General features: G+C 42.5%; 3 protein-coding genes and 1 pseudogene across 5 annotated transcripts; 1 reads left to right on the top strand and 3 right to left on the bottom strand.

Annotated features, from left to right (window-relative positions):
* Nucleotides 1-46,625: 46,625 nt before the first annotated feature.
* LOC102264798 (oviduct-specific glycoprotein-like) lies at nt 46,626-57,984 on the bottom strand. 2 transcript variants are annotated; one of them, XM_070363983.1, is made up of 11 exons: nt 57,951-57,984; nt 57,136-57,430; nt 56,811-57,015; nt 55,810-55,866; nt 54,825-54,990; nt 53,826-53,950; nt 52,441-52,549; nt 52,156-52,341; nt 50,097-50,213; nt 48,294-48,429; nt 46,626-47,464 (listed from the first exon to the last, which is right to left on the bottom strand). In XM_070363983.1, the coding sequence occupies exons 2-11, from the start codon at nt 57,404-57,406 to the stop codon at nt 47,001-47,003; spliced, it is 1,836 nt and encodes a 611-aa protein (XP_070220084.1). In that variant the 5' UTR covers nt 57,407-57,430; nt 57,951-57,984; the 3' UTR covers nt 46,626-47,000. The 2 variants fall into 2 exon arrangements, with proteins under 2 accessions (XP_070220084.1, XP_070220090.1); XM_070363989.1 differs by having other exon boundaries at nt 57,401-57,430; nt 57,951-57,977.
* Nucleotides 57,985-73,372: 15,388 nt separating this feature from the next.
* Nucleotides 73,373-78,845, top strand: LOC102288413 (ciliary microtubule associated protein 3). Of its 2 annotated transcripts, XM_005905672.1 has the most exons (6): nt 73,373-73,391; nt 73,624-73,770; nt 74,399-74,490; nt 75,235-75,365; nt 77,281-77,398; nt 78,777-78,845. In XM_005905672.1, exons 1-6 carry the CDS (start codon nt 73,373-73,375, stop codon nt 78,843-78,845), a joined length of 576 nt encoding a protein of 191 aa, XP_005905734.1. The 2 variants fall into 2 exon arrangements, with proteins under 2 accessions (XP_005905734.1, XP_014336899.1); XM_014481413.1 differs by lacking the exon at nt 74,399-74,490 and having other exon boundaries at nt 73,624-73,766.
* Nucleotides 78,846-107,361: 28,516 nt separating this feature from the next.
* On the bottom strand, nt 107,362-116,045 carry LOC102288127 (pepsin B-like; annotated as a pseudogene).
* Nucleotides 116,046-129,246: 13,201 nt separating this feature from the next.
* LOC102287844 (oviduct-specific glycoprotein) lies at nt 129,247-142,316 on the bottom strand. Its single transcript, XM_005905670.3, has 11 exons — nt 142,156-142,316; nt 141,406-141,435; nt 140,821-141,025; nt 139,620-139,676; nt 138,643-138,808; nt 138,065-138,189; nt 136,175-136,283; nt 135,890-136,075; nt 134,230-134,346; nt 131,074-131,209; nt 129,247-130,095 (listed from the first exon to the last, which is right to left on the bottom strand). Exons 1-11 carry the CDS (start codon nt 142,178-142,180, stop codon nt 129,629-129,631), a joined length of 1,623 nt encoding a protein of 540 aa, XP_005905732.2. The 5' UTR covers nt 142,181-142,316; the 3' UTR covers nt 129,247-129,628.
* Between the last annotated feature and the right edge of the window lie 1,863 nt (nt 142,317-144,179).

The raw sequence follows: 144,179 nt of genomic DNA, 5'->3' as shown, positions 1-144,179 counted from the left end.
GAGCTTGGAGCTTCTGACTCCTAGTTCTGTGTTTTTATTTACTTGTTTGTTTATCATTTTGCTGAATTCAATATTTTTACTAATGCAGCCTAAGACTATTATCTCTTACAGCAACTTTCCCACAGTTTTGCTTCATATGGAGCCTGCATATGAAATGGACTCAAGTAACATCTTTCTCATGTGTACTTGGAAAATTGATTTTGTGTAACCCTATGCAAAATTTTATTAGATACAGCACTGTGCTTTGTGTCATTTGTTTATAGCCCATATCTCCTGCTAATAGGTAAGTTCCTTGGAGGCAGATACTATTTTATCCATCTCTATATCTCTAGCACAGTTCTTGGTCTTTCAAGGTATTAATCAACTAATGTATAATCATTTCAATTTAATGTAAATGAAATACAGGAGCTGTTGATTATCTTTAATTTTGTCTCATCTCTTGGACAATTGTTCCATCTTATTAATATCTTCTAGAATTACTACCGCCATGCATCACATTAAGTTAACTCTTCTGCATTTTATCATCCAAAGATGAGACTACAAATAAAGCTGAGGAGCATTATGAAGCCTACTCCATAGAAAGGTGACTTCTTTGAATCAGGAGAAATAATGGCCACAAAGTCCTGGAAAGCTAAGAATGACTGGGTGAATCTTCCACAGGGTGAAAGTCTCATTTGCCTGAGGCCAATAGAGGAAGATGTTCATTCACAAGGAAGAACCCCTGATGAGCACATTACATAGAACAGAAATTGTCATGTATATCCAGAATCAACCCATCAATAACTATTTTCCTTACTGGTGGCATAAAAGCATTATAGGGAGTTGAATAAAGCCATCATTGGGGGATGCGGTACAAAGGAAATAATTGACTAATGACTAAAACATTGGTCCCGTGTCAGTTCCAATGACCAGGTAGCCAATACTATCCCAGAAGGAAGAACACTTCTCCTCCATGGACTATTAGGACTTAGGACCCAGGATCCTTCACTGACACTCAGTTAAATTGTAAGGTAGTAGGTGGTGTAACTCAGTAGAATATTTTACAAGACTAGTGACATTTGGAGAGACTAGAATGGCCACTGGCTCTCCCTGATTACATTTATTCTAGATGGTACATGTAGTATCATAAAGATTAGCAGAGGAATCCAAAACCTATGAGAGTTGCATCAAAGAACTTATGACAACCTAAGTGATAATTGTCCTGAGAGGATCCGATGAAAGTGAAAATGCATCTCATCCAGCTGCCCTGGTTTCAGATGCTTCCTTCCCAATTAGCAAGGGATTTTCTTCTTCCATAAATATTTATGTCATCTTACCCATACCTACCAGACCACCTGATCTGCCTCTTGAGAAACCTGTAGGCAGGTCAGGAAGCAACAGTTAGAACTGGACATGGAACAACAGACTGGTTCCAAATAGGAAAAGGAGGACATCAAGGATGTATATTGTCACCCTGCTTATTTAACTTATATGCATAGTACATCAAGAAAAATGTTGGACTGGAGGAAGCACAAGCTGAAATCAAGATTGCTGGGAGAAATATCAATAACCTCACATATGCAGATGACACCACCTTTATGGCAGAAAGTGAAGAAGAACTAAAGAGCTTCTTGATGAAAGTGAAAGAGGAGAGTGAAAAAGTTGGCTTAAAGCTCACCATTCAGAAAACTAAGATCATGACATCCGGTCCCATCACTTCATGGCAAATAGATGGAGAAACAGTGGAAACAGTGGCTGACTTTATTTTTTGGGGCTCCAAAATCACTGCAGATGGTGATTGCAGCCATGAAATTAAAAGACGCTTACTCTTTGGAAGGAAAGTTATGACCAACCTAGATAGCATATTAAAAAGCAGAGACATTACTTTGTCAAAAAAGGTCCGTCTAGTCAAGGCTACGGTTTTTCCAGTAGTCATATACGGATGTGAGAGTTGAACTAGAAAGAAAGCTGAGCACTGAAGAATGGATGCTTTTGAACTGTGGTGTTGGAGAAGACTCTTGAGAGTCCCTTGGACTGCAAGGAGATCCAAGCAGTCCATCCTAAAGTCCACCCATCAGTCCACCTATCAGTCCTGGGTGTTCACTGGAAGGACTGATGTTGAAGCTGAAACTCCAATACTTTGGCCACATGATGTGAAGAGCTGACTCATTTGAAAAGACCCTGATGCTGGGAAAGATTGAGGGCAGGAGGAGAAGGGGACGACAGAGGATGAGATGGTTGGATGGCATCACTGACTCAACGGACATGTGTTTGGGTAGACTCCAGGAGTTGGTGATGGACAGGGAGGCCTGGTGTGCTGCGTTTCATGGGGTCGCAAAGAGTCAGACACGACTGAGTGACTGAACTGAACTGGAGCTATCACCAAGGTGGGAATCCTGCATCAGCACTTGCCCATTCCCATGGGTCATGGCATAGTTGAAGGATTTCATTTGTGCTAGCACCAGGTAAGAATGGTTACTCAGTACCTCACAGTGAATTTTTGGACCCAGAGCAGGGTAAAGGTAATGAACACTGCTGCAGTTGGGTAGACCCTCAACCTCCAGGTAGAGATAGCAGTAACCCAGGTTAGTCACCACCCACCCTTTAGCACTGAGCACAGTCTTGATTTTATAGTTGCCTATAGTCAGTGTTGGGGAAAGAAACAGAGAATGTGTGGGAAGGGAGACCTGCATTGGGTCCCCAAATTTCAATTATTCAACTCCAGAAAGCTTTCTCTTCTCAGATTCCTAGGTTCCTAAGAGATGGCTGAGAACAGATGGACTGTTTCTGGGATGACTCTATTCAGGACATTTATAGCACTAGGCAAGAAATTCAGTTACCCCTCCACTTGGAAGTAAACAGTGGCCTTAAGCTGTTTGTTTTCAGGCTGACTTTTCCACATTCCCTGATCCCATCTTCTGTGGGTAATAAGACATGAAATAGCCATCAGATTATGTTTGGACATTGTCTTAGTCTGATTGGGCTGCCATAACAAAATACCATAGACTGGGGAACTTAAAACAGCAGAAATTTATTTTCTCACAGTTCCTGAAGCTGGAAAGTTCAAGTTTCTGAGAAGGCTCAGGTTCTGGTTAGAGGTCTCTTCTTGGCTTGCAGATAGCCACCTCTGGTTGCTTCTTTCAGTGTTGAAGAGAATGAGAGCTCTGGTGTCTCTTCTTCTTCCAGTTCTATTGGATTAGGGTTCCACCCTTGTGACCTCATTTAACCTTAATTATCTTCTTAAAGGCCCTAGCTCCTATACAATCCTATGAGGCTTAGAATTTCAACATACAAACTTTGGGGGACACAATTTTGCTTATAGTAGACATTGCAATAATAGAATTGCCCCTTTAATGCTGATACAATTGGATACTAATTTTGCTTAGAAAGCAAAATGCCTCCAACTCATCAAGTCAGGAGGCACCAGGGAATTGTTGACTATGACAGCTCTCCCATGCTATCTCATTGGATCAAATATTTTACAGCCAAGCTTATAGAAATGTGGTATTATTTTGAATATGAATATGAATACTCTTTATGACCGCATGGTAACACACCAGTCTCCTCTGTCCTCCACTATCTCCCAGAATTTGATCAAAGTCATGTCCATTGAGTCAGTGATAATCTCTAACAATGTCATCCTTTCCCACCCTTTCTGCTTTTGCCTTCAAGCTTTCTCAATATCTGGGTCTTTTCCAGTCAGTTGGCTCTTTGCATTAGGTGGCCAAAATACTAGAGTTTCGAGTTCAGCAACAGTCCTTCCTATAAAGAATATTCAGGGTTGATTTCCTTTAGGATTGCCTGGTTTGATCTCCGTGCAGTCCAAAGGACTCTCAAGAGTCTTCTCCAGCACCACAATTAGAAAGCATCAATTCTCCAGTGCTCAGCCTTCTTTATGGTCCAACTCTTATATTCATACATGACTACTGGAAAAAACATGGCTTTGACTATATGGACCTTGGTCCAGCAAAGGGATGTCTCTGCTTTGTAATACATTGTCTAGGTTTGTCATAGTTTTCCTTCCAAAGAGTGTCTTTTAATTCTATGGCTGCAGTCACAATCCACAGTGATTTTGAAGCCCAAGAAAGTAAAAATCTGTTACTGCTTCCACTTTTTCCCCTCTATTTGCCATGAAGTGATGGGACTGGATGCCTTGGTCTTAGTTTTTTTAATATTGAGTTTCAGGGCAGCCTTTTCACTCTCCCCTTTCACCCTCATCAAGCGCCTCTTTGGTTTCTCTTTACTTTTTGCCAAGTGTGGTATCATCTGCATATCAGAGGTTTTTGTTATTTCTCCTGGCAATCTTGATTGCAACTTAACGATTCATCCAGACTGGCATTTCACATGATGTACTCTACATATAAGTTGAATAAACAGGGTGACAATATATAGCATTGATGTACTCTTTTTCCAGCTTTAAATCCGTCCATTGTTCCATGTCCGGTTTTAACTGTGGCTTCTTGATCCGCATACAGTTTTCTCAGGAGACAGGTAAGGTAGTTTGATACTCTTATCTCTTTAAGAATTCTCAACAGTTTGCTGTGATCCACATGGTCAAAGGCTTTAGCATAGTCAATGAAGCAGACATAGATGTTTTTCTGGAACCCCCTTTCTTTCTCCAACATCAAACAAAATTTGATCTCTGGTTCCTTTGCCTCTTTATTTATTTTTTCTGATATAAATTTATTTTAATTGGAGACTAATTACTTTACAATATTGTATTGGTTTTGCCATACATCAACATGAATCCGCCACGGGTGTACATGTGTTCCCCATCCTGAACCCCCCTCCCACCTCCCTCCCTGTACCATCCCTCTGGGTCATCCCAGTGCACCAGCCCCAAGCATCCTGTATCCTGCATCAAATCTGGACTGGTGATTCGTTTCTTATATGATATTATACATGTTTCAATGCCATTCTCCCAAATCATCCTTTGCCTCTTTAAAACCCAACTTGTACATCTGGAAGTGCTGTTTGTGTACTGCTGCAGCCTAGATTGAAGGATTTTGAGCATACCCTTGCTAGCATGTAAAATGAGTATAATCCTATATATAATATGTTTTTTCCTATGCTTACATACCTGTGATAAAGTTTAATTTATATTAGGTGCAATAAGAGATTTACAACACTAACAATAAGAAAACAGAAAAAATTATAGCAATATGCTGTAATATGCTGTAAAAGTTACGCAAATAGTGTCTCTTTCTAAAAACATCATATTGTATTCATGCTTCTTGTGATGGTGTGAGATGACAAAATGCCTACATGATGAGCTAATGTGTGGTGAATGAAATAGCATTAGACTACTCTTGACCTTCCGATGATAGATCAGAGGGAGGATCATCCACTTGGGGTGATCCTGAATCCAAAGCTGTGACAATGTCCATGTTTGGATGTCAGCAGAAGACAGTGTCGATACTGGGGATCCTGAGTAGGACAAAGAGGTGTGACACGAGAGTTCATTCCTCAAAGAGGAATGGTGCACAGTTTACAACTTATGAATTGTTTATTTCTGGAATTTCCCACTTAATAACTTTAGGCCAAGCTTGACCACCATGGAAATGGAAAGAGAAACACAAACAAGCAGGGACTACTGTATTCTGGATTTGCTGTCCCTTATTTTTCTCTCCACCTAACTCCCTAAGGGGCTTTCTAGATGGTAAAGAATCTGCCTGCAATGCAGGAGACCCAGGTTCAATCCCTGGGTTGGGAAGATCCCTTGGATAAGGAAATGGCTACCCATTCCAGTATTCTTGCCTGGAGAATTCCACAGTCAGAGGAGCCTGCCAGCTACAATCCATGGGATTGCAAAGAGTTCGACATGACTGAGTGACTTTCACTTTACTCACTAAGTGATTAGTCCAGTTGCACACATCCCTTTGGCAACATGTTGCTATTTTTTCCCATAAACAAAGACAAGTACCATTATCAATTTCATCATGTTTGAGCCCTTTATTTAACAGCCATAGTCACATAGACTTCTGAGATGTGACATCAACAGGAATCTACCCAGAAGTTCTGTTGTTTCAGTCAGTCTACTTGTGATTATCTTCTTAAATTGCTGTGGGAAACTAATCACGTGTCACATACTTCAGTTCTGTCCCCTCTTTTGCTCCAATTTAACTGGGGTGTGTAGCACCCTGGTATGCTAATTATCCATGCCATTTTGAATTGACCTTACTAGTCACAGGAAAAGAGTCAGAGGAGTCACCTATATGTTTGCACCTACTTTATATGGCATATGGCCATATAAGAAATCACTTCATATTTAACCAATCAGAGTTTTCAAGTTGTGATTTCATCAGAGATGCTAATTTAAGGTTCCCCCAGTCCTCTTTTGAGCAACTTCCTCCAAGTTCATTAATAACAGCCATCAAATATTAGGCTGGGTGATCTTAACCACCCAGTCTCTTTTCATTTCTCTGGATTCTCAGGAATCTGGGACACTAGACTCCATGACTGCCACAACTTTGACTGTGATGGGCCACAACACTCCAGGTCCCTTGGTTCACTTCTAGAAGGCCATGCTGGATGCCACGAGGCAGAAACCCAGATCTCTGCACCCAGATCTCTGCACGAGCTGTCAAGCAATTATGGGTGATTGATCAAGCAGCATGTAAGCTGGGCTTTCCAGAACTGATTTTTATTGGCAGAAAACCCAGAGATTAAAGCAATAGCAGGTGACTGATCCTCCTGTGACCATCTTGTTCTCAGGCAGCACAAAACAATCTAGTAGAGAGCAAATCTAGGTCTAAGAGGGAGACCCTGGATCTTGGATGCTGGGGTTTTTAAACTTCTTAGTTTTTAAAAACCAAAGTCTTCCTAGTGAGATTAGGGTATAGGACCTAATAGAAGAATGGTGTTGCAAAACCATGGCTTTCAGCTCTTCCCACTATCTCAGCATTGATTGATTGGGAGAATACTTGGACTTCCCTTGGTGTGATATAACTGTTAGGATTACAGCACTACTACTTGGTGGAAACTTGGCTGAATTCCTGCTCTACCATGTCACTTCTTTGCCAGGATAGATTGTGTCAAACCCTAGGCTACATCTGGTTTTCAGAGGCAGTAGGCCAAATTTCTTTCCAGGAAGCCAGCCTGCAGGGTATTGGTTAAATTAACCCTTTCCTTTCAACTGTCTTCTAGGAGGAACTGACAACCATCATAATCAGAGTGTATCCTAGTTAAGTTATAGAACTTCAAGGAATAATAATTAACTCCTCAGGCACCAGAAGGAAAAGGGTATTAAAAAATTTTAAAGATATGGATTAATAAAGGCATAGTGAGTACCCATTGGCCTCAAACATCCTCACAACTATATTCAGTGCCAGAACACAATGGAGCAATACATACTATCTAAAACTAAGTTTACCTGGAAGCAGCTCATATGAGAATAAATTATTTTGAAGTAGTATTTAACGAGCAGGAGGAAAAGATGGAGGAATGTTACAGGAAGAAAGAGAGTCAGTACAAAAATATATGTTCAAGTTGGCCACTAATAGGGACAGCTGGATTGTTCAATCCCTTGGGACTCTCTTAAAAGTCCTGTGAAATGTGTTTTTAGACTATCCAGGGAAGAAAGGTGGAGACAACATGGTCCCCTGATCCCCAGGGATGACACTAACTCCTCTGAAGTCTAGGCTGTCCATCTTTCAGTAGAAGTCTGTATCTGAGAAGCCCCAGGGTGGGAAGAAAGAAGTGCTACACACAGGTCTACAACTTCATGAAGGTAACTGAGCTTATGCAGAACTGGTCGTTGCCCCAGTTGCTGAAGTTAAAGGGTAAAGCAGAGAGAATAATTCTGAGGAAAAGAACATATTATTCTATCCTATTGGATGCCAGAAAGTTATCAAATATAAAGGGAACAAACAGATGTTCTCAAATATGAAAGAATTCAAGGACTGTAGTAGCCACAGCACTACTTTAAAAAACTATTCAACCGCAAAACCAGCCAACAATAACAAAAAGTAAATTTAAAAAACCATAGGCAAAGAAATTGTTCAATATGTAATACCAGAGGGGAAAAAAAAGAAGAAATACAAAATTTGTGCGAAAAAATACTGGAATAAAAGTGAGCCATGACTTTTATGTTCAGCAAGCTAATGACAAAGTGTCAGGCTAATGACCAAAAGTCAGGCTTTTTCATACATGCAAGAAAAAGACCATAACAACATAAGCCCTTATTGGCTAACAAAGAAAGAATTCAGTATCAGAGAAGCTGTAGTATAAGTACTGGTGATGAGTTCAGTTCAGTTCAGTCGCTCAGTCGTGTCTGACTTTTTGTGACCCCATGAATCGCAGCACCCCAGTCCTCCCTGTCCATCACCAACTCCCAGAGTTCACCCAGACTCACGTCCATCGAGTCAGTGATGCCATCCAGCCATCTCATCCTCTGTCATCCCCTTCTCCTCCTGCCCCCAATCCCTCCCGGCATCATCACATTAATTCAAATGTGACTTTAGCTCTACTATAAAAATGTAATATTAAAAGTTTTGACTGAATGAAAATAATAACGTAAAAATCAGGAGGTGAGAGATATCAAAAGAATGTTATGTTTTTGTATTTCATATGTCTGAAATTGAGGTAAATCCTAAGTCCAGCTTCTAGTTTGCATCATCTTTTACTCCTAACTTCTTCTCTTTAAGGCACACTTAGATAGGCTTGTGTTTTCTTTTTTCTAATCTTTTCCTTTCATTCTCTCTTAAACCTAGTCAGGCTTTTGCCACAAAGCCATGTAATAAACTGACTCTTGTTGATGAGTTACGTGTTGTTAAATCTAATGGTCAATTCTCGGACTTCATCTTACTTATCAGTAGTATTTAACACAGTTAATCACCTTCTTCTCCAGAAACCTTTGCTTCCTTGGTTTTCCAGACACCTGACTCTCCTAGTGCTCTACTGCACATGTCTCTCCTTCTTTGGTCCCTAAACTTACACAGTGTTACGCATTGATGATATTTCAATTAAAAAAAAAGAAAAAGGAATAAAAGGCATTCAAATTAGAAAGAAGGGATTTAAAGTATTTGCTTGCAGATGACAGTTTTATACAAGGGAACCCAATATATTACACACATACACACACAGAGAGAGCACTAATAAACGTGTTCAGCAATGTAGCAGGATATAAAATCAATATACAAAAAAATCAGTTACATTTCTAAACATGAACAATAAACATGAAAAGTAAATTAAGAAACATGTATCAATTACGACAGCACCAAAAAGAATTAAAGTTTTTGGAATAAACATAATCAAGAAAGCTAAAGACTCATACAACTAAAAATTACAAAACATTGCTGAAAGAAATTAAAGAAGACACAAATAAACAGACATCTGTGTCCATGAGCTGTAAGAATTAGTAGTATTAAAATGTCTAACTACCTAAAGCAACCTATAGATTTGATGCAATTCCTATCAAAATTTCAATGGCATTTTTTCTTTTTGCAGAAATAGGAAAAAATAGTAAAGTTAATTCAGGATTTTGATTCTTCCTCACATTTGGGTTTTTTTTTTTTTTTTCCACTTTGAGGAAAAGCTATCAAATCAAAGAATACCTTGGCAGTCACTTAGAAGTACCTATAAATTGATATAATCTTACTGATGATATCTTTTCCTCCCTGCTTTCTCTGTGTTTGGAATCCAACCTAAAAGAGCAGAGGTCCAACTAAAGTAGCCAATATGAATGCTTATCTAGCCTCCCTTCAAAATAACTGTAAGTATCCATTAGTAGCTTCAACCACTAGTTAAATGAACCAAGAAGTGTTGAATATTGTTTATACTGTTAAATCTGTGGACTAAGGAAAAGCCACCTACCCCCTTCTCTCTGGAGTCTCCAGGAGCATACCTCACTGTAGGCTCAGAATCCAGACTGCCTGGTGGAGGTCCCAGGAGAGCCAGGGCCAGATGGAGCATGAATTTCATGATTGCAAGTGTTCCTCAGGATGATGGGCTGGGAATCCAACTATGAGCTTCTTAGCTGTGGCCCCATTGTCCTTCTAGAAGTTCTTGGCTTAATCCTACAAAGGCAGGCAGTTTAGCTAGAGGCTCCACTCAGTTGGTGGCCCAGTAATTAAGTATTAAGTAAACTTTGTTGTATGGTTGTTCCTGTGGTACAAAGTGATTGCAATGTATTTTAGAGCATCACTGATACACTCTCATTTGAAATAGTATGTCTCTATCTCAACAAGCTTCTTTTAATAACATACCAATATATAGGCTTTAGATATACCCTTCCCATCAAAAATATATTAGATAAGGACTAAGGCTTTTTTTCATGATTTTTCTTGTATAATTCACTGGTGAATGGCTGAAATTCTGTATGGCATATGTGTATAAGAATTAGAATAGTAGAAAATAGGCAATGAAGAAAGGGAACAAAAGGGGGAAAGGTGGGAGAACATTTTATAATTTATGATTAAATGAGTAATGGTACTTCATTTTCTTCTATTTTAAAAAAGCACTGGTTGTTAATCTTGTCTCCCAGCTGATAAAATTGTTAGTACAATATTAATTAGTTGGTGAATTTTTAGTAAATAGGAACTAGTTAACTAATTATAACAACTTAATTTTCCTTTAAGAAGATTATTAAATTTATGATCCCTTTTGTCCCTGAATCTCCATGTAATTTACAACATCTCTGGTCTACAGTTTGGTCTATGCAGGGACTCACCCACTGAGGTTGGCATTGCTGTTGGTATTGCTGTTGGTATTTGAAGAGAGAGCTGATCTCTCTAATGTAGCCCTTCCAGGATCCTGGAGGTCATAAGTCATGACATGGATACAGTCCTAAAGGTACCTGAAGAGGGGTAAAGGGTTTAAAACATTTCTGATTGTCATTTTCTACTCCTGTTGTTCAGTCATTAAGTCATGTCCTACTCTTTGCAACCCCATGGACTGCAGCACACCAGGCTTCCCTGTCTTTCACTATCTCCCCAAATTTGCTTAAACACATGGCCATCAACTTTGGTGATGCCATCCAACCATCTCATCCTCTGTTGCCCCCTTCTCCCACCCTCAATCATTTCCAGCATCAGGGTCTTTTCCAACGAGTCAGCTCTTTGTATCAGGATGAATGTCTCTTATACAAGTGGCACACAGAGGAATTACAGCATGTGTTATCACTCACTGGGACAGGTCAGAGAATCTCAAGGCCAGACTGGATGTTGGGGATGTTGGCAACTACCATCACCTTGGGCTTGTTGATCTGCTTGGCCTTCTGTTCAAAAGTTTCACACATTCCCTATACGTGAGTAGAAAAAATTCTATAAATGTCAACTCTAAGCCGACTTGCATTACTATCCTTCATTCTTCAGCATCCCCACTAGGATGGAGTCTCCAGATTCTTCATCTCCAACTGAGATTGTAGGGATTTAGGCTTTCTATACGGTCTCAGTGATCTTTCATAGGTAACTGATTGTATGCTTTCCAGTCAAAATAATATGGACTATAGTTCGCTTGCATCAGATTAGTGAAGAGATGATTATTCTAAGGAGTACTCCCACAAGAGCCAGGTGCTTCCAAAGTCCATCCCATAAGACCATTACTGGCACAGGAATCTGGTGACCAAAGCAATAGAAAAGTCAGGTGATTCTCAGGAGTGGAAACCATGGCAGCAAAACTAAGAGAGACTCAAAGAAGGCATGGTAAGACTCTAGTGATCCCAATACCTGTAGTAAAATCAATGTAGAAAGTCATCTTGAAAAATTAATGGAGCAGTTCCAAAGTTCCAGTTGCCAAGAGCCAGGAGAGTTTCCATTTGTCTATTTCTGAGGGAAAAGAAGCAAAGAGTTGCATCAGAACAAATGGAAAGAAAGATTGACTGATCATTTCAACATCAGCTGTTGGAGGGATTGGGAAACCAGGAGTCTCACACAGCCTCTCATGCTGATTTTCTTTGTTCTCATCCTTATTTCCTAAATTGTGAGAGTGGTTGGAGTAGGTGACCTCAAGTTGCTATGTTTCAATGTCTCTACTGTTCTAATTACTCCCCTTGGAGTGAAGTCCTTGAGTAAAGACACTGAGTGCTTCATCAATGCCAGCTTTGGATGGATTCTGAGTGGAAGATTGTTTCATCTAGTCCACAGGAACATGGACTTTCCTGAATTTCCCTTGGCTATGGAGCTATATTTCAATTGCCAACCTCTTCCTGTGAGGCAGCAATTTCCCTTATGTTAGAGTCATCACTGTGCTGGAAATATTAAAAATCTGTGTGCTTCTTGTTGGCCTGTTTGGAATTTCTGCTTGGGGGCTGCTGTGGAAGGTTTTGTTCAACCTATTCTTGAAGGTAAAAAGATTTTGATTCACAGTCCTTTCCTCATTTACGTGTCTTTCAGGCCAATGAGAGCTTGGTAGAGAGTCTCATCCTTTCTTTTGATGGTGTGATCTCATTTCCCACATTCCAGCAAAGGCATAGATCAGATGAGTATGAAGGCAGAGGTGGGGCCAGGCTTGAAGTGCCCCAGACCTGGCAGGTACTTGGGCTATTTGGTGAAGTAGTAGGTCATTGGTGGGCAGAACCTACTACCCAGAGGAATAGAGTGGGAAATTCTCACTGAGAAAGCTCCCTGGGGAGTTGCAGATTGCTTAAGAAACCACAGATTTCCAAATAACTTTTCTGTTTAAATCTGAAGAGGGAAGGGGAGGATCTGAATGAGATCCTTGTGTATTGCAGCAAACCTGTAATTTACAGGCAACTCAGGGCTGACAGTATCTCTTAGAGGTACCTCTGTTCTTCCAAGATATAATTAAAAACCTTATAAATCAGTTCAGTTCAGTTCAGTCGCTCAGTCGTGTCCGACTCTTTGTAATCACATGAACTGCAGCACGCCAGGCCTCCCTGTCCATCATCAACTGCTGTAGTCCACCCAAACCCATGTCCATTGAGTCGGTAATGCCATCCAACCATCTTATCCTCTGTCGTCCCCTTCTCTTCCTGCCCTCAATCTTTCCCAGCATCAGGGTCTTTTCAAATGAGTCAGCTCTTTGCATCAGGTGGCCAAAGTACTGAAGTTTCAGCTTCAACATCAGTCCTTCCAATGAATACCCAGGACTGATCTCCATTAGGATGGACTGGTTGGATCTCCTTGCAGTCCAAGGGACTCTCAAGAGTCTTCTCCAACACCACAGTTCAAAAGCATCAGTTCTTCAGCACTCAGCTTTCTTTATAGTCCAACTCTCACATCCATACATGACTACTGGAAAAACCATAGCCTTGACTAGACAGACCTTTGTTGACAAAGTAATGTCTCTGCTTTTTAATATGCTGTCTAGGTTGGTCACAGCTTTCCTTCCAAGGAGTAAGCGTCTTTTAATTTCATGGCTGCACTCATCATCTGCAGTGATTTTGGAGCCCCCCAAAATAAATCAGCCACTGTTTCCACTGTTTCCCCATCTATTTGCTATGAAGTGATGGGACTGGATGCCATGATCTTCGTTTTCTGAATGTTGAGCTTTAAGCCAACTTTTTCACTCTCCTCTTTCACTTTCATCAAGAGGCTCTTTAGTTCTTCTTCAGTTTCTGCCATAAGGATGGTGTCATCTGCATATCTGAGGTTATTGATATTTCTCCCAGCAATCCTGATTCCAGCTTGTGCTTCCTCCAGCCCAGCGTCTCTCATGATGTACTCTGCATGTAAGTTAAATAAGCAGGGTGACAATATACAGCCTTGACATACTCCTTTTCCTGTTTGGAACTAGTCTGTTCCAAATGGTTCCCTATGCTATACAGTAGATCCTTGTTATTTATCTATTTTATATACAGTAATGTATACTTATTAACATTTATTTTTAGGACCACTAGCTAGTCAGTTTCAGCTTTAGGAGTTTTGGATCAGTGATCTCGATTTTTAAACTTTCAGTTCAGTCACTCAGTTGTATCCAACTCTTTGCGACCCCATTGACTGCAGCACGCCAGGCTTCCCTGTCCATCACCAACTACCGAAGCTTGCTCAAACTCATGTCCATAGAGTGAATGATGCCATACAGCCATCTCATTCTCTTGTTGTCCCCTTCTCTTCCTGCCTTCAATCTTTCCCAGCATCAGGGTCTTTTCCAATGAGTCAGCTCTTCGCATCAGGTGGTCAAAGTATTGGAGTTTCAGCTTCAACATCAGTCTTTCCAATGAATATTCAGGACCAATTTCCTTTAGGATGGACTGGTGGGATCTCCTTGCAGTCCAAGGGACGCTCAAGAGTCTTCTCCAACATCACAGTTCAAAAGCATCAATTCTTTGGTGCTCAGCTTTCTTTGCAGTGTAACTCTCACATCCATACATGACTACTGGAAAAATCATAGCTTTGACTAGATGGACCTCTATTGGAAAAGTAATGTCTTTGCTTTATAATATGCTGTCTAGGTTGGTCATAGCTTTTCTTCAGAGGAGCAAGCATTTTTTAATTTCATGGCTGTAGTCACCATCTGCACTGATTTTGGAGCCCCCAAAATAAAGTCTCTCTGTTTCCATTGCTTCTCCATCTATTGCCATGAACTAATGGGACCGGATGCCATGATCTTATTTTTTTGAATGTTGAATTTTAAGCCAGCTTTTTCACTCTCCTTTTTCACTTTCATTAAGAGCTCTTTAGTTCTTCTTCACTTTCTGCCATAAGGGTGGTGTTATTTGCATATCAGAGGTTATTGATATTACTCCCAGCAATCTTGATTCCAGCTTGTACTTCATCCAGCCTGGCATTTCACATGATGTACTCTGCATAGAAGTTAAATAAGCAGGGTGACAATATACAGCCTTGACGTACTCATTTCCTGATTTGGAACCAGTCTGTTGTTCCATGTCCAGCTCTTACTGTTGCTTCTTGACTTGCATACAGATTTCACAGGAGGCAATTTGGGTGGTCTGGTATTCCCATCTCTTTCAGAATTTTCCAGTTTATTGTGATCCACACAGTCAAAAGCTTTGGCATAGTCAATAAAGCAGAAGTAGATGTTTTTCTGGAACTCTCTTGCTTTTTCGATGATTCAGTTGATGTTGGCAATTTGATATCTGGTTCTTCTGCCTTTTCTAAATCCAGCTTGAACATCTGGACATTCTTGGTTCAAATACTGTTGAAGACTTGCTTGGAGAATTTTGAGCATTACTTTGCTAGCGTGTGAGATTAATGAAATTGTGTGGTACTTTGAACATTCTTTGGCATTGCCTTTCTTTGGGATTGGAATGAAAACTGATCTTTTCCAGTCCTGTGGCCACTGCTGAGTTTTCCAAATTTGTTGGCATACTGAGTGCAGCACTTTCACAGCATCATCTTTTAGGGTCTGAGACAGCTCAGCTGGAATTCCATCACCTCCACTAGCTTTGTTTGTAGTGATGCTTCCAAGGCTCACTTGATTTTGCATTCCAGGATGTCTGGCTCTAGGAGAGTCATCACACCATTATGGTTATCTGGGTTATGAAGATCTTTTTTTGTATAGTTCTTCTGTGTATTCTTGCCACCTCTTCATAATATCTTCTGCTTTTCTTAAGTCCATACCATTTTTGCCCTTTATTGTGCCCATCTTTGCATGAAATGTTCCCTTGGTATCTCTAATTTTCTTGAAGAGATCTCTAGTCTTTCCCATTCTATTGTTTTCCTCTATTTCTTTGCATTGACCGCTTATAAAGCCTTTCTTATCTCTCCCTGCTATTCTTTGGAACTCTGCATTCAAATGGGTTTATCTTTACTTTTCTCCTTTGCCTTTAGCTTCTCTTCTTTTCTCCGTTATTTGTAAGGCCTCCTCAGACAACCATTTTGCTTTTTTCATTTCTTTTTCTTGAGAATGGTCTTAATCATTGCCTCCTGGACAATGTCATGAACCTCTGTCCATAGTTCTTCAGGCACTCTATCAGACCTAATCCCTTGAATCTGTTTGTCACCTCCACTGTATAATTGTAGGGAATTTGATTTAGATCATACCTGAATGGTCTAGTGGTTTTCCCTGCTTTCTTCAATTTAAGTCTGAATTTGATAATAAGGAGTTCATGATCTGAGTCACAGTCAGTTCCCAGTCTTGTTTTTGCTCACCATATAAAGCTTCTCCATCTTTGGCTTCAAAGAATATAATCAATCTGATTTTGATATTGACCATCTGGTGATGTCCATGTATAGAGTCTTCTCTTGTGTTGTTGGAAGCATGTGTTTGCTATGACCAGTGTGTTCTCTTGGCAAAACTCTGTTAGCCTTTGCCCTGCTTCATTTTGTACTCCAAGGCCAAATTTGCCTGTTACTCCAGGTATCTCTTGACTTCCTACTTTTGCATTCCAGTCCCCTATGATGAAAAGGACATCTTTTGGGGGTGTTAATTCTAGAGGGTCTTGTAGGTCTTCATACAACCCTTCAACTTCAGCTTCTTCAGCTTTACTGGCTGGGGCATAGACTTGGGTTACTGTGATATTGAATGGCTTGCCTTGGAAACTAACAGAGATTATTTTGTATTTTTGAGACTGTACCCAAGTACTGCATTTCAGACTCTTCTGTTGACTATGAGGGCTACTCTATTTCTTCTAAGGAATTCTTGCCCACAATATAATGGTCATCTGAGTTAAATTCACCTGTTCCAGTCCATTTTAGTTCACTGATTCCTAAAATGTCGATGTTCACTCTTGCCTTCTCCTGTTTGACCACTTCTAATTTACCTTGATTCTTGGACCTAACATTCCAGGTTTCTATGCAATATTGTTCTTTAAAGCATCGGACTTTCCTTCCATCACCAGTCACATCCACAGTTGAGTGTTGTTTTTGCTTTGGCTCTGTCTCTTCTTTCTTTCTGGAGTTGTTTCTGTACTGTTCTCCAGTAGCATCTTGGGCATCTACTGATCTGGGGAGTTCATCTTTCAATGTCCTATCTTCTTGCCTTTTCATACTGTTCATAGGGTTCTCAAGGCAAGAATACTGAAGTGGTTTACCATTGCCTTTTCCAATGGACCACCACTTTTTGTCAGAACTCTCCACCATAACCAATCTGTCTTTGGTGGCCCTACATGGCATGGCTCATAGTTTCATTGAATTAGACAAGGCTGTGGTCCATGAGATCAGTTTTGTCAGTTTTCTGTGATTGTGATTTTTATTCTGTCTTCCCTCTGAGGGATAAGGATAAGAGGCTTATGGAAGCTTCCTGATAGGAGAGACTGTGGGGGAAACTGGGTCTAATTCTGATGAGAGGGATCATGCTCAGTAAATCTTTAATCCAATTTTCTGTTGATGGGCAGGGCTGTGTTCCCTCCCTGTTGTTTGACCTGAGACCAAAATATGGTAGAGATAATGAAGATAATGGTGACTTCCTTCAAAAAGTTGCATGCATGCACTGCCACACTCAGTGCCCCTAATCCTGTGATAGGCCACCGCCAACCCACACCTCCACTGGAGACTCCTGGACGCTCACAGGTAAGTCTGGGTCAGTCTCTTGTGGGGTCACTGCTCCTTTCTCCTGGGTCCTGGTGCTCACAAGGGTTTTTTGTGCCCTCCAAGAATCTGTTTCCCTAGTCTTGTGTAAGTTCTGTAATCAAATCCCACTGGCCTCCAAAGTCAAATTCTCTGGAGGTTCTCAGCCCCTTTGCCAGATCCCCAGGTTGGGAAATCTGTTGTGGGTCCTAGAACTTTAACAGTGTGAGAATTTATCTGGTATAATTGTTCTGCAGTTTGTGGGTCGTCTGCTAGGCAGCTCTATGGTGGGGTTAATGGAGACCTCATCCAAGAGGGCTTATGCCACACCCAGGTCTGCTGCACCCAGAGCCCCTGGCCCTGCACCAGGCCACTGCTGAACTGTACTTCCATAGGAGACTCAAACACTCAAAGGCTGATCTGACTCAGTCTCTGTGGGCTTTCCTGGTGTGCACAAGATTTTGTTTGAGCATCTCTGGCCGGTATGGGGTTTGAGTCTAAATGTGATTTCACCCCTCCTGGGCTGGGGCTTTTCCTTTGTCCTTGGACATGGCGCATATTTTTTGATGGGATCCAACATTCGCCTGTTGATGGTTGTTCAGTAGCGAGTTGTAATTTTGGAATTCTTACAGGAGAGGATGAATGCACATTCTTCTACTCTGCCATTTTGCAACTTGGCTAGGGAATTTCAAACTCTCATTAAACATTAGTTAATATTCTTTATTCAAAGTAGAAGCACAAGAGCTGTGCTGAGTTTCTAAACTGTGAGGATACAAAAGAGAAACCATATGGTGGTCCATCCCAAGAGAAATACATACTTATCTCAACTGTCAGCACGAGGAGCAGAGCTTAAAGCAACAGAGAGCAGTAGAGGAACACATCTGTGAAAAGAATGGCTTTTGTAAACTATTGCTTTGCTTGCAGTAGGAAAGTTTTGCTATCTTTTATTTCCTTGAGTCCTTTTAATACTCTCTGTAGAATCCCAACCTACTGAGGCTGATAAAACTTCAGAATTTTCTCCGGGAATCCCACTTCCATCTGCTCCTACTCTCAAAACCATTGAAGTGCCACGAGTGTAGGCTTGATGAAGGGAGGGAGAAGGTAGGGTAGTGAGATCGATTAGCAGGGAAGGAAACATGTCCCTGTTTACTTTAGTCAAACACAATCAAGTCAGGTGATCTGATTTTATTTCAAGGGCAAAAAAATAGTAATAATAATAAAGAGGGATAGAGTGACTCACAGGCACAAAGTTATGGTGGTTCCTGAACAGTGGGCTAGGTCATTTGCCTTGATGTAGAGGCTCCCTCATCCTGCCTTTCTTACCTGTCTTTCTTACCCTCTTCCTTCTCTCTGGTGACTTATCATATTCTGCTTTACCATGATTGCCCTGAAAGTAAATGTTAATGTTGGTAGTGCTAGCAAAGCTCAAGCATACTTAAGAACCTATTATTGACAGCAAAGCCAAGCTATTTTTATTTCACTTTATAGGAAGAAAAGGTTGGGCTCAAGCCCAGGAACCATTTTAATAAGTTCCATCATGGAGTAGCTTACATAATTCAGGATGGTTTATGTACAGTGGGCTATATTCTGTTTGGAGAGTGAGGCAACTAACTGGCTATGTCATACTCTTTTTGACAGTCAGAAGCATTAACTAACTTTGCATTTATTTATTGGTTGCATTCATTCATTTAGTGTAAGAACAAAGGTCCCTCCTTAAGCAATGACAGAGAGGGATAACTTACTCTTTTTTTTTTTTGCCCTCAAATTCTTACATATATTTGTCCTATTCCTTTTCCTGTTCCTATTACTCCTACTTTGTCACAAGCTACTACCCCTCATAAGGCCCTAGCTTGCTTTCACTATGCTCAGGCTCCTTCCTCCTGTGCTACTCCCCTGGGTTCATGTTCCTCAGCTGCCTCCAGCATAACAACCCTTGCCCCCCGACCCTGAGCCTAATGGGTGACAATTTCAAGGTGGTTATCTCCCTCAGGCTTGCACCTCTTCATATTTCCCATATTTCTGTGAATGTTTCCAACATTTCTGTCACCAAGTCTCTTATCAAAACATCCTTTTTGAATCATCTCTCCTTTCCACCACCCACTGATTATGAGCTCAGTAGTATTCCTCTCCTCAGGTCCCTGCATTCCACTCCCCACCACCACTGCTCTCAGAGCTTATCATCTGTGACAGTTTACAGAGATATTCAGACCACTGTAGTAAAGCAAATATTACAATAACAAGTTACACAATCTTTTTGGTTTACTAGTGCATATAAAAGTCATGTTTACAGTATACTGTAGTCTATTGAGTGTGCAATAGCATGATGTCTAAAAAAACAATGTATACACACTAATTAAAAATACTGTATTGGACTTCACTGGTGGTCCAGTGGTTAAGAATCTGCCTTGTAATGCAAGGGACACCTGTTTGATCCCTAGTCCAGGAAGACCACATGCCACCAGGCAACTAAACCTGTGGGCCACAGAAACTGAGCCTGCACACTCTAGAGACTGTACTCCACAACAAGAGAAGCCGCTGAAGTGAGAGGCCCATGCACAGCAACTAGAGAGTGGCCCTTTCTCACCAGAAAGCCTACACGCAGCGACAAAGACCCAACACAGCCAATAAATAAATAATTTTTAAAAATACTTTATTGCAAAAATAAAAATCCTAATCATCATCTGAGCTTTCAAAGAATCTTAATCTTTGCTGGTGGAGGGCCTTGCCTTGATGTTGATGGCTACCGATTCCTCAGGGTGGTGATTGCTGAAGGCTGGGGTGGCTGTGGCAATTTCTTAGTATAAGACAACAATGAAATATGCTGTGTTGATTGACTCTTCTTTTCATTAATGATTTCTCTGCAGCATGAGGTGATATTTGGTAGCATTTTACCCAAGTAGGGCTTCTTTCAAAATTGGAGTTGTTGGGGGAGTTTGTAATTTCCTCAGTTCTGTGTCACTGCAGCAAAAATTTGAAGTGATGGACAGACCAGTGTTACAGCTCAATTTTATTTGGCAAGCAAAGGAAAATATATCCTCGAGGCCTGAGGACAGGCCAACCCAAAAGAAGAGAAGAGAGGTCCCCCTGCTCAATTTTGGCTCCTCTTTTTATATGTTCTTTCTCCTCCCCCTGAGCCTGCCCTATGTAAATTGGGCTAGGCAGGACGGCTGTTTGTTTCACCTGAGGTTCTCACTCCAGTCCTTGGACCTTCCTCTGTTCTATTTTCAAGGGCTTTTCCCTTTCTTTGCCTTTTGGCCACCACCATTATGGAATCCTTTTTCCTATTCTAACCACCTAACAGAGTCAATATAGTTGAATCCTGCCACTGCTTTATCAACTAAATTTATGTACTATTCTAAATCCCTTGTTGTCATTTCAACAATCTTCATAACATCTTCACCAGGGATAGATTCTATATCAAGAACCACTTTCTTTGCTTATCCATAAGAATTAACTCCTCATCCATTCACATTTTATGAGATTGCAGAAATTCAGTCACATCTTCAGGCTCCAATCCTAATTCCAATTCTTTTGTTATTTCTCCCACATCTGCACTTACTTTCTCCACTGAAGTCTTGAACCTATCAAAGTCATCCATGAGGGTTGAAATCAACTTCTTCTAAACTCCTGTTAATTTGATATTTTTACCTCTTCCTCAATGATCTTAATGGCATCTAAATATTTAATCCTTTCCAGAAGGTTTTTAATTTACTTTGCTCAGATCCATGAGAGGAAGTACTATCTATGGCAGTTAGAGCCTTTAAAATGTGTTTCTTAGGTAGTAAGTTGAAATTACTCCTTGATCCATGGCCTACAGAATAGGTGCTATGGTAACAGGCATGAAAATGGGGCTAATCCCAATGTATATCTCCATCAGAGTTCCTGGTGAGGAGGTACATTGTTAATGAGCAATAATATTAATATTTTGAAAGAAATCTTCCTTTCTGAACAGTGGATCTCAACAGCATGTTGAAAAAATTCAGTAAATCATGTTGTAACAGGCATGCTGTCACCTAGGCTTTATTATAGAGCACAGGCAGAGTAGATTTAGATGATTTTTAAGAATCTTTGGATTTTCTGAATGGTTAACTGAGCATTGGCTTTAACTTTATGTCACCAGCAATGTTAGCCCCTAACAAGAGAGTCAGCTTGTCCTCTGAAGCTGTGGAGCAGACACTGACTTTCTTCTCAAACTATAAGTCATAGATGACATCTCTTCCCAATATAAGGTTGTTTTATCTGCACTGAAAATCTACCATTTTGTATAGTCATCTTCATTCATTATCTCAGCTAGATCTTTTGGATAACTTTTTGCAGCTTCTGTGTTAGAACTTGCAGCTTTTCCTTGCATCTCCTTTATGGGATGGAGATGATTTCTTTCCTTAACCCTCATGAGCCAGCCTCTGCTAGACTCAAACTTCTTCAGTTTTCACACCTCTCTCATCCTTCATAAAATTAAGAAGAGTTAGGGTCTTACTGTGGATTAGGCTTTGGCATAAAGGATTGTGGCTGGTTTATCTGATCTTTTATCTGGACCACTATACCATTCTCCTTGTCAGCAAGAATGTTGTTTTGGTTTCTTATCATTCATATCTTCACTGGAGTAGCACTTTTATTTTATTTATTTTATTTTTATTTATTTATTTATTTTTACTTTACAATATTGTACTGGTTTTGCCATACATCAACATGTATCCACCACGGGTGTACACGTGTTCCCCATCTTGAACCCTCCTCCCACCTCCCTCCCCATACCATCCCTCTGGGTCATCCCAGTGCACCAGCCCCAAGCTTCCTGTATCCTGCATTGAACCTGGACTGGCGATTCGTTTCTTATATGATATTATACATGTTTTAATGCCATTCTCCCAAATCATCCCCTCTCCCTCTCCCACAGAGTCCAAAAGACTGTTCTGTACATTTGTGTCTCTTTTGCTGTCTCGCATACAGGGTTGTCGTTACCATCTTTCTAAATTCCATATATATGCGTTAGTATATTATATTGGTGTTTTTCTTTCTGGCTTACTTCACTCTGTATAATAGGCTCCAGTTTCATCCACCTCATTAGAACTGATTCAAATGTATTCTTTTTAATGGCTGAGTAATACTCCATTGTGTATATGTACCATAGCTTTCTTATCCATTCATCTGCTGATGGACATCTAGGTTGCTTCCATGTCCTGGCTATCATAAACAGTGCTACGATGAACATTGGGGTACACGTGTCTCTTTCAATTCTGGTTTCTTCAGTGTGTATGCCCAGCAGTGGGATTGCTGGATCATAAGGCAGTTCTATTTCCAGTTTTTTAAGGAATCTCCACACTGTTCTTCATAGTGGCTGTACTAGTTTGCATTCCCACCAACAATGTAAGAAGGTTCCCTTTTCTCCACACCCTCTCCAGCATTTATTGCTTGTAGACTTTTGGATCACAGCCATTCTGACTGGCGTGAAATGGTACCTCATAGTGGTTTTGATTTGCATTTCTCTGATAATGAGTGATGTTGAGCATCTTTGCATGTGTTTGTTAGCCATCTGTATGTCTTCTTTGGAGAAATGTCTGTTTAGTTCCTTGGCCCATTTTTTGATTGGATCATTTATTTTTCTGGAGTTGAGCTGCAGGAGTTGCTTGTATATTTTTGAGATTAGTTGTTTGTCAGTTGCTTCATTTGCTATTATTTTCTCCCATTCTGAAGGCTGTCTTTTCACCTTGCTTATAGTTTCTATTGTTGTGCAGAAGCTTTTAATTTTAATTAGATCCCATTTGTTTATTTTTGCTTTTATTTCCAATATTCTGGGAGGTGAGTCATAGAGGATCCTTCTGTGATGTATGTCGGAGAGTGTTTTGCCTATGTTCTCCTCTAAGATTTTTATAGTTTCTGGTCTTATGTTTAGATCTTTAATCCATTTTGAGTTTATTTTTGTGTATGGTGTTAGAAAGTATTCTAGTTTCATTCTTTTACAAGTGGTTGACCAGTTTTCCCAGCACCACTTGTTAAAGAAATTGTCTTTTCTCCATTGTATATTCTTGCCTCCTTTGTCAAAGATAAGGTGTCCATAGGTGCATGGGTTTATCTCTGGACTTTCTATTTTGTTCCATTGATCTATATTTCTGTCTTTGTGCCAGTACCATACTGTCTTGATAGCACTTTTAATCTCTTCCCTGCATTCACAATTTGACTGTTGGGTTCAAGAGGCCTAGATTTCAGCCTGTCTCAGCATTTGACATGCCTTACTCACTAAGCTTAATCATTTCTAGCTTTTTATTTAAAGTGAGAGACTCTTCCTTTCACTTAAACGCTTGGAGACCATTGCATGGTTATTAAGTAGCCTAATATCAATATTGTTGTGTCTCATGGAGGGGGGGGTGGGGCGGGGGGCAGGAGGAGAGAAATAGAGAGATGGAAGAACAGTCAGTCAATGGAGTAATCAGAATACACACAACATTTATTAAGTTTTCTGTCTTCAACAGGCGCAGTTCATGGCATCCTAAAACAATTACAGAAGTGACATCAAAGATCACTGATCACAGATTACTATGACAAATAAAATAAGAATTAAAATTTTTGAAATACTGGGAGAATTGTTAAAATGTAAGACAGAGAAAAAAAGTTTTTAAAAAATGCTGTTGGAAAAATGGTGTCAATAAACTTGCTCAACACAGGGTTGCTACAACCCTTCAATTTGTAAAAAATGCAATACCTGCAAAGTGAAATAAAGTAAAGTGCAATAAAATGAGGCATGACTGTACTGTAGCCTCATTTTCCTTTTAAATGGACCTGAGAGGAGGGCTTCAGAGGCTCCCATTGCCTCATAAAGAGAGACTTTTCTTCTTCACCTGTCAGCAAGACTCCACAATCTGACCTCAACTCACCTTTCCAGCCTTGCCTCCTGTGAGCCCCTTAGTATACACCTTGCATAGTATACTATTATCCATGATCCAAACCAGCCTCATCATGATATTTCTGAAGCCATTCCCACTGTCTAGAATATAGAGTCTATTCCTTCTGTTAAATTTGCCATCATTAAAGCTCAAACGCATTTTGCCATGATACCGTCCCCAAACGTCCCAGCTGGAAGTGAGAACCTTTTTCATCTCTGCTCCCTGGCAGTTTCTTTGTACCATTCAGAGAACTCATTGCTTATTCTTATGGACCATTTGGGAAGAAGTGTGGAACTAGCAGAAGGGCCACACAGACTGAGGTTCAAATCCTTTCTATAATACCACTTTCTAGATAGGGGGAAATGGGAAGATTCCTTAATCTCAGTTTCCTAATTTGTAAAAGTGGGTTATAAATGCTTACTTTTCAAGGCAGCTCTTAACATTAAACAAAATATATGTAAAAAATCAAGTGCGCAATAAACACCCCACAAATTATAATTGTCATTATAGAATACTGCACATCTGCCTTATCTCCCCTGCTTGACTTAATGCTCCTTAAGAACATCAGGCAAACCTATGTCAACTTGATATCACACCTAAAAATCTACTTCTTATGCAAAATAGGCCCCATGGCTAAACATTCACTGAATACCAAATGAGTGAATTTTATGAAGACTAACTATCATGAGTATTCTGTATACAAGAACTGGCTGGCACGAAGATACACTTTTGGGTAGGGATGTTCTGATCTCCTTCAAGTCACATCTTGTAGAAGGCTGTCCAGACACACAAGCACTAGGAATTGCAGGGTGGATTCAGTTTAGTCTTATTGCAGCCTGAGGGGATTGCTGTGAAACTTGTAGCTGTATGAATGAACACTGAGGCATGTGCACACCATGAGAGGATGTATGGTTTCTCTCATCTTGTAGCCCAGCCCTCTCGGACAATCATTAGTTTCTCCTGTGTCTCCCAAGCTATGTTTCAGAATGCTCAAAGCATCTCTCTCTCTCTTAAAACAGGTGAGCTAGTGAGTTCTAGCAGTGTAGCATATGAAGTGCTTTGTTGGTGCCCGTGGATCTGGACACAGACTCATCTGTGGTTTGTTTTGGGTTCCCAACCTGTAGAATAGCACTGAGGTCCTGACTTCTTACTCTTGGATCATAAGGCTCTCAGGGGAGTTCAAGAAAGTTCATGGATCTTTGTGCTAGTTCAGCTGGTTTCTTTGAAAGTCTTCCAACCCTACTGTGGATTCCTAGAAGGCCCTACAGGGTTATTAATATTCTTTCATTCTGGCCTTTTTTTTCATTCTGGCCTTTTTTCAACAGCAAGGGCAGACACCAGACTATGATTCTAGAGCAGGGGTATGCTTCCTCTATCCCTCAAAGGACTTTAAGGAGTAAGACTACAGTGGAGATGGGAGTAGAGTGAGGGAAGAGGGCAAAAGGCAAATACAACACTTAACCCAAGCCCAGGGTATAATGGATGAGAATATATCCTGGGCCTGGCAGTCAGGAGAAATCTAGTGTGAGCTCTACCACTAACACACTGAGGGGGCTGGGAAAGTTGCTTAATTCCTCTGGATTCCTAGCTCATGTGTTTGCAGCACATGATTTCAATTGTCCCTTCCAGAAGCAGATTAACATGCTCACTCTGTCTCTCCCCTGTGACTTCACTCCTGATGTTAGAATATCTAACAACCCTTTTGAATCAAATAAATGCCCAGATTCTCAAATTTCCTTTGTACTCTCTGCTAGAATACCTGCCTGAAAACTAAGCTTACAGTCTGAAGATTTTCCTTCCTTGCTTCTGTTTTTTCCCCCACAGTTATTTTTCTTCTCAATGGAGAAAGAAATCTTTATAAAGCATGTGGGTCACAAAGATTGTAGGTTTAGCTCTTTCTCTTCAACGAGGCAGCCAATCAGAAGATGTAGAGATGCAGATCTTTGTGAGCCCCTGATGGGGTCTTTGCTCTTGAAGTTGAACCCAGCAACTCTGTCAAAGGCGTCAAGGGAATGTCAAAGGCAAAATTCAAGACTGAGAGCCACAAAGCCAGTAGCTTCTGACTTTCATGGGCAAACAGTTGGAGGGTGGCTATACTCACTCAGACTATAACATCCAGAAAAAATTAACCCTGAACTTGGTGCTTCACCTACCAGGTGTCATGACTGAGACTTCCTTCCACCATCTAGCTCAGAAATACCACTTGGGAGAACAAGATGGCGAAGAAGTAGGTAGATGTGAAATACATCTCTCCCAACAGATACATCAGGAATACACCTTCAGACACAGAAGTGCATGCAGAATACCAACTGAGAGCAGACTGGAGTACTTGACCAGTGGAAAAGAGTATACAGAACCATGCAAAACTCGGTGGGACAAAGGAACTAGGGGAAAAAACAGGAGTGTTAGTAGGACTGGACCTGCCTTCAGAGGCTTGGGGGAACTGAAGCAAGAGCATGATCCCCACAACAGGGGATCTGAGCCAGAGGAGAAATATTTAAGGCTAAGAGTGAAACAGCTGATCTGTGGCAGCCCAAATGGAATGAGAATCAGACAGTCCTTGCCACAGCCATACATATGCCTGGCAGGAACACGGGTCTCCTGGAAGGGGCAGCAGCTGGGAGCTTGAGTTTAGGGATTATGGAGCAATCCCAGGGTGAGGGCTGCTGTTGACTGCAGAGAGATGGATAGAGGGGATGTGAGGGAGGAGATCATGGTGGGAAATGCCTATAGAGAAGCAAGGCGATACTGCTTAGTCACATGTAGGGGATAGAGCCATCACCATAGCCTCTCTCTCTCCACTCGCCAGCATTGACAGCTGAACAATAGAGAGGCTGGCCCATCAAATGCCTGATGCATTGAACTACAGAGTAGGACCCCACCCAGGATGCCCCTTTAAGAGCTTGATCCGCCAATCTACAGAGTAGAACCCCAGTCAGGGGGGCCCCTCTCTATGTGTCTGATGCATGGAACAACAGAGAAGGACCCCAGGCAAGGGATCCATCTGTGCCTGAATGGGCAGAGCTACAGAGAAAGACTGGCCAAAGAGGCCTTCTGATCGCCAGCTATAAGATGCTCAAAAAGAGACTCTGATCGGGCCATAACTCCTGCTGCGGAGGCAGTCTGTGTCCTTGCACACTTGGCGCCGCCAGGGTCCCCTCAAGCCAAGCAGTTGCACCACCTTCATGCTCAACTCTCACTGGGGCAAAGCTGCCACAGGCAAAAAAAAAAAAAATCTTGTGTTTATGTGCACAGGGTCTCTTCAGTAGTGTCCCACTCTTTGCAACCCTGTAGACTGTGGCCTGCCAGGCTTCTCTGTCAGAGAGGGGGTTCTCCAGGCAAGAATACTGGAGCATGTCAGCCAATATGGGTTGACATACCCTTCTAGAGCACTATATTTCCTACTACCCTAGCCGCCAAGTCCCCTGACTAACTGTTGCTGCCAGAACCCCTGAACCCAAGCAGCTGCACAATCTCCACAGGGGCCCTCACAGGGGCAAACCCAAGCCCTTCAGGACAGCCTCAGGAGCTAAACCCCAGTGGATGACCCACATGCAGAGGTGGAAATAAAACCACAATTGAAACCCAGGGGCAGTGTGGCTAAGGAATAAGACCCCAAACCTTCCGACTAGCTATACAAGCTGCAGATTGAACACATACGATCAACTAGGCAGACTCTGTGTCTATGGAATATATAAAAGGACATTGAGAGCTCCCACAAAAGAAAACGCACTAGCTGTGATAGCTGTGGATGTTGGAGGCAAGAACACACAGGAGTAGGACCAGATTAGAATCTGAGGTGCCCCCACAGCAGGTCCAGAGGTCAGCACAGTGTTGGAGGGCATCCTAGGGAGGTGAGGTGGACTGTGATTCCCAGCGCTGGAAAGGACTCTGACAGCAATGAGTCAAGAAAAACATTTATTATTATTTTTTGACTTGTCCTGTAGATTCTCTTGGATTTTTTTCTTTTTCTCCCTGCAGCACCCCGCCCCCCACCCCCTCACCCCCGCCTCGTTGTAGTTGTTAATTTTACGGGCACTAAGAAATCCAATTAAGCTTTTGAGATTTTTTTTCTTTTTCCTCAGTCACATTTTTCATTGTTGTCATAAACCTCTGCCTCTACATTGGGCTTTTGCAGTTCTGTGTTGTTTTCTTCTTCTTCTTCTTCTTCTTCTTTTTTTTTTTCCTCTTTTTTTAATTTTAATTTTTAAACCTATATTATTTTTTCTACATTTATTCCTTTGTTTGCTTTTTCTACTGTTCTTTCCCCCTTGCAGTTAAACTTTAACGTATATAAATCTTCTTTATCGACCTCTATTTAACTTTGCATGTCTATTCTTTTTTTCTTTTCTTTCTCTCCTTCCCTCTAACGTATTTGCTAGTTTTATTTTCATTGCTTTATTCCTCAGTAGGCACCTTGCTTTAGTCCTGTTTTCCAGTTTGTGCTTTAATTAGTTTTGTTCTGGTATATAATTTTTGGTTTCCTTTGTTCTCCAGGTCAATCTATTGTACTTAATTTTTGTTGGACTGTTTTGATTTTGCTTATGGGTGTATATGTATATGTGTATATTCAGTCACAGTTTCTATTGTTGTTATAAACCTCTGCCTCTATGTTGGGCTTTTGCAGTTGTGTAGAGTTTTTCCTTTTTCCACTTTTTTTTTTTTCTTTTTTTTTCTTTTTTTTTTTATAATTTAAAATTTTTTAACCTATAATATATTTTTTAATTTATTTTTTTTTTTACTTTACAATATTTATTGGTTTTGCCATACATCAACATGCATCTGCCACGGGTGTACACGTGTTCCCCATCCTGAACCCCTCCCCCCTCCCTCCCCATACCATCCCTCTGGGTCATCCCAGTGCACCATCCCCAAGCTTCCTGTATTTGATTTGTAAAACTGGGGTGTATGTCAGAATCTTTCCTTTGTGAAGTTCCTTGGTGATTTAGATATGCAGCTAAGATCGGAAACCATGGTCCAAGTTATTTTTACTTTGTTTTATTCTAAAAGTTATTTTGAAAAAACCTCAAAATTCCTGAAGAGTACAAGGAGTTCTACATTTATTCCTTCATTTGCCTTTCCTACTGTTCTTTTCTCCTTGCAGTTAATCTTTAATGTATATAAATCTTCTTCATCTACCTCTACTTAACTTTGCATATCTATTCTTTCTTTCCTTTCCTCTCAACATATTTGTTAGTTTTGTTTTCATTGCTTTATTCCCCACTTGGTACCTTGCTTTAGTTTTGTTTTCCAGTTTGTGTTTAAGTTAGTTTTGTTCTTAACTGGTAAATATAAATTTTGATTTCCTTTGTTCACTGGATCAATCTACTGTATTTTATTTTTGTTCGACTGTTTTCACTTTGCTCATGGGTGTATATGTGTATATTCCATTATTTTAATTATTATTTGTCTGATTTTGTAACTGCTATTGATCTGGGGTTCATCTTTGGTTTCTCGTTTTTGGATATTTGTTTTACTCTCCCTTAATACCATAACAAACCACTTGTGGAATCTTCGTTCCTGACCAGAGATCAAACCCTAAGCCTTTGGAGTGGGAGCACTGACTCCAAGACCCTAGACTACCAGAGAACTAACCCTAGGGAGTATCAAATAGTGAGAACTCACACAAAGAAACCCCTTGACTACAAGACCCGGCATCACTCAACCACCAATAGCACCCTGTGCAGGACGCCTCATCTAACCAACAAACAAAACAAAAATACAAACCAAATTATCAACAGACAGGAGTACCACCTCACTCAGCCTTGCCCATCAGAGGAAAAACAAACAAGCAAACAAAAACTCATCACAAATCTCACCCTGTACAAAGCTCACACAAACCACTGGGCCAACCTTAGGAGGGCAGAAACCAAAAGGAAGGAAGAATTCAACCTTCTTCAAGGAAAGAATTCAACTTTCATTGAAACCTGGGAAAAGGAGACCTCAAACACAGTAACTTAAAAAAGAAAAAATGAAAAGGCAGAGAAATACTGCACAAATGAAAGATCAGCTAGAAACACAGAAGTCCAAATAAATGAAGAGGAAATAGGAAAATTACCTTAAAAAAATCAGAATAATGATAGTAAAGATGATCAAAAACCTTGAAAACAAAATGGAGAAAATGCAAGAATCAAGTAACAAAGACCTAGAAGAATTAAAGAATAAACATACAGAGACAAACAACACAATTACTGAAATTAAAAATACTCTAGAAGTAATCAATAGCAGAATATCTGAAGCAAAAGAAAAAATCAGTGAGCTGGAAGATAAAATGGTGGAAATAACTTCTGAAGAGCAGAATAAAGTAAAAAGAATGAAAAGAGCTGAGTACAGTCTCAGAGACCTCTGGGACCATATCACATGCAGCAACGTTCAAATTATAGGGGTTCCAGAAGAAGAAGAGAAAAAGAAAGGGCATGAGAAAATTTTTGAAGAGATTATAGTTCAAAATTTCCCCAAAATGGAAAAGGAAATAGCTGATCAAGTCCAGGAGGTGCAAAGAGTCCTATACAGGATAAATTCAAGGAGAAACATGCCAAGACACATACTAATCAAACTAACGAGGACTAAAACAAAGAATATTAAAAGCAGCAAGGGAGAAGCAAAAAGTAACAAAAGGGAAGTCCCATACACTTAACAACTGATCTTTCAGCAGAAACTCTGCAGGCCAGAAGGGAACGGCAAGATATATTTAAAGTACAGAAAGGGAAAAATATACAACCAAGATTACTGTACCCAGCAAGGATCTCATTCAAAATTGATGGAGAAATAAAAAGCTTTTCAGACAAGCAAAAGTTAAGCGAATTCAGTACCACCAAACCAGCTTTACAAAAAATATTAAATGGACTCATACAGTCAAGAAATAAAACAGAAGAAAAAAGATCTACAAAATCAACCCCAAACAATCAGAAAGTGGTAATAAGAACATATATATCAATAATTACTTTAAATGTAAATGGATTAAATGCTCCAACCAAAAGACCCAGACTAGCTGAATGGATCGGAGAAGGCAATGGCACCCCACTCCAGTACTCTTGCCTGGAAAATCCCATGGACAGAGGAGCCTGGTAGGCTGCAGTCCATGGGGTCGCTAAGAGTCAGACATGACTGAGCAACTTTACTTTCACTTTTCACTTTCATGCACTGGAGAAGAAAATGGCAACCCACTCCAGTGTTCTTGCCTGGAGAATCCCAGGGATGGGGGAGCCTGGTGGGCTGCAGTCTCTGGGGTTGCACAGAGTCGGACACGACTGAAGCAACTTAGCAGCAGTAGCAGATGAATGGATACAAAAAGAAGAACCATATATGCTGTTTATAAGAAACCCACTTCAGACCTCAAGACACATATAGACTGAAAACGTGAGGACGGAAAAATATATTACATGCAAATGGGAAGCAAAAAAAAGCTGGAGTAGCAATCCTCATATCAGACAAAATAGATCTTAAAATAAAGAAGATTACAAGAAATAAGGAAGGGCACTACCTAATGATCAAGGGATCAATCCAAGAGGAAGACATAACAATTGTAAATATCTATACACCCAACATAGGAGCACCTCAATACATAAGACAAACACTAACAGACATATAAGGAGAAACTGACAGTAACACAATAATAGTAGGATACTTTAACACCCCATTCACACCAATGAACAGATTATCAAAACAGAAAATTAATAAGAAAACACAAGTCTTAAATGATACATTAGATGAGATGGATCTCATTGATATCTTCAGGACATTCCATCCAAATGCAGAAGAATACACCTTCTTTTCAAGTGCATATGGGACATTCCCCAGGATAGACCACGTCTTGGGTCACAAATTAAACCTCAGTAAATTTAAGAAAATTGAAATCGCATCAAGCATTTTCTCTGATCACAACGCTATGAGACTAGATATCAATTACAAGAAAAAACTGCAAGAAACACAAACACATGGAGATTAAATAGCACGTTTCTAAATAACCAACAGGTTACTGAAGAAATCAAAAGGGAAATTAAAAAATTTATAGAAACAAATGACAATGAGAACATGACAACTCAAAACCTGTGGGGTGCAGCAAAAGCAGTTCTAAGAGGAAAATTTATAGCAATACAATCCTACCTCAAGAAACAAGAAAAACATCGAATAAACAACTTAACTTTACACCTAAAACAACTGGAAAAAAGAAGAAGAAAACCCCCAAATTAGTAGAAGGAAAGAAATCATAAAGATCTGAGCAGAAATAAATGAAAAATAAATGAAAGAAACAATAGTAAAGATTAATAAAACTAAAAGCTGGTTCTTTGAGAAGATTAAAAAAAAAAAAAAATTGACAAACCCTTTGCCAGACTCATCAAGGAAAAAAGAGAGAAGAATCAAATCAACAAAATTAGAAGTGAAAAAGGAGAGGTTAAAACAGATAAGGCAGAAATACAAAGGATTATAAGAGACTATTATGAACAACTATACGGCAATAAAATAGATAACCTGGAAGAAATGGACAGATTCTTAGAAAAGTTCAACCTTCCAAGACTGAACCAGGAAGAAATAGAAATTATGAACAACCCAAGTACAAACACTGAAATTGAAGCTATGATCAAAACTCTCTCAAAAAACAAAAGCCCAGGACCAGATGGCTTCACAGGAGAATTCTATCAAACATTTAGAGAAGAGTTAATGCCTATCCTTCTAAAACTCTTTCAGAAAATTTCAGAGGGAGGAACACTTTCAAATTCATTCTATGAGGCTGCCATCACCCTGATACCAAAACCAGACAAAGACAACACAAAAAAGACAACTACAGGCCAATATCACTGATGAACAGAGATGCAAAAATCCTCAACAAAATTTTAGCAGAATTCAGCAACACATCAAAAAGCTCATGCACCGTGACCAAGTTGGGTTTATTCCAGGGATACAAGGATTCTTCAATATATAGAAATCAACCGATTTGATACACCATATTAACAAATTGAAAGAGGAGGAGCTAAGATGGCAGAGGAGTAGGACTGGGAGAACACTTTCTCCCCCACAAATTCATCAGAAGAACATTTAAACGCCGAGTAAATTCCACAAAACAACTTCTGAATGCCGGCAGAGGACATCAGGCACCCAGAAAAGCAACCCAAGTCTTCTAAAGGAGGTAGGAAAAAATATAAAAGACAAAAAAAGGGACAAAAGAGGGAGGGATGGAGTTCCGTCCCAGAAAGGGAGTCTGAAAAAGAGAGAAGTTTCCAAACACCAGGAAACCTTCTCACTGCCGAATCTGTGCCGAGCCTTGGAAGCACAGAGGGAAACATAACAGGGAGGAAAAATAAATAAACAAATAAAACCCACACATTGCGAGCCCTATGGTAACTCCCCCAGCGGAGAAGCAGTGCAGACTCCTGCATCTGCCATTAGCAAGCGGGGGCTGGGCAGGGAGGCGCGGCGCGGGCTGCATCGCAAGGATCTGGCCTGAATACCCCGAGCGCTATCTGAGCGAAATAATTTGGGCTAGCAAACCAGACTGTGGGATATCTACCACGTGAAAAGCCAGCCCTAACCTATGACACCGCCAGGCCCGCGCATGGAACAAAGGACTGAACAGAGATAGCCAGCGGCAGACCATCCCCCTCCGGTGGTAGGCAGCCAGAGCCGGAAGGGGACAATCGCAGCCCCAGAGAGACATTATCTATAAAACTGTAAGCAGGCTTCTTTGCTAACTAAAACTTCTTGGGGGTCTGGACGGTCAACATCTCCCTGAGAAGGTGTGCCGGTGCACACCTAGATAACTGAACAGTGGGGAGGCAATAAGTCGCAGCAATCGCGCACGCCAAACACCTCATCACCTGAGCTGCTCGGATCTGGGAAGGGCACAAAATGCAGGCCCAACCAAGAGTCTGCGCCTCTGAGGACTACCCGAGTGCCTGAACCTGAGCGGCTTCAACCTGGGAAGTACAGGCAGCCCAGGGCCGGCCACGGATGGTTCCCAGTGGAGCAACCTAGAGCCTGAGCAGCGTGGGCAGAGAGGCTACACGGGCCGGGAACGGGGGGCAGACCCAGTGTGGCTGAGGCACTGCGAGCACACACCAGTGTTATTTGTTTGCAGCAACCCTCCCTACCTCCCCCTCAGCGCGACTGAACAAGTGAGCCTAAAAAAAAAAAAAAAAAGTGTCCTCCACCGTCCCCTTTGTGTCAGGGCGGAAACCAGACACTGAAGAGACCAGCAAACAGAAGAAGCTATAACAGAGGGAACCGCCTTGGAAGCTACAGGCAATAGATTAAAACCCTGTGGTTACTACCAACTACATAGGAAGGGGCCTATAGATCTTGAGAAATATAAGTTGGACCAAGGAACTAGCCAAAAATGAACTGAACCCACAATACTCACAACAAAACTGGAGAAAGTCCTAGATATATTTTTACTATTTGTACGATCATTCTTTGTTTCTTTTTTTTTAATTATTTTTTTAATTAAAAAAATTTTTTTAAGTCTTCTAGTATTCCTTTAATTTCCACTTTTATAACCGATTACTTTGCAAAAAAAAAAAAAAAAAGAGACCCTATTTTTTTAAAGCAAACTTCATATATATATATTTTTAAATAATTTTTTGACCTTTTCTTTCCCTTCTTTTCTTTAACATTGTATTTTTGAAATTCCAAACTCTACTCTAGATTTTTAATTTTAGCTTTTTGGTATTTGTTATCAATTTTGGACCTGTATTTTTTTTTATATAATTTATGTGACTTTGTTTGTTCTTGTTTGTTTGTTTGTTTTTTTTCCTCTTTCTTTTTTTTTCTTCTTTTTTTAACATTGTATTTTTGAAATTCCAAACTCTACTCTAGATTTTTAACTTTTGCTTTTTGGTATTAGTTATCAATTTTGTACCTATATTTTCTTTATAATTTTTGCGACCTTGTTTGTTTTTGTTTGTTCATTTTTTCTCTCTTTCTTTTCCTTCTTCTTTTATTTAACATTGTATTTTTGAAATTCCAAACTCTACTCTAGATTTAAAATTTTTGCTTTTATGTATTTGTTACCAATTTTGTACCTTTAAGAACCCAATCTTCAGTACCCATTTTTCACTAGGGAGTGAGATTACTGGCTTAACTGCTCTCTCTCCCTTTGGACTCTCCTTTTTCTCCACCAGGTTGCCTGTGTCTCCTCCCTAACCCCTCTCTACTCTACCCAATTCTGTGAATTTCTGTGTGTTCCAGATGGTGGAGAACACTTAGGGAACTGATTACTGGCTGGATCTATCTCCCTCCTTTTCATTCCCCCCATTTATCCTCCTGGCCACCTCTGCCACCTTCCTCCTTCTTCTCTCCTCTGTATAACTCTGTGAACAACTCTGAGCGGTCCAGTTGTGGAGTGCACATAAGGAAGAGATTACTGAATAGCCCACTCTCTCCTCTGTTGATTCCATCTCATCTCATTCGGGTCACCTCTAACTCCCTCCTCACTATTCTCTTCTCCATATAATGCTGTAAAGCTCTCTGGGTGAAACAAGTTTCAGGGCGAGACATACCAAGCAAATTCTCCAGCAGCAAGGAACACAGCCCTGAGCTCCAAGATACAGGCAGCCCAAAGTCACCCCAAAACCATAGACATCCCATAACTCATTACTGGACATTTCATTGCACTCCAGAGAGAAGAAATACAGCTCCACCCACCAGAACACTGACACAAGCTTCCCGAACCAAGAAACCTTGGCAAGCCACCTGTACAAACCCACACAGAGTGAGGAAACGCCACAATAAAGAGAACTCCACAAACTGCCAGAATACAGAAAGGACACCCCAAACTCAGCAATTTAAACAAGATGAAGAGACAGAGGAATACCCAGCAGATAAAGGAATAGGATAAATGCCCACCAAACCAAAGAGGAAGAGATAGGGAATCTACCTGATAAAGAATTCTGAATAATGATAGTGAAGCTGATCCAAAATCTTGAAATCAAAATGGAATCACAGATAAATAGCCTGGAGACAAAGGTTGAGAAGATGCAAGAAAGGTTTAACAAGGACCTAGAAGAAATAAAAGAGAGTCAATATATAATGAATAATGCAATGAATGAAATTAAAAACACTCTGGAGGCAACAAATAGTAGAATAACAGAGGCAGAAGATAGGATTAGTGAATTAGAAGATAGAATGGTAGAAATAAATGAATCAGAGAGGATAAAAGAAAAACGAATTAAAAGAAATGAGGACAATCTCAGAGACCTCCAGGACAATATTAAACGCTACAACATTGAATCATAGGGGTCCCAGAAGAAGAAGACAAAAAGAAAGACCATGAGAAAATACTTGAAGAGATAATAGTTGAAAACTTCCTAAAATGGGGAAGGAAATAATCACCCAAGTCCAAGAAACCCAGAGAGTCCCAAACAGGATAAACCCAAGGTGAAACACCCCAAAAAACATATTAATCAATTTAACAAAGATCAAACACAAAGAACAAATATTAAACGCAGCAAGGGAAAAACAACAAATAACACACAAGGGAATTCCCATAAGGATAACAGCTGATCTTTCAATAGAAACTCTTCAAGCCAGGAGGGAATGGCAAGACATACTTAAAGTGATGAAAGAAAATAACCTACAGCCCAGATTATTGTACCCAGCAAGAATCTCATTCAAATATGAAGGAGAAATCAAAAGCTTCTCAGACAAGCAAAAGCTGAGAGAATTCAGCACCACCAAACCAGCTCTCCAACAAATACTAAAGGATATTCTCTAGACAGGAAACACAAAAACGGTGTATAAACTCAAACCAAAAGCAATAAAGTAAATGGCAACGGGATCATACTTTTCAGTAATTACCTTAAACGTAAATGGGTTGAATGCCCCAACCAAAAGACAAAGACTGGCTGAATGGATACAAAAACAAGACCCCTACATATGTTGTCTACAAGAGACCCACCTCAAAACAGGGGACACATACAGACTGACAGTGAAGGGCTGGAAAAAGATTTTCCATGCAAATAGGGACCAAAAGAAAGCAGGAGTAGCAATACTTATATCAGATAAAATAGACTTTAAAACAAAGGCTGTGAAAAGAGACAAAGATGGTCACTACATAATGATCAAAGGATCAATCCAAGAAGAAGATATAACAATTATAAACATATATGCACCCAACACGGAAGCGCCGCAATATGTGAGACAAATGCTAACAAGTATGAAAGGGGAAATCAACAATAATACAATAATAGTGGGAGACTTTAATACCCCACTCACACATATGGATAGATCAACTAAACAGAAAATTAACAAGGAAACACAAACGTTAAATGATACAATAGACCAGTTAGACCTAATTGATATCTATAGGACATTTCATCCCAAAACAATGAATTTCACCTTTTTCTCAAGCGCACATGGAACCTTCTCCAGGATAGATCACATCCTGGGCCATAAAGCTAGCCTTGGTAAATTCAAAAAAACTGACATCATTCCAAGCATCTTTTCTGACCACAATGCAGTAAGATTAGATCTCAATTACAGGAGAAAAACTATTAAAAATTACAACATATGGAGGCTGAACAACACGCTGCTGAATAACCAACAAATCACAGAAGAAACCAAAAAAGAAATCAAAATTTGCATAGAAACGAATGAAAATGAAAACACAACAACCCAAAACCTGTGGGACACTTTAAAAGCAGTCCTAAGGGGAAAGTTCAGAGCAATACAGGCATACCTCAAGAAACAAGAAAAAATTCAAATAAATAACCTAACCCTACACCTAAAGCAACTAGAAAAGGAAGAAATGAAGAACCCCAGGGTGGGTAGAAGGAAAGAAATCTTAAAAACTAGGGCAGAAATAAATGCAAAAGAAACAAAAGAGACCATAGCAAAAATCAACAAAGCTAAAAGCTGGTTCTTTGAAAGGATAAATAAAATTGACAAACCATTAGCCAGACTCATCAAGAAACAAAGGGAGAAAAATCAAATCAGTAAAATTAGAAATGAAAATGGAGAGATCACAACAGACAACACAGAAATACAAAGGATCATAAGAGACTACTATCAACAATTATATGCCAATAAAATGGACAACGTGGAAGAAATGGACAAATTCTTAGAAAAGTACAACTTTCCAGAACTGGACCAGGAAGAAATAGAAAATCTTAACAGACCCATCACAAGCACAGAAATTGAAACTGTAATCAAAAATCTTCCAGCAAACAAAAGCCCAGGTCCAGACAGCTTCACAGCTGAATTCTACCAAAAATTTAGAGAAGAGCTAACACCTATCCTGCTCAAACTCTTCCAGAAAATTGCAGAGGAAGGTAAACTTCCAAACTCATTCTATGAGGCCACCATCACCCTAATACCAAAACCTGACAAAGATGCCACAAAAAAAGAAAACTACAGGCCAATATCACTGATGAACATAGATGCAAAAATCCTTAACAAAATTCTAGCAATCAGAATCCAACAACACATTAAAAAGATCATACACCATGACCAAGTGGGCTTTATCCCAGGGATGCAAGGATTCTTCAATATCCGCAAATCAATCAATGTAATACACCACATTAACAAATTGAAAAATAAAAATCATATGATTATCTCAATAGATGCAGAAAAAGCCTTTGACAAAATTCAACATCCATTTATGATAAAAACTCCCCAGAAAGCAGGAATAGAAGGAACATACCTCAACATAATAAAAGCTATATATGACAAACCCACAGCAAACATTATCCTCAATGGTGAAAAGTTGAAAGCATTTCCTCTAAAGTCAGGAACAAGACAAGGGTGCCACTTTCACCATTACTATTCAACATAGTTTTGGAAGTTTTGGCCACAGCAATCAGAGCAGAAAAAGAAATAAAAGGAATCCAAATTGGAAAAGAATAAGTAAAACTCTCACTGTTTGCAGATGACATGATCCTCTACATAGAAAACCCTAAAGACTCCACCAGAAAATTACTAGAACTAATCAATGATTATAGTAAAGTTGCAGGATATAAAATCAACACACAGAAATCCCTTGCATTCCTCTACACTAATAATGAGAAAACAGAAAGAGAAATTAAGGAAACAATTCCATTCACCATTGCAATGGAAAGAATAAAATACTTAGGAATATATCTACCTAAAGAAACCAAAGACCTATATATAGAAAAAACTATAAAACACTGGTGAAAGAAATCAAAGAGGACACTAATAGATGGAGAAATATACCATGTTCATGGATTGGAAGAATCAATATAGTGAAAATGAGTATACTACCCAAAGCAATTTATAGATTCAATGCAATCCCTATCAAGCTACCAACAGTATTCTTCACAGAGCTAGAACAAATAATTTCACAATTTGTATGGAAATACAAAAAACCTCGAATAGCCAAAGCGATCTTGAGAAAGAAGAATGGAACTGGAGGAATCAACCTACCTGACTTCAGACTCTATTACAAAGCCACAGTTATCAAGACAGTATGGTACTGGCACAAAGACAGAAATATTGATCAATGGAACAAAATAGAAAGCCCAGAGATAAATCCACACACATATGGACACCTTATCTTTGACAAAGGAGGCAAGAATATACAATGGATTAAAGACAATCTCTTTAACAAGTGGTGCTGGGAAAACTGGTCAACCACTTGTAAAAGAATGAAACTGGACCACTTTCTAACACCATACACAAAAATAAACTCAAAATGGATTAAAGATCTCAATGTAAGACCAGAAACTATAAAACTCCTAGAGGAGAACATAGGCAAAACACTCTCCGACATACATCACAGCAGGATCCTCTATGACCCACCTCCCAGAATATTGGAAATAAAAGCAAAAAATAAACAAATGGGACCTAATTAAACTTAAAAGCTTCTGCACAACAAAGGAAACTATTAGCAAGGTGAAAAGGCAGCCTTCAGAATGGGAGAAAATAATAGCAAATGAAGCAACTGACAAACAACTAATCTCAAAAATATACAAGCAACTCCTACAGCTCAACTCCAGAAAATAAATGACCCAATCAAAAATGGGCCAAAGAACTAAATAGACATTTCTCCAAAGAAGACATACAGATGGCTAACAAACACATGAAAAGATGCTCAACATCACTCATTATCAGAGAAATGCAAATTAAAACCACTATGAGGTACCATTTCACACCAGTCAGAATGGCTGCAATCCATAAGTCTACAAGCAATAAATGCTGGAGAGGGTGTGGAGAGAAGGGAACTCTCTTGCAGTGTTGGTGGGAATGCAAACTAGTACAGCCACTATGGAGAACAGTGTGGAGATTCCTTAAAAAACTGGAAATAGAACTGCCTTATGATCCAGCAACCCCACTGCTGGGCATACACACTGAGGAAACCAGAAGGGAAAGAGACACGTGTACCCCAATGTTCATCGCAGCACTGTTTATAATAGCCAGGACATGGAAGCAACCTAGATGCCCATCAGCAGATGAATGGATAGGAAAGCTGTGGTACATATACACAATGGAGTATTACTCAGCCATTAAAAAGAATACATTTGAATCAGTTCTAATGAGATGGATGAAACTGGAACCTATTATACAGAGTGAAGTAAGCCAGAAGGAAAAACACCAATACAGTATACTAACGCATATATATGTAATTTAGAAAGATGGAAACAATAACCCTGTGTACGAGACAGCAAAAGAGACACCGATGTATAGATCAGTCTTATGGACTCTGTGGGAGAGGGAGAGGGTGGGGAGATTTGGGAAAATAGCATTGAAACATGTATAATATCATGTATGAAACGAGTCGCCAGTCCAGGTTCGATGCATGGTACTGGATGCTTGGGGCTGGTGCACTGGGATGACCCAGAGGGAGGGGAGGGGAGGGAGGAGGGTGGAGGGTTCACGATGGGGAACGCGGGTATACCTGTGGCGGATTCATTTCGATATTTGGCAAAACTAATACAATATTGTAAAGTTTAAAAATAAAATAAAATTAAAAAAAAAATAAATAAAAGACGCTTGCCCCTTGGAAGAAAAACTGACCAACCTAGATAGCATATTAAAAAGGAGAGACATTACTTTGCCAATAAAGGTCCATCTAGTCAAGGCTATGGTTTTTCCAGTGGTCATGTATGGATATGAGAGTTGGACTATAAAGAAAGCTGAGTGCCGAAGAACTGATGCTTTTGAACTGTGGTGTTGGAAAAGACTCTTGAGAGTCCCTTGAACTGCAAGGAGATCCAACCAATCCATCCTAAAGGAGATCAGTCCTGGATGTTCCATGGAAGGACTGATGCTGAAGCTGAAACTCCAATACTTTGGCCACCTTAATGCGAAGAACTGACTCATTTGAAAAGATCCTGATGCTGGGCAAGATTGAGGGCAGGAGGAGATGGGGATGACAAGATGAGATGGTTGGATGGCATCAGTGACTCCTTGGATATAAGTTTGAGTAAGCTCTGGCAGTTGGTGATGGACAGGGAAGCCTGGTGTGCTGCAGTCCATGGGGTCACAAAGAGTCAGACATGACTGAGTGATTGAACTTAACTGAACTGTCTGTATGGTGTACTTTAGCCCTGAGTGGGGAGCTGGCTCCCAAAACTAGTTCTGAGTTTCAAATTCACTCAATATCTGACTCTCCCAGATATTCCATAACAAGGTGCTGACTGCTCCTTGAGGTTCTGGAACTAGGGGTAGATGACATCATTGTTCCACTCATAGGGTGCCATCTTTTTATTGACCATAGTGGTGAAGGCATAGATGGCCTGTGTACACAGACGTAGGTTAACATTCTCTGGTACGAATTTGACAAGGCCTTGGAGAAGGCAATGGCACTCCACTCCAGCACTCTTGCCTGGAAAATCCCATGGACAGAGGAGCCTGGTGGGCTGCAGTCCATGGGGTCGCTAAGAGTCAGACATGACTGAGCGACTTCACTTTCACTTTTCACTTTCACGCATTGGAGAAGGAAATGGCAACCCACTCCAGCACTCTTGCCTGGAGAATCCCAGGGACGGGGGAGCCTGGTGGGCTGCCGTCTATGGGGTCGCACAGAGTCGGACATGACTGAAGCGACTTAGCAGCAGCAGCAGGTGATATTGAGACCAGTTGGTAGTAACACATAAGCTTTGTGGTATACCCAGGTGGGAAGAACAAGGGCTAGAACTTAGAGGTCTTGAAACCTGTTATCTCAATACTTCTTTCACTGGCTCCTGTAGGAGGAGCAGCAGACACACTCTGAATATCTTAGTTCTTCCTCTAGACTTAGGCTTGGAGATATGAGGAAGGTTCATATTGGTGAATAAGAGTCAAAGAGGATGTAGGATAAAGTAGATCTTTTCCCCTTGAAGAGTTCTAATTTCTAGGGAATTAATGACAGATCCTCTCTAAACTAACACACTCTACTGCTATCTTAATTTCTTATTCTGATAAGGGTCTTCATGATCCTTAGCAATTTCATTTCCATGAGTTCAAAGGAATGTGGATACAAGCATGCAGGAGGTTGAGTGGAGAAAGCTCTCTTTCTCATTTTCCTTTTCTTTGTTTCTTCCTCCCTTCCTCCCTCTCTCCCTTCCATCTTTCTTTCTTTTCTCTCTTTCTCTCTTTGTTCGTAACAAATTTGACTGTGCCATAGGAGATTGAGACTCCAGCTGTCTCAGATTTTCAAGCATGTAAATTTGCTGATGGTGAAAACTCCTCTGTCAAAAGGAAGGAGAGTCATGATGCTTGCAGCAACACAGCCAGACCTGCAACAAGGCAAGAGATAAACCCATGACTCAGCTCAGGGCTTCCCATGGAAGCTACAGACCTGTTGCACTGCTAACGATGAACAGTCAGCCCCTGGTGAGTCCTGCACACATCTTCCTCTCTACATATTCCCCAGCTACCGTGGGGATGAATGGGACTGGAGCTTGGTCCACCCCCTACTTAGTGAGTGGTGAGAGAAGGTGCCTGGGCTCTGAGCAGTCACTGTTGTGCTTGAAGCCTAGCTCTTCTCCTTCCAGCTGCAGGATGCTGGATACCTTATCATAGAACTCCTAACCTTGGTTTGCTTACTGACAGAATGGGGAGATTAAAACCTACTTCAAAATATATTGTGAAGATTAGATGAAAGTGACATTACATAACATACAGTCAAAATCAAATAAATGCATGTTGATTAAACCATTGGACTGTCTACCTGGTACAGTCATTAAGTCTCCAATGGACTGGATTCTAACCATTTGACAATGACTTTAAACCAAGATCCAGCTTACCTGCTCTTGTCTTAACTCAGCTGCATGTTCAGTGAAGGCAAAAGCTGAACAGCTCTTCAGTCTCACTGAGGCCTGAGATGCCCCAGAGCATCTTGTATCAGCTACTCCCATGGATGGTGTTCAGCATCCTCTGGAGCTCATGGACCACAGCCTTCTAAGGCTCTCTAGGAGTAGGGTGGTGCCAGGTCGCAGATCTGAGCACTGATTAGTTCTTCATTACAAAGGGTGGCACTCGGCAAGTTATGGGTGGTGAGAAAGATGATGGATCAAGGTGTAGAACTGTTGTAAAAGCCATGCTATTTAAGTGGGATATTGCAGAGAGAGGCATTGAGATTTGGATTGGAAACTACAGAAGCAGTATTTTAGGTTAGATGCCTTCAGAGAATACCTGACTTGCTAGGACACACCTGCTAAGCTCTTTGAAATGCAGTACTTTGTGACTTAGCACTTCCTATCAATGTACAGATGGCATCACTCTTTTCATTCTGGACCCTGAGCATGTGCAAGAGACAGAAAAAGCCAGCAGCCTGACAAAGCAGGGGCCCGATGGGATGGCACATGCTCAGACAAGAGAGAAATGATGCAGAAAAATCCAAACAGAGCCTTTTTGTATTAAAGCTAGGGGCTGGGTCTCTGCTTTCTGATGCTTGATGGAAAGGATTTTCTGGGTTTAGAGGCAAAGAGGGGAGTGTGACTGTGTAACTTACCGGCCCAAAGTAGCATCCTCCCCATCTCTGCTGCAGGCCCCATACAAAGGCCTGGGGCCCTGTCTCTCTGTGTAAGATCTGAGCTGAGGAGAGGCTTGTTATCTCTGTGACAGGAGAACAGCTGCACAAGGCATTGTACCAGAATCCAGCTGCAGGGCCTGCATCCAGCTCCACATTTGTCCCATTCCCCAGGGTCCTGGGCAGCCCACTGTGTTGTCAGACCCCTCACCTGCTGTGGCCAAGTTCAGAGAACTCACTGCACATCAAATCTTCTCAAGGTAAAAATCCCTTTGCCATGTCTTTGACCATGAGAGGGACAGGGAGGGAGATCTTGGTCAAAACGTTCCACCAGGACCGTAGGGAATTTTTTTGTGGCTCCCACAAATTTTGGATAGTAAAGAGTAGAGTCAGAAAGGAACTAAGAAAGAGAGAAGTGCTAGCTCCCTGCTTTGAGTTGGCTCTATCTACTGATGAACGTACTGGCTATTGTAAATAATGCTTCAGTGAACATAGGGGTGCACACATCTTTTTGAATTAGTGCTCTTGTTTTCTTTGGAAAGATACCCAGAAGTGGGATTCCTAGATACTATGGTAGTACTATTTTCACTTTTGAAGAAGCCCCATACTGTTTTCTATAGGGGCTGTATCAACTTATGTTGATTGCCCACTAATGTATACTTTGAGATAGATGATAAAGTTGGAAATCCCAATCAATTTACAGCAAAAAGATAAGTTCCAGGAAGCTTATAAGTTAGATTTTAGAAATAGATAAATAGAAACTTCTAGGCACTTATCTATTTATATATAGATAAATAGAAACTTTTAGACACATTATCCATGAATAAAGCACATCCAGAAAAGGCGACAGAAAAAAAACTTTAGAAAGATTCTCAGAAATACTTATTGTCCACATAAGAGCTAGTGGGAAAAGCTTCACCTCTATTTCTTTCCTATACTCTAAGAATGTCCAATTAAATGTATAATCCCTAACCTTTAGTAGATGAGAGTAGGGTCTATACAACAACTAGGAGAAGAAATCTGAAAGTCCAGTGCCCAGGATGAAATGTGAACCCACTTCTATTCCATCATACCTTAATGTAAACATAGAACGCTTTGATCCAATTACTCTATCAAAGCACCCTGGTCCAGGGGGCATGACTGCCATCCACAGGCACATCCAGTCACAGACATTTTAGCCAATGCTTTGAAGCCAATAGGTTTCTACTAAACACACACACACAGAGAGACCCCTAATTTCAGCTTTTCTTAAATACTGGAAGATTGAGTTTGTGAAACAGATTAGCAGTAATAATTTCCAACTTATTTATGCTTCCCCATATTCATTTGCATAATTCGCAACCATTCTAATTTCGTGCTTGGTCATTTGACTTGCTTTGACCGATGGAACAATAGTAAATGCAATTCAAGCAGAGATTTAAAAATAAATTGCCTATTGGAGATTTCTCTCTTGCTTTCTAGTAACAAAGAAACCGCAACCTTGTAAAGTAGCCAGTTGAAGAATGGGAGGTCTCATGGAAAGAGACCTCAGGCAGCCCAGCTGAGGCCATAATAAACCAGCCCATCCCAACCCAACCCACTAGCTAACAGCAGATGCTTGAGTCACTGCAGCCATGATCAGTCAAGACCAGTCCAGATCATAAAAACTACCTAACTGAACACAGCTTAAATGATTAACCTCTAGAATTATCAGCTAAATAAATGGCTGTTTTGTAAACTGGTTTTGAGGTTGATTTGTTTTGTAGCTTAACTGATTTGTGATTTATGCTGTGGCAATGTGGTCCCAAGGTCATGTGCCCACCCATGTGTGGATAAGAGGGATAAAGCAGCCTTCACCTGCTTTATCATTTATGATAAATGCCTCCTCCCATAGGTATTTTAATGAACCCTAATTTTCAAGTCTTGGAGGCTGCACTTCCAAAAGAAAAGGTAACACTGATGGCAGATCAGACACTCACTATCATCATTGCTTCCCAGGAAGGGAGGGCTAGAAGTTGGACCTATGTCTATACTGACTTATAAGGGTGAATCATGCTCAGGAAAATAAACCGTAGGTATGTAGTGTGTAGTATAGACCTGGGAGAAGTGTGCAGATAACCAAAGTATGTTGATTTTGTCTTCCCCTCCACCACTCCTTATGGAGAGAACAGGTGGGGGTGGAGGTGTTTTATCAGACTTTCCAAAGACAACTAAGACTTTCCAAAGTAGGGAATATAACTAGAAGAGACAACTCCCTCCTCCTTCTCTCAGGCCCCTTCAGCAGTAGGGAAAACTTCCGTAGAGGAGATTCTGGCTCTGACCATCAGTGAAGTCAGCAGTGTTCATTGCAGAGAGAGAAACACGTAATCAACACTGGAAAACATCAGCGTGGGACAGACACAAATTCCCTCTTTCCAAAAATAGCAAGGGGAAGTGATCTTGGAAGGAAGAAGATAACAATTGACTATCACTGGTCATTTCAAGAAAAGAGCTTCAGATAACTCAGATGGCTTCTTATGCTTTTAGTTTATTCGAGAAAGAAGAGATTAACTCACTATGACCTGGGGCCTGTTTGCCCCTGAGCACAAGCAGCTTCTATCAGGGGACCTAGACGAAGAGATAAGGGTTTCCCCCAGATTTTGCCCACAACAGACTTTGGGATCTTTTATTCACAGCAGAGTTTTCCAAGTTTCTTTAAAGACAGGACTCATTAGAAGGGTTATCAAGTAGTCCAAAGAATGAGTCCATCAGTGGGAACAAAGGGGTTGTCAAAAGCAAGAGGAGTTGTCCCAGGAGGTGAGATGACAGAGCCAGAGAGCAGCATCCACTTTTCAGCTTCTGTCTGAAGACCAAAGTAACCCACCAGGGGGTCAGGGTCCACCTCAGAAGTCAAAGTCTCCTCTCCAGAGTCTCAGCCCTCCCATCAGGGGTGACTGTCATCTTTCCGGAGGGGGTGGTCACCTTCTCAGGGACTCCAGCCTTCCTTCCTGGTGGTGTGACCTTCTGTCCAATCTGAAGGTGCACGGGATCCACGGCTATCCCTCCTGGGCTCCCCACCAGATGGCCCACAGGGAGCACAGGCTTCTCTCCAGGGCTCTCAGTCTTCCCTTCTGGAGCAGCAGTGTGCCTTTCAAAAGTCATAGGGGTCCTTGTAGGGGTCATAATCTCACTTTGGGGGGTTGTGGCCATTGTTGCAGACTTTCCTTTGGTCTCAGTGGCCACAGCCTCTCCTCCTGGGGGCAAAATACCCAAACTAGTGGTCAAATCCCTGGTCATAGTTGGGATTTCAGGGCCAATTGAAGAATTCACAGCAGTTGAAAACCACAATTTTGGTGAAGGAGTTGAGCTGAACTCTAGAAGAAATCAACAGAAGAGGGTGAGACTCCTACCTCTTCCTTCCCATCCTGTCACTGGCAGAACTAGAGCTGCTCCAGGGATGAAGTACCAGTTCCCAAACCAGAAGCAGAGGATTTCTGAATGCACCCACTTGTCAACACAGATAAAGTCTCCACACACAGAAGCCCAGCTTCCCCACTTAAACATATCAACATGATCCCAGGCACACATGGACACTCAGTGGGTTTGCTACATTTCCAGTTGAGTGACCCCAAGCAGGTCTGTCAGTTCTCTGTGCTCAGCCCCTCACTTTGGCCATCACACTTTGCACAAGACATGGACCCTGAGGCCTATTTCCTAACTTATGGAATCCTCAGGAAGAATCCTTTTGTGTCCCCTACTTGGGAGGCACAAGGAACAAGGCTGAGTGCAAGGAGGTTGCCCTAGAAAGCATGTTGTAAAGAATTAAGTTGCAGTTTCATTTCCACCCCTGACTAGCTGTATTATCTTTCTGAGTCCAGGTCTCCTCACAAAATGGGGGTTATAGACCATCTCCAAGGATGTTGCAGATTTAGCATGCCAGGTTCCATCTCCTAACTGCCAGTGTGTATAATAATGTCATGAGTATAAGGATTATTCCCATTTTGTAGATGGGAAAACAAAGCTTAGAGAGGTCAAATGGAGCAAGCATCAAAACCAAGATTAGAAAGCAGACTGGCCTGGCATCAAAGCTTATTCTCTTCTTTCATTGTCATTTTGCCCCAACAAAGCCTTTAAATCTCACAGAAGGGACCCACCCAGTGGTTTTGCAACTGCCAACCCAGCTTGCAGGTCATAGCTACTCACCATCCTTCACCAGAAGATAATTCAACGTGTAGACAAGGGGGAAAGGGCCAGTGCCACAGAAAGCGCCCGTGACATCATCCAGGTCCAATGTCCACACCATAGCCCCCCCAAAATGCTCTCTCTTTATGAAAAATGCCTGGAAAAGCAGTGGTCAGTCAACCTGCTGTACTAGCCATCTTCCAGACTGAGTACAATGGCAAAATCAGAAGGACTCTCAGAAGGCAGTATGGTAGGATGCTTAGCCATGTAGCCTGTATTTGACTCTAGCCTCTATTGCTTATTAGCTATGGGATCTTGAAGAAAAAAAAAAAAAAAAGATACATAAGCCTTGTGGGTTTTAATTGCCCTCTATGTAAAAAAAAAAAAAAAAAAAGGACAAAATTTCCAACATTTTTAGGATCCAGAGTTCCTATATGCACATATTACAACATAGGTGGAAGTGGAAGATAAAATGCTAAGTGAAATAAGCCAATTACAAAAGAATACTATGATTCCACTCATTGAGGTGCTTAGAGTAGTCAAATTCATACAGATGGAAGGTAGAGTGGTGATTACCAGGAGCTGAGTGAGGAAAGAGTGGGGAGTCATTTCAGTTTGGAAAGAGGAGAAAGTTCTGGAGGTAGATATGATAGCTGCACAGCAATGTGAATGTACTTAATGCTACTGCTGCTGCTAAGTCGATTCAGTCATGTCTAACTCTATGCGACCCCATAGATGGCAGCCACCAGGCTCCTCTGTCCCTGGGATTCTCCAGGCAAGAACACTGGAGTGGGTTGCCATTTCCTTCTCCAATGCATGAAAGTGAAAAGTGAATGTGAAGTCATTCAGTCATGTCCGACTCTTAGTGACCCGATGGACTACAGCCTACCAGGCTCCTCCATCCATGAGATTTTCCAGGCAAGAGTACTGGAGTGGGGTGCCATTGCCTTCTCTGTAATGCTACTGAAAGGTGACTAAAAAATGAATAAAATGGTGAATTTTATGTTATGTATATTTTGCCATAATTTTTAAAAGATTTTTAAATTCATACATGTAAGATATTTGGAGCAATATTTTGCACATAGTACATGTTCATAAATATTAAATATTGTCTGGTTCCCCAGCCTGCTAATCACCATTATCATCATATTAAATTGGAGATATTGCTTTATTTTTAAAAAATCATTTCAACATATCTTATGACATAGTGATGCCATAAAAGAGGAATAGAATGGATAATATCATGCCTTTTACACATAAAAGAAAATGAAGCATTTTATCCATGATTATTAAAACCTCAGATATAAATAAATGGAAGTTGTTTAGCATTGAATCCAGATTTTCTTATTACTTTACCAGAGTTCTCTTGTAAGACTGATGGAAAAGATTGTCATATGCAAATAAATACATGACTTGGCCAAATCAATTGGCTTCTTTCTGGGGTTTAATTTCCCCAAATGTAAAATAAGGAGGAACCAATTATTGCTAAGTTGGAAACTGTGAAGATTCTGACTTTTTTTTTCCCCTACTTTTAGGCTAACAAGTTAACCTGTCAGTTTTTTTTTCAGTTTTATTTATTTTTACTTTACAATATTGTATTGGTTTTGCCATACATTGACATGAATCCACCATGGGTGTACATGTGTTCCCCATCCTGAACCCCCCTCCCACCTCCCTCCCCGTCCCATCCCTCTGGCAGTTTTATAGGCACATGCACACACACACACACACACACACACACACACACACACACACTGTACACACAAGGGTGTCATAGAAGCCAGAGGGAAACTATGTTGGAGCAATAAAGGAGCAAGCTCCCACCTTGTAACTAAAGCTGATGGCGTCATCATAGCCAACCCACTCTTTCCCCTTGAAGGCATATGGTACGTACTGATCATCAATCCAGTGTTTATTCATTCCCTCAATGAAGGAACAAATCTGCAGGAGCATCAGAACAGTGATCAGCTGTGTGGAGTTCCATGAAGAGAAGCACCAACAGACAAACTGTTCACACCCAGGGGTAAAGACTTCCTCTCTATTTTGGATAAATTCTTACTATTGCTTATTCCTTTCTCTAATATCCATGGTGGATAAACAAGTAGAGAACCAAGGAGTGAGTGGCAGCCTTTAAGAAATCAAACTAGACTTTGTAAATAATGTCAATACCAAACTACTACATAACAAACCTGAGTCTAGACCAAACCTGTACCTTTCTCAAAGACTCTTCATAAACAAGTATCTCCTTTGCTCATTAAACCAACGTAAACTGATCCATCCAGGTATTTATCAAACTAATTTTTGAATCTATAATAAATGTAAAGACATGGAAGGCAGGGAGAACTAGGTTACTACATCAAAAAACCACTGACTGTAGACTGGGTACCCAACACTGTGCTGGAGACGGTATGCTGCAAAGATATAGAAATGTTCCATTTGGGCTGCAGAAGCTAATATGGAAGTTATTATTTTTTTGTTCATTAAAGGTGTTATCAAAACCTCATTAACATTACACTCCCTTGACTATGTCATCACTCATAATCAGGCTTCAATGGATTAGCAGGGAAACATCTCCAGGAGCAGGCACAGTGCAGAGATTGGAGAGACACCAGCATCCCCATTACCACCTCAGGCAAAGATGCAACTCTCCCTCTGGTGCCTGCTGTTCTTTGCCTAGGAGGTCCTGCCCACCCAACAGGATTTTACTGTGCTTCATAGTTCTGCTCAAAATCCACCAACTCCACACCCTACAGTCATGCACTTGGTGCCTCTTACTGTCTTCTCTTGTGTTCCACATTCCCTTGGATCCATGTCTCTTCCCCCTACTCAACAGCAAGCTTTGTTGAGACGGGGATTCGGGCATGGAATCGAGGTAGAGGAGAAAGAATCTGTGATGGGGGATGTCATAGAATTGTCTCAAAATAATTGACTAGTGAGAAGGAAGGAGTCAGGAGCAGAGAAAAAAAAGACTGGCCATGAGTGGTTAATGACTGAAGCTGGGTGAAGGGCATTTGGGCATCAGGGAGTGAGAGGACGTTATACTATTCTTTTACGTTTGCATATGTCTGATTATATACATATGGTAAATATTAATTATGTTTATTTAGGACATATAGTAAGTGAGGATTGACTTAACTGCCATTTAAGAATCTTCCGCTACTGCTAAGTCACTTCAGTCGTGTCCAACTCTGTGTGGCCCCATAGACGGCAGCCCACCAGGCTCCCCCATCCCTGGGATTCTCCAGACAAGAACACTGGAGTGGGTTGCCATTTCCTTCTCCAATGCATGAAAGTGAAAAGTGAAAGTAAAGTTGCTCAGTCATGTCTGACCCTTAGCGACCCCATGGACTGCAGCCTACCAGGCTCTTCCATCCATGGGATTTTCCAGGCAAGAGTACTGGACTGGGGTGCCATTGCCTTCTCCGAAGAATCTTCTAAGGGGTGAAATATCTGCCCTGGGTCCATGGCTTTTTCAGGGAATGAGAGGATGCTATACTATTCTCTTACTTTTGAAAATATTTGAACTTTTGAAAATATATATATATATCTTTCAAATATTAATTATGTTTATTTAGGCCATATAGTAATTCAGGATTGACTTAAATATTATTTAAGAATCTTCTAAGGAGTGAAATATCTGCCCCCCTCCATTCAGACTTCACCTAGTCCCTCACCTCTTACAAAGGGTTCAAATAACTTCCCCAAAAGAAAAGAGAATATCCCAGAGACTGGATGTCCCTTACCACAGCAAACCACCTCCTTGTCCTGTCTCTAGCCCTCAGTCTTGCCTTGGTCCCTTGTCCCTACTTTGGCCCTGGGCTCGGGTCGGGGAGCCCTAACTCACAGACAGAGGTTCACAGACAGAGGTTCCCGTTCCCGTCACCTCATAATAAGCCAAGAAGCCAGCTTGCTTGGTGTACTTCCCTGGAGATGCTGGTCCCACAGCTTGTGCCCTCAGCTCATTCTGTGAGGCTTTGAGGAGGTGAAAAGTACGTCCATAGGTGGGGAGCCCCATGAGGAGCTTCTCAGGGGGGACCCCAAGCTGTCGCCAGTAATTCATGGCATATGCCTGCAGGGAGGAAGAACACAACCCCTCCTTGTTACCAAGAGCCACTGGCCTGGCTCAGGGGTGCATGTCTGGGCTGCCTGACAGCTTTCCTTTTCTTACCGAAGATTTGGGGTCTCCAGGCAGAGAGAACAGAGGGCTATTGTGTCCTGTGACCTTTTCCCAGCTTCCATGTAAGTCGTAAGACAAGATGCTGATGAAATCCAGGAGTCTGTAAGGGGCAAGAAGAGGAGGTATGAAGATCATGCTAGCTAGACTTTCACAACACCAACTAGCTAACTAGCTGAATGTCGGCCACCCAACACCCCTGCCATCTCTGCCTACTGAGATGGGGGCTAGGGACTGCCTGAGCCATGCCCTGCTTGTGAGAGCCTGCCCTGGAACACACAGCTGGTGAGGGACAGTGGTGTGTCAGGACCTATGCCCTCCGGAGAGTATCCAAGGGAGTGGATGGGATCAGAACAGGAAACAAAGGCATTCAGGCTGATATAAGTGTAGCAGAGGTCTGAATAAATGACATGTGTAATCAGACAGCATAAAAGTGCATCCATCTTTCTACTGTTTGAGGAACCGGTGAAACCCATCTCTTCCAGAAAGCTTTCCAGATGGTGAAGTGTAATTGAGCCTTACCAAGTCACAGTGTAGAGGTTAACATGGATTATCTAATTTAATTTTAATCTGGTTAATGTCCTAATTACCATAATTGTCCCCATTTTAAAATGAAAAAATTGAAACTCACGCAGTTACCTAATTTGGCTAAGGTGACCCAGCTGGATGAAGGTGGAGTCCTCAATCCTGCCTGGCTATAAGACCAACACTAGCCAACTCAGCTCACTGGATCTCTCACCTCTCTCCTGACACACGGAACCCACTCTCCCTAAGTGTCATCACACACAGCAATAGCATCATCTCAGGTATGTTGCATCTGCCTCACTTTTAACATCAGGAAACACTTGATTCTTGAACTTTGATAGAATTAGTCCAGAACTGGCATGCCCAGAGAGATATGAGCTCCCTCCGTCTGGTTTTGTGACTTTGGCATGAAGACCTCTGCTCTGAAAATGGGCCCTGACTGGGCATTCCTATTTTTGTTTCAGAGGCAGTAGTTGGTAACTCACCCATGTCTCTGATGCCAGCCCTCTGGCACCCAGTACACACCCACAGGGGACTCCAGCAGAACAGAGGTCAAGCCCCTGGATTCACTCCTTGAGGCCCAGCTATGGACGATGCTGATACCTACCCAAAGGGATGCTGTGGTGTGGCCAGATGCTCCATTACTCCCCTCTGATCTCCTCAGGAAAGTCCAGGCTATAAGGAATAATCCTTGTCCCCACCTACATTCGTGCTTAGCCCACTTCCCACAGGTGCTCTCACAGCAGGGCAGGAAGTCAAAGCTCCAGGACAGTGCTGGGCACCTCTGGGTTCTGAGCCCAAGATGCCTTCTTCCCTCCAGTGCCCCCCTCACCAGGTGAGGAGCACCCACTCACCTGCCCAGAAGGTGTGCATCATATGCTTTCTGGACGACATGGGGGTCCCCAGAGACGGCAGCAGACAGCAGTAGCCTTGGACGCATGGTGAGCTGGGCCTCATTCTTGAAGGCCTGCAGGAGCTCCTGGGAAGAGAGAGGCAGATGAGAGAAATGGACAAAGTAGAGTCGAGTTGGGGAAAGCAGGAGTCATCCAGGAAACAATCTTCCGCAATAACAGAGCCCCTGGAGCCAGGAGAGTCAGACACAGGCCCTGCCCACAGGTTCCCAAGAAAGGAGGATGTAAGCCAGTGCAGTAAGGCATTGGGCAGAAGGCTGGCTGCAGGCCCAGGAGCAGAATTCAGACAGCCTGCCTGAGGGAGTCCAGCAGATGCATGGAGAAAGTGTCACTCAGGCTGGAGGGCTGGGGCCAGGCCAGTGGTGATGGAGGGAAAGACCTCCACAGGGCCCCTGCTCAGTAGCCTCTGTCCACACCTGCAGATGACAGCAGTAAAAGAACCTTCTGTGACCACTCTCCTGCCCTGCCCCCAGCCCTAGGCTCCTCCTGTGCCTGGAGCCCAGACATGGTCAAAACAGAATCACTTTTGGATTTGGGAGCTGCCATGCTGGCCTTTTGGAGAAGGCCATGGCACCCCACTCTGGTACTCTTGCCTGGAGAACCCCATGGCAGAGGAGCCTGGTAGGCTGCAGTCCATGGGGTCGCTAAGGGTCGGACACGACGGAGCGACTTCACTTTCACTTTTCACTTTCATGCACTGGAGAAGGAAATGGCAACCCACTCCAGTGTTCTTGCCTGGAGAATCCCAGGGGCAGGGAAGCCTCATGGGCTGCCATCTATGGGGTCGCACAGAGTCGGACATGACTGAAGTGACTTAGCAGCAGCAGCAGCAGCATGCTGGCCTTTTCATCATGAAGCACAGGGAAGCCAGCAACTCCATGGGGTGGCAAAAGAGTTGCACATGACTTAGCCACTGGACAACAACAACAAAGCTGGCCTTACTTCAAGTAAGGAGAGAAAGGTCCAGCGGTCACGCGCAGGGCTGCCTCTGAGTCCAGGGTACAAGAAGAAGAGGTCCAGACCATCAAAGCCATGTGTCCTCAGGAGGGCGATCACTGAACTGACGAACCTTTCCTGGTTGGAAAACGTGGACAGCATCGTGGTGAACCTGCAGGGGGACCAGGGCCGAGGCCAGGAGTGCTTTCTGCATAACCGTGCTCCCCCCAACCACTCCCCTGCAAGGCTCTTTGGTTCATATGTGACTGAGGAAAGGAAGGTGGAACTTTAAAACTCTCAAACCTTCTTAAGTCCCTTCCCAGCCCTGGACTTCAGGCTCCAGGGAGGATTTGCAAACCACACCTGCCCCTGCCAGATGGAAGCAACACTCAGCCTGGGGTGGAGACAGTGGCTCAGAACAGCTCTGCCTTTGAAATGTTCACCCCTGGCCAGGCACTGACTCTTTGTCTAAACAGATAAGGGGAGGGAACATGAGAAAAAGGCCAGCATTTCCAGAAAGATCTCTGAGCTAATGGGCCTCATAACATGGCACAAGAGGGCCAGGCTCTGACCAGGGGTTCTAGAGTCTTTGCTATTCTGTTTATTAGCTGTTTATTCTCCATTTTTTCTAGTATTTTCTCTTCCATAGTGAAGACATTATTGGAAAATCTTTAGAATAGTAAAGCTGAACTTTAAGTAATTTGGGGCTAGTCCTACATGCAATGATTAACCAGATTCAGACTTTAGCAGGCTTGGTTCCATTACCTGATCATCATCCCTAGCTGATCATCTCTCAGGAACACCTGGGTGAAATACAGTAAGTTACCAAAGCTCTCATTCATGCTTTTTTCCTACAAATTTGGAATGCAAACAGCCACTTTGTAATCCTTTCTCCTAGCAATCATGAGATAATGAGTGTAAAGCTGGCCTGCTCCCCTGACCCATCACCTCAACCCTACCCCAGAGAGAAGACCCAATAGCACAGACTCACCTCGAGGTGCCGAAGTTCCACCCCCCAATGGACAGCAGCGTTTTCAGCCCTCTGTTACTGTGAGGAGGGACAGAGTCGGTGAGCTGGATTCTCATTCAGTCATTTGGGGAACAGTGGGAAGTAGTGGAGATGGGAGGAGGGGGAGGGAAAGGAGGCAGCGGGTGGAGTAACCTAAGGGAGAAAGAAGTGGAGCCCAAGATGGGGAAGAAGGATAAAAGAGACAGCAACCAGTCCACATATAGATCATCACACCCAGGATCCCAGGCTGTCTAAGCCCCCCAAACTCCCCACTCCCATGACATTCCCAGGAAAAGAAAAGGCAGCCTAAATTTTCTCTTCACTCACTTTTTTGGTCAACAAACATTTACTGAGCAATTAATATGTGCCTCTGACTGCTTTAGGTGCTTGAAACACAGCAGTGAACAGATGGACAAGCTCCCTGCTCTCCTCTCTGGAGGCTGTGCTCTAGTGACATGGATTTTCTCTGCCCTTCTACAACCATGCACACAGCGACAGACCACTCCCCACAGAGGACAGCCCAGGAAGCCTGGAGAGAGAACACTGAGCACCAGCTCTCTGCTGGGCGCTGACCCAGCCACTGGTATACAAAGACCATAGACACCAGCCCTTCCCTTGGGGTTCATTTGCAGGTGACAAATGATAATGAAACACTAGCACTTGTGAAGCTTTTGTGAGATGCAGCTCTCTCCAAAGCATTTGAAAATAGAATCCTGAGCACTGGGCTTGAAGGGTGAGTTGGGGTGCAAGGCAGAGAAGAGAGAGGAGCATATCCTAGGCAGGGGCACAGCAGCCACAGGGGCAGGGAGGCAAGGACGAGCTCAAAGTGCTGATCAACGGGGAACTCCCAGAGCAGGAACACTACAGAGAGCCCTTGACAGAAGGAGGGACCCAAGGATCAGAGGAAAGGTGACGACTAACAGAAGAAAAGACTTACTCCTCTTTACCTGTAAAATACAGCCCCACAGACACAGTGAACACACCTCTCCTTGAGCTTGTTGAACTCTGGGTAGAGGATTTTCTCATCCAGGGGATCCTTAGGAACAATCTGGTTGTTATTCATAGAGGCAAAAGCAAATACCAGGTGGGTGCAGAGAAACGGGTCCAGATCCCGGGGCAGGATTGAGGCAGGGCCGGGCCGACTGAATGCCCAGTTGGTGAAATAACACACCAGCTTGTGGGCAGCACCTGGCAGGGGACAGCAGACATTATTGATAGAAACCAAGTGGGGATGGAGCTCAGCATCCACAGAGCAGTGTTGACACTGCCTGAGAGGCTAGGCTACTGTAACTGCTCCCTCACACATACACACTCCAGAGCTACAAGGAGGGCAGGTCCTTCCCCCACTGCTGGGGTCCCCCGGGGAAAGAACACCTCCTGAAACCCTGGTCAGAATGGATCCAAGAGTATGGATCCTGGCACAGAGAAGACCCAACAGTGACTGAGAATCCGCCGTTGAGCCAATTTGGGTCAATGATCCTCGACGCAGAGCCAAGGCGGGCACAGGGGACACTGGACTTGGAGCAGTTCTCAGTGGACACTCTCCCCGGCTCTGGAGAGGACGTTTCCTCACCATCATGGTGTTTCAGCACAAGGAGCAGCCCTGCAGGAGACGAAGGAAGAAACACATGCAGATTCACACACACACCTCAGCTCACCCTCCAGTTCCCACAAATGCAGACACACACACCCTTTCCTCCTTCCTCTTCTCTACACTGAGTGGGTGAAGCCAGATCTATCTAAGCTCCTTTCCACTCCAATATACCCTACATGTAGACACACAGGCTTTGGGATGACCATGACACTGAGAAGTCCCAGCAAAGGTTCCGGGCCGGTGGTTCTCAACCTTGGAAGGTATGTAAACATAGTGATTTCCTGGCTCCTCCCACCGACATTCTGATCAATGGGTCTGAAGTGGAGGCCAGGCATAAAAACACTTAATTGCAGCCAGTGAGAACCATTGTTCTGATCACTTCTCCTTTCACTCTGTCCTGTCCACCTCTACCTAATCCAGGCCCCTGAGGCCCAGGATGCTTCTTGGGTACCACAGAGACAATAAGCTGATGAAGCCCAGCACCTCCTGAACTAAGAGACATTTGAGGGGTGGGACCCACCACACTCACCAACCCACAGTAGCAGCTTCCCCATCTCTGTGGTCTGACTGCTGCAGGCCTAGGGCTGGAGCCCCTTTATATGAGATTCCCCAGGTACAACTGTGGGACAGCACTGGGACAATCCAGCCACACACACACACAAAACCAGGGACAGTGATTAATGCATGGCTGCCCCAAAGTCACAGTGACCCCAGCATCTTCTGTCCTCCCACCCAGAAGAGCCATAGCTCTGAGATCCAACAAAGCAACAACTCCCTCTGACACTGGCACAGAGGAGGTATCCGTGACTGGCCCTAGTGAGGGCAGGGCCATGTTCAGCCCCTCTTCCTGGAATTCAGACCCACATGGACTGAGTACAAGGAAGAAACACTGAAGGGCAGCAGTGATTCTGTTGTTATATTAGTGGTTAGGAAAATTGTGTAATGTAAAGCTAAAAATTCCGAACTATGGACTCAGGAAGGGCAAAGTTTGAATCCCAGTGTCAAAAATTAGTTTTAGCATCTGGGACCAGTTACTTAGCTCTTTGAGCTTTAGTTTCTACACTTGTAAAATGGAGATAACACTTGAACTTACCTCATAGCATTTTATACTGATTAAAGACATAGCATGTGAAAAACTTAGTTCAGTGCTTTGAATTGTGGTGCTGGAGAAGACTCTTGAGAGTCCCTTGGGCTGCAAGGAGACCAAACCAGTCAATCCTAAAGGAAATCAACCCTGAATATTCACTGGAAGGACTGATGCTGAAGCTGAAGCTCCAATACTTTTGCCACCTGATGCAAAGATCCTACTCATTGGAAAAGACCCTAATGCTGGGAAAGTTGAGGGCAGGAGGAGAAGAGGGTGAAAGAAGATGAGATGGTTGGATGGTATCACCTACTCAATGGACGTAAGTTTGAGCAAACTCCGGGACATAGTGAAGGACAGTGAAGCTTGGTGTCCTGCAGTCCATGGGGTCACAAAGAGTCAGACACAACAGAGCAACTGAACAACAACAAGGGCTCAGTGAAAGATAGCAGTTATTAGAGAAGCGACAAGAGTTTGCCCCCAGATCAGGGTTCTCAAACTCAAGTGCTGACAGGCAGGTAATGTAAATTGGTGAAGTGGACACAATAGAATAGCTCACACTCCAATTGATTAGAAGAATAACAGTGCTCCTACTGTATAGCACAGGGAACTCTGCTCAATGTTATGTGACAGCCTAGACAGGAAGGGCATTTAGGGGACAGTGGATACATGATATGTATGGCTGAGTCCCTTTACTATGCACCTGAAACTATCACAACATTGTTAATCAGCTATACTCCAGTATAAAATGAAAAGTTTACAAAAAAGAATAACAATGCAAGCCCAGTGATACACTTCAGGTAACATGAAGTCTCTCAGCTGGGAGACATCAAAGATCAGTATTAACAGGGACAGCACTCTGAGTGCCAAACATTAGTGCCACTAATGTTTGCCTTGCAGCGAAATAGAACCAATACTTTGGAGGATTCTTCAGTTTCTCAAGAGAAGACAAAAATCTGAATTTTTGAATGAGTCAATAATGTTTGAGCCAATATATGAGCCAATGGTGACACTGTCATGAGAGGTATCATAAACCTAAGAAATATAATGAATGCAGTTCTGGACACCTAATTGTCAATTTTTTAAAAACACAATAATAATATGAAGGATAAATAAAATAAGTATATAAGCAAATGTTTGCATGATCCACCAGTTTTCTTTTCTGCTACCAAGGTTCTCAAACCTTGAGTAGGTCCCATATTTCAGAGTGTGACCCTCCATCATAGGGACAGAAATTTTGTTATCAGTGTATCCAATACACCTGTCTTCTTAGAGATTCAGACTGCTCACTTAATCCACACACAATGGAGGGACTAATCAGATGTCAATAAAATAAATGCCACTGGGAAATAACAATGACTAGTGGTTTAATTTGCTTCATTTCTAGTATGAACACCAGGAAAGTGTAACTTGTATCAGTAAGTTGTTTGGTATCATGGAACAAAAACAATAAGTGGTATAGAATGTTTAGAGTAAAAATATTTCACTGAAACCTGGGAAAGCCTGAAGGAATACTCTACCCAGCAGAGGCTGTGTCTCCATTTGTTCATCTCTCTTTGTCTTCCTTTTTGTATTCAATGAATATTTCATTGAGCATAGGCCAGGCCCTGACGGGCTTCCCACAGAGTGCAAGTCATAAAGAATCCATCTGCCAATTCAGGAGATGAAAGAGATGAGGGTTTGATCCCTGGATCAGGAAGATCCCCTGGAGAAAGAAATGGCAACCCACTCCAGTATTTCTTGCCTGGAGAATCCCATGGGCAGAGGAACCTGGAGGGCTACAGTCCATGGGTCACAAAGAGTCAGACATGACTAAGCACATGCAAACAGGCCCTGATAGACACCAGTTTCTGCTCAAGGAACCTCTAGTATAGTGAACACATGGATCACATCTCCCAGAGTTAAAGCATGTCTCTATCTTAGTCTCTTGGATTAAGTGCAGTGGGAGATACATGAGTTTTGTTTCCAAAAAACCTTGAGATCCAATACCTGCTCTGTAGTATCATTAGGTCCAACTGCATGCTCAATGCCACCTTCCATACCTTGGGTTAATGGGAACCTGAATCAAGAGATTCCTGAATGCAACACTGGATCATGTTTGGCAACAACTCACACCATTGGTTAGATCACCCCTAGTGTGGTTTCTAACTCTAATGACCAATCTCTTATTTGCTTCCCAGTTCCTAGCCCTTGTGCCCTAAGTCTTGTTTCTAGGTCTCTGCTTTGATTTCTCTTCCTGGTTTATAAACTGTAGGTACCACACTTGGTTTCTGGGGCCTGGATCCTGACTCATTCTTGCCAAGCTCCTGGGGCTTAACTGCCTGCCTTTTAAGACCTCCCTGATGTGAGTGCTTGCCTCTCTCTGCTTCTGAGCCTTCTCTCACCCCACCTCCTGCCACCCAGACTCTGCATCACTGAGATTTCCCACAAGGTTTGTTCTCTTCCATCCAAGGTTTGTTCTCTTCTCCTGCCAAGGGGGCTGGTTGTTAATGCTGTGCCCATCACAGAGACAAATCTGTTGGCCAGCTGAACCTCCTTCATCTGTACCTGGGTCAGTGCTCTGGACTCCTATCCCAGACCTGCCTGTCCCATACCTTCAAAAGTGACTGATGATACTGAGAAGAATGGCAAGATATAACAATGGATCCCCAGGAGTGACCCTTGCTTCATTCAGGGGTGACTGTGCCAAAGAGTGGGCAACTAAAGCTCTGTGTGTAGCAGATGATGAACAGCGAAACACTGGGCTATGTTGAAAACCAGTGTGCCATGTCGCTCCGGTCACTCCCAATCCTCCTCCTTGAGTTCTTGCTGTCAAAAGACAACCACTGCTTTGTATTTTTACACACCCATCAGATACTTAGAAAACACTCCTTCCTAATGCTTAGCCTGTTCTCATAAAATGAGAAAAGACACGTACAAATGTCTTTTAGTTGACCTGCTGAAGAAATTCCACAGCAAACAGCCCCTCCCATATTCTATAGCACTCCACTAAATGAGGGCAAGATCACAGAGGCAAAAGGCTTTGCGTTTAACAAAGCATTTGACCAAATTTTTCATGATTCTCATGTGGAAGAAATGGAGAAGTTTGATTTGAACAAAAGCAACTGGTTGACTAACATAAGAACACAAAGAGAATTGACTACAGATCAGTATAAACTTGGAGAGGTTTACCATGTCTCTAAAATGAAGGAGATAGACTAGAGTGTTGTTTCCCAGTATTTAATATAAAAGATGATTTTTGGCTGTGTATTATGATTTTTTATTTTCACATTTATGCATTTATTTTAATGTGTATTAAAAAATGTATACTACCCCCAAATCCCATGATTTCATATATTAAAGTGTAAAAATTGAGGCAACTCAAAAAGAAATATTTTAATAAAGTAGTAAAGGTGAAAATTATTCAATCTCCTCAGAAGTCATTTTGAGAACACCACAATCCTATTACCCAGCAACTTCCCTTTAAGAAATTTGCCATGCAGAGATATCTGCCCAATTATACAAAGAAAGTATGTTCACTGCAGGTTTATTTGCAACAACAATAGCAACAAAAAACAACAGGCAAATCTCAGCTAACTAAATGACCATTATTGAGAGATATATAAACATGTTATTACACATTGTTATCCATTGAATGGCCTCTTTCTTTACCTTTTAAGCAAGCGACTCTCAACTGGGCAATACTCTGCCCCCCATCGGACATATGGCAATGTCTGGAGACATTTTTCATTGTCACAGTGGAGGCAGGGGTGGTACTAGTACAAGACGGATAAAAGCCAGGGATGCTGCTAAACATCCTACATTGCACAAGACAGCCCCTCATAACAAAGAATTACCCAGTATTGATAATGAATAATCAAAAAGGTGAAATATCCTGGTTAAACTTGAGTTGTTTTCATTGTTGTTCTTTTTAATTCTATCACAAACCTGAGATCGTATATATACTTACCTCTTATTACCTTAGATTTTTAATTAAACAACTGTTTCTTTTTTAATTTATTTTAATTGGAGGCTAATTACTTTACAATATTGTAGTGCTTTTTGCCATACACTGACATGAACCGGCCATGGGTGTACATGTGTTCCCCATCCTGAGCCCCCCCTCCCACCTCCCTCCCTATCCCATCCCTCTGGATCATCCCAGTGCACCAGCCTTGAGCACCCTGTCTCATGCATCAAACCTGGACTGGCGATATGTTTCACATATGAGAATATACATGTTTCAGTGCTCAGATCATCCCACCCTTGCCTTCTCCCACAGAGTCCAAAAGACTGTTCTGTATCTGTGTGTGTGTGTGTGTGTGTGTGTGTGTGTGTGTGTGTGTGTGTGTGTTTGGTGCTCATTTCTTTTTATTATTATTATTTTTTAAATTTATTTATTTATTTATTTTACAATATTGTATTGGTTTGTGATACATTGACTTGAATCTGCCATGGGTGTACATGTGTTCCCCATCCTGAACCCCCTCCCACCTCCCTCCCCATCCCATCCCTCTGGGTCATCCCAGTGCACCAGCCCCGAGCACCCTGTATCATGCATTGAACCTGGACTGGCGATTCATTTCACATATGATAATTTACATGTTTCAATGCCATTCTCCCATATCATCATGCCCTTGCCCTCTCCCACAGAGTTCAAAAGACTGTTCAATACATCTGTGTTTCTTTTGCTGTCTTGCTTACAGGGTTATTGTTACCATCTTTCTAAATTCCATATATATGCATTAGTATACTGTATTGGTGTTTTTCTTTCTGGCTTACTTCACTCATATAATAGGCTCCAGTTTCATCCACCTCATTCCAACTGATTCAAATATATTCTTTTTAATGGCAAATAGGTTCCAAATAGGAAAAGGGGTATATCAAGGCTGTATATTGTCACCCTGTTTATTTAACTTCTATGCAGAGTACATCATGAGACACGCTGGGCTGAAAGAAGCACAAGCTGGCATCAAGATTGCCGGGAGAAATATCAATAACCTCAGATATGCAGATGACACAACCCTTATGGCAGAAAGTGAAGAGGAACTAAAGAGCCTCTTGATGAAAGTGAAAGAGGAGAGTGAAAAAGTTGGCTTAAAGCTCAACATTCAGAAAATGAAGATCATGGCATCTGGTCCCATCACTTCATGGGAAATAGATGGGGAAACAGTGAAAACAGTGTCAGACTTTATTTTGGGGGGTTCCAAAATCACTGCAGATGGTGACTGCAGCCATGAAATTAAAAGATGCTTACTCCTTGGAAGGAAAGTTATGACCAACCTAGATAGCATATTGAAAAGCAGAGATATTACCTTGCCAACAAAGGTCCATCTAGTCAAGGCTATGGTTCTTCCAGTGGTCATGTATGGATGTGAGAGTTGGACTGTGAAGAAAGCTGAGTGCCGAAGAATTGATGCTTTTGAATTGTGGTGTTGGAGAAGACTCTTGAGAGTCCCTTGGACTGCAAGGAGATCCAACCAGTCCATCCTAAAGGAGATCAGTCCTGGGTGTTCATTGGAAGGACTGATGCTGAAGCTGAAACTCCAATACTTTGGCCACCTCATGCGAAGAGCTGACTCATTGGAAAAGACCCTGATGCTGGGAGGGATTGGGGGCAGGAGGAATAGGGGACGACAGGGGATGAGATGGCTGGATGGCATCACTGCCTTGATGGACATGAGTTTGAGTGAACTCCGGGAGTTGGTGCTGGACAGGGAGGCCTGGCATGCTGCAATTCATGGGGTCGCAAAGAGTCGGACACAACTGAACAACTGAACTGAACTGAACTGAATATTCCCATCATTATGTTTCATATATTCACATATACATCATTCTGTGTATGTACCACAGCTTTCCTATCCATTCGTCTGCTGATGGACATCTAGATTGCTTCCTTGTTCTGGCTATTATAAACAGTGCTGCAATGAACATTGGGGTACACGTGTCTCTTTCAATTCTGGTTTCCTCGGTGTGTATGCCCAGCAGTGGGATTGCTGGGTCATATGGCAGGTCTGTTTCCAGTTTTTTAAGGAATCTCCACACTTTTCTCCATAGTGGCTGTACTAGTTTGCATTCCCACCAACAGTGTAAGAGGGTTCCCTTTTCTCCACACCCTCTCCAGCATTTATTGCTTGTAGACTTTTGGATAGCAGCTATTCTGACCAGCATAAGATGATACCTTATTGTGGTTTTGATTTGCATTTCACTGGCGTGCTGTGATTCATGGGGTCACAAGGAGTCGGACACGACTGAGCGACTGAACTGAACTGATAATGAGTGGTGTTGAGCATCTTTTCATGTGTTTGTTAACCATCTGTATGTCTTCTTTGGGGAAGTTCTTTGGCCCATTTTTTGATTGGGTCGTTTATTTTCCTGGAATTGAGCTGCAGGAGTTGCTTGTAAATTTTGGAGATTAATTCTTTGCCAGTTGCTTCATTTGCTATTATTTTCTCCCATTCTGAAGGCTGTCTTTTCACCTTGCTTATAGTTTCCTTCATTGTGCAAAAGCCTTTAAGTTTAATTAAGTTCCATTTGTTTATTTTTTGCTTTTATTTCCATTACTCTGGGAGGTGGGTCATAGAGGATCCTGCTGTGATTTATGTTGGAGAGTGTTTTGCCTATATTTTCCTCTAGGAGTTTTATAGTTTCTGGTCTTACATTTAGATCTTTAATCCATTTTGAGTTTATTTTTGTGTATGGTGTTAGAAAGTGTTCTAGTTTCATTCTTTTTTTTTTTTTTAAACTTTACAATATTGTATTAGTTTTGCCAAATATTGAAATGAATCTGCCACAGGTATACCCGCGTTCCCCATCCTGAACCCTCCACCCTCCTCCCTCCCCTCCCCTCCTTCTGGGTCGTCCCAGTGCACCAGCCTCAAGCATCCAGTACCGTGCATCAAACCTGGACTGGCGACTCGTTTCATACATGATATTATACATGTTTCAGTGTTATTCTCCCAAATCTCCCCACCCTCTCCCTCTCCCACAGAGTCCATAAGACTGATCTATACATCGGTGTCTCTTTTGCTGTCTCGTACACAGGGTTATTGTTACCATCTTTCTAAATTCCATATATATGCATTAGTATACTGTTCTTTTACAAGTGGTTGACCAGTGTTCCCAGCACCACTTGGTAAAGAGACTGTCTTCTCCATTGTATATTCTTGCCTCCTTTGTCAAAGATAAGGTGTCCATAGATTTGTGGATTTATCTCTGGGCTTTCTATTTTATTCCATTGATCTATATCTCTGTCTTTGTGCTAGTACCATACTATCTTGTTGACCAGTTGCTTTGTAGTATAGCCTGAAGTCAGGCAGTTCCTCCTGTTCCTCCAGTTCCATTCTTCTTTCTCAAGATTGCTTTGGATATTCTAGGTTTTTTTGTATTTCCATACAAATTGTGAAATTATTTGTTCTAGTTCTGTGAAAAATACCATTGGTAGTTGATAGGGATTGCATTGAATCTATAGATTGCTTTGGGTAGTATACTCATATTCACTATATTGATTCTTCTGATCCATGAACATGGTATATTTCTCCATCTATTTGTGTCCTCTTTGATTTCTTTCATGAGTGTTTTATAGTTTTTCTATATATAGGTCTTTTGTTTCTTTAGGTAGATTTATTCCTAAGTATTTTATTCTTTTCGTTGTAATGGTGGATGGAATTGTTTCCTTAATTTCTCTTTCTGTTTTCTCATTGTTAGTGTATAGGAATGCAAAGTATTTCTGTGTTAATTTTATATCCTGCAACTTTACTATATTCATTGATAAGCTCTAGTAATTTTCTGGTGGAGTCTTTAGGATTTTCTATGTAGAGGATCGTGTCATCTGCAAACAGGGAGAGTTTTACTTCTTCATTTCCAGTCTGGATTCCTTCTATTTCTTTTTCTGCTCTGATTTCTGTGGCCAAAACTTCCAAAACTATGTTGAATAGTAGTAGTGAGAGTGGGCACCCTTGCCTTGCTCCTGACTTTAGGGGAAATGCTTTCAACTTTTCACCATTGAGGATAATGTTTGCTGTGGGTTTGTCATATATCGCTTTTATTATGTTGAGGTATGTTCCTTCTATCCCTGCTTTCTGGAGGGTTTTTATCATAAATGGATGTTGAATTTTGTCTAAGGCTTTCTCTGCATCTATTGAGATAATCAAATGATTTTTATATTTCAATAATAATGTTAATGTTTTAATGTTTTATGTGGTGTTTAATGTTTAATGTTAATGTGGTGTATTACATGATTCATTTGTGGATATTGAAGAATCCTTGCATCCCTGGGATAAAGCCCACTTGATCATGATCTTTTTAATATGTTGTTGGATTCTGTTTGCTAGAATTTTGTTAAGGATTTTTGCATCTATGTTCATCAGTGATATTGCCTTGTAGTTTTCTTTTTTTGTGGCATCTTTCTCTGGTTTTGGTATTAGGGTAATGGTGGCCTCATAGAATGAGTTTGGAAGTTTACCTTCCTCTGCAATTTTCTGGAAGAGTTTGAGCAGGATAGGTGTTAGCTCTTCTCTAAATTTTTGGTAGAACTCAGCTGTGAAGCCGTCGGGTCCTGGACTTTTGTTTGCTGGAAGATTTCTGATTGTGATGGGCCTGTTAAGATTTTCTATTTCTTCCTGGTTCAGTTTTGGAAAGTTATACTTTTCTAAGAATTTGTCCATTTCTTCCAAGTTGTCCATTTTATTGGCATATAGTTGCTGATAGTAGTCTCTTATGGTCCTTTGTATTTCTGTGTTGTCTGTTGTGATTTCTCCATTTTCATTTCGAATTTTGTTGGTTTGATTCTTCTCCCTTTGTTTCTTGATGAGTCTGGCTAATGGTTTGTCAATTTTATTTATCTTCTCAAAGAACCAGCTTTTAGCTTTGTTGATTTTTACTATGGTCTCTTTTGTTTCTCTGCATTTATTTCTGGCCTAATTTTTATGATTTCTTTCCTTCTACTACCCCTGGGGTACTTCATTTCTTCCTTTTCTAGTTGATTTAGGTGTAGAGTTAGGTTATTTATTTGACTTGTTTTATTGTTTCTTGAGGTAAGCCTGTATTGCTATGAACGTTCCCCTTAGCACTGCTTTTACTGAATCTAATAGGTTTTGGGTTGCTGTGTTTTCATTTTCATTCATTTCTATGCATATTTTTATTTCTTTTTTGATTTATTCTGTGATTTGTTGCTTATTCAGAAGCATGTTGTTCAGCCTCCATATGTTGGATTTTTTATAGTTTTTCTCCTGTAATTGAGATCTAATCTTACTGCATTGTGGTCAGAAAAGATGCTTGGAATGATGTCAGTTTTTTTTTTTAATTTACCAAGGCTAGATTTATGGCCCAGGATGTGATCTATCCTGGAGAAGGTTCCATGTGCACTTGAGAAAAAGGTGGGATTCATTGTTTTGAGATGAAATGTCCTATAGATATCAATTAGGTTTAACTGGTCCATTGTATCATTTAAAGTTTGTGTTTCCTTGTTAATTTTCTGTTTAGTTGATCTATCCATAGATGTGAGTATTAAAGTCTATTGTGTTATTGTTAATTTCCCCTATCACACTTGTTAGCATTGCCTTACATATTGTGGTGCTCCCATGTTGGGTGCATATATATTTATAATTGTTATATCTTCTTCTTGGCTTGATCCTTTGATCATTATATAGTGTCCTTCTTGGTCTCTTTTCACAGCCTTTATTTTAAAGTCTATTTTATCTGATATGAGTATTGCTACACCTACTTTCTATTGCTCTCTTTGCGTGGAATATTTTTTTCCAGCCTTTCGTTTTCAGTCTGTATGTGTCCCTTGTTTTGAGGTGGGTCTCTTGTAGACAACATACATAGGGGTCTTATTTTTGTACCCATTCAGCCAGTCTTTGTCTTTTGGTTGGGACATTCAACCCATTTACATTGAAGGTGATTATTGATAGAAAGCATCACTATGAACAAAGTTAGTGGAGGTGATGGAATTCCAGTGGAGCTATTTCAAATCCTGAAAGATGATGCTGTGAAAGTGCTGCACTCAATATGCCAGCAAATTTGGAAAACTCAGCAGTGGCCACAGGACTGGAAAAGGTCAGTTTTCATTCCAATGCCAAAGAAAGGCAATGCCAAAGAATGCTCAAACTACTGCACAATTTCACTCATCTCAGACGCTAGTAAAGTAATGCTCAAAATTCTCCAAGCTAGGCTTCAGCAATACGTGAACTGTGAACTTCCAGATGTTCAAGCTGGTTTTAGAAAAGGTAGAGGAACCAGAGACCAAATTGCCAACATCCACTGGATCATTGAAAAAGCAAGAGAGTTCCAGAAAAGCATCTATTTCTGCTTTATTGACTATGCCAAAGCCTTTGACTGTGTGGATCACAATAAACTGTGGAAAATTCTGAAAGACATGGGAATACCAGACCACCTGACCTGCCTCTTGAGAAACCTGTATGCAGGTCAGGAAGCAACAGTTAGAACTGGACATGGAACAACAGACTGGTTCCAAATAGGAAAAGGAGTACGTCAAGGCTGTATATTGTCACCCTGCTTATTTAACTTCTATGCAGAGTACATCATGAGAAACACTGGGCTGGAAGAAGCACAAGCTGGTATCAAGATTTCCAGGAGAAATATCAGTAACCTCAGATATGCAGATGACACCACCCTTATGGCAGAAAGTGAAAAGGAACTAAAAGCCTCTTGATGAAAGTGAAAGAGGAGAGTGAAAGAGTGGGCTTAAAGCTCAACATTCAGAAAACGAAGATCATGGCATCTGGTCCCACCACTTCATGGCAAATAGATGGAGAAACAGTGGAAACAGTGTTAGACTTTATCTTTTGGGGCTTCAAAATCACTGCAGATAGTGATTGCAGCCATGAAATTAAAAGACGCTTACTCCTTGGAAGGAATGTTATGACCAACCTAGATAGCATATTCAAAAGCAGAGACTTTACTTTGCCAACAAAGATTCGTCTAGTCAAGGCTATGGTTTTTCCTGTGGTCATGTATGGATGTGAGAGTTGGACTGCGAAGAAGGCTGAGCGCCGAAAAATTGATGCTTTTGAACTGTGATGTTGGAGAAGACTCTTGAGAGTCCCTTGGACTGCAAGCAGATCCAACCAGTCCATCTAAAGGAGATCAGCCCTGAGATTTCTTTGGAAGGAATGATGCTAAAGCTGAAACTCCAGTACTTTGGCCACCTCACGCGAAGAGTTGACTCATTGGAAAAGACTCTGATGCTGGGAGGGATTGGGGGCAAGAGGAGAAGGGGACGACAGAGGATGAGATGGTTGGATGGCATCACTGACTCGATGGACATGAGTTTGAGTGAACTCCAGGAGTTGGTGATGGACAGGGAGGCCTGGCGTGCTGCAATTCATGGGGTCATGAAGAGTTGGACACGACTGAGCGACTGATCTGATCTGATCTGATCTCTTTCTCTCTAAACTAAGCTGCTGGAGACTGGGCTGACCACATCTGTCTTGCTCACTACCACACATCACAATCCTCAAAAGCTCCTGACACATCAGAGTGGCTCACTTGTGAATGGCTGGACACTTCCCTGCCTGCTTCCTGAGCCAGTTAGAATTCTCAAAGGATAATCAAAGTCAGTGCTTCTCAACTTTCAACAGGTACTAGTTACCGGGAAAGTATAAATTATGATTTAAGAGATCTGAACATTCTGCCCTTCTCACAAGTTCCAGGTGATACCAGTGCTGCTGGTCCCACACTTTGAGGAGCAAACCCTAACCTTATAAAATCAAATGACAATCCAGTCACATAGGACAAACACAGTGTGATTCTACTCATATGAGGTACCTAGAACAGTCAAACCCACAAACCTGAAAGTACGAGGTTGGTTGCCAAGATCTTGGAGGAAAGAGTTGTTGTTTAATGATTACAGAGTTCCAATTTGGGATGATGGATGGTGCTGATGTTGTACAATAATGTGAAAGTACTTAATGCCACCTAATCGCCAACTTAAAAATGATTAAAATGGTAATTTGTATATTACATCTTACTATAATTTGTAAAAATAACTACACAAATGAAACCCAAATTGGTCTTGCTATGAGGAATCTACTGGGCCCAGGGATGGTGCTGGGCAGAGTCTGCATCTCAGGTGCCAAGGTCAAAGGTAGAATTAATGCTAACTCTGCCAGGCAAGTTGACATTGAATAATGGTCACAGGCCTGTACATCAGGCAGTTTCTGACCTAATCAGAGGGCTTTTTGTGAGAGACAAATTGCTTGTTAAAGATTGGGCTCTGTGGGAGAGGGAGGTGGGGGATGATTTGGGAGCATGGCATTGAAACATGTATAATATCATATAAGAAATGAATCGCCAGTCCAGGTTTGATGCAGGATACAGGAAGCTTGGGGCTGGTGCACTGGGATGACCCAGAGGGATGGTATGGGGAGGGAGGTGGGAGGGGAGTTCAGGATTGGGAACACCTGTACACCCGTGGCGGATTCATGTTGATGTATGGCAAAACCAATACAATATTGTAAAGTAATTAGCCTCTAATTAAAATAAATAAAATTAAATTTAAAAAAATTTTTAATAAAAATAAAAAAAAAAAAAATCTGGCAGAACCTGAAGCTGATTTGCTTGTACATGTAAAGCACATTTTCTGATCTAAACAAGTTTCATTTTTTCAGCCGAGATCCCAGATAAAAGTTACTATTGGAGTGGAAAATTTTATCTTGAAACTGAAGTTCCTAACGCATATAACATGGTGCCTCCCAAAGTAAAATGCTTTACTAGAATCTGACCCTCAACATTATGGTGATATTGAAATATGACTCTATTTACTGAGGGAACTTGCAACAAGTGGCACTGGCTGGGCTCCCACCAGAAAGTTAAAAGGTTGGTGTAAACTCTATCTACTCTTCCTTTCATTTATTCTTTATTGGAGTATAGTTGCTTTACAATGTTGTGTTAGTTTCTGCTGTACAACAAAGTGATCAGCTATGTGTTGTGTTGTACTAAGTCGCTTCAGTCATGTCTGACTCTGCATGACCCTATGGACTGTAGCCTGCCAGGCTCCTCTGTATATCCCCTCCCTCTTGGACTTTTCTTCCACCCCTCCCATGCCACCCATCTAGGTCATCACAGAGCACCAAGCTGAGCTCCCTCTACTATATAGCAGATTCCCACTAACTATCTATTTTACACATGGTAGAGTATATATGTCAATCCCAATCTCCCATTAAAAAGAATGAAATTGCATCACTTGTAGATACGTGAATGGGCCTAGAAACTGTCACTCTTTTACTGTTAGAATGAAGTAAGTTAGAAAGAGAAAAAAACAAATATTGTATATTAACACATATTTGCAGAGCAGGAATAGAGATCAGATGATCTTTTGGATTTTGATGATATATTATATATTGAAACTATGGCATATCACATACAAGATGAGGAAATTTTCCACAATAAGTTGAGGAGGGTATTAAACCTTACACAAGATGACAAAAGATTTTAGGATCATGGATTATGTGTCATATGCCTCTGTAACTTAAAATAAGTTAAATTTCTCTCCCCATCTCTGTGCCTGCTTGAGTCTTTCTGGATTGAACGAGTCTTGTGACCATATAATGAAGATGAAAAATTCCACAGATGCCCATTTTTGATGGAGAACACAACAAAACAATGTGTTTTGGGTCCAAGACTGTTCTGCTTATTTTGTTTTCCCAAAATTGATCTATATAGGTTGCTGATGCTCTAGGGAAACTTTAACTCAAAATTGAGACTAGAGCTTGCTTACCCTTTATCCGAACAAAACCAGTTTCTGCACAAGTGGTTCTAATAATGTTCAGTGTGACCCAGAGACTAACCCTAAGAAACTCCCTGCAAAGGGTGATTGGATATAAATTCTCTCAGCTTCTTCCATGTTTGTTGGCTCTCCTTAGATGCTCTAAAGCTTCCTCAGAATGCATAGAAGCACTAAGTGTGTGACTTACTGAAAGAAAGGTTTATGTAAATATAATAATTTTGAACAAACCTCATACTTGCAAAATTTGCTGACGAGTGGTATGTTCTCATCCAGCTCCCACAATTCAACAGCACCTGTTGGTGGCAGGGAAGAGGCTGAGTGAAACAAGCTTGGTTTACACCAAGACAGCAATTCACTTCTAGGATCCAAGTAGTCTACTGTCACTAAACTAACAAAATTATTTCTGTAAAAGGAAAGTCCACATCTTTAGAGGGTTTAACTAACAGGCCATTTAGCTTTATTCTGGCATTATTGTTGTCCTACTAACAGTCCAGAAAACTAGGTGGGGAAAACTTCCAGAAAAAGACAGGGGGAGTTGGGCTGGCTGGTAAAATCCATCATTCTGCTTCCAGTGAGAAAACATTGGAAATTAAGTTCTTAGGAGACAAAGATGAATCTCCAAAACGATCTAAGTAGCACATGGTCCAGTATGGTTAAATTTTTACCATTATTTGGACACTAATAAATATTTGTTGAATAACTTGAATAAATGTCTTACACAGTCATAAAAAAATACGTTGAATAATAATTCAGTGTCTTTTCAGTGACTGGCTAAGTAGGAAAAAAAACCTCTAAATAACTTTCCCAACAACGTATCTTTCTTATCTCATTCAAGATCCAATCTAGGAACATATGTCACATTAGATTTTCATGCTTCATCAATATGCCTAAATGTGAAGTAACTCCTCAGCCTTCTTATGTCCCTCATTTCTTTGGTACACATACACTTATTTTGTTTTTGTTAGTTCACACCCTCCTGGGCTCCTGGCCCTAGCGGTGCAGGTTCCCACCCAACGTGGCCCGACGTGGCTACATGGCAGGCCCCCTTGCCACGCAGGCGCACCAGAGCTGGGGTTGTCTGCCAGCCTGTTCCCTAGGCAACGCGGTTCAAAACGCTCGCCCTAGAGGCACTGGCGCGATGTGCTTCAGCCAAGCAGGTGAGGAGGGCTGAGTTGATAGAGGCAGAAGGAAGATGGGGAGACTGGGAAAGACCAAGCGGGAAAGGAGGGAAATGTGGCTTGCCTGTCTCCTTGGATTGGTCACGGTTTCGTTAAGAGTGCAGTCTGCTCAGGTCTCGGCCACCCTTCCCCACACCACCCCTGCCCCCACCCTCATTTGGACCACAGGGACTTCCTTCATGTGGAGTTTCTCCTCTTTCTCGTTCTCCAGAGACGCTGGTTAACTACTCCTTTGGAACATGTCAACATAGGAAGATCTTTCCTCACTTCTATCCCTCAGACTTGCTGGGGAACAAGTTTCTCCCTATTAGGGGAGTGCCCCACAGAGGGCCTGGATGTTATATAGCAGAAGAAGTGAGTATTCACCTTACCTCAGGTGGGTGTCAGTTCCCAGACTATCCAAGGATACCTAAGTTTCCTGGAAGAAAAGCCCTGGGCGATTTGTGACCTTCCGGGTCCCAGCATGAGAAAGTGCTCTCTGGTCCTCCGTCTGCAACCAGCTGTCAGGGCCAATATCAGAAAGTAAAGGGCCATTACTCACCTTTGCCATCCCCACTAAATGCAAGTCTTGGCCTCATGCGATCCCCAGTAAGTGTTCCCTCATCATTCATACCTACAAAGGCCGGTGACTAAATATTTCCTCTTAGTCCAAACCTACTGTGTCTGTGCTGGTATGTAGTTTATGAAATCATAATCAGATTCAGTTGAAACCATATAAAGCTGATTCAGCTCTGTGGGGCTCAGAATAGTGGATTCACTGGATTCGAATGTCATTCACTCTACCTATCCAGCCACATTTCTTTGTAGAGAAGCCTGTGTTACATATGTAATTGTTTGGTCTTGATTCAGAGGAATCAAGAAAGAAAGGGCAACTTGAGCAGAGAAGATTCAGGGATACTCTGAGACCACTCTGTTTTAATAACTATAATGTTCTCTATGCATGTTTTGTCTTTGTTTGTTTTCTACATAACACATGAAGAGTAAAGACTTGGCATACAGCCTCGCTAAGATCCCAACCAGTATAAAAGGATATGGTTTTGGAGCCAGAACAGCTGTGAGGTTTAAGCCAAAGAACAAGGTTAGAAATGGCTGAACGTGCTTAGATTTCAGTGTGATCCATGTTGCTGCATGTATTTTCATTGAGGAGCACAGTTGGAGTTTACCTAAAGTATGTCCTGAAATTCAAGATGAAAGTCATCTGGACAAAAGCTACTAAGGAGTCTACATGAAAACTTGGGTGTTAATGTGGGAAATGTGTGTGTGAGTGTCCTGGGAGAATGGAAAATAATTCTCAGAAGAAATGGTACCAAGGCAGAGCTTCAGTCCTGAGACACCTGCTGATAAAATACTGGAAGCTTTGTTTATATGCATCATATAATTATATGTAATATATAGTATAATATCAGTTAAAAAAATCAGTTCTAACTTCTTAACCTTTTTGTGTGATTGGATTTCAAGTCTTCAGTATAGGTTCCTAATCTCTTGTTGGACATTTTCTTGATACTTAAGCTCAGGGAGAGGGATACTGGCTCCAAAAGAAAATCTGAGTGGGATGGTGGGATGGTGGGATGGTGGGGATAGTAGCTACAATAGGTTACCTTGACTCTCTGCCCCCATAGGTTTATTTCTATAGCCAAAACATTAGGTACCTTTAGGTAGCTGAACAATACTCTTATCTTGGTTTTCAACCTACTGTGGGCCTAATTCTATAAACCATAGCTGATACATGAAGAGGGGGAGGATGACTTTGTTTTTTCTACTTAGAAATCTTTACATATATATACATCACCCTCTGACATATTGATCTTTCTCTTGGAAACAGGATGTGACACCTTACCCAGGCATGTACCAGACAGTCAATCTTCAGGAGCAAACACACAAACCAAATTTTGCTCCATTTAATACCTTGTCACCTCGCTTTCGGACATACTCAAAGGACCCTTGTTATCCTGGGTATGTGCCCCTTCTTCTGGTGCACTTCAACAAAGAGCAATAGGAAAGGAAGTACAAAAAGGGGTTACATCCCAACCACGCCCTCTAAATAAGAAACCATCTATCTTTAAAGATTCAACCTCTTGCCTTCCAGGTCTCTAGAATTATAAAATTGTAGACTGTGGTGATTCATTCAATAAATATTTATAAAAAGCCAAGAAGTTGTGTAGGTTCCAAAGATTTTGCATTACACCCATCATCATTTCTTGGAGCTTACATTCTAGAGTCCAGACAGATGAGAAGCAAATAAACAAGAAAATAATCAGTGGTAATAATGACCATATAATTTATTAGTCAGCATGTGACACTTCTTAGACTTTAAAGGGGGTCTCATTAATAATTATACCAAAACAGTAGCCATGAGCTGGAGCTACCACAGGCACACCAGGAAGTATGGGGACCTGGTGGAGTGCTGAATAACACCAAACAAGATGATATAATAGACGGGGGGCTTCCCTGGTGACTTAGTGGTAAAGAATCTGCCTGGAAATGCAGGAGAAACGGGTTGGATCCCTGATCTGGAAAGATCTGGCATGCCTTGGAGCAGCTAAGCCCATGCACCACAACTACTGAGCCTGTGCTCTAGAGCCTGGGAGCCACAACTAGTGAAGCCGGCACTCCCTAGAGCCCATGCTTCACAGCAAGAGGTGCTGCCGCTATGAGAAGCCCACATACTGCAACTGGAGAGTAGCCCCTGCTCATTGCATCTAGAGAGAAAGCTTGTGAACCAACAAAGACCCAGTACAGCCTAAAATAAATAAGTAAATAAAAATAGTAATATTTTTTACAAAGATGATGTGATATGGAGTGATGGCTGGAATCTACTTTGGCAAGGATTGGTCTTTCTGGGAAATGAAAGCACAATGACTTCATCTGAAAGCACAATGACAAGACTGAACTGACCCTGTGAAGATCTAGGCTGAGAGCTTCCCAGGCAGAAGGAACTGCAAGTACAAAGGCTGTAGTTGGGAGGTGTGTGGAAAAAAGAAAGAAGGCTAGTGTGGCTACAGTGTAGTGGGCAAGGAGAAAATGAGAACAGAGGAGGAATAAGGGCTAGAGTCCATAAACCTCATAGACCAAGGGAGGTGGTCTCAGTGCTTTAGGAAGCCATTGAAAATTATAGGGCATGGTCAAAGTCTTTCTTTTACTAGTGAGAATTCCAAGGATGAGAGAGGAAATGTAACTTTCTTAAGGTTCTAGTAAAGAAGTGGAGGTGATGAAGCTTGTTTCCCATGTCCACTCTACATCTTATTTCCACAGTTAAGTGTCTACACCAAAAGACAAAATGATATGAACAAAGGCAAGACAAAATACCCTATTGTTGAGAAATTTCACATCATGTGTACTAATTAGCATCACTGTGGCAAATCTCTATTATCATCCACCACTTCTGGGATCTCTTGGTTTCTCGGTTAAGAAGAGTGAGGTTACAGAAATAGCTTAAACTAGAGTTGATTTTTACCTTCACTGAAATGTCAGGACTACAAATCTTGAACACTAACACCTATTTAGAAACACATTAGCAGGCAAAGGAACCCTATGCTTACCTGACATTAAGATCTAATCAGTCTGTTGCCTTTTCCAAAAGAGTTAGGACTAGTTCAGGTACACAGGTAGTACTGATGAAGTTTATGGTCACTACAACCCACTCCAGTATTCCTGCCTGGAGAATCCCATGGACAGAAGAATCTGACAGGCTGCAGTCCATGAGGTCACAGAGAGTCAGACACTACTGAAGTGGTTAAAACTTTCACATCCAACTCTTTGTGACCCCATGGACTGTAGCCTGCCAGGCTCCTCTGTCTGTGGGATTTCTCCAAACTAGAATTGTGGTGGTCACTAACTCTTCAACATAAGGTTTTATATTTTTTTCTAGCCCTGGCACATATAAACTAGAGAAAAAGGAACCTCAGAAAGTCACCTGGCCAATGAAATTTGGATCTCCAGACTGGTCTCAGGTTCCATGTCTACAGAAAAGAACCCTGAAAACTGAGGTAATATGATTGGACTTCTGTGGAGCCTTTACCTAATACTTCCACATGTATCAGTGATTCTTAACCAGGGGTCTGGGAATAAACTTCAAGAAATCCTTGATCCCCTGAAAGTACTTGCACAATTTTGTGTAATATATACTTATGGGAAATTTTGAAGAGTTACACAATTTCACTAGATTTCTAGAGGTGTATGTGACTGAACAAAAGTCACAATTTCTTATTTAGTCCTCAAATAACCTTTGTGGTAGTCTTAGATAATTATCCTCTATGATTGAGAAGGAAACTGAGGATTGTGCTGTGCTGTGCTTAGTCACTCAATTGCATCCAACTCTTTTGGAGAAGGGAATGGCAACCCACTCCAGTATTCTCACCTGGAGAATCCCATGGACAGAGGAACCTGGCAGGCTACAGGCCATGGGGTCGCAAAGAGACACGACTGAAGTGACTAACACTTTCACATCTGACTCTGCAACCCCATGGACTGCAGCCTGCCAGGCTCCTCTGTCTGTGGGAATTCTCCAGACTAGAATATTGGAGTGGGTTGCCACGCACTCCTCCAGGGGCTCTTCTCAACCCAAGGATCGAACCCAGGTGTCCCACATTGCAGGCGGATTCTTGACCAGCTGTGCTACCAGGGAAGTCCAAACTGAGGCTTCGATTAAATGGCTTGTTGAAGTTGCTCAGCTAGAATATAGATTGTGTGACTTCTAAGCCAGTGCTCTTCCCATCACATCACCTAGTATTAGATCATCAAGGTGCAGTGGATCATTCTGGCAAGAACATGGATTTTAGGAAGAGACTGCCTGGGTTCAAACACTAGTTCCATATTTGTTTGCTATATATCCTCTAACTTTTCTAAGCCTCAATTTGCTTATCTTTAAAATGGATATAAACTAGACTTGATCTGATGAAGTTGTAAAGATTGAGATATTATAACACCAGACCTGTAGCATAATAAATGGTCAGCCCGTGTCACTTGTAATAATTCCAGAGGTGTCCTTTTCCCCCCTGGTGGAACTTTGGATTAATTCTGCAAGTGTTTATTAAATGCCAAATGTACTAACATCATTGTGCTAGGGCCTACAGGTAACATTCAAGAATTAAACATATAATCTTTGTTTTCAAGACATTTACCAGCTATACTTGATGATTTGCCAAGAAGAAAATAATTCCTAGCATGATATATTCCAGAAAAAGATGACAAAGAGTAGATATACAGAGCAATGTTGAGAGATTCACTAGGTTAGGTTACTGTGTGGTTGGGGCTCAGGTAGGCTAAAACAGCTCCAACAATACGGGTCTATTTCACACATCCAGGAAGACCAGAGGCAGGGAGTTCTCATGTGAATATTGACTTTGACAGTATTTTTCATTGCAGCTGTCCACAGACAAGGACTTTAGAAAGCATCGGAACCGTTTGGCCTACCTAAGCTTGTACTACAACTGAAAAGCTGTGACTACCTTCACATGCTCCTCCTGACCACAGACTCTTCAGGACTGAGGACAGAGCTGCTCTTGTCCTTCTGCATTGTCTGACCCTCCTGTCTGCCATCATGGGGCGCAGGGAGGGGCAAAGGGCTCATAATTACTATATGACTGCATAAAGACTCAGTGTACAGAAGGTGCTCTCTCCTCGTGCTGGTTTGTTCTGTAAAAATGTAGAAGGGTCCGAGGGTTTCCTAACTGAGTGCTCAGTAGAGTGGCTTCACTTTACTGAAATATTATACTTGTGCATCCCCGCCCTCTAGCTATAAGTCCCAGGAATGAGTTTTATGTTTTCTACTGCCAGTCCTGGTGATAGGATATTGTTGGTCTATACATATCAAGGATTTGGATGGCTTGCTTGACTTTGTATTTGGGCTTGCTAGATGTAGAGGATACTTAAGGCAGAGTAAATGTTTTAGGGGCTCTTACAATTCCTAGACAAGGTGGCAGAGTAGAAAAAACTTCGTGAGCTCACCTCTTCTCACAAGCACACCAAAATCACAACTCACTGCTAAACAACTATTTGTTAAAAAAAAAACTGGAACCTGCCAAAAAATATCCTGCATCCAAAGACATAAAGAAGTAACCACAATGAGACACTAGGAGGGGTGCACTTGTGATATGATCAGATCTCACAAACTGAAGAATAATACGACAAAAGTTCTTCCACGGGTGTGAAAGTTCTGAGCTCCATGTCAGCCTCATATTTGACATCGAGAAGAACAGTCTCCAGAGCCTTTGACTTTGAAGGCCAGTGGGGCTTAATGGCAGGAGCTTCACAGAACTTGGGGAAATAGACTCCACTCTTAAAAGCTACACACAAAATTTCATGCACACCAACACTCAGGGCAAAAGCAGTAACTTCATAGAAGCCTGAGAAAGGCCTATCTGTTGGGGTTTTGACGGTCTCCTCGGAAGGCGAGGAGAGTGGTGGCTCATCCTGGGGACAAAGATATTGGTGGTAAAAATATCGGGGGGAGGGTCATCTGCATGAACTCTGACTGGAGGTAGACATCTTGCTTGGGTCATTAGCAGCAAGACCTGGCCCCATCCAACAGACTCTAGGCTCCAGAGCTGGGGTATCTCAGGCCAAACAACAAACTGAGTGGGGATGCAGCCCCATCCATCACCAGACAGCCTGTTAAAAGAGTTCCTGAGCCCACAGCCACCTTTAAACATGTCCCTTGACATGGCCCTGCCTGCTGGAGGACCAAGACCTCCAGCTCCACTCACCACTGGGCAAACACTGGCCTCTCCAGGGGCCAGACAAACCAAGAAGCCTGACAAATCTCTAGTCTAGCCTCACCCACCAGAGGGCAAGCATCATAAGGCAGAAAACTATAATCCTACAGCCTGAGGAACTGAGTCTGTAAACAGGTAAGAACTTACCCTGAGACCACTCGTCCCTAGTCCTTGGGAGATGAATGGGGAGTGTACTCCTAGGTTACATAAAACATACCCTACAGAGAGCCACTTCTCCAAGGCTGAGAAATATAACTAATAACATTCCACCTACATAAAAATACAAATAGTTTAGACAAAATGAGATGGCAGAGAAATATGCTTCTCTTGAAATAAGATAAAACCCCAGAACAACTAAACGAAGTAGAAAGAGCCAGTGTACCTGAGAAAGAGTTCAAAGTAATGATTATAAAAAAGATCCAAGAACTTGGGAAAAGAATGGATGCACAGAATGAGAAGTAACAAGAAGTTTTTTAACAAAGAGAAAATATAGAGAACAGAGTTGAAGAATACAATACCTGAAAAGGAGCTCTTCCAAGTGTCCGAGTTCCTTGGTGTGGAGTGGGAATGTCCCAATTTGATAGCCTGTCCTAGATTCATGTAAAAATGAGTCAACCCCCCCCTCCCATTACATCATCTATTTAGTCTGTCAGTCATCATCATGCTGAGTTCCTACCATGCAAATCATGCAGAGTGGCAAGCACTGGGGTCACAAAAGGAATTAAACTCATCTACTGACTCCTTGGGCCTGGACTGAAGTACCAGAAGCACTCCCCAGGGAAGTTAATGGATTGGCTACCCTCCTCCCCCCATTTTAGTGATGTCCTGGAGTCTCACTAGTTACTCTAGGTGTGCCAAGGTCAGACCTCATTGAATGCAGAAGCTGCATTCAAAGTACTTATCTAGACACTGCCTGGTGTGTACCCCACTCTGTGAATATTTAAAACTTTCAAACCATAGATCTTGGTGAAATGGGCTCCTGATAAGCTTAGGATTCAAAGCTAGAATTGTATTTTTTTTACATTGTTCATAACACATCTACAGCTTTTAATATTGTCACAACCAAACCACTCAGTGTTTTCATAAGCATATAGGACTTTTTGGTCTTCAACTGTGGCTTTACTTAGGAATGTACAGCTCTATGGAGGAATGAGGAAGGCAACACTGAACATGTCAGATTATGTCATGTGTTGGAGGAGAAAGGACTTTAACTGGAAGAAAAATAGTAAGAAATGGGAAGGGGATGGAAAGGGGGACATTGTGAAATATCTACATTAATTTCACATATGTATCTCAAAATTGATTTTGTTTCATAAAATGAACACAAATCTTTATGAAAACAGGCAGCAAGCAAGTGAAATTTTAATTCTGTTCATAGGAGAGATTGAGAAATGGTAAGCATGACCATACGTGCTGAGATCATTCTTCCACAAACACTTGAGTAACGAACACTGCTAACCATTCTGTGTATTTTCAGCATAAATTTTGAGTAAATTCATTCAATTCAGGTTGGTGGAGAAATCAAAGTATTTGCCCTCTCCAGGCTAGTCTGTTGAAATCCTTCTCCACCTATTTACATGGATGTAACGACTGAAGCGACTTAGCAGCAGCAGCAGCAGCAGCAATGAAATTCAGTATAGCTTTGGGCTGTGGGAAAGATGGTACCATATACTTCAAAACCCCAAAAGACAATTCAGATAGTTTTTTTAAGTGAAAAGTATTCCACAGCCATCAACCTTCCTTTCCACAGACCTGTGAAAGCCAGGGTATAAAATCTCAGGAATATAAGAATAGCAAGATGACTTGGAGGGCTGAATTTTCCCCAGGGTATTTTAGCCTGAATTAGCCATGGTGGTTACCTCATAATAAGCCCAGAAGCCAGCATCACGTGTGTAAGGACCAGATGACCCTGTTCCAGAGACTGGGGCACAGACTGAGGTGTCAGAAGTGCTGAGCCGGAAGGTCCTCCCATAGGTGGGGAACCCCATGATGAGTTTCTCTGAAGGGATGCCGTTGTCTCTCCAGTACTTCACAGCATATCCCTGCAGAAGCAACACAGACCTTATTCTTCACCATTGTTTGTCCCACATTATTAACAAAGTCTAGCTAATTGTCCCCCAAAGAGAAAGCCTGTTTTCCCACAACCAAGGCTCCAAATCCCTTCCCCATCTTCCTTCTGCATATTTGAGTCTTCTCTTTCTTACACAGTTGAAATAACCCATGTCACATCAATCCTTGGTTCCTACATACAGGAGACTATTGTGCCTGTACATGTGTCCCAGCTACCATGGAAGTCATAGGTCATTATGCTTATGAAATCAAGGAGCCTGGGATAAGAGATTTGAGCCATCAAGATCCTGGGAGCTTTTTCTTGTAGACAATTTAAGAGCAAGAAAATATAGCAGTGAAAATTCATGATGTCAGGTAGATATCCATATGGGCCCACTAACGTGGCTTCCTGAGTGCCTTCCTGTTATCTTCTGTGACTCCCATGGGCCTAGACAGAAAGTCTCCTTTACTTCCTTAAAAGATTAAAGGCAAACCCAAAAAGAAGTCAAGCAAATATTGTTAAAAGGGTTTGTGTTTCAGAAACACTCATCTCCAGGATCATGGGAATCATAAGTGAGTAGCTTTGTCAATAATAGTTTTCCATATTTCACACCTTTTCCAAAACAAACTTCTAATAAGGATTTCTATTATATATATATATATATATATATATATATATATATATATAATTTTGCAAGGTCTTGAACCTTATTCCTCTTTTCCCCAAGATCCATCATAGTGACAATTTAAACAAGTCAGCACTTTATTCCAGAGCCACTCATTACCCAAATACCTTTGGCAATGAAGGTATCAACTTTTTAAACATTACATAACTACTTGGGGTTCTCACCACCAAAAAGTTTAGGAATCTCTGCTCTAGGATTTGGGGGGCCTGGGAGGCTCATCACACTCACTTCCCAGTCACTGCAATTTATATCCTGTGTCAGTGGTCCCTTGCCAGAAGAATAAGCTGCTGTGATCAGCAGCCTGGGATATCCTGTTTCTTTACCTTCTTCTTTCAAGTGAAAGTGAAAGTCACTCAGTTGTGTCTGACTCTTTGCGACCCCATGGACTATACAGTCCATGGAATTCTCCAGGCCAGAATACTGGAATGGGTAGCCTATCCCTTCTCAATACCCAGGTATCAAACCAGGGTGTCCTGCATTGCTTGGGGCTACTTTCCAACTTATAGCAATTCCCTTATTTCTGGAAATAGCTCCTGAAATACAGGGATAGGTCCTGGTAAGGTGTAACCTTGACCAAAGAGATACAGGACAATAATATTCCTTGAATCTAAGTCATATTTAATGACAGTTCTGAAGAAAAAGCCCAGGAACTCCTGGTAGAGGGTCTGGGAGCTTACTGTGACTTCACTCTCCCTTTTAAAGCTCTCAGCTCAGTTCAGTTCAGTTGCTCAGTCGTGTCCGACTCTTTGCAACCCCATGAATCGCAGCACGCCAGGCCTTCCTGTCCATCACCAACTCCCAGATTTCACTCAGACTCACGTCCATCGAGTCAGTGATGCCATCCAGCCATCTCATCCTCTGTCGTCCCCTTCTCCTCCTGCCCCCAATCCCTCCCAGCATCAGAGTCTTTTCCAATGAGTCAACTCTTTGCATGAGGTGGCCAAAGTACTGGAGTTTCAGCTTTAGCATCATTCCTTCCAAAGAAATCTCAGGGCTGATCTCCTTCAGAATGGACTGGTTGGATCTCCTTGCACTCCAAGGGACTCTCAAGAGTCTTCTCCAACACCAAAGTTCAAAAGCATCAATTCTTCGGTGCCAACTCTCACATTCATACATGACCACAGGGAAAACCATAGCCTTGACTAGACGAACCTTTGTTGGCAAAGTAATGTCTCTGCTTTTGAATATGCTATCTAGGTTGGTCATAACTTTCCTTCCAAGGAGTAAGCATCTTTTAATTTCATGGCTGCAGTCACCATCTGCAGTGATTTTGGAGCCCAGAAAAATAAAGTCAGCCACTATTTCCACTGTTTCCCCATCTATCTCCCATGAAGTGATGGGACCAGATGCCATGATCTTTGTTTTCTGAATGTTGAGCTTTAAGCCAACTTTTTCACTCTCCACTTTCACTTTCATCAGAGGCTTTTGAGTTCCTCTTCACTTTCTGCCATAAGGGTGGTGTCATCTGCATATCTGAGGTTATTGATATTTCTCCTGGCAATCTTGATTCCAGCTTGTGCTTCTTCCAGCCCAGCATTTCTCATGATGTACTCTGCATGTAAGTTAAATAAGCAGGGTGACAATATACAGCCTTGACGTACTCCTTTTCCTATTTGGAACCAGTCTGTTGTTCCATGTCCAGTTCTAACTGTTGCTTCCTGACCTGCATACAGGTTTCTCAAGAGGCAGGTCAGGTGGTCTGGTATTCCCATGTCTTTCAGAATTTTCCACAGTTTATTGTGATCCACACAGTCAAAGGCTTTGGCATAGTCAGTAAAGCAGAAATAGATGTTTTTCTGGAACTCTCTTGCTTTTTCCATGATCCAGTGGATGTTGGCAATTTGATCTCTGGTTCCTCTGCCTTTTCTAAATCCAGCTTGAACATCAGGAAGTTCATGGCTCACATATTGCTGAAGCCTGGCTTGGAGAATTTTGAGCATTACTTTACTAGCATATGAGATGAGTGCAATTGTGCAGTAGTTTGAGCATTCTTTGGCATTGCCTTTCTTTGGGATTGGAATGAAAACTGACCTTTTCCAGTCCTGTGGCCACTGCTGAGTTTTCCAAATTTGCTGGCATATTGAGTGCAGCACTTTCACAGCATCATCTTTCAGGATTTGAAATAGCTTAACTGGAATTCCATCACCTCTACTAGCTTTGTTCGTAGTGATGCTTTCTAAGGCCCACTTGACTTCACATTCCAGGATGTCTGGCTCTAGATGAGTGATCACACCATCGTGATTATCTGGGTCGTGAAAATCTTTTTTGTACAGTTCTTCTGTGTATTCTTGCCACCTCTTCTTAATATCTTCTGCTTCTGTTAGGTCCATACCATTTCTGTCCTTTATCGATTTTTTATTTAAAGCTCTAATGTCTCATTTTATAAAAACAGCTACACTAAACTACTCCAGTCAATAAACTCTGCTTTATTGACTACGCCAAAGCCTTTGACTGTGTGGATCACAATAAACTGTGGAAAATTTTGAAAGAGATGGCAATACCTGAGCACCTGACCTGCCTCTTGAGAAATCTGTATGCAGGTCAGGAAGCAACAGTTAGAACTGGACATGGAACAACAGACCGCTTTCAGATAGGAAAAGAAGTACATCAGGGCTGTATATTGTCACACTGCTTATTAAACTTATATACAGAGTACATCATGAGAAATGCTGGGCTGGAGGAAGCACAAGCTGGAATCAATATTGCTGGGAGAAATATCAATAACCTCAGATATGCAGATGACACCATGCTTATGGCAGAAAGTGAAGAAGAACTAAAGAGCCTCTTGATGAAAGTGAAAGAGGAGAATGAAAAAGTTGGCTTAAAGCTCAACATTCAGAAAACGAAGATCATGGCATCCAGTTCCCATCACTTCATGGCAAATAGTTGGGGAAACAGTGGAAACAGTGGCTGACTTTATTTTGGGGGGCTCAAAATCACTGTAGATGGTGATTGCCACCATGAAATTAAAAGATGCTTACTCCTTGGAAGGAAAGTTATGACCAACCTAGACAGCATATTAAAAAGCAGAGACATTACTTTGCCAACAAAGGTCTGTCTAGTCAAGGCTATGGTTTTTCCAGTGGTCATGTATGGATGTGAGAGCTGGACTATAAAGAAAGCTGAGCACCAAAGAATTGATGCTTTTAAACTTTGGTGTTGGAGAAGACTCTTGAGAGTCCCTTGGACTGCAAGGAGATCCAACAGTCCATCCTAAGGGAGATCAGTCCTGGGAGTTCATTGGAAGGACTGATGTTAAAGCTGAAACTCCAACACTTTGGCCACCTGATGTGAAGAGCTGACCCATTTGAAAAGACCCTAATGCTGGGAAAGATTGAGGGAGGGACGAAAAGGGGATGACAGAGGATGAGATAGTTGGATGGCATCACTGACTAAATGGAGATGAGTTTGAGTAGACTCCAGGAGTTGGTGATGGACAGGGAGGCCTGGTGTGCTGTGGTCCATCGGGTTGCCAATAGTTGGACACAACTGAGCAACTGAACTGAACTAAACTGAAACTCTTCTTGGTAAAGAATCTGCCTGCAATGCAGGAGCTGCTGCTGCTGCTGCTAAGTCGCCTCAGTCGTGTCTGACTCTGTGCGACCCCAGAGATGGCCACCCACCAGGCTCCCCCGTCCCTAGGATTCTCCAGGCAAGAACACTGGAGTGGGTTGCCATTTCCTTCTCCAATGCATGAAAGTGAAAAGTGAAAGTGAAGTTGCTCAGTCGTGTCCGACTCCTAGTGACCCCATGGTCTGCAGCCCACCAGGCTCCTCTGTCCATGGGATTTTCCAGGCAAGAGTACTGGAGTGGGGTGCCATTGCCTTCACCTGGGTTCAATTCCTGCATCAGGAAGATGCCCTGATGAAGGGAATGGCAACCCACTAGAGTATTCTTGCCTGGAGAATGCCATGGACAGAGGAGCCTGGTGGGCTGCAGTCCACGGGGTCTCAAAGAGTCAGACGTGACTGAGTGACTTTCACTTTCACTTTCAAACTCTTTCTTGCCTTCAATCCTTTGCTAATGCTGTTACCACTTCTTTAGAAAATCATTCTTCCTAACTTTTGCTTGCCTGGCTCCTTTCAACTCTTCATTGTTGTTGTTATTGCTCAGTTACTAAGTCCTGTCCAACTCTTTGTGACCCCATGGACTGCAGCATGCCAGGTTTCCCTGTCCTTCACTTACTTCCAGGGTTTGCTCAGATTCATGTCCATTGAGTCAGTGATGCTATCCAACCATGTCATCCTCTGTTGCCCCCTTCTCCTTCTTCCCTCAATCTTTCTGTGCATCAGGGTCTTTTCCATTAAGTCGGCTCTTCACATCAGGTGGTCAAAGTACTGAAGCTTCAACGTCAGTCCTTCCAATGAATATTCAGGGTTGATTTCCTTTAGGATTGACTTGTTTGATCTCCTTGCAGTCCAAGGAACTCTCCAGAATCTTCGCCAGCACCACAGTTCAAAAGCATCAGTTCTTTGGGGCTCAGCCTTCTTCATGGTCCAACTCTCACATCCATACATGACTACTGGAAAAACCATAGCTTTGACCATATGGACATTATTTTAAAAGTGATGTCTTTGCTTTTTAATATACTGACTAGGTTGGTCATGGGCTTCCCTTGTGGCTCAGATGGTAAAAGAATCTGCCTGCAATGCAGGAGAACTGGGTTCAATCCCTGGGTCAGGAAGATTCCATGGAGGAGGGCATGGAAACCCACTCCAGTATTCTTGGAGAATCCCCATGGATAGAGGAGCCTGGCAGGCTGCAGTCTATGGGGTCACAAAGAGTTGGACATGACTAAGCGACTAAGCACAGGTTTGTCATAGCTTTCCTTCCAAAAAGCAAGTGTCTTTTAATTTCTTGGCTGCAGTGACTGCCTGCAGTGATTTTGGAGCCCAAGAAAATAACATCTGTCACTGCTTCCACTTTTTCCCCATCTATCTGCCATGAAGTGATAGGACCAGATGCCATGATCTTAGTGTTTTGAATGCTGAGTTTTAAGCCACATTCTCTTTTACCTTCATCAAGATGCTCTTTAATTCCTCTTCATTTTTTGCCATTAGAATGATATCATTTGCATATCTGAGGTTGTTAACATTTCTCCTGGCAATCTTGATTCCAGTTTGGGATTCATTCAGCCTGGCATTTTGCATTATGTACTCTGCATATAAGTTAAATAAGCAGGTGACAATATACAGCCTTGATGTACTCCTTTCCCAATTTTGAGTCAGTCCATTGTTTCATGTCTGGCTCTAACTGTTGCTTCTTGACCTGTATACAGGTTTCTCAGAAGGCAGGTAAGGTGGTCTGGTATTCCCATCTCTTGAAGAATTTTCCACAGTTGGTTGTGATCCACACAGTCAAAGGCTTTAGTGCAGTCAATGAAGCAGAAGTAGATGTTGTTCTGGAATTCCTTGCTTTCTCTCTGATCCAATGGACATTGGCAATTTGCTCTCCGGTTCCTCTGCTTTTTCTAAATCCAGTTTGTACATCTGGAAGTTCTTGGTTCACATACTTCAGAATCCTAGCTTGAAGGATTCTGAACCTTACCTTGCTAGCATGTGAGATGAGTGCAATTGTGTGGTAGTTTGAACATTCTTTGGCATTGCCTTTCTTTGGGATTGGAATGAAAACTGACCTTTTCCAATCCTGTGGCCACTGCTGAGTTTTCCAAATTTGCTAACATACTGAATGAAACACTTTAACAGCATCATTTTTTAGGATTTAAAATAGCTTAGCTGAAATTCCATCACTTCCTCTGGTTTTGTTTGTAGTAATGCTTCCTAAGGCCCACTTGACTTCACACTCCAGGATGTCTGGCTCTAGGTGAGTGACCACACCATAGTGCTTATCTGGGTCATTAAGACCTCTTTTGTATGGTTCTTTTGTGTATTCTTGCCACCTCTTTTTAATCTCTTCTGCTTTTGTTAGGTCCTTACTGTTTCTATCCTATATTGTGCCTGTTCTTACATGAAATATTCCCATGACATCTCCAATTTTCTTGAAGAGATCGCTGCTAAGTCGCTTCAGTCGTATCTGACTCTGTGCAACCCCATAGATGGCAGCCCACCAGGCTCTGCCATCCCTGGGATTCTCCAGGCAAGAACACTGAAGTGTGTTGCCATTTCCTTCTCCAGAAGAGATCTCTAGTCTTCCCCATTCTATTCCTTTGTTCTATTTCTTTGCATTGTTCATTTAAGAAGAAATTCTTATCTCTCCTTGCTCTTCTCTGGAACTCTGCAATCAGTTGGGTATATCTTTCCCTTTCTCCCTTGCTTTTTGCATCTCTTCTCTCCTCAGCTAAGTTAAAAGTCTCCTCAGACAACCACTTTGTCTTCTTGCATATCTTTTTCTTTGGGATGATTTTGGTCATTGACTCCTGTACAATGTCACAAACCTCTTTCCATAGTTCTTCAGACACTCTGTCTACAAGATCTAATCGCTTGAATCTATTTGTTACCTCCACTGTATAATCATAGGGAATTTGATTTAGGTCATACGTGAATGGTCTCGTGGTTTTCTCTACTTTCTTCAATTTAAGCCTGAATTTTGCAATATGGAGCTGATGATATGAGCCACAGTCAGCTCCAGGTCTAGTTTTGGCCCACTGTATAGAGCTTCTCCATCTTTGACTGCAAAGAATATAATCAATTTGATTCTGGTATTGACTATCTGGTGACGTCCATGTGTGGAATTGTTTCTTGTGTTCTTGGAAATATGTGCTTGCTATAACCAATGTGTTCTCTTGGCAAAACTCTGTTAGCCTTTGCCCTCCTTCATTTTGTACTCTAAGGCCAAATTTGCCTGTTACTCCAGGTATCTCTTGACTTTCTACTTTTGCATTCCAGTCCCCTGTGATGAAAAGAACATCATTTTTTTGGTGTTAGTTCTAGAAGGTTTGTAGGTCTTCAATTTCATAGAACCATTCAACTTCAGCTTCTTTGGCATCAGTGGTTGGGGCATAGAGTTGGATTACTGTGATGTTGAATGGTTTACCGTGGAAATGAAATGAGACCATCATGTCATTTTTGAGACTGCATCCAAATACTGTGTTTCAGACTCTTCTGTTGACTATAAGGGCTTCATTTCTTCTAAGCGATTCCTGCCCTCAGTAGTAGATATAATTCAAATATAATTCAACTGAATTAAATTTGCCCATTCTTGTTCATTTTAGTTCACTGATTCCTAAAATGTTGATGTGCCGAGCCATCTCCCGGCATATTGCATATTGAGTGCAGCACTTTCACAGCATAATCTTTCAGGATCTGGAATAGCTCAACTGGAAGTCTGTCACTGCCAGGAGCCAGCATGAGGAACTCCGCCTGTGGCAAAGGTCATGAGGAAGGAGGGTCGGCATACGCAAAGGCAGGATCGAGCCTCAGGAGTCCCCCTGGAAATTCTCGAGCATCTACCCCCAAAACCAGAGTCTGCCTACTTTCTGCTTTGTGCTCTCACCTAAACCTCTGACTTTATGGGGCGGGGCGGGGGGAGGGGCTGTCCCCTACTACCTCTCTCTGAAAAAAGAGTTAACTTATAGCTCCAGTTAATAAAGTTCCTGGGTGTGACAGTGTTTCAACCTACAAACTCCTTTGGAAATCTTCTAGCCTGCCTGAATAGGTTTTTCTGGCCACATATGATTGTTCAGAGCCTCCCAACTGTGAGAGGCAGGAGATGTTCTAAACTGTCTAAACACAGATTCCTTTGAGTAGTTAAAAGATTGATTAGAAATTGTATTGGTGAAGGGTTTTTCACTTGTTGGGCCAATGTTTGCTGCTAAGTCTCCATATCCCTTACCTACTGTGTCCTTGGCAGTGTATTGATTGATATAATGGGTGTATAGAAATGTAAGTAGTAGCCTCAATGTTTGTAACCTTGGACCCTTGAGTTAATTCTTTTCTTGATTGAGCCCACCTCACCTTTGCCCTATAGGAATGCAGCTTTGTCCAATGCTTTTTTTGGAGGCTGGCGCCTGACTTTGAATAATCACCTTTAGAGAAAAATAAGTTTCTTAAAATGTTAACAGGCCTCCTGGCCAGAAGATGATGTAAATCACCTAAACTTTTGCATATGATAAGTTTGCAGGAAGAAACCCTAGCTCACTGCATGACTCTACCCCTTCCCCCATTATCCCCTATGCATAATTTAAGGTATAAAAACTACTTTGGAAAATAAAGTGCGGGCCTTGTTCACCGAAACTTGGTCTCCCCAAGTCGTTCTTTCTCTCACCTTCTGGCTGAATTATTCAGCCTCTTTTCTCCACTGAATTTCCTCACTGAGCTATCCTTATTCTATTACTCTTTATATCCTTAATTAACGTTTAATTAAGCAGTTGTTTCCTGATCCTTGCTGACGCTGTCCCCACTTCGAATTCCCTGGATCCACCGGGGCTGGACCCTGGCACTGATGTTCACTCTTGCCATCTCCTGCTTGACCATGTCTAATTTATTTTGATTCATGGACGTAACATTCCAGGTTCCTATGCAATACTGTTTTTTATAGCATCGAGCTTTACTTTCACCACCAGACACATTCAGACACATTCACAACTGAGCTTCATTTCTGCTTTGGCGCAGCTGCTTCATTCTTTCTGGAGCTGTTAGTAATTGCCCCCCACTCTTCCCTGGTAGTATATTGGATGCCTTCCAACCTGGGGGCCTCATCTTCTGGTGTCATATCTTTTTGACTTTTCATACTGTGTCTGGTGTTCTCCTGACTCAAGTGGTTTGCCATTCCCTCCTCCAGTGAATTGCATTTTCTCAGAACTCTCCACAATGACCCATCCATCATGGGTGGCCCTGCACAGCATGGCTCATAGCTTCATTGAGTTTTGCAAGCCCCTTTGCCATGACAGGGCTGTGATCTATGAAGGCATGTGATCCATGTCCTTTGTGTTTTTGCTTCCTGGTGTTGTTTAGCAACTAAATCATGTTCAACTCTTTTGTGACCCCGTGGACTGTAGTCCACCAGGATCCTCTGTCCATGGGATTTCCCAGGCAAGAATACTAGAGTAGGTTGCCATTTCCTTCTGCAAGCGATCTTCCCCACCCAGGGATTGAACCCAAGTCTCCTGCTTTGGCAGGTGAACTCTTTCCCACTGAGCCACCAGGGAGTTTGCTTCCTACACTTGGGCTATGAGCTCCATGAGAGCAGAAACTGTCTTACCTAATTATATTGCTAGTGTCCAGCACACTGCCTGACATATACCAGTGCCCTATAAGTTGTCTTAGACATAGTTATTAAACAGAAGTAGCTTGAGTATTACATTGAGCTTACAAAAGAGTTGCTATTTCCATGAAAGCTGTTTTATTCTAAAAATAAAGAAGCAGCAATTTAAAAACTTTGTGTTTTTACTTGGATTTAAACTCTTACTATTAAAAGGGCTTCCTTGGTGGCTCAGATGATAAAGCATCTGTTTGCAGTGTGAGAGACTCAGGTTCGATCCCTGGGTTGGGAAGATCCCCTGGAGAAGGAAATGGCAGCCCACTCCAGTACACTTGCCTGAAAAATCCCATGGACGAAGGAGTCTGATAGTCTACAGTCCACGGGGTCACAAAGAGTCGGACATGACTGAGTGACTTCACTTCACTTCACTTCACCTCTCATATAAGTCAAACTATGTTATACATATTAGAGCAAGACTTCTTCAATTCCCAAGATGATTTATCCCTTCCTGGGGAATGTTTCTATCTCCACTTGGCGAGATGGAGGGAAACATGGGCAATGACACAAGAGTTATCTTATAACTAAAAAGAACCCAAAGATTATCTAACCCCATTCCCCAACTGACCAGAATTTCCACTGCAGCCTCTCCTGAAGGGAGTTACCTCATGGTAGACCTGAAGTCAGCCTCCTGGTTGTGGGTCCAAATAGACCCTGTTCTAAGGTGGGTGCTGCCACAGACACATCTGAAGAAGTGAGGTGCTTGGTCTGTCCATATGTGGGGAACCCCATGATGAGCTTCTCATCAGGAACCCCATCATCTCACTGATATTTTTATGGCAGGTTCCTGGAGAAACATTCAACTTAAGGCTCAAAGCCAGTTTCTCTCCACTTTCCTCCCCATTTCTGCTTCCCAGGCCTAACCAATGGTTCCTACCTCACCGTGTTGAAGTAAACAAACTCTCCATGATCAGTGGGACCCTGGTGCAGGTGGCTGTTGTGTCCTTTACTGGTGTGCCAACCTCTAAGTATATTGTAGGTCAGCACATGATGAAGCCCAGGAGCCTAGGAGGGAAGAGGCACAGGAGGGGCAAACAGCAGCTGAAGCTGTCATCGCCATGATGGGGAGACTGAGGCCATGGCCATGGCTATGCTGCAACTGAGACATTTCTTAGGGACCCAAGTTATTATCTGGCACTGGGTTTTTTCTTTTGTTTTTCAGTGATGATCCACCGAATCCTAGAAATCTGGATACAGATAGATGAAATAGAACTTTCTCTAACTTTCCTTTTCTGTTCACTAGTGGCATGCCTTCAGTGGGGGTGACAAGCCTTCCTCTCCCTGGATTGGTATAGTAGGTGGGACAAGTGCATTTATGCAAGCCCACTGGAGAACCTCAAGCCACTTAGAATACGTGGAACACTCTCTAGGCCCTAAGGAGGAGGCAAAAGTGTTTAGCATACAGTAGTAGCTTCCAGGCAAGAGCCTTGAGGAAGAGAAAGTGGAGGGGAACTCCAAAAACTCCATGAAGATGTACTATGTTGAGTTTATGTTAAGACTTTGTTAATTAGTTTGACTATAGCTCCATGGGTCTCTTAGGTTTAAGTTTCGCCTTGGAATGAGACATGCTATTCAGGCCTTTGGGTATTGCTGCCTGACTCACACTCCAGTTCTGGCCATTTCATAATCCAAAACAACAGTTCCTTTGCCTGCACACATGGGTCCCAAGATCGGTAGACAGGGATGGCCTGTGGCTTGGGACTCAGCTTAAAAATCTGCTAATATTTGTTGTTGGAAAAGATAGGATAGTATTGGTGATTATGGTAATTTAGGGAAAATACATGACTCATATGTGATCCAGATTTTAAGTATATGAAAATTTATATTTATGGAAAAGGTCAGTTTTCATTCCAATCTCAAAGAAAGGCAATGCCAAAGAATGCTCAAACTACCGCACAATTGCACTCATCTCACATGCTAGTAAAGTAATGCTCAAAATTCTCCAAGCCAGGCTTCAGCAATATGTGAACCGTGAACTTCCTGATGTTCAAGCTGGATTTAGAAAAGGCAGAGGAACCAGAGATCAAATTGCCAACATCCACTGGATCATGGAAAAAGCAAGAGAGTTCCAGAAAAACATCTATTTCTGCTTTATTGACTGTGCCAAAGCCTTTGACTGTGCGGATCACAATAAACTGTGGAAAATTCTGAAAGAGATGGGAATACCAGACCACCTGATCTGCTTCTTGAGAAATTTGTATGCAGGTCAGGAAGCAACAGTTAGAACTGGACATGGAACAACAGACTGGTTCCAATTAGGAAAAGGAGTACGTCAAGGCTGTATATTGTCACCCTGTTTACTTAACCTATATGCAGAGTACATCATGAGAAATGCTGGACTGGAAGAAACCCAAGCTGGAATCAAGATTGCCGGGAGAAATATCAATAACCTCAGATATGCAGATGCCACCCTTATGGCAGAAAGTAAAGAGGAACTAAAAAGCCTCTTAATGAAAGTGAAAGAGGAGAGTGAAAAAGTTGGCTTAAAGCTCAACATTCAGAAAACGAAGATCATGGCATCTGGTCCCATCACTTCATGGGAAATAGATGGGGAAACAGTGGAAACAGTGTCAGACTTTATTTTTCTGGGCTCCAAAATCACTGCAGATGGTGACTTCAGCCATGAAATTAAAAGACGCTTACTCCTTGGAAGGAAAGTTATGATCAACCTAGATAGCATATTCAAAAGCAGAGACATTACTTTGCCCACAAAGGTTCGTCTAGTCAAGGCTATGGTTTTTCCTGTGGTCATGTATGGATGTGAGAGTTGGACTGCGAAGAAGGCTGAGCGCCGAAGAATTGATGCTTTTGAACTGTGGTGTTGGAGAAGACTCTTGAGAGTCCCTTGGACTGCAAGGAGATCCAATCAGTCCATTCTGAAGGAGATCAGCCCTGGGATTTCTTTGGAAGGAATGATGCTAAAGCTGAAACTCCAGTACTTTGGCCACCTCATGCGAAGAGTTGACTCATTGGAAAAGACTCTGATGCTGGGAGGGATCGGGGGCAAGAGGAGAAGGGGACGACAGAGGATGAGATGGCTGGCTGGCATCACTGACTCGATGGACATGAGTAAACTCTGGGAGTTGGTGATGGACAGGGAGGCCTGGCGTGCTGCGATTCATGGGGTCACAAAAAGTCGGACACGACTGAACAACTGATCTGATATGATCTGATATATAAATTTATATAAATAAAAATAACTAAACATAAAATATAAATATATAAATGTTTATGTAAAATAAAATTATGTTTATATAAAAATATAGCCATATTTTGTGGGAAGAAAATATCCTGTGTAGACTGAAATGTATGTGTTTACCAGGTGTGTGTGTGTGTGTGTGTACATGTATGTGTGGATGTAAGTGAGCTAAGGCTTGACACCAAAGTGTCTGGAATATTTTCCCCTGCCCTAGGGCTCCAGGTACTCAAAGTCAAGGTCAATGCCATCAAACATACAGCCAGATATATGTGATCAGTCGGTCAGTGAATACCATACAATTGCCAGCCTTGGTTACCATGGAGGTAAACTTGGAAAAGGCATGATCCTGAGTGACACTGGCCCAAGCTCCAAGAAATATCAGAGGAAGCAGCACCAGCCCATGTAACCCTGTCCTTAGTAATCCACCTCCATCTCCAGCATTGGCTCCTGGTGGTCTGATATCATAAAAATCCTCCCATAGAGACTTTAAGGCAGTCAATATAGCTAGACCAGCCTTTTGGTGTTGGCAGATGAACAAGCCTTTAGTTATTTCAGGGTCTTCTTGAAGCCACTTACCAGTCACACTCCATGTCTTCTCATTAATTCTGCGATCCCTTCAGGAAGGGCATCATAATATAGAAACAGGCAAAGAAAATGACATAAGTCATCACAAACATTTATCTTCATTCACCACCCTCTGCCCTTTCTCTGTTCCTCTCTTTAGGATGTGGTTTTACAGCTACTTGACTATTCAGAGTTCACTCAAACACTCCTTTATACTCTCACACTTCCATGCCTTTGCTCATGGAGTTCCCTTCTCTTATAATACAGGGCCTTTCCCATTCTCGGACTCTGACAAACTTCTACTTATCATTCGCTGCCCTTGTCAAATGTTACCTACCCTTAAGTCCTTCACCCAAGCAGAATTTACCATCGCTTTATCATCACTTTTTATGATATTGTGCATATTCCACCATGGTGCAGTTTTCATATTTCATCATTGCAGTTTTCAGGTGGATATGTACTTGTTTGTTTCTCCATTAGACAAAAAGCTTCTTAAGACTCTTTCTTTCATCTTTTCTCTCCTACAGTGCCTTGAAAGGCTCCAGCTCTATGCTAATTAACAAATATCTAGTATCCTTGGGGCTTCCCTGGTAGCTCAGATGATAAAGAATCTGCCTGCCACCCAGGTTCAATCCCTGTGTTGGGAAGATTCCCTGGAGAAGGGAATAGCAACCCACTCCAGTATTCTTGCCTGGGGAATTCCATGAACAGAGGAGCCTGGTGGGCTACAGTCTGTGGGGTCTCAAAGAGTCAGACATGACAGAGCAAATCTCTGTCTGTCTGTCTGGGGTATCCCAACAATGTTGAATATCCTTCATGAATTCCCCAGATTGGCAATATTTATTTTCTTTGTTCTAGTTGAGATGGTAGGAGACATTGTGTTAAGATCTCTTGTCTTATAGTGTAACCAATCAGGACCCTGTGGCTTCTCCTGTCAAGTTTATGATTAACCTCATCTGAATCTTTTTTTTTTAATTTAAATTTATTTATTTTAATTGGGGGCTAATTACTTTACAATATTGTATTGGTTTTGCCATACATCATCAGGAATCCGCCACGGGTGTACACGTGTTCCCCATCCTGAACCCCCTCCCACCTCCCCCCCACCACACCCTGTACTGAATCTTTATTCCTTTTCTTGTTCAAAACTTGTTCTCCTCAAGATTGAGGATTATCAAAGAAAACGGAATTGTAACTGATCAGAACTCTATGGGGCCTTCCTGGGACAGGCCCTCCTCCCTATCCTCTGCTTTAGCTCCTCTCTGAAGTAGCTAGATAACAGTATCTGATGCACATTTCCTGAGTTGTTTTGCAAATGTAAAAAACCCCAGTGAAAGTGAAAGTCACTCCGTCCTGTCCAACTCTTTGTGACCCCATGGACCATATAGTCCACAGAATTCTCCAGGCCAAAATACTGGAGTGGGTAGCCTTTCCCTTCTCTAGGGGATCTTCCCAACCCAGGGATCTAACCCAGGTGTCCTGCAGGCAATTCTTTACCAGCTGAGCCACAAGGGAAGCCCATTAAAAAAAAAAAAAGAAAAAAAAAACTCTCCAACAAAAGGAAGATGTTAACTACTTGATGACCATAAGCCTGTAGCCTCAGGCCTCCTGGAGCCTAAGGACTGATAATGTTAACCTTTGTAACACCACCCTGCTACCTCACCATCAGCCAAACAGAGAATTGTGCACAAGCTGATCACGTACACTGGGACCCCACCTCCCTCACCTGGCTTTGCCTAAACCCTCAGAGAGCTAGGGGCCTTTTTGGGTTTGAGCCACCCTGTTCTTGCATGCTTATTGCATGCCTCCTGCAATAAATGTTCCTCTGCTCCAAACTCTGAAGTTTCAGTTTGTTTGGCCTCACTGTGCATGAGGCACACAAACTTGTACTAGCAACAGTCCCTTCTTCCTTGACTATCTAGCATCTTATCCTTAGTACCTACCATGATGATTTAGCACATAATTGCCAACAAAGGTCCGTCTAGTCAAGGCTGTGGTTTTTCCATCGGTCATGTATGGATGTGAGAGTTGGACTGTGAAGAAAACTGAGCGCCAAAGAATTGATGCTTTTGAACTGTGGTGTTGGAGAAGACTCTTGAGAGTCCCTTGGACTGCAAGGAGATCCAACCAGTCCATTCTGAAGGAGATCAGTCCTGGGTGTTCTTTGGAAGGAATGATGCTAAAGCTGAAACTCCAGTACTTTGGCCACCTCATGCAAAGAGTGAACTCATTGGAAAAGACTCTGATGCTGGGAGGGATTGGGGGCAGGAGGAGAAGGGGACGACAGAGGATGAGATGGCTGGCTGGCATCACCGACTCGATGGACATGGGTAAACTCTGGGAGTTGGTGATGGACAGGGAGGCCTGGCGTGCTGCAATTCATGGGGTCGCAAAGAGTCGGACACGACTGAGCAACTGAACTGACTGAACTGACTGACAGACTCAATAAATACTTCTTGAAATAAATAGAAAGTGAAAGAAAGTGTTAGTCACTCAGTTGTGTCTGACTCTTTGCGACCCCATGGATTGTAGCCCACCAGGCTTCTCTGTCCATGAAATTCTCCAGTTAAGAATACTCGAGTGGGTTGCCATTCCCTTCTCCAGAGGATCTTCCCAACCTAGGGACTGAAACCAGGTCTCTTGCATTGCAGGCAGATTCTTTAACATCTGAGCCACCAGAGAAGCCAAGGAAATAAATGGAAGCACAACAAATAAACTTCAGCATATACTATATGTAGGTCATATGCTACATATGACCAGAGTGGGTTGCCATTCCCTTCTCCAGGGGATCTTCCTGACCCAAGGATCAAACCTGGGTCTTCTGCACTGGTAGGCAGATTCTTTACCGTAACTGGCAAAAGCCAAAGAAAATCCAGCAAACAAAGGAAAGGAACATTATTTTATAGAGTAAAAAGGAGGAAGTTGGGAGGGGTTTTTTTGAATGAAAGGAGGAAAGCGAGAATTTGGGTTGATGATGGTTTGTCATAGGCCTAGTAGCTTAGGGAGTTGGTTTCCTGTAGGAGATACAAGTATATCTTTCATGGTGAACCCTGTAATTGACTATTGTTTCCTGATGATGATCCTTCCTGTCGGGGTCTGTAATGGACTGTCCTTCCTGTTACTGACCTTGATGACGCTATGTGAGAGCTTCCCCTTCTAGCATCCCAATTCCATTTTAAATGAGATTTCCCTGTATTAATTTTCACAGAAATAAAGGTAAGGAAAGGGAAAAAAAAGATTAGAGCAATGAAGATAGTCACTGTGACAAGTAAAATCACTGCTGAGGAAAGAGAAGTCATTTTGATTTGTGTCAGGGTGCCTTTTCACTTTCATTCCTCTCTCCTCCAGAGTCATCCAGTCATCCATGTACTTTAGCCCTGAGTGGGGAGATGGCCTCCCCAAACTAGCTTTGAGCTTCAAGTCCATCCAGAGCATGTGTCCATGACTTTCTCAGATATACTAGGATAGTGTACTGACTGCTGCTTGAGGGCCTGAAACCCAGAGTAGATGACATCATCATGTAGGGCACCATCATTATTTTGACCATTCTTGGGGAGGGGCAACTTTCCCTCTTCAGTTCAATTCAGTTCAGTCACTCAGTCGTGTCCGACTCTTTGAGACCCCATAAACTGCAGCACACCAGGCTTCCCTGTCCATCACCAACTCCTGGAGCTTGCTCAAACGCATGTCCACTGAGTCAGTGATGCCAGCCAACCATCTCGAGAGGTGGTCCTAAGATAGTGGAGGAATAGTTTGGGGAGACCACTTTCTCCCCCACAAATTCATCGAAATAACATTTCAACGCCGAGCAAATTCCACAGAACTTCTGAATGCTGGCAGAGGACATCAGGCACCCAGAAAGGCAGCCCATTGTCTTCAAAAAGAGGTAGGACAAAATATAAAAGATAAAAAGAGAGACAAAAGAGGTAGGGATGGAGATCTGTCCTCAGAAGGGAGTCTTAAAAAAGAGAAATTTCCAAACACCAGGAAACACTCTCTCCAGCAGGTCTGTGGTGAGCCTTGGAATCTCAGAGGGCAAAATAAACAGGAGGAAAAATAAATAAATAATTAAACCCCACAGATTACATGCTATCCAACCATCTCATCCTCTGTGGTCCCCTTCTCCTCCTGCCTTCAATCTTTCCCAGCATCAGGGTCTTTTCAAATGACTTAGATCTTAACATCAGGTGGCCAAAGTACTGGAGTTTCAGCTTCAACATCAGTCCTTCCAATGAATATTCAGGACTGATTTCCTTTAGGAAGGTCTGGTTGGATCTCCTTGCTGTCCAAGGGACTTTCAAGAGTCTTCTCCAACACCACAGCTCAAAAGCATCAATTCTTCAGTGCTCAGCTTTCTTTGTAGTCCAACTCTCACATCCATACATGACTACTGGAAAAACCATAGCTTTGACTAGACAGACCTTTATTGGCAAAGAAATGTCTCTACTTTTTAATATGCTGTCTAGGTTGACCATAACTTTTCTTCCAAGGAGCAAGCATCTTTTAATTTCATGGCTGCAATCACCATCTGCAGTGATTTTGGAGCCCCAAAAATAAAATCTCACTGTTTCCATTGTTTCCCCATCTATTTGCCATGAAGTGATGGGGTCAGATGCCATGAATCTTAGCTTTCTGAATGTTGAGTTTTAAGCCAGCTTTTTCACTCTCCACTTTCACTTTCATCAAGAGGGCCTTTAGTTCTTCTTCACTTTCTGCCATAAGTGTGGTGTCATCTACGTATCAGACGTTGATATTTCTCCCAGCAATCTTGATTCCAGCTTGTGCTTCATTCAGTCCAGCATTTCTTATGAATTCTTTTGGCTGACCTAATAATTAAATTGACACAAAGCAGATTAACAGAAGGAAAAAAATTAATCCATAAACTTGGAAATTTCATAAAGATTGGACCTCAGAATTGAGCATAGCAGAAAATTTATATATCATTTTTAGGTAAAGAAACAATTATTTGTAAAGATTTAACAAAACAAAGGGGCTGGCACTTGGGATAGCAGAGTAATGAAGAGGTAACATGGTTTGTTTCTACAAACTTCTTGGCCCTGAGTTCCCTGTCTCTGGGGACAAAGGTGACCTTCTACCTCCAGATATGGGGGGTGGGGGGCACACCTTTCACGTGCAAGGTTTATTTCCTGCCTTCTGGGAGACAGGAAGGGGAATCCAAGTGTTCTTCTCACATGAGCCATTTCTTAAGTCATTTTATTTAAAAATAGTCCATTATCCCTTGAAGGTATATTTCAGGGTGGCCTGCCCTGAATCCAAACACCATAGTGGTGAAGACATAGATGAGCTGTGTACACTAGGGATGTGAGGAGGGCATCAGAAAGGCTTAGATTGCTTAGGTAAGGCTAAAAGGTAAACTTCCCTCTCAAGGACCTGGGAGTGGAGTCAGAGCAGGTATAGGATAAAAGTGGACCATTTCCCACCAAAGATTTCTAATTTCTATGGAATTAATGACTGATCCTCTCTAAACTAATACATTCAAGTGCTGTCTTCTTTACTTTGGTAAGGGTTGTCATTATCCTTAGCAAGCTCATTCTCATTTCTACTCCAAAGGAATGTGGATACAGTGGTACGGGAGGTGAGGTTAAAGAAGCTCTCTTTCACATTTCCTTTCTTTTCACCTTTCTGCCTTCCTTCCCTCATACCTTCCTTTCTCTTTTTCCCTCTTTCTTGTAACAATTTTGACTGTGCTATAGGAGGTGGAGACTCTGGCTGTCTTAGATTTTCAAAGGATTCCTCATGATGCTTAGCAAGCTGCAACTGCTGTAACACAGCCAGACCTGTAACAAGGCAAGAAACAAAGCCATGACTCAGCTGAGGGCTTCCCTGCGAAGCTACAGACCTGTTCCACTGCTGCGTACCTAACGATGAAGAGTCAGCTTCTAGTAAGTCCTGTGGTGAGTGCTGCACAGGTCTTCCTCTTCACTGCTGTGCCAAAGCCACCCTGGAGAGGAGGGGGCCCTGGAGCTGGGTCCCCACCACCTAGTGAGTGGTGAGTAGGAGCAGCATGGGCTCTAAGCAGACACTGTTGTGCTTGAAGATAAGCTCTTCTCCTTCCAGCTTCAAGATCCTTGAATACCTTGTCACATGACTCCTAACCTCAATTTGCTTCCTGACAAGTGGGAAGAGTAAAACCTACTTTAAATTTTTGTTGTAAGTATTAGATGGGATAATTGAAGTGACATTACCTAATATATGTGTGTGCATGCATGCTCAGTTGCTCAGTTATGTCTGACTCTTTGTGATCCCATGGACAGTAGCCTGCCAGACTTCTCTTTCCATGGGATTCTCCAGGGAAGAGTACTGGAGTGGGTTGCCATTTCCTTCTCCAGGGGTTTTCCCGACCCAGGGATCGAATCTGCATGTTTTGCACCTCCACATTGCCAGGCAGATTCTTTACCATTGTGCCACTTGGGAAGCCCCACCTAATTAATGTACAGTCAGAATCAAATAAATGCATGTTAATTAAACCATTGGCCCATCTACCTGTTGCAGCCATCAAGGCTCCAATGGACTGGATTCTCACCTCTCAATAATTACCTCAAGCCAGGGTCCAGTTTATCTGGTCTTGCCTTAACTTGGCTGCATGTTCAGCGAGGGCAACATCTGAACAGCTCCGTATTCTTGCTGAGGCCCAGGATGCCCCAGAGCCTCTTGTATGAACTCCCATGGGTGATGTTAAGCATCCGCAGGTGCTCATGGACCACAGACTTCCAAGGCTCTTTAGGAGTAGGGTGGTGCCAGGTTTCAGAGCTGAGCACTGAGGACAGTGTTAGTTCTTCATTACAAAGTGTGGCACTGGGAAAGTTATGAGTGGTAAGAAAGGTGATGGATGAAGGAGTAGAATCATTGTAAAAGTCATTCTATTAAGTGGGATATTGCAGAAAGAGACAGTGAGATTTGGATTGGAAACTACATATGTAGCGTTTGGGGTTAGATGAATTCAGAGAATGCCTGACTTGCTAGGACACACCTCTAAGCCCTTGAAATGCTGAGCTGAGAAGGACCTCGTTATTTCCATGGCAGGAGAAGAGCTGCACAGGGCATTGTACCGGAATCCAGCTGCAGGGCCTGCATCCAGCTCCATGCTTGCCACATTCCCCAGGGCCTTGGGCAGCCCACTTGGGTAGGTGTTGTCAGACCTCTCACATGCTGTGGCCAAGTTCAGAGAACTCATTACACGTCAAATCTTCTCAAGATAAAAATCCCTTTTCCATGTCTTTGACCACGACAGGAAAAGGGAAGGAGGCCTTGTCAAAATGTTCCACCAGAACTGTGGGGAGTTCTTTTTGTGGTTCCTTTGACTTTGGGGTAGTAAAAAGGTGAGTCAGAGTGGAACTAAGATAGAGGGATGTGAGTGCTCCCTGTTTCGGGTTGGCTGTAAATTCTAGGTTTGGGGTCCTTCACTTCTGTTTCGGGTTCTCAGTCATGGTCTCTCCTGGCTAGGAAAGTGGCCAGGGTCCTAGAGCGGAAGCTCTACCAGGAGTGAAGCATATGCAGCTATCTGGAGCTGTGTCTCCCACAGGAGTAGAAACCCAGGGAATCCCGACAAGCTGTGGAACAGATGGGGCTCTGCCAGCAGGCCTCTCCACCTAAAACAAAGATCTGATCATGTCTCTCTCTTCCTCTAAACCCACGGTGGTTCCCATTGATTGGATAATAAACTCCAAACTTTATCAAGGCTCATCTGATCCAATCCACCTGGCAGCCTTGTTCCCTGCCATCATTTCCAGGTACTGGGTGTTGCAGTCAGTTCAGATTCCTTGTTGGTCTACAATGGCACAAACTCTTCTGAGTCTCTGGACTGTTCTTTGCTTTTTTTTTTGCTGCATGAGATGCCTTTAACTTTTCCTACCTGATCAATTCCTACTAACAAATATATTCAAACTATCGGCTAGGGTCCCATATGGCCACTGTCTGCATGAATTCAGTTTTAAAAGCACATTACAGCTGCCAATGATAATTAAAGAGGATTCCAATCTTATATCACTTGAAGATTGATAAAAATTAGAATTTGTAAGCATAATCATTTCTCAAAATCTCCATCATACATCCCCCTTCAGAGATGTTGCTCTGCAACATTTTCCCCAACAGATTCCAGATCTCTATCTTCTCCTCCACCTTCCACAATTACCACCATTTTCACTTCCACATTCTCTGTCAGCTCTTTCGGCTAAATATTTTCCTCTATCTTCCTACTTCTCTAGACAAATTCTCTCTCTCCTTTCACTCCTCTAATTCTCTATAGCAGAAAATATGATAATTGGTCAGTCAAGATCTTATTTAGCATGGTGGAGACAAAGGGGTGCTAGTGAAATATGAAGGAATAGTCTCATATTAGTAAATCGAGTCCACGTCCCACAGCGATAGTCAAGGCAGAACAGAGCTTAACCTGTGGGGCAGTTTCTGTTGGGTGTTATTTTCTAGAATCCAGAAGCAAATAGAATTCTCTAGCTCTGGCTTTACCAGAACTATCCTATGTTGTCCCAGCAGGTTTGTGCTTGCTGATGAATTTCAGGTGACTCATGATAGCTTGCATCTGGTTGTATCTAGGTATTGAGAAATTCCCAGAAATTACATCTCTAACTCAAGATCTTTGTTCTATGTAGTTGATCCCAGAGGCCAGAGCATGAATAAAGGAGAAACTGAGGCAGGGACAGTGGCTGACAGGCCAGGGGATGAGGATGGAGGTGAACTGGGGCTAACGTGCAGCTCCCTTCCCTTTGACACAAAGACTCTTTCATCAGAGAAATGCAACAGAAAAGAAATAAGGTAGACACAACTCAGTTCAATAAAATCAATGCATTATGTGTTATGTAGCCTGCCAGACTCCTCTGTCCATAACACTCTCCAGGCGAGAATACTGGAGTTCCTATCCCTTCTCCAGGGGATCTTCCCGACCCAGGAATCAAACCAGGGTCATCTGCATTGCAGGAAGATTCTTTACCAGCTGAGCTACCAGGGAAGCCCCTAGAAAAATACATACCTACATCCACCATCAACAACTTACATATATCTGGATTGATAATACTTTACATCTTCCTTTCCAGATATGTCCTAATTACATTGGTTGAAGTAGGTTTGAGGTCCCAGAGCAATAACGGTTTTTAATTTCCTGGAGGCAGCATTTCTTCATGAGAAGAACCGCTCCAGATGATCACTGATAATGAGATAATGCAAATTCAGCTAGTGAGCTTACTTCAAAAAGAAAAAGTGCCCCAAAAGTAAAATGTCCTATCAAGGGAGTGGCCAAGATGGCAGAGTAGGAAGACCCTCAGCTCACCTCATCCTATGGACACACCAAAATTACAGTTATTTACAGAGTAACTATTGATGAGAATGACCTGAAAACTAGTTGAAAAGATTTCCCACATTTAACAATATAAAGAAGGAATCACAATGAGATGGGTAGGAAAAACAGAGATGTGGTATAGTCTAGACTCACACACCCAGGTAAGTGGCCCACAAACAGGAAGATCATCACAAATGCAGAAATTCTCCCCCAAAAGTGAGGTATTCAAGCTCCACATTGAGCTCCCCAGCCTGGGGATCCTGTAACTAGGATGACAAGAATGTCTGACTTTAAAGGTGAGTGGGACTTGCCTACAGGAGAACCAAAGGGCTGTAGGAAGCAGAGACTCTACTCCTAAAAGACACGTGCAAAATCTCACCCACTCTGAGACCCAGTGCAGAGGCAATAATTTGAAGGGATTCCAGTCTGACTCACTTGCTGATCTTGGAGACCTCTTGTAGAGGCAGGAGGGAACTGGGACATTCCCTGTAGACACAGACACTGGCAGTAGCCATCAGGGGAACTCCTTCCAGCATGAGAACTCTAGTACTGGAAAGTGACCCTTGGGAATCCTTACTCAAGTCTACTAGAGCTGGCAGCCTCCCTGCCCATCAGCCAGTCACATCAAACCACTATGTTGTGTACCAGGAACTAACGAGTGTTGTAGGTCCATTATACTTCAAAAACAAACGAACAGACCAAAAAACTCATCAGGAAAAGAGGCCAGATTTGTGGTTACCAGAGACAAAGTGTGGAGGGATGGGGGAATTGGATGAAGGTGGTCAAAAGATACACTTTTAGTTGTAAGTAAGTACTAGGGATGTAATGTACAACATGATAAATATGATTAACACTGCTTTATGTTCTATAGTTGTGTTGCGAAGAGTTGGACATGACTGAGCAACTAAACAACTGTATATGAAAGTTGTTAGGAAATAAATCCTAAGAGTTCTCATCACAAGGAAAAAAATTTTTTTTCTTTTTCTTTTGTATCTATATGAGATGACTGGATGTTCACTAAACTTATTGTGGTAATCATTTCGTGATGTATGTAAGTCAAATCATTATGAAAGTGTTAGTTGCTAGGTTGTATCCACCTCTTCACGACCCTGTGGACTGTAGCTCATCAGACTCCTTCTGTCCATGAAATTCTCCAAGCAAGAATACTGGAGTGGGGTGCCATTCCCTTCTCAAGGGGATCTTCCTGACCCAGGGATTGAACCCAGGTCTCTTGCATTGTAGGCATATTCTTTACCATCTGAGCCACCAGGGAAGCCCTTAATCTTAGACAATGCTGTATGTCAATCATATCTCAATAAAACTGGAAGAAAAAAATAAACAACTTAAAAATTTTTAAATACAAAATTAAAATTTTTTTAAAAAAGAAAACAAGCAATACACTCCACTTGATTGAAAATTCCTAGAGGGCCAGAGCCAAGCCTCACCTATATTTACATGCCCCGGTAACTTGCACACAACCAGCTTCATTACATAGCAATATGATAAGTATGTCTGGATCTGATTTTAACACTAACTACATAATTGTCATTCGATGCCTCAGTTCTTTCCACTGTAAAATAAGATTGGGGTGTTAAACTCAAACACTTTCGGGCCCAGGCAGGTAACGTGAATCTGTTAGGCAGCCTGAGAATGCATGTAGGGTATAAAGGCAAAGAAGTCAGAGAGTATTCAGATTCATTAAAACTGTACTGCTCTTCTCAATAACAAACACACACAAAAACTGTTTTCTGGTCATATTTGACCATCAGAGCCCCTGTTTAAAAAGCTATCTTAGGTTTCTGTTTAGTTAAAAATTCTTGAGTCATCAATTGCTCTGGTTCACTTTCTTTTTTAAGAATGGAGAGAAAATAGTGATGGAGAAGAGAGTGCTAGGAGTGGTGAAAACCTCTAACCAGGGACCCTCCTGCAGAAACCACTGTGTCCTTGACGCCCATGCTACATGCATGTTCTCGTCCATCAATTAACAGATCCCCCAACAGCTGTTGCTCTTTCAAATTAGAATTAAATACTAAGTTGTTTATTGGAAGGAACCTCAAAGATGTTTGAAGATTTTTGAGTTTATTAGTTTCATGAAGAAAGGTTCTTGTGAGCTGAAGGAATCAGGATTGTTTGAAACGTTGCCCTCACCCCAGATGCATCAGGGCAACCGCAGAGTCCTCAGGGAGAGTGGAGATGGCTGCCTCACACTCCTCTAGGTGGAGAGGGCAAAGCCCACCTAGTTGTGGGCCATGTCAAAGACAGTAAAACTCCTTGAAGAAGACATCACCCAGAATCCACAGGGGCTCCCTGCTGGAGGAGGACAGGTAAGTGGCCTCAATCCCCAGCGTGCAGTAGTCATCGTTCTGAAGAGACAGTGGACAGGCCATCACCAGGGGCATTGCAGAGGCCTTGCCCCATGGAAATGTCCCCCACTCTATGTCCCACGACACCTGGGACATGCAGGAACCCTGGGGCGAATATGTACATTGAAGACATAGGTGGAGGGCGGCAGTGGGAGCTGGGGCCTGCCGATGGTGAAGGTGATGGTAGGCAGGCTCTCCACAGAGTCGCAGCTTACCACAAACTGAGAGAGAAGAGACAACGCTGCAGAACGCCTGGGGCTGTGGGCCTAGAAAAGGGCCCAAGGCCCCCCTTTTCCTGCGGGACTCTCTTTCCCATCGTCCAGCAGAGACTGTTGCAGAAACTGGAAGACCAGGCCTGACTCCCATGCGCAACACAGACCAACCCTCTGGCTTCTTGACTCCTCCTTTAAACACATCTCAGCTCTTAGATTTTGGGAGTACAGATATGGTCATAAGGAGTTAGGCTTTTCCAGGACCAAATTCTAACCTCAAATCATAGAGAAAAGGCATGGGCACACATTTGTACAAGTACAGTCACACCCTCTCATGTCCAAGTGTGTATGCACCAGTCCATGTATTCATCTCTCTCTCTCTCTCTCTCTCTCTCACACACACACATACACACACAGATATTTGGATGCAAGGAAAAGCAAACCAGATATGGGCACCAAGGGGAGCAGACATGGGGACAGAAGGCTATTTAGAGTAAAGCCCAAAGGTACATTCTTAGTGAAGGAAGAAAACCAAGTGGAATGGAGAAGTACATTGTGCCCTGACTCTATTTCATGCAAATGACAGCAGCCAGACTGAGCTGAAATGTGCCCCTAGAACCTACAGTGGACAAGCAGCACCTCCTGACAACCACTCAGCGCAACCTCACAGTCTGGATGGAGTTAGTATTACTCCCTCCCCTTTCCCTTTTTTGCATTGGAGGTTCAAGATTTGTTTCCACCGGTTCTGTCCTGCCAGGGGTTTGGGTCCCCTGCAGTGCTTCCTCCTCCCTCTCATGAACTCATGCTGTCGGGCTCCTGTCCTGAGGCTACCTGGATGTGCAGAGAAACCATTGGTTTCTAGTTATTCACATCACCATCCTCATTATCCTGGGCTCCCATTGCCTGCAGGAAGGAGGTCATAAACTGATGGGGAGCAGCCAGCAGGAAAGTCCCTGTATCCACAATGGCCTGGCAGCCTTCGGAACACCAACCAGTGGCCTAGTCACAATTGCAAACCTGACAGAGACACCAATACAAAGAAAAAGTCAGGTGCCTCTTCTGCAAACATGAGCCTTGTCCTCCTCTTATCACCCACCAGTTCAGGAGCTCTAACGTTCTGCATCTTCCAGGAAGCAGGGCCACTCTGTGACACATCTGCCCACGTGATGCTACTGGGCCTTTGTAATTACTGGAATAATAGCCTCAGTCTTGGACTGGTGACCTCTCCAGTCCTTGGAAAGCAAAAACTGTGCATGTCTTCTTTAATCTCCTTGTGCCAGGTTTTTCCAGTGCTTACCCAGCGATTAGGACATACAACCTGCGATACGAGCACAAGTAAATACTATTGGATTCAAAGAGAGATCACCATAGACTGGGCCTCCAGGAGAGGGATTCAAAGAGAGATCACCATAGACTGGGCCTCTAGGAGAGGGATTCAAAGAGAGATCACCATAGACTGGGCCTCCAGGAGAGGTTTTGGAAGAGATAGGAATTAATCCAGGCTCTGAAGTTTGCCTAAAGTTCAAATAAGCACAGAGGAGAAGAGGGGTACACCAGGTGATACAAACAAAAGAAGCCAGAAAGTTATGACAAGGTGCAAGGATGACATCTATGCTTCAGATCAGGAAGTAGTGGGAAGGCTGTATTGATAGGTAAGGCCTAGGTTTTGTATGGTCTTGAGTACAAGGCCAAGGCATTTTGTCTTTAAACTTGCATGTGATGGAAAATACTTGGCAGCTTTAAGTGTAGAAGTAACAGATTCACAATCATGAATTGGAGATCTGATAAGCTTGTGCTCAAATTTTAAAATTCTTGAAATGTGTGACTTTGGTTAACTTACTAACCTCCCAGCCTTGATTTCTTTTTATCTATAGAATGCAATATGATGCTGATATCCTTATAGTGTTGTATATTCTTATATGCAATAGTATAGTAAAATATTTAGCATATCTGGAATGTGGAAAACACCAGTGACCGCATTCAATTCAGTTTGGTTCAGTCGCTCAGTCATGTCTGACTCTTTGCAACCCCATTGACCACAGCACACCAGGCTTCCCTGTCCAACTCCCAGAGCTTATTCAAACTCATTTCCATCGAGTCGGTGATTCCATACAACCACCTCATCTTCTGTTGTCCCCTTCTCCTCCTGCCTTCAATCTTTCCCAGCATCAGAGTCTTTTCCAAAAAGTCAGTTCTTCACATCAGAGGGCCAAAGTATTGGAGTTTCAGCTTCAGCATCAGTCCTTCCAATGAATATTCAGGACTGATTTCCTTTAGGATGGACTGGTTGGATCTCCTTGCAGTCCAAGAAACTCTCAAGAGTCTTCTCCAATGCCACAGTTCAAAAGCCAAATGGTCAACACCAAAATCAGACTGGAGAAGCTCTATAGAGTCAGCAAAACAAGACTGGGAGCTGACTGTGGCTCAGATCATGAACTCCTTATTGCAAAATTCAGACTTAAATTGAAGAAAGTAGGGAAAACCACTAAACCATTCAGGTACGACCAAATCAAATCCCTTACATTATACAGTAGAAGTGACAAAACTGATTCGAGGAATTAGATCTGATTGACAGAGTGCCTGAAGAACTATGGACGGAGGTTCGTGACATTGTACAAGAGGCGGTGATCAAGACCATCCCCAAGAAAAAGTGACAGCATTACTCTTACTGATGATGGAAGTGGGTAGAGATTATGCTGATGGTATAATGAAGTTTTAAGAACAAAGCTGTGAATTCACAGGGCCTAGGAATGACCAACCTGCTGGCATGGCAAAGCTCAGTGGCCAGTTCTAAAGGTTCAGTCAAGAGCTAGACGCAAGCATCTACTGGGCTCCAGGACGACCTTAGCCAGGGGTTTGGTGATTCTTTAAGTAATTCATGTCTTGAGAGGAACAGGCAACAGTGTCATGCTGGGGGACTATGGGAGTGCCCATAATCCCTAGAAACTGTCCACTCTACTTACTCCTGGATGACAATCTGCCAGTACAGCTCCCAGGTAACAGGGGTTCTGACGATCTCACCAGAATAGAGCTGAGTGTTCTGACGATCTCACCAGAATAGAGCTGAGTGTCCTCGTCTCCCAGGATAAGCTCTCCACCATACTGATAAGTCAGCTGTCTGGGGAGAAAGGCCAAGTGCATGAGTCCTGCAGCACAGATGGGTCAAGCAGTTCCTCTCTCTCTCCTCCCCTCTTTCCACTCTCCTTCAGACACAGAGGAACTGCAGAACAAGGGTATGCTGTCCTCTCAGCTGCTCCTTAGACTCCACCTTGCTCAAGGTACAATCGAGAGAATTCTCAGAGAAACACCCAAAACGTGAGAGACTTGGAAACACAGACTGCATCATAAAGGAGAAGACAGGCACCTGAAAACAGACTATAAGCATATCCCAGAGAGGCCTTCCCGGACAGGGAGAGGATAAGAAGAAACCCCACTGAGAGTGCCTGGGATGGGGCCTGACAGAGACCCCAAGCTGGCCATGATGGAGATGCTCCTATCAGGGTCAATTAGATAACTAGATAATCTGAAGAGGTTCTAGGTCTCCTGTGTTTACTATCTTGGCCTGCCAGTCATCAGAGTAAGCCATTTGGATCAGATACCCTGAGGACCATGTGTTTAGGAATAAAGGATCAGGGAATAAAGCTTGCCATGAAGTTTGAGTCCAGATAAAAGGTACTGGATTTCTGATCAAGACTTTTGAGCTGGAGTCTTGGCTTCATGCCTACCAGAGACTGAACTTGTTTAACATTCACAACATGTTTAAGCCTCCATTTCCTCACTGGCAAAATAGAGCTAATATGATTTTTCAGATGTCATTTGAAGTTATTGCTACAAGAATATTTTATAAAGCCAGTTCAGTTCAGTCGCTCAGTTGTGTCCGACTCTTGTGCATCAAGTTGGTGATGAAATCCAGCCATCTCATCCTCTGTCGTTCCCTTCTCCTCCTGCCCCGTATCCATCCCAGCATCAGGGTCTTTTCCAATGGGTCAACTCTTCGCATGAGGTGGCCAAAGTATTGGAGTTTCAGCTTCAGCATCAGTCTTTCCAATGAACACCCAGAGCTGAGCTCCTTTAGGATGGACTGCTAGTAGAGGTGATGGAATTCCAGTTGAGCTATTTCAAATCCTGAAAGATGATGCTGTGAAAGTGCTGCACTCAATATAAAGCTGGAGGTGTTATTATAGTTATCACTTCACTTCTGTTCTCTTTATAGTAAATGCTCATGGAGCTTATTCAATCACTCTACAGCTGTGCAAATCTAACACAGCAATCTCTGGATTTACTGAACAAATGTTGAAGGAGCATTGTCCATTTTTAAGAAGAGAGTCATCATATGGCTAGTATGGCCATTGTTAAAAATTCTTCCAGTGCATTTAAAATAAAATTCCCCCCAAAATGTAATTACAAATTTTCAGAAATATGTGTGGGGTTGTATATAGCACATTATACTCATTGTATCAGGTAACTTTTTTTACCTAGGCTCTGTCTGATGTTGAGTTGTCCAAAGCCCCCACAGAGCCTCATTTGATGGGTCCTTCCCTGGACAAGGGTTCTTACCAAGAGAAGTAGAAGCTGAAGAAGGGTTGGGTCAGCTTGTCCTGCTGCAGCATGTGCTGCATGACTGCTGGGGTGCCTCCGACCGCCAAGCTGGGGTAGGCCATTTCCATAATCCCATCAAAGTTTGAACAGTAGAAAGGGTCACTGGGCTCATTCTCAGGCCAAATTCATGGTTATCAGTGACAATGTTCTGAACCTGGAGTGAGCAGACAGAGAGCTTCACAGTTCAGGTGGGTAAATTCTTCCAGACTTAGGTACCCAGGGTCTGGGATGTAGAACCCCTCCCAGGAGAGGAAGTTGGCTTTTTTCATGCTGAGCTCAAACATGAGGGCAAGGGTGGAAGGGGAAAGGGCAACAGTATCACTCAACCATGTGTATCCCAGAAAAAAATAGCTAGGTGTTGGGGAGCAGAGGCAATCATTTTCTGGAGTTATAGTTTCCACATCCATTTACAGTGAAAGAATAGTTTTTTTTTCTATTCTTCTATTTATTTTTCTATTTATAAAACCATAAAACTGGTTTTATGCTCAACAATCCATGTGCAAGAACAACAGAGAACTTTGAGAATGAGGAAATAAGAAAATAGTGAAAGGACAAGTCATCAAATATCCATAGTGAAAGGGTGTGGAGGAGAGAGAGGATTTATTCTAGGTGGTTCCAGGGGGCAGAGTTAAGACTAGGAAACAAAGTCACAAGACACAGCAACCTTAGCATCGCATAAAGAGCTTTCTGCAGTCAGGACTGCTGTGGAAGCCTGTCTTGGGAGGAAGATTGAATTACATGGCCTTTGACATCCTTTCCAACTCTTAGCTTCTGGGGAGGTTGTACTAAATTGGTAATTATGGATTTTTCTGGAAGCTTGAGGCTCTAGAAACTAGGAGGCAAACCACAGAGCCTCCACAACTATGAGAATATCACTCACAGTCACAGTGTCATATCCCAGGACCACACTCAGGCTTCTACTCCCATAGGACAGCGTATAGGTTAGTCCATTGAGACTGAAGGTGGAGGACTGGCTGGGGTTGAACCTATTGTGAGTGGCTATAGGAAGATGAAATACTAGTGTCAATCATTAATTCCCAAAATACTTGGAGACAACTTACCCTTGACAACCTGGGGTCATCAGACCACGGATGTGATAGGGCCTCAGCCTCAGCAATTTTGTGCTGTAGACACACTATGTTGGCCACAGCAAAGCCTGTCCCCTTGGATAACATACATTGCCAAAATTCTCTCCAGCCCACCATCCCTGAGGGATGGATCTCTTCAAAAATGCCAGGAATTCCAGCCCATGGGAGAGAGCTGAGGGAAAGAACAAAGTAGAAAGGAATGGAAGCCTCAGTCTGTGTCTGCTGTCTCTCCCCAGAACTGTCAGCACTTCTGAAACATAGACCAAAGGCAAGACATCCAGATGTTCCCAACTTTAGCAGGAAGAGATAATGTTTATGCAGCAAGAACTCTGGACTTAGCAGGATAAGCCTGTGCTCAATTTGGACGCTGCCCCTCCCACTTAGGGGTGGTAGTGATGCTGGTGTACTCACAGCAGGCCTCGGTCTGGCAGTAGGTGGACAGCACCCACAGGTTGGAGATGCCTGTGTCAAAGAGGACTAGGAAATTTTAGGGTGGTATCCCAATGCTGATCTCCCCAAAGTAGAAAGACTGCAAAGAAAGGTTTGTCACCCTCATAAGTAGCCAAGCCTTGTCCAAAGGATGGGGAAGAAGTTGGCCCACTTGAAGTCACATTTTGCCCAAATGATTTCCTTGGGGAATAAGAGGCTTCTGCCTCCAATTCTCCTTTCCTCCTGGAGTCAAATGTTCTCAGTATTCCACTTTTTTATCCCTAATTGCAAACCTTTGACCAGCTAAGACCTGGTCTGGAAAGACAATATCCTCTTCCAAAAGTGTTTTCTGGTTTGTAATATCAGACTACCCAAAGAAGGAGAAGAATCACTTTTTTCTCTTTTCCCAGTGTCTATCCACTGTCCAGCTTTACAGACACACGCCTACATTCACACATGCACACATACACACTAGTCTCCCCTTCTCTTCCAGTGTTAGATACTTCCACCACCATTCTCCTCCTTCCTGGTCACATACTTGCAAAGGGAGCTAGAGAGTCTAGAGTGAAAGGTAGCATGGAGAGAAAAGAATTTTATTAAGAGATAGTTTTAGTTCTAGGTGAATTGGGGTCCATTGTGTCATTTACCTGCCTCTAGCGCCTCTATCTGTAAAATGTGGGATTTGAAATAGGAGATCCATTAAAGTACCTTCCAGCTCTGAGACTCTATGCACGTTAAGATGCCTATGCCGATATTGTAGCCTCAAGAACATTCAAACAATTGCTCTAGGTTCCTGTGAATCTTTTCAGAAAAGGGAGATTGTATACAGTGTGTGGAGCCACTGGATATTTTGGCTGGTGGACTTGCATGTGTTTTCCTTCTTTCCCTGCAGCTCATTGTTAGGATGTTCTTTCAGTCTCTCAATTGACTTGAACACTCCCACTATGAATCACTTTACTACATAGACAAGGCTGTAGAGAGATGAGCCAGTAATAAGAGAAAAGGAGGGAGGAAAGGAGGAAGAAAGAAGAGAGGAAAGAAAGAAAGAAAAGGAGCTACTATACTATTAGCAGCCCTGCGTGCGAGCTCAATTGCTTCTGACTCTTTGAGACCCCATGGACTGTAGCCCATCAGCTCCTCTGTCCATGGGATTTTCCAGGCAAGAATATTGGAGTGGGTTGCCATTTCATTTTCTAGGGGCTCTTCCTGACCCAGGGATCAAACCTGTGTCTCCTGCAGTTCCCGCACTGGCAGGCAGATTCTTTACCACTGAGCCACCTGAGAAGCCCATACTATTAGCACCAACTTGTAACTTTCAGATACTTTCCACAGGAATGTGAAACTTAGGTTCAATAACTAGTACAAAATCAAAGTTAACGAGAGGCACAAATAAGTATTTAACAATGGTTATTAGCTGAGGGTCACGAACACCACATCCCACTTCACTTACATCCAGGTAGTTTGTGGAGGGCTTGTAAGCAAGTAAGGGCTTGTAATACCAAAATGATACTTAGCAACCGGACCAACATTTGGGAGGTTCTTTAGGAATTTCTCCAGTATACCCTACTCCTCCTTTGCCTCTCAGATAGACTTGCCTTTCCTCAGGATGATTCTGCAGAACATAGGGTAAACCAAACGAATGAGCTTCACACATCCCATCACAGCAGTCCCTTCAAGGACCTAACCTAGGTCCTCCAAACTTCTTTAGTACTCTACCCAAAGAGCCTCTTTTAGGAAGTGCTCCCAGAGCAATTTCTGACCACCACAGTCACTCAAGCATTTCCAGCATGGAAATACACTACACCATATATTTGGTTTTGTACTTAAAAATTGTTTCCAGAGAAGAAATGTCTGTTTCTCCCCAGTCCCTCCTGTAAGCTGAGGCAGGGATCATGCATCCTTTCTTCTTAAGCAACAAAACACCCAACACACAATCTCTCTGTCTCTCTCTCTCTCTTTCTCACACACACACACACACACCCCATTCATTTAAGTCTTGACCCACAGCAGTGGCCCAACACCAGTTTATGATATCAAGGAACAATCTGACTGCTTTTCCAAGAGACTTGTGGGAGAAGTCCTTTGCTGTTCCCTAGATTGTCATGCTCATTCACACAAATTCATGATGAAATGAAACACCAATACACACCTTACCATGCCCTCTGAGAACTGTAGACAAACCAAGACCAAGACCAGGATCTTCATGGTGCTGATTTCCACTGTCTACCAGCACACAGAACACAGTGGCAGACCCAAGGGTTGGGATGCACAGAAAGAGGTTGGGTCTCTCTCTTATGCCCTGATTTACCTTGTTCTTTTCATTTCTGGGCACGTGGGCTTTCCTATCTTTGTACCAACCTGTGCCCCTGCACATTCATGGATCCTGTTTGTTTTTCCCTCTGGCAAGTATCAAGGACTTTAATATCCACTTTGTAGCCAACTTAAAAAGCAACTAATGGCTTTGCTGAGGGAATCCAAAACCAATACAATATTGTAAAATTAAAAAATAAAATTTAAAAAATTAACTTAAAAAAAATAAATAAAATGCATGGTGAACAAAGGATCCTGGTACTCTCATCCACTGGGAAATGGCTGCTGCCAACTTCAGTTGGAACGATGGAACAGTTTGCTCTTTGGCTACAAGTGACGTCCTTTTTGAGATTTACAGCCTACTCTCTACTTCTGCTCCTTTTCCTTCCTCTTCCCTTGATCAGTCTCATCTATAGCCTTCCATATAAGATTCTAATAGTCCATGACACAACATGCTCTTTATCTTTTTAGTTCATGAATTTACTAAATGCCTACTCTTGTCACTTCTCACTGAGCTCTGGGAGTACAAAGATAATTAAGAAACTGTCATTGTATGTAAACATCCACATTCCTGCTGGAATGACTGACACACATTCAAATCATGAAGCTATGTGGCTTGAATGTTATCACTCCAGGCATTCAAATGGATGTTGAATGAATGAGAATGAAAATAACAGTATTCATAAAACAAGCAGAGAGGAAGTGATAAATCTTGGTAGGATTAAAAGGCTTCACAGAAGAGGTAACATTTGAGTAACAATTTTACAGGAAGCTAGACGAAGAAGTAAGGGAAGTGGAAACGCCATTGGAGGCAGAAGAAAAGCTTGAGCAATAGCAAAGAAGAGTGAAGTTGTGCGAGGAGTTCAAAGAACATTAGGATGAATGAATGTAGCCAAGAAGGGCAATTCCTAATATGGTTCCTCACCAGCCAAGACACATCTAAAGGACCTGCACTGGATCTGCACGATTCTCATCATGCTAATTGTAGCTCAGAAAATTATTTTCTACTCAAGAACCCATTTTTGAAATGAAAAGGACTATAAAGGTAAAATAGGAATAGTCTCCAGTCTATAATTATATTAAAGTAGTACCTTCAGTATTTTAACTATTATCCTATCAAATTATTTATGGTATGCCTCTGATTACACCACACCAGAGTACCATGAGTGGAACTACTAGACTACAGTACTTGGTACCAGTATAAGCATGATTGTAAGGCATGTTGATGCATATTCATTTAAAGCATTATGTTATTGCCTCAGCTGTTAATAAATGACTATCTGGAGGACAGCTAAAATACTTATTTTCAGAATTCTAAAGGTATTTTTTCTACATATTCTACGTATTTTTATGTACAATTGGATCGACTATGTTAATTTTCTTTATAGACCAGCATGATTGTATAACCTATAGCCTTTGTAAAGTATTTTTATAATTCATATCTTTTTCATATATTGAGTGTAGTTTAAAAGTATTTAATTGATTGCTCTCCATAATTCTTTACTTTTTAAATTTTTTAAATATTTTTAAATTGTTTATACAATTTTTTAAAGGTTACTTTCCACTTACAGTTATTGCAAAATACTGGCTGTATTTCCCATGTTATACAAATACATCCTCAAGCCAATAGTTTGTATCTCTACTCTCCCACCCCTAAATTGCCCCTCACCCCCAACTGGTAACCACTGGTTTGTTCTCTAAAACTGTGAATCTGCTTCACTTTTGTTATATTATTATATTTTATTCTTTTAGATTCCACATATAAGTGATATCTTACTTACCTCCACACCCATCTATATTGCTATAGATGGCAACATTTTATTCTTTTTTATGGCTGAGTAGTAGTCCACTGTGTGGGTTTCTGTATGTGTTGCGTGTATACATACATATATATAGCACATCTTCTTTATCCATTAATCTGTTGATGGACATTTAGATTGTTTTCATATCTAGGCAATTGTAAATGCTGCTATGAACATTGGGATACATGTTTATAATTCTTTTCAAATTAGTGGGGTTTTTTCCAGATAAATACCCAGGAGTGGAATTGATGGGTCATATGGTAGTTCTATTTTAGTTTTTTGAGAAATCTCCATTCTGTTTTCCAGAGTGGCTATGCAAATTTACATTCTCCTCAACAGTGTGTAACGGGTCCCTTTTCTCCATATCTTCTTGCCTACATTTGTTATTTGGGTTCTTTTTGATGGTAGCCATTCTGAGAGATGTGCGGTAATATCTCATTGAGGTCTTGGTTTGCATTTCCCTGATGATTAGCAATGTCGAGCATCTTTTCCTGTGCCTGTTGGCTATCTGCATTTACTCTTTGAAAAAATGTCTATTTAGTTCTTCTGTCCATTTTAAAAATTTTTTTTTTATGTTGAGTTGTATGAGCTGTTTAAATAGTTTGGATATTAATCCCTTATCTGTCCATCATTTGCAAATATTTTCTCCCATTCAGTAGGTTGTCTTTCCATTTTGTCAATGGTTTACTTTGTTGTGCAAAAGCTTTTAAGTGTAACTAGTTCCCACTTGCTTATTTTTGTTTTTTATTTCCTTTATTTAGGAGACAGATCCAGAAACTATTTCTATGATTTGTATCAAAGAGTGTTCTGTTTTTCTACGTTTTCTTCTAGTATTCAGTATAGTATAGTATCCAGTCTTACATTTAAGTCTTCGATCCATTTTTAGTTTATTTTTATATATGGTATTGGAAAAGTTCTAATTTCATTCTTTTACATGAAGCTATCCAGTTTTCCCCAGCACCATATATTAAAGAAATTGTCTTTTCTCCACTGCATAGTCTTGCCTCCTTTGTCATAGGTTAACTGACCATAGGTGAATGGGTTTATTTCTGGGCTCTGTCCTTTTCCATAGATCTATGTGTCTATTTTTGTGCCAGAACCATCCTGTTTTGATTACTGTAGCTTTGTAGATAGTCTGAAGTCAGGGAGTCCGATTCTTCCAGCTCTGTTCTTTTTTCTCAAGATCACTTTGACTATTTGGGGTCTTTTGTGTTTCCATACAAATTTTTAAATTATTTGTTCTAGTTTTGAGAAAAACACCATTGGTATTTTCATAGTGAATGCATTGAATCCTTAGATAGCCTTGTTGCAGGAAGGCGGACCCCCTTCCAGGGCCCAAAACTGGGCTCTTGTCCAACACTCGGAAATGAATTGTCCTAGGAGACACGTGTGCTGACAAAGCAAGAGATTTTATTGGGAAAGGGCACCTGGGTGGAGAGCAGTAGGGTAAGGGAACCCAGGAGAACTGCTCCGCCGCGTGGCTCACAGTCTTGGGTTTTATGGTGATGGAATTAGTTTCCTGGTGGTCTTTGGCCAATCATTCTAATTCAGAGTCTTTCCTGGTGGCGCACGCATTGCTCAGCCAAGATGGATGCTAGCAAGAGGGATTTTGGGAAGTGGACGGACAGGCGGTGTCTCCTTTTGACCTTTCCCAAACTCTTCTGGTTGGTGGTGGCTTATTAGTTTCCTATTCCTTATCAGGATCACCTGTCATAAAACAACTCATGCAAATGGTTACTATGGTGCCTGGCCAGGGTGGGCGGTTTCAATCAGTGTGCTTCCCCTAACAGCCTTGGATGTTATGGTCATTTTAACAATACTGATTCTTCCAATCCAAGAACATGGTATATCTTTGTATCTGTGTAATCTTCGATTTCTTCATCAGCATCTTCTGTTTTTCAGAATACATGTCTTTAGTCTCCTTAGGTAAATTTATTCCTAGGTGTTTTATTCTTTTTATTGAAATGGTAAATAAGATTTCTTGCTTAATTTTTCTTTCTGATCTTTCATTGTTAATGTATAGAAATGCAACAGATTTTGGGGTGTTAATTTTGTATCTGCAACTTAACCAAGTTCATTGATGAGCTCTAGCAGTTTTCTGGTAGCATCTTAAGGATTTTCTATGTGCGGTATCAGGCCATCTGCAAACAGTGACAGTTTTACTTCTGCTTTTCCACTTTGGATTACTTTTTTTTTCTTCTCTGACTGCTGTGCCTAGAGGGCTTCCAAAAGTATGTTGAATAAAACTGGCAAGAGAGGGCATTCTTATCTTGTTCCTGATCTTAGAGGAAATGCTTTCAGTTTTCACTATTGAATATGATATTAGCTATGGGTTTTTCATAGATGGCCTTTATTACATTGAGGTCATCCCTCTATGCCTACTCTCTGGAGAGTCTTTATCAAAAAATGTATGTTGAATTTTGTCAAAAGCTTTTTCTATATCTTTTGAGATGATCATATGATTTTTTATTCTTCAATTTGTTAATATGATGTATCACATTGATTGGTTTGCAGATAATGAAAAATCCTTATATCCTTGGGATAAATCCTTCTTGATCATGGTATCTGATCCTTTTAAAGTATTACTGGATTTGGTTTACTAGTACTTTGTTGAGAATTTTTGTGTTTGTGTTCATCAGTGATATTGACCTGTAATTTTCTTTTTTTATAGTATCTTTGTCTGGCTTTGGTATCAGTGTAACACTAGCCTCATAGAATGAGTTTGGAAGCATTCTTTGCTCTCAATTTTTTGAAATAGTTTGAACAGGATAGGCATTAACTCTTCTCTAAATATTTGGTAGAGTCACCTATGAAGACAACTGGTCCTGGGCTTTTTTTGTTGGGTGTTTTTTCTTATGGATTCAATTTCATTACTGTTAATTGATTTATTCATAGTTTCTGTTTATTTCCAGTTCAGTCTTGGGAGATTGCACTTTTCTAAAAATTTGTCCATTTCTTCCAGGTTGTCCATTGTATTGACATATAATTGTTCATGGTCGTCTTTTATGAGCCTTTGTATTTCTGTGGTGTTGGTTGTAACATCTTTTTCATTTCTGTTTCTATTGGTTTGGGGCTTCTCCATTCTTTTCTTGATGAGCCAAGCTAAAGGTTTAACCATTTTCCTTATCTTTTCAAAGAATCAGTTTTTAGTTTCATCTATCTTTTCTATTGTTATTTTAAATTATAGTTGATTTCTAGTCCAAAGTTATTTACTTTTTTAAAAGTATGTGAAATTTTAATGAATTGACTCAATTCAGTTCAGTTCAGTCACTCAGTTGTGTCCAACTCTTTGTGACACCACGGACCACAGCACGCCAGGCTTCCCTGTCCATCACCAACTCCCAGAGCCTACTCAAACTCATGTTCAGCACGTCGGTGATGCCATCCAACCATCTCATCCTCTGTCGTCCCCTTCTTACACCTTCAGTCTTTCCTAGCATCATGGTCTTTTCCAATGAGTTTGTTCTTCGAATCAGGTGGCCAAAGTATTGGAGTTTCAGCTTCAACATCAGTCCTTCCAATGAATATTCAGGACTGATTTCCTATAGGATTGACTGGTTGGATCTCTTTGCAGTCCAAGGGACTCTCAAGAGTCTTCTCCAACACCACAGTTCAAAAGCATCAATTCTTTGGTGCTCATCTTTCTTTATAGTCCAACTCTCACATCCATACATGACTGCTGGAAAAACCATAGCTTTGACTAGATGGGCCTTTGTTGGCAAAGTAATGTCTCTGCTTTTTAATATGCTATCTAGGTTGGTCATAGCTTTTCTTCCAAGGAGCAAGCGCCTTTTAATTTCATGGCTGTTGTCACCATCTGCAGTGATTTTGGAGCCCCAAAAAAATAAAGTATCTCACTGTTTCCATTGTTTCCCCATCTATTTACCATGAAGTGATGGGACTAGATGCCATGATCTTAGTTTTCTAAATGTTGAGCTTTAAGCCAACTTTTTCACTCTCCTCTTTCACTTTCATCATGAACCTCTTTAATTCTTCTTTGCTTTCTGCTATAAGGGTGGTGTCATCTGCATATCTGAGGTTATTGATATTTTTCCTGGAAATCTTGATTCCAGCTTGTGCTTCATCCAGCCTGGAATTTTGCATGATGTACTCTGCATATAAGTTAAATAAGCAGGGTGACAATATACAGTCTTGACATACTCCTTTCCTGATTTGGAACCAGTCTGTTTTTCCATGTCCAGTTCTAACTGTTGCTTCTTGACCTGAATTGACCAAACAATAATATATCAAGTGTATTATAACTGGAAAATGTAAATATATACATTATTCACCATGCATTTTTGCTACAAACATTTTTTTTGTCTTCACATACCTTGTTTCTGAGTTTGAAATATCATTTTTTTAATGCCTTTATGCCACGTGAAACAGTACTGACTTTATTCTGCACATGGGAAGAGGACATTAAAGTTTTATTAATCTAGAGTATAATACATGTAATACCTTCTATATGTCACTTATGCATACTTTTTTGTTTTTATTTTTTAAATGTATTTTTATTTATTTTCTTCTTAATTTATCTATTTGGCTGTGTCAGGTCTTAGTTGTAACATGCAGGATTTTTGTTGCAGCGAGCAGGCTTCTCTCTAGTTGTGGCATGTGGGTTCAGTAGTTGTAGCATATGGGTTTAGTTGCTCTGAAGCATGTGGGATCTTAGTTCCCCAAACAAGGATGAAACCCTCGTCCCCTACATTAAGAGGCAGATTCTTAAACACCAGACCACCAAGGAAGTCCCTATAAAGTCCCTATAGTTTTTTAGATTGTAGCCTTTTAGTGAAAGAGGCCAGTTACTAAAATGATTCTCTAGTGAAGTTGCAGTTGGCAGAGGGAAGTTGCTGGAACTTTGTCATGCTTCCACCCTAAAGCTCTTTACCTATGCATAAACCCAAAGAAGTTTCCAATTTCACTTGTATGATTTAATGTTTCTTTATAGAAATAAATTCTTAAAGAAAAACTCAAGAGCTATAGAAGTTATACTTATAGTAATAACTCTCACTGAACATTAACTTTATACCAAGCACATATTTCCTCTAACCATTGTAACAAATTTATGAGGTTAATTTAGTTTCCCCACGATCATATAGTCAATAAAAGGCAAAGCTAGGATTTCAACCAACAAAGGTCCGTCTAGTCAAAGCTATGGTTTTTCCAGTAGTCATGTATGGATGTGAGAGTTGGACTATAAAGAAAGCTGAGCACCAAAGAATTGATGCTTTTGAACTGTGGTGCTGGAGAACTCTTGAGAGTCCCTTGGACTGCAAGGAGATCCAACCAGTCAATCCTAAAGGAAATCAGTCCTGAATATTCATTGGAAGACTGATGCTGAAGCTGAAACTCCAATACTTTGGCCACCTGATGCAAAGAACCAACTCATTGGAAAAGACCCTGATGCTAGAAAAGATTGAAGGCAGGAGGAGAAGGGGACGACAAAGGATGAAATGATTGGATGGCATCACTGACGTGCTGGACATGAGTTTGAGTAGGCTCTGGGAGTTAGTGATGGACAGGGAAGCCTGGCGTGCTGCAGTCCATGGGGTCGCAAAGAGTCAGACATGACTGAGCGACTGAACTGAACTGAGGATTTCAAGTCTGGTTTGTCTGAACTCAACTTTTGTCTAACCATGACTTCCTTTCATAGGGCCTCTGTGTGCAGTCTCTTTGCTTCAGTGTGCATGTAAGCATCAACTTGAATGATAATAACAAAGATATTTATATTTGATTTAATCATCTAATTCTTTTCTCATACTCTCCTAGTTTTCTTCTTGCCTCCATTTAAAAAAGATAAAATGCAATCATGGACTGCAAGGAGATCCAACCAGTCCATTCTAAAGGAGATCAGTCCTGGGTATTCTTTGGAAGGAATGATGCTAAAGCTGAAACTCCAGTACTTTGACCACCTCATGTGAAGAGTTGCCTCATTGGAAAAGACTCTGATGCTGGGAGGGATTGAGGGCAGGAGGAGAAGGGGACGACGGAGGATGAGATGGCTGGATGGCATCACTGACTCGATGGACGTGAGGTGAACTCCGGGAGTTGGTGACGGACAGGGAGGCCTGGCATGCTGCAATTCATGGGGTCACAAAGAGTCGGACACGACTGAGCGACTGAACTGAACTGATGCTGCTGCCACCTAGTGGCAATATTTCTAACTAAGAAAAATTTTTAGAAATCTTGAAAGGAGGCTTTTATGTGACTTCAAAATTCAAATTAGAAAGTGAGCAAAGTACATAGCATCCACAGGTCACTTTCCTAGGTAGATACAACTGGTATCTGGTTATTAGTCATGCCCCTGTTAGCCTGCACGCTGCCCCCTTCCTACCCACGTTAGACAGACCAACTATCTGCTTGCCAGCAGTTCCTAAGACTTCTCCCACGACACATCTATGTCTCTGGCTTCTTGTCAACCCACACACTCCAGGCTCTATTCAGTTCAGTCAGTTCGGTCGCTCAGTCATGTCCGACTCTTTGCGACCCCATGAATCGCAGCACGCCAGGCCTCCCTGTCCAGGCTCTATTACTGCACTTCAAAAATCTTTGCTGAATGATATTAGTACCTAAGCTGTCTGCTTTCTCACACAAGTAAAACAATGTCTGCAAAGCACAGTGTGATCTCTTGAGTTCTCTCAGATGATCATTTGAATGATTGACTTGTCTCTCACTGGCGTTAAAGTCTTGTAGGGACTTGATTCCTGACATACCACCTACTGCCCATAGCACAGTGGCTTCCACTCAGAAAAATCACTCAGAATTTTCCACCACAGAGGGGAACGTTTCACAGGCTTCTGTTCCCTGTTAGGCAAAAGTTGCACATCACCTTCTCTTCATGGCAATGGGTCTGCTAGGACTAGACAAGCACTAACACTGCTCCTTGACAACTGCAGATCTTTCAGACTTAAGTAAGTTTGTATGATGAGCCACATCCCTGTGGGAACTGATCACAGTGTCTAAAAAGACCATGGGCATGGCCAGTTGTTCTTGTCACAATAAGTAGGAAGAGTTTGAGGAGTCAGGTGGGGATTATTCAGCAGGTGCTATAATTCTTATGAAGCATCATTCAAGAACTGAAAAATTCCTCCATTTCTTAGCTCAGGTTTATCCAGTCTGAGTGACAGCACCCATCTGGAAAAGTGCAAAGAAGACAAGGAATTAGAGGGAGGTATTGGGTTCTAGGGCTCCCTGACCTTTAGGGAATCATTAGGGGAAAGCTTGCAATTAGGCATTGGAGGCTTGATGTATTGCTTATCTAAGTATTTGTTACCACTGAGTCCTTTGGTTATTATATGGTGTCATTTTTGAGGGCTTGCAAACTGAGATGTGTGAGGAAGATGCAAGGGTGAGGCTTTTATTTTGCCAGCAATGAACTGACTGTACGATCATAAAATCATGAAATTTAGCCCATTCGGAGTGGACATTTCAAGACGGACTCTAGGACTTCGTGTACAACATAACTCTTCAGTTGTTAATTCATAATCATGTACAATTAGTAGGGTGCAATTATAAGTATTTAAGTTAATGAAGTACTTACAAACCACGGATACTGGGCAGGGGGAAGTAAGGTCTGGAAAGGCTATAACTTTAGAACTCACTGTTATTCTGCCCTCTTTTGATGTATTGTATCATCCTACATGCAGAGATCAATACAATCCCTTCTCCAAAGTCACAATCTTCACTCTCCAGAGATTATAGTTTTCTTTCTAAAGACATTAATGAAAAAATTAGAAGTAGGTCGAAGCTATACTGCAGTGAAAAATTAAGGGTGAGCATCAAAAAAATCAACAGAAAATAGTCCCTTATTCCCACAAAGGAGGTCCCCAATTGATGGTAGTTAAGACTAGGGACATGAGTATGTCACCTGCAGACATTTCCAATAAACTCCCAGCTAATTTTTGGAGTAAAATTTCCCCAACTTGAAGACCTGCTCTAAATTCAGGAGCCAAACTTACTGAATTTGAATTGCTGCTTGCTGCATCCCAAAGAAAGCTCTTCTCGTGGTCCATGTTGTGCTAGGCACTGAGCCAGATCCAGGGAAGGCATGGGGCAGCACGGTACTCTGGAGGACAGCATGCTCCATCGACGCTAGAGACAGGGCTACTTCCCTGGTAGTCCAGTGGCTAAGATTTCCTGCTCCTGATGCAGGGGGCCCAGGTTAAATCCTTGGTCAGAGAACTGGATCCCACACCCCACAACCAAGTTCACATGCCACAGCTAAAGATTCCGCCTGCCGTAACTGAGACCCGACATGGCCAAATAAATATTTTTTTAAATAAAAGACTTTAGAGATGGGGGTCTAAGTTCAGCTCCAACATTCTAAGTATTCCTTCTCACTGTTAACTTAGCCTCTATCCTCAAGAAATGTCAAAAAATAAATCCATACCTCCAGCTGTTAAGTCAGAGAGTGCAAAATACCAGGTGCTTTGCACATGGTAGTTCAACAAGCCTGCACGATAATACCATGAGTTATATTAGATTTTGTCAGCTCCGGAAGCCTTTCTTAGGAATTCACACTTCTCTTACTTCCATTTCCTTCTAGAGAGGCACACTGTGTGTTCCCTCCCCCACTTCTGGTTTCAGTGTGGGCACATTACTTAGACCTAGTTTTGGAGCCTCATTTCCCAGAAACAGTGTCTGATACCAGGATTGGCACCTGACCCTCATGAGGCCACCAGAGTGTTTCTTGAGATTGACGTGGAGTTACCGTATGAAAGAAGTATTCTTTACACTGGGAAGATATTGTTTTGAGAATTGCATCAGCAATTGAGTTGATCAAATGAAGAAGACTATTTGCAAAATTAAAGCAAATAAAAGCAAGCAGAGATTGAGTGTGTGTGAGTGTGTATGTGTGTGTATGTCTGTGTGTGTAAAAGAGAGAGAGAGATCCAACTCTACTGACTACCCCAAGGCAGGTACAGTGGAGTAAAACAGAAAATGAACATTATTTCCTCAGGCTCTGACTTCTCAGTCTGATAATTATAAGCATCTTACTTTAAATTTTGATTCTTTCATACATTTCTATCCCTGCCATGCAATTCCCCAAGGACTGTGTACCACCCCAAAACCCTTTGAGGTGGATGTAGTAACAGTAAGGACTTTGGAGACATTTTCCAGGAAGATAATATGTGGTTTCTAAACATAAAAGAAGGGTTTGCACAGATATGTGAATGGCCCAAAGGGCCAATGTATGGCAAAGACAGCTATTTACCCCCAATACCTGTCCTTACTATTATGTATTTCGTAAGTATAAAAATCCTAATAGTTACCTCAGATAAAACCAGTATTTCTCAGGTTTCATGTCAGAGTGAGTTCACTTTCAGAATAAATTCACAATAGAACATGTAACTTCAAGCCTGAACTCTCCTCTGCCCTTTTACCGGTAACCAGTACAGGTAAGCCTTGACTGTCCACTGATCTGTGTTGTGAGACAGATGATGAAGCTGGAAGTCCCAACCAATTTATAGCTAAAAGATAAGTACCAGGAAGCTTATAAGTTAGAATTCTTTTAAACACATAGATAAGTATAAACTTCCAGGCACATTTTCGTTGAATAAGGCACATGCAGAAAAGGGGACAGAAAAAAATCACAAAGACTCATCAGAAATATTTGTTGTCCATATAGGAGCTAGTGGGAAAATCTTCCCCTCTATCTCTTTTCTACTGTAAGAATCTCCAATTAAATATATAATCCCTAACCTTTAAGGAGATGAGGGTAGGGTTTATACAACAAGTAGGAGAAAAACTGACAATTCAGTGTCCAGAATGGAATGTAATCCATCTCTATTCCATCAGACCTTACTGCAAACATGGAACCCTTTCATCCAACTGCCCTATCAAAGCACACGCATGCATGCACGCACACACATACACACAAACACAAACACCTAATTTTGTATGTTTTAGCTTTTCTTAAACAAAGTAATATTGAATTTGTTATTGCAGTAATATCCTCCAATTTATTTATGCCTCCATGTATCCACTTGGATAATTTCCTACCATTCTACCTCTGGGCTTGGGCATTTGACTTGCTTTGGCCAATGGAACAATAGTAAATACGCTTCATGAAGAGAGTTAAAAATTAATTGCCTGTTGGAGCTTTCTCTGTTGCTTTCTAGTAACAATGAGACCACAATCTTATAAACTAGCCAGATGAAGAATGGGAGGTCTCGTAAAAAGAGACCTCAGTCAGCCTAGCTGAGGCCATGATAAACCAGCCTAGCCCACCCCAACCCACTAGCTAACTGTAGATGCCTGAGCCATTCCAACCAGGACCAGCTAAGACAAGTTCAGAACATACAAACCACCCAGCTCTTCAATTTTTTTAAAAAATGAATTCTTAAAAAAAAAAAAAAACACACACCTAAACACAGCCTAAATTACTAACCTCTAGAATTATGAGCTAAATAAATATAATAGCTGCTTTGTAAGATACTAAGTTTTGCAGTTGGTTTGTTTCACAGCTTAACTGATTTGTGATATATGCTGTGGCAATGTGGTCCTAGGGCCATGTGTCCATACATGTGTGGACATATTTTCATGAGACCTTTAAAGTCTAGGAGGTGCACTGGTGCACTTCCAAAATAAAAGATAACACCGATGGCAGATCTGACACTCACTAGCATCATTGTTTCCCAGAAGGGGAGGGCAAGAAATTGATCCTGTGTCTATACTGACTTATGAGAGTCAATCATTTCCAGAAAAATACTCCATAGGTGGATAACAGTGTGGAGTACAGGAACTGGGGTTTGTGGAGGAGACCCAGGAGGAGTATGCAGGCAACTTAAAATATACTGATTGCGTCTTTCCCTCCACCACCTCTTTTCTTTTCTTTGGCCTTGCGTGTGGGATCTTAGTTTCCCAACCAGGGATCAAACCTATGTCTCCTGCACTGGAAGGCAGACCCTTAACCACTGGACCACAAGGGAAGTCCCCCCTCCACTACTTCTTGTGCAGAGAATAGGTGAAGGTGTTTTATCAGAGATAACTAAGACTTCCAAAGTAGGGAATATAACGGGAAGATACAACTCCCTCCTCCTTTTCTCAGCACCCTTCAGCAATAGGGAAAACTCTAGAGGAGATTTTGGCTCTGATCATCAGTGAAGTCAGCAGTGTTCACTGCAGAGACTGAAGCACATAATCAACACTGGAAAATATCAGGGTGGGACAAACACAAATTCCCTCCTTCCAAAAATTACAGGAGGGGAAAATGACCTTGAAAGAAAGAAACTGACAATTCACAACCATGGGTCAGTTCAAGAAAAGAACTTCAGAGAACTCAGTTGGCTTCTTATGCTTTCAGTTTATTCAAGAGAGAAGAGATTAACTCATTATGACCTGGGGCCTGTTTGCCCCAAGAATGATGCATGAATGGCTGGGCACAGGCAGCTTCTGTCAGGGGACCAAGAAGAAAAGATAAGGGCTTCCCCCAGCTTCTGCCAAGAACAGACTTGGGATCCTTTATTCACAGCAGAGTCTTCCAAGTTTGTTTACAGAGAGGACTCATTGGAAGGGTTATCAAGTCGTCCAAAAAATAAGTCCATCAGTGGGAACAAAGGGGTTGTCAAAAGCAGGAGGAGTGTATCCTGGGGCCAGAGAGCAGCATCCACTTTTCAGCTTCTGTCTCAAGACCAAAGTAACCCACCAGCGGGTCAGGGTCCCCCTCAGAGGTCAAAGTCTCCTCTCCAGAGTCTCAGCCCTCCCATCAGGGGTGACTGTCATCTTTCCGGAGGGGGTGGTCACCTTCTCAGGGACTCCAGCCTTCCTTCCTGGGGGTGTGACCTTCTGTCCAGTCTGAAGGTGCACGGGACCCACAGCTATCCCTCCAGGGCTCACCGCCAGATGGCCCACAGTGGTGAGGGGCTTCTCTCCAGGGCTCTCAGTCTTTCCTTCTGGAGCAGCAGTGCGCCTTCCAAAGGATAGAGGGGTCCTTGTAGGGGTTGCAATCTCACCTTTGGGGGTTATAGTCATAGTTTCAGACTTTCTATGAGTCTCAGTGGCCACAGCCTCTCCTCCTGGGGGCAAAATGCCCAAACCAGTGGTCAAATCCCTGGTCATAGTTGGCATTTCAGGGCCAATTCTTGAAGAATTCACAGCAGTTGAGAACCAAAATTTTGGTGAAGGAGTTGAGCTGAACTCTAGAAGAAATCAACAGAAAAGTGTGAGACTCCTACCTCTTCCTTTCCATCCTGTCACTGGCAGAACTAGAGCTGCTCCAAGGATCAAGTACCAGCTCCCAAGCCAGAATAGGAGGATTTACGAACACATTCACTTGTGGATACAGATAAAGTCTCCGCACACAGAAGCCTGGCTCCCCTACTTCAATATATAAACATGATCCCAGGCACCCATGGACACTCAGTGGGGTTTGCCACATTTCTGTTGAGGGACCCCAAGCAGAAGTCTGCCAGTTCTCTAAGCTTAAGCCCTTGCTTTGACCTTTGCACCTTGAGCAAGACCTTACCCCGAAGCCTATTCCTAACCTGTGGAATCCACAGGAAGAATCCTTTTGTGTCCCCTTTTTGGGAAGCACAAAGTCCAGGCTGAGGGCAAGGAGGTTGCCCTAGAAAGCATGTTGTAAAGAATTAAGTTGGAGTCTCATTTCCACTTCTGACTAGCTGTATTATCTTTCTGAGCCACAAAATGAGGGTTATAGACTGTCTCCAAGGATGCTGCAGCTCTAGCATGTTAGGTTCCATCTCCGAACTGCCAGGGAAGTCTCTACTATCAAAGAAATATCAAAAAGAAACTTAATTTCTTTTTCTGGTGTTTGTTGCATGAAAGCAAGGAAAAGAAATACAGAAATAAACTGATATGTATTGAGTGTTAACCATGAGCCAGCATGCTTTCATTTCACATCTCATTTAGTTTGTATAATACTGACATGAGTATAAGGATTATTCCCATTTTGTAGATGGGAAAACAAAGCTCAGAGAGATCAAATGGAGCAAGCATCCAAACCAAGATTAGAAAGCAGACTGGCCTGGCCATCAAAGCTTATTCTCTTCCTTCACTGTTGTTCTGCCACAACAAAGCCTTTAGATCTTACAGAAGGGACCCACTCAGCGGCTGCTTGTGCAACTGCCAACCCCAGCTTCCAAGTCATAGCTACTCACCATCATTCACCAGGAGATTATTCAACGTATGGACAAGGGGGAAAGGGCCAGTGCCGCAGAAATAGCCCCTGAAGTCATCCAGGTCCAATGTCCACACCATGGCCCCCCCAAAATGCTCTCTCTTTATGAAAAATGCCTGAAAAAAAGGAGTGGTCAGTCAACCTGCTGTTCTAACCATCCTCCAGACTGAGTACAATGGCAAAATCAGATGGACTCTCAGAAGGCAGTATAGCAGGATGGTTAGCCACATAGCCTGTCTTTGAATCTAGCCTCTATTGCTTATTAGCTATGGCATCTTGAAAAAAAGTTACATAAACTTTATGTGTCTTAGTTGCCTCCTGTGTAAAAAAAAAAAAAAAATGTATAATAATACTTCCAACATTTTTAGGATCCAAAGAATTCCTACATGCACATGTTACAACATGGATGGAAGTGGAAGACATCATGCTAAGTGAAATAAGCCAGTTACAAAAGAACAAATACTAAGATTCCACACATAGAGGCTCTTAGAGTAGTCAGATTCATACAGACGGAAGGTAAAGTGGAGATTAAGAGGAGGTGTGTGAGGGAAGAGTGAGGAGCTATTCAATGTGTGTGGAGTTTCTATTTGGGAAGACAAGAAAGTTCTGGAGAGGGATAAGTGTGATAGTTACACAACAGCGTCAATGTACTTAATGCTATTGAACTGTAACAAAAAGTAAGTAAAATGGTGAATTTTATGTTATGTATATTTTCCCACAACTTGAAAAAAAAAATTTTTAATTCCCACATGTTAAATATTTGGAGCAATACTTTGCACATAGTAAATGTTCATAAATGTTAAGTACTGTCTGACTTCCCAAACTGCTAATTACCATTATCATCATAAATAGTAGATATTGCTTTATATTTTTAAAAAATCACCTCAACATACCTCATGCCAAAATGATGCTATAAAGGAGGAATAGAACAGATAATATCATATTCTTTTCACAGATAAGTAACACAGTCTTTTGTCCATGAGTTTTTAAATCACAGATATAACTAAAAGGCAGAGTTTAGACCCCAAACCAGGTTTTATTATTACTTTGCCAGCACTCTCTGTGCTAGCGGAAAAGGCAGACTCATATGCAAACATCTGCATGACTTGGTAATACTTGGTCAAATCGGTTGGCTCCTTTCTGAGGTTTAATTTCCCCAAATGTAAAGACAGCAAAGCTTAATTATTAAGTTGAAACTGTGACGATTCTGAGATTTTATCCTACTTCTAAGCTAAACTGGGCTTCCAAAGTGCCACTAGTGGTAAAGACCCCTCCTGCCAACGCAGGAGACGTAAGAGACTTGGGTTTGATCCCTGGGTCGGGAAGATCCCCTGGAGGAGGAAATGGCAACCCATTCCAGTATTCTCACCTGGAGAATCCCATGGATAGAGGAGTCTGGCAGGCTACAGTTCATAGGTTCACAAAGAATCAGACATGACTGAAGCAACTTAGCATGCACGCATAGGCTAAATTAACCTGTTTTATATGTACATACACACACACACCCCAGATCTCCTGATCAAAAAAGTGACCATTTCTACTCACAGTAAAAAGTCAGATTAGCACCTGGAGTTTGCTCTCCATTCCCCAATTATCCAAAGAGTGATGTGAAGGCAACCAGACATTCACCTGCACGTGCAGCAGAGTCTGCCCCACAGGAGAAGAATCCCAGTTATGGCTCTCAAGCTGACACAGGAAGCAGGCACATCTTGCCCTTTTCCCTCTAGAGAGACCGAGAGCTTGGCTCTGGACAATAAATAAGGCCTCTCCGGGAAGGAGATTTTACAATACATGCAGGTAAGGAGAGGACTCTGGGGGAGAGGGGAGGGGAAACTTTCTGTTTAATTATAGCTGGTCTGTTTGCTTTACTCAGAATGCCTGGACAGTGCTGGAACACTGAGAGATCCAGGGATTACTGCCTCCCAGTGATTACCTGCTACGTTTCTTTCAGCTGAGATTCTGTGATGAGAGCTCTTAATTATGCTCACACTGGGCTCACACCCACCTCTAGCTTGGTAAGGCTCTGTAACCGCCCCTCAAAGCAAGGCCACCCTGCACTGCTGGCTTCCGGCTTTCCCCAGCAATGGGGTCCACCACCCTCTCCTGTGTCCTATGGATCATATATTTAATTCCACCCAACTGGATAATTCCAGAGTCACTGACCTTTTTTGTGTCTTCTGTTTCCAAACCCACAGAGTTAGATCCTAGAAGCTGAAAGTCATGCTCTCTACCTCTCTCCCCACAGCAGGTCTCACCCAGGATTAGAGGAAGTCATAGTGTCTCTTCATGATAACTGCCATATTATCTTTGCTTTCTACCGCAAATGTTCCCCAAAGAACAACCAACACCAGTCACTTCCACATCACTTATGAGAGGAGACACTGTGACATCCCTCTACTAATAAGCCCCGACATCCAGGCAGTGACAGACTTCTGACAACTGCTCACTCATCAATGGCCTCTCCTCCCAAACTCCCTAGTCCAGACCCTTATCATCTTACACATGCACACCTGCAGTGCCACACAGATCACAGTAGGATCACAAGGGGATACACTGCAAACAGTTTCCAGGTTATTTCTAGGACCTGATGAATATTCAGGGTTGGAACTAAGAATTTCTACATCTATTAAATCTACATCTAATCTAGGTGATTCCAAGCCGAGGCAGGTTAGGGAAACACTGGAACATGTCTTTTCTGTTTTAATTCACTATTTTTAAAAAAAAAAAAAAAAACTTGCCAGGTTCAACATCATAGACCACTGTTGATACAGGGTGCAGTGGTGGTCACAATTACTAAAGTCTAAAGATTTCAAACTCACAAATCATATACCTGGCTCAGAAACCTGATTTTGCCTGAAAATGCATACAGGATGAAGGCCAAACACCTTCATCAGCATTCAAGTATCTCCATAAATTCTCCTTTTTAAAATAAGATGATTGGGGCAGGTTTGATTAGGAAGCTCCAGTTAGATCTGGTATGCCTAAAACTCATCTAAGATAGTCATTCTCACCTTCATTCTCCATGCAGTACACACACACCCATACACACACACACACACACACACACACTACAGACAAGGGCCTCACGGAAGCCAGAGGAAAACTGTGCTGGAGCAAGAAAGGACCAAGGTCTCACCTTGTAACCGAAGCTGATGGCATCATCATAGCCAACCCACTCCTTCCCCTTGAAGGCATATGGGACATACTGATCATTAATCCAGCGCTTCTTCGCTCTCCGGACAAAGCAGCAAATCTGCCAGGAAGATCACCAGGGTAGTTCTGTGAAGTGCCATGGAGCAAAGCAACAGCAAGGAAAAAGAACCCAGGAATCCCTCACCAGGGGGTGACAGGAAGGCAGACCAAACAGGGGGTGTGGAAGCCACTCACAAAGGACCTCCTGTCTATTCCAAAAAATCCCTACTACTGCACATTCCTTCCATCACATCTGTGATATACACAAAAAGAACACTAAGGAGTGGGGGGTAGCCTTAAGAAAACAAACCAGGGTTAGGTAAAATCAATACCAAACTACTACAGGAACAAACTGTCCTTTGACCAAACCTGTTCCTTTCTCAAAGACTTTTTATGAATAAGTATCTCCTCTGTTCACTAAAACCAACATAAACTGCCCCATCTAGGCAGTTATCGAACTAACTTTAGAATCTATAATAACTGTAAAGGCCTAGAATGCAGGGAAAACTAGGTTATTATAATCAAGAAAGCATTGAGTGTGGTTTGGGTACCCAGCCCTGAGCTGGAGACCATACGCTACAAAGATGTAGACATGTTCAACTTGGGCTGTCAAAGTTAAGGTGTGGAAGTTTTTCCTTTGGGGGTGGGGGTGGTCATTAAAAGTTTATCAAAATCTCTTTCACGTAATGTCCTTCAAGAACACTCCCTCATCACTCATAACTATGCTTCACTGGATTAGCAGGGAAACATCTTCAGGAGCCAGGACAGAGCAGAAACTGGAGAGACACCAGCATCTCCACTACCACCACAAGCAAAGATACAGCTCGCCCTCTGGCGTCTGCTGTCCTCTGCCTAGAAGGTCCTTCCCACCCATCAGGATTCTGATTGTCCATCACAGCTCTGCACAGAATTCACCTAATCTAGATCCTACAGCCATGCAATCCATGCCTCTTACTATCTTCCCTCGTGTTTCACATTGCCCTGGGTCCATGGCTCTTTCCTCCACTAGAGCAAGCTTTGTTGAGATTAGGGGGTGGAATTGAGGTAGAGGAGAAAGAATCTGTCATGGGGGATGTCTTTGAATCATTTCAGAATAATCTACTAGTGAGAAGGAAGGAATCAGGGAGAAGAAACAATATTGAGAAAAAACAAGACTGGCCAAGAGTGGTTAATGACTGAAGCTGGGTGAAGGACATTTGGAAATCAGGGAATGAGAGGATGTTATACTATTCTTTTACTTTTGAAAATATTTGAACTTTTGGGGGAAAAAATATATATATATCTTGCAAATATTAATTATGTTTATTTAGGCCAAATAGTAATTCAGGATTGACTTAAATATTATTTAAGAATCTTCTAAGGAGTGAAATATCTGTCCCCCTCCATTCGGACTTCACCCAGTCCCTCACCTCTTACAAAGGACTCAAATAACTTTCCCAAAAGAAAAGGGAGCATCCCAGAGACTGGATGTCCCTTACCACAGCAAACCACCTCCTTGTCCTATGTCTAACCCTCAGTCTTGCCTTGGTCCCTTGTCCCTGATTTGGCCCTGGGCTCGGGTCGGGGAGCCCTAACTCACAGACAGAGGTTCCCGTTCCCGTCACCTCATAATAAGCCAAGAAGCCAGCTTGCTTGGTGTACTTCCCTGGAGATGCTGGTCCCACAGCTTCTGCCCTCAGCTCATTCTGAGAGGCTTTGAGGAGGTGAAAAGTACGTCCATAGGTGGGGAGCCCCATGAGGAGCTTCTCAGGGGGGACCCCAAGCTGTCGCCAGTAATTCATGGCATATGCCTGCAGGGAGGAAGAACACAACCCCTCCTTGTTACCAAGAGCCACTGGCCTGGCTCAGGGGTGCATGTCTGGGCTGCCTGACAGCTTTCCTTTTCTTACCGAAGATTTGGGGTCTCCAGGCAGAGAGAACAGAGGGCTATTGTGTCCTGTGACCTTTTCCCAGCTTCCATGTAAGTCATAAGACAAGACACTGATGAAATCCAGGAGTCTGTAAGGGGCAAGAGGAGGTATGAAGATCATGCTAGCTAGACTTTCAGAGCACCAACTAGCTAACTAGCTGAATGTCGGCCACCCAACACCACTGCCGTCTCTACCCACGGGGACTGCCCAAGCTGTGCCCTGCATGTGAGAGGCTGCCCTAGAACACACAGCCAGTGAGGGACAGCAGTGTGTCAGGACCTATGCCCTCCGGACAGTATGCAAGGGGTCAGACCAGGAAACAAAGGCGTCCTGGCTGATACAAGTGCAGCAGAGGTCTGTGTAAATAACACGTGTAATCAGACAGCATAAAAGTGCATCCATCTTTCTACCATTCCAGGAGCCACTGGAACCCACCTCTTCCAGAAAGCTTTCCAGATGGCGAGGTGCAGTTGAGCTTTATCAGGGCACAGTGTGGAGGTTAGCATGGATCATCTAATTTAATTTTAATTTAGCCAATGCCCTAAGTACCACAATTGTCTCTATTTTAAAATGAAGAAATTGAAGGACTTCCCTGGTGGTCAGGTGGTTAAGAATCTTCCTGCCAATGCAGGAGACATGGATTCAATCCCTGGTCTGGGAAGATTCCACGTGCCACAAGCCCATGCGCCACAACTACTGAAGCCCAAGCACCTAGGGCCCGTGTTTTGCAACAAGAGACACCCACTACAATGAGAAGCCTGTGCACTGAAATTAAGGTGTAGCCCCAGTCACCACAATTAGAGAAAAGCCTGCACACAGCAACAAAGACCCAGTGCAGCCACAAATAAACACATAAAATAAAGAAGTTAAAACTCAGACAGTTACCTAATTTGTCTAAGGTGACCCAGCTTGGTGAAGATGAACTCCCTCAATCCCACATGGCTCTACGACCAACACGAGGCAATTCACTCCACTGGGGTCCACCTTTCCTGCCTAACTGCTCTCCATTGAAACCACGCTCCCTAAATAAAATCACATTCAGAAACACCCCGCTTCACCTCTTGTGTTCTGCATCTAACTCAGATTTCTTATCTGTAAATACCTGATTCTTGAGCTTTGAGAAAATTAGTATAGAACTGGCATTTCCAGAAAGTTATGTGCTTTCTTGGGGCTTCCCAAGTGGTGTCAGTGGTAAAGAAACTGCCTGCCAGTGCAGGAGACATAAAAGACATGGGTTCGATCCCTGGGTCAGGAAGATCCCCTGGAGGAGAGTATGGCAACCCACTCCAGTATTATTGTCTGGAGAATCCTATGGACAGAGGAGCCTGGAAGGCTATATAGTCCATAGGGTTGCAAAGAGATGGACACGACTGAAGCGACTTAGCACGCATGAGAGTTCCTTGACTGATTTTGTGATTTTGGCATAAAGATCTCTGCTCTGAAAACAGGCCCTGACTTGGCATTCCTGTTTTTGTTTCAGAGGCAGTAGTTGGTAATTCACAAATGTCTCTGATGCCAGCCATCTGGCACTTGGTGTACATCCACAGGGGACTCCAGGAAAACAGAGGCCAGGCCCCTGGATTCACTCCTTGAGGCCCAGCTATGGGTAATGCAGATCTCTACCCAAGAGGATGCTGTGGTGTGGCCTGATGCTCCATCACTTCCCTCTGATCTCCTCAGGAAAGCCTGGGCTTTAGGGAATAATCCTTGTTCCCACCTACCCTCCTGCTAGGCCCACCTCCCACAGGTGTTCTCACAGCAAGGCAGGAAATCGAAGCTCCAGGACAGTGCTGGGCACCTCTGGGTTCTGAGCCCAAGATGCCTCCTTCCCTCCAATGCCCTCCCCTCAACAAAAGAGGACCCACTCACCTGCCCAGAAGGCGTGCTTCATACGCTTTCTGGACGACATGGGGGTCCCCAGAGACGGCAGCAGACAGCAGCAGCCTTGGACGCATGGTGAGCTGGGCCTCATTCTTGAAGGCCTGCAGGAGCTCCTGGGAAGAGAGAGGCAGATGAGAGAAATGGACAAAGCAGAGTCAAGTTGGGGAAAGCAGGAGTCATCCAGGAAACAATCTTCCACAATAACAGAGCCCCTGGAGCCAGAAGAGTCAGACACAGGCCCTGCCCACAGGTTCCCAAGAAAGGGGGACGTGAGCCAGGGTGGTAAGTCGCTGAGCAGAGGGCTGGCTGCAGGCCCAGGAGCAGAGTTCAGACAGCCTGCCTGAGGGAGTCCAGCAGATGCATGGAGAAAGTGTCACTCAGGCTGGAGGGCTGGGGCCAGGCCAGTGGTGATGGAGGGAAAGGCCTCCACAGGGCCCCTGCTCAGCAGCCTCTGTCCACACCACTTTCCTGTCCACCCCTGGTCTTAGGCTCCTCCTGTGCCCGGGGCCCAGACATGGTCAAAACAGAATCACTTCTGGATTCAGGATCTGCCAAGCCAACCTTACTTCAAGTAAGAAGACAAAGGTCCATCGGTCACGCGCAGGGCTGCCTCTGAGTCCAGGGTACAAGAAGAAGAGGTCCAGACCATCAAAGCCGTGTGTCCTCAGGAGGGCGATCACTGAACTGACGAACCTTTCCCGGTTGGAAAACGTGGACAGCATCGTGGTGAACCTGCAGGGGGACCAGGGCCGAGGCCAGGAGTGCTTTCTGCATAACCGTGCTCCCCCCAACCACTCTCCTCTTTGGTTCATATGTGACTGCGGAAAGGAAGGCAGAGCTTTGAAACTCTCAAACCCTCTTAAAGCTCTACCAAGTCCTGGACTTCACGCTCCAGGGAGGATTTACAAACCACCCCTGCCCCTGCCAGATGGAAACAACACTCAGCCCGGGGTGGAGACAGTGGTTCAGAACAGCTCTGCCTTTGAAAACCTGGTTACTCCTGCCCAAGCACTGGCCCTCTGCCTAAATAGATAAAGGGGAGGGAAAATAAGCCAAGGGCAAGTATTTCCATAAAGATATCTGAGCTAATGGGCCCATAAGGTGGCAGAGGGCCAGGCTCTGACCAGGGGTTCAAGAGTCTCTGCTCTTCTATTCACTTGCTGTTTGACTGTTTTCTATTTTTTGTAGTATTTTCTCTTCCATAATGAAGACCCTATTGGAAAATCTTTAGTATAGTAAAACCGAACTTTAAGTAATTTGGAGCTAGTCCTACATGCAATGATTAACCAGATTCAGACTTAGGCATGCCTGGTTCCATTACCTGATCATCACCCCAGCTGGTCATCTCACAGGGACACCTGGGTGAAATATGGTAAGTTCCCTAAGCTCTCACTTGTGGTTTTTTTCCTACAAATTTGGAATGCAAACAGCCACTTTAATCCTTTCCCCTATCAAGCATGAGATAATGAGTAAAGCTGGCCTGCTCCCCACCCCCATCACCATACCCCAACCCCAGAGAGAAGACCTAATAGCACAGACTCACCTCACGGTGCCAAAGTTCCACCCCCCGATGGACAGCAGCGTTTTCAGCCCTCTGTTCCTGTGAGGGGGGACAGCGTCGGTGAGTGGGTTCTCATTCAGTCATTTGGGGAACAGTGGGAAGTAGTGGGGATGGGAGGAGGGGGAGGGAAAGGGGGCAGCAGGTGGAGTAACCTAAGGGAGAAAGGAGTGGAGCCCAAGATGGGGAAGAAGGATAAAAGAGACAGCAACCAGTCCACATATACATCATCACACCCAGGATCCCAGGCTGTCTAAGCCCCCCAAACGCCCCACTCCCATGACATTCCCAGAAAAAGGAAAAGAAAAAGCAGCCTAAATTTTCTCTTCACTCACTTTCTTGGTCAACAAACGTTTATTGAACAATTAATACGGGCCTCTGACTGCTTTGGGCCTCTCTGGTAGCTCAAATGGTAAACAGTCTGCCTGCAGTGTGGGAGACCCAGGTTCGATTCCTGGGTCGGGAAGATCCCCTGATGAAGGAAATGGCAACCCATTCCGGTATTCTTGCTGGGAAAATCCCATGGACAGAGGAACCTGACAGGCCTCAGTCCATGGGGTCGCAAAGAGTCAGACACAACTGAGCGACTTCACTTTCACTTTCCAACTGCTTTAGGTGCTTGAAACACAGCAGTGAACAGACGGACAAGCTCCCTGCTCTCCTCTCCAGAGGCTGTGCTCTAGTGACATGGATTTTCTCCACTGTTCTACAACCAAGCACACAGCGACAGAGTCCTGGGGAGAGAACACTGAGCACCAGCTCTCTGCTGGGCGCTGACCCAGCCACTGGTGTACAAAGACCATAGACACCAGCCCTTCCCTTGGGGTTCATTTGCAGGTGACAAATGATAATGAAACACTAGCACTTGTGAAGCTTTTGTGATATGCAGCTCTCTCGAAGCATTTGAAAATAGAATCCTGAGCACTGGGCTTGAAGGGTGAGTTGGGGTGCAAGGCAGAGAAGAGAGAGGAGCATATCCTAGGCAGGGGCACAGCAGCCACAAGGGCAGGGAGGCAGGACGAGCTCAAAGTGCTGATCAACGGGGAACTCCCAGAGCAGGGACACTACAGAGAGCCCTTGACAGAAGGAGGGACCCAAGGATCAGAGGAAAGGTGACGACTAACAGAAGAAAAGACTTACTCCTCTTTACCTATAAAATACAGCCCCACAGACACAGTGAACACACCTCTCCTTGAGCTTGTTGAACTCTGGGTAGAGGATTTTCTCATCCTGGGGATCCTTAGGAACAATCTGATTGTTGCTCATCGAGGCAAAGGCAAATACCAGGTGGGTGCAGAGAAACGGGTCCAGATCCCGAGGCAGGATCGAGGCAGGGCCGGGCCGACTGAATGCCCAGTTGGTGAAATAACACACCAGCTTGTGGGCAGCACCTGGCAGGGTACAGCAGGCATTATTGGTAGAAACCAAGTGGGGATGGAGCTCAGCATCCACAGCGGCATGGACACTTCTCTAGAGGCCAGTCCACTGTAACCCCCACCAAACACATCCCCCCAAAGCTACACTGTGGGGAGGTCCATCCCCCACTGTTGGCATCCCCCGGGGAAAGAACGCCTCATGAAACCCTGGTCAGAATGGATCCAAGAGTATGGATCCTGGCAGAGAAGACCCAACAGTGACTGAGAATTTGCTGCTGAGCTGCACTGGGTCAATGATCCCCAACGCAGAGCCAGGGTGGGCACAGAAGACACTGGACTTGGAGCAGTTCTCAGTGGACACTCTCCCTGGCTCTGGAGAGGACCAGTTTCCTCACCATCATGGTGTTTCAGCACAAGGAGCAGCCCTGCAGGAGACAAAGGAAGAAACACACGCAGATTCACGGGTACACCCAGAGTGACACACCTCAGCTCACCCTCCAGCTCCCACAAATGCAGATACACACACCCCTCCCTCTTCTCTACACTGAGTGGGTGAAGCCAGATCTATCTAAGCTCCTTTCCACTCCAATATACTCTACGTGTAGACACACAGGCTTTGCATAGGGACAACCATGACACTGAAAGTCCCAGCAAGGTTCAGACCTGTGGTTCTCAACCCTGAAAGTGTTAGTCACTCAGTCGTGTCCAAATCTTTGTGACCCCATGGACTGTAGCCCACCAGGTCCTCTGCCCATGGAATTCTTCAGGTAAGAATACTCGAGTGGGTAGCCATTCCCTTCTTCAGGGGATCTTTCTCATTCAGGGATTGACTTCAAGTCTCCTGCATTACAGGCAGATTTTTTACTGTCTGGGCCATCAGGGAAGTTCTCAACCCTGGATGCTAATTTAAAAGTAGTGATATCCCGGTTCCTCCCTCAGAGATTCTGATTAATTGGTCAAAGGTGAGAAAGGTTGAGACCCACTGTTCTGATCACTTCTCCTTTCACTGTGTCCTATCCACCTCTACCTAATCCAGGCCCCCAAGTCCCAGGATGCTCCTTGGGTACCAGTGAGACAACAAGCTTATGAAGCCCAGCACCTCCTGATCTAAGAGACATTGAGGGGCTGGGACCCACCACACTCACCAACACACAGCAGCAGCTTCCCCATCTCTGTGGTCTGACAGCTGCAGGCCTAGGGCTGGAGCCCCTTTATATGAGATTCCCCAGGTACAACCGTGGGACAGCGCTGAGACAGCCCAGCCACACACACACAAAACCAGTGATTAATAGGCAGCTGCCCAGAGTCACAGTGACCCCAGCATCTCCTGTTGTCCCGCCCAGCAGAGCCATAGTTCTCAGATCCCACAAAGGCACAACTCCCTCTGACACTGGCATAGACGGGGTGTCCACCACCAGCCCTGGTGAGGGCAGGGCAGCGCTCAGCCCCTCTTCCTGTAATTCAGCCCCACATGGACTGAGTATGAGGAAGAAACACTGAAGGGCAGCAGGAATCCTACTGTTACGAGATTAGTGATTTGGAGGGTTGCATAGTGTAATGTTAAAAAGTCTCAGCTATGGACTCTGCCAGGTCAAAGTTTGAATCCCACTGTCAAAAAGCGTAAGTTCTAGCATCTTGAGCAGTTAGTCAGCTCTTTGAGCTTTAGCTTCCACACTTGTAAAATGGAGGTAACACCTGATCTCACCTCATAGGGTTTTATACGATTTAAAGAGATAAAACTGTATGAAGAACTGTGACTTCAGTGCTTTGCATATATGAGGACTCAGTGAATGGCAGCAGTTATTAGAGATGGCATAAGAGTTTGCCCCCAGAGCAGGGTTCTCAAACTCAAATGCTGACAGGCAGGTAATGTAAATCAGTGAAGTGGACACAATAGTTCACTCTCCAGTGGATTCGAAGAAAAATAGTCCAAGTCTAGTAACACACTTCAGCTAACATGAAGCCTCTCCGTTGGGAAACATCAGAGATTAGCATGAACAGCCACTAACTTTTGCCTTGCAGTGAAACAGAACCAATTGGAGGATTCTTCAATTTCTAAAGAGAAGACACAAATCTGAGTTTTGTATGAGCCAGTATATGAGCCGATGATGACACTGTCATGAGAGGGGTCATGAACCTAAGGAGTAAACGGAATGCAATTCTGGACACCTAAGAGCCAATCTTTTTAAAATATTAAGGATAAATAAAATAGGTATATAAACCAATGATTTCATGATCCACCAGTTTACTTTTCTGCTAAAAAGGTTCTAACCATGAGTAGGTCCCATATTTCAGTGTCTGAACTCAATCACAAGGACCAAATATTGGATGTTCTCAGTGTATCCACTATGTTTATCCTCTCAGAGACTCAGACTACTGCTCACCTAATCACATGCCACTGAGGGATTAACTAGATGTCAATAAATAAAACACTGCAAAGTAACAATGGCTAGTGGTTGAATTCACTTCCTTTCCAGTATGAAGACCAGGGAAGTTTAATTTGTATCAGCAGGTTGCTTGGTTGCTGTTCAACTGCCCAGTCACGTCTGACTCTTTGCGATCCCATGGACTGCAGCGTGCCAGTCCTCCCTGTCCCTCACCATCTCCTGAAGTGGCCCGAGTTCATGTTCACGTCCTAGGAACTCTCAGGAGTCTTCTCCAGCACCACAGTGCAAAGGCCTCCATTTTTTGGTGCTCCAGCTCTCAAAATGGTACATGACCACTGGGAAGATCACTGCCTTGACTATATGGACCTTTGTTGGCAGAGTAATGCCTCTGCTTTTCAAAACACTGTCTAGGTTTGTCATAGCTTTCCTTTCCTGCCAAGAACCAAATGTCTTCTGATTTCATAGCTGCAGTCACCTTCTGCAGGGATTTTAGAGCCCAAGAAGAGGTAATCTGTCACTCAGGTCACTTCAGTTGCTCAGTCATATCCAACTCTTTGCGACTCCATGGACTGCAGAACACCAGGCTTCCCTGTCCTTCACTAACTCATGGAGCGTGCACAAACTCATGTCCATCAAGTTGGTGATGCCATCCAACCATCTCAGGCTCTGTCATCCCCTTCTCCTGCCTTCAATATTTTCCAGCATCAGGGTCTTTTCTAATGAGTCAGTTCTTCTCATCAGGTGGCCAAAGTATTAAAGCTGAAGCTTCAGCATCAGTCCTT

Source organism: Bos mutus, chromosome 3, assembly GCF_027580195.1.
Source record: "Bos mutus isolate GX-2022 chromosome 3, NWIPB_WYAK_1.1, whole genome shotgun sequence".
Taxonomy (NCBI): Eukaryota; Metazoa; Chordata; class Mammalia; order Artiodactyla; family Bovidae; genus Bos; species Bos mutus.
This window is presented reverse-complemented; position numbering and strand designations above follow the sequence as displayed.

Bases quoted from the DNA above. Each gene is read 5' to 3' on its own strand.
- LOC102264798 (XM_070363983.1), bottom strand. From the start codon at position 57,406: ATGATGGTGAGGAAACGTCCTCTCCAGAGCCGGGGAGAGTGTCCACTG. The intron at 50,214-52,155 runs GTGACGGGAACG...ATGCTCCTGCAG, and splicing joins GCTTCTTGGCTTATTATGAG to ATTTGTTCCTTCATTGAGGG. The intron at 48,430-50,096 runs GTGGGAGCTTGC...CTGCTTTTCCAG, and splicing joins CCATCAGCTTTAGTTACAAG to GCATTTTTCATAAAGAGAGA.
- LOC102288413 (XM_005905672.1), top strand. The intron at 73,771-74,398 runs GTATTCACCTTA...TGAAGAGTAAAG, and splicing joins TTATATAGCAGAAGAAGTGA to ACTTGGCATACAGCCTCGCT. The intron at 74,491-75,234 runs GTTAGAAATGGC...TCTTGGAAACAG, and splicing joins GGTTTAAGCCAAAGAACAAG to GATGTGACACCTTACCCAGG.
- LOC102287844 (XM_005905670.3), bottom strand. From the start codon at position 142,180: ATGGGGAAGCTGCTGCTGTGTGTTG. The intron at 139,677-140,820 runs GTGTGTTCACTG...CCCCCCTCACAG, and splicing joins TTCAACAAGCTCAAGGAGAG to GAACAGAGGGCTGAAAACGC. The intron at 131,210-134,229 runs GTGAGACCTTGG...CCTTTTTTTCAG, and splicing joins CCATCAGCTTCGGTTACAAG to GCATTTTTCATAAAGAGAGA.